This window comes from Cannabis sativa, chromosome 5 (genome assembly GCF_029168945.1).
Source record: "Cannabis sativa cultivar Pink pepper isolate KNU-18-1 chromosome 5, ASM2916894v1, whole genome shotgun sequence".
In the NCBI taxonomy this organism is placed as follows: Eukaryota; Viridiplantae; Streptophyta; class Magnoliopsida; order Rosales; family Cannabaceae; genus Cannabis; species Cannabis sativa.
The window spans coordinates 40412768-40556946 of NC_083605.1; the positions used below are offsets into that span (position 1 = coordinate 40412768).

A 144179-nucleotide genomic window follows, 5' to 3' on the forward strand; every position below is an offset into this window, starting at 1 on the left:
AGATGGTAGACGCCACGTCCGGATTTAAGCTGCTGTCTTTCATGGATGCCTATGCTGGGTATAACCAAATAAAAATGCATACGGCAGACCAGGAGTGCACTAGCTTCAGGACCGATAAGGGGGTATACTGCTACCTAGTCATGCCTTTCGGACTGAAAAACGCCGGAGCAACCTATCAAAGAATGGTTAACCGGATGTTTAAAAGCCTCCTGGGACGAAACATGGAAGTGTATGTAGACGACATGCTCATCAAATCCAAAGCATGCAACAGCCATGCAAGCGACTTAGAAGAATGTTTCGAAGTCGTCCGGGGATATGGCATGAAGCTCAACCCGAAAAAATGCACCTTCGGGGTCAAGTCGGGAAAATTCCTAGGCTTCATAGTCAGCCAAAGGGGGATCGAGGCGAACCCGGAGAAAATCCAAGCTCTCCTGGACATGCCATCCCCCAAGAAACATAAAGACGTGCAGAGCTTGACCGGAAAGGTAGCCGCACTGAGCCGCTTTATCTCACGATCCACGGACAAGTGCATACCCTTCTTCAACATACTGAAGAAATGCCAAAAGTTCGAATGGTCAGATGAATGCGAGGAGGCATTCAAAAGGTTAAAAGACCACATGTCCAAACCTCCTATCCTATCAAAACCCGTCCTTGGAGAAGACTTGTTCCTTTACTTGGCCGTCTCCGAGCACGCGGTCGGCCGCCGCACCGGGTCCGGGAGGGAGAAAAAGTCCAGCACCCCGTGTACTATGTTAGTAAGCGCATGATAGGGGCCGAGACAAGGTACCCGGTCATTGAAAAATTAGTATTCTGCCTCCTGATGGCATCAAGGAAGTTGAGACCGTACTTCCAAGCCCATCCGATCAGAGTCCTGACCAATCATCCGCTCCGGCAAGTTCTCCAAAAACCTGAAGCATCCGGAAGACTCCTCAAGTGGGCGATGGAGCTAAGTCAATTCGACTTACATTACGTGCCCCAGATTTCCATAAAAGGCCAGGCCTTGGCAGACTTCATCACCGAATGCAATGAAGCCGAGGCAACAACCAATACACCGGAACCACCAATCCCCACTTGGAGAGTATTTGTAGACGGAGCTTCTAATGAGAACGGTTCGGGAGCCGGAGTGGCTATGATATCACCTACTGGATTGCGGCTCCAGGCAGCACTCGGATTCAACTTCACAGCTTCGAATAATGAAGCCGAATATGAGGCCCTGATACCAGGGCTAAAATTGGCTAAAGCTGTAGGAGCCAAGAGAGTGGAAATCTACAGTGACTCTCAGCTGGTCGTAAACCAGGTCTCCGGAGAATACCAAACTCGCGGCGAACGGATGGCCGCGTACGTAGCAATAGTCCGAGAACTGCTCCACGAGTTCGCGGACTATAAAATAGAAAGAATCCCCCGAGAGAAGAACGCTCATGCGGACTGTCTGGCTAAGTTAGCCTCGGACAGTGAAATCGAAGAACTGGGGGTAGTACCAGTGGAACGCTTGGCAGAGCCGAGCATCAAAATAAAAGAGACCACACTACCGGTTGGGCAAGAACCTAGCTGGATGGTCCCCATCATAAAGTACATAACCACAGGTGAGTTGCCCCAAGAGAGGGCACTGTCTCGAAAGATTCAGTATCAAGCTCATCGTTATGTAATGATGGACCAAATTCTCTACCGGAGAGGACTCAACATGCCTTATTTAAGGTGTGTATCGGACCCTGAAGCTAGACGAATGATGCTGGAGGTCCATGAAGGGTTCTGTGGAGATCATACGGGAGGACCCAGCCTCTCAAAGAAAATATTGAGGCAAGGGTACTTCTGGGCAACAATGAAAAAAGATTGTATAGACTATGTCCAAAAGTGTGACTCGTGCCAAAGGTACGCGAACATACTGAGAGCTCCTCCAAATGAGATCACTTTGATGACCAGCCCCTGGCCCTTCGCGGTCTGGGGAATAGATCTCATCGGGTCTCTACCTACGGGAAAAGGAGGGGTAAAGTATGCAATAGTAGCAGTGGACTACTTCACCAAGTGGACAGAGGCTGAGCCTATGAAGACAATAACTGCTAAGAAGGCATTGGACTTTGTTATCAAAAACATAGTGTGTCGATACGGCTTGCCTCACAAAATAGTCTCAGACAATGGAAAGCAATTTGATTGCGAGGAATTTACTGACTTTTGCAACCAACACGGAGTGGTAAAAAGCTTCTCCGCGGTAGCCCGGCCTCAAACAAATGGCCAGGCGGAAGCAGTCAATAAAATCCTAAAGGTCACCTTGAAAAAGAAGCTACTGGCCTGAAAAAATAACTGGCCTGAAGAATTGCCAAGGGTATTGTGGGCCTACCGGACGACCCCCAGAACCACAACCGGTCACTCGCCGTTCTCAATGGCGTACGGTTGTGAAGCAATGGTCCCGGTGGAAACATTATTCCCATCCCACAGGAGGACGACTTATGATCCGGCCACCAATCAGGCACTGCTCGAAGAAGCTTTGGATCAAGTCGAAGAACTCCGGGATGAGTCTCAAATACGGATGGCCGCTTATCAAAAGAAGGTGACCAAATATTTTAACTCCAAGGTTAAAAACAGAAAATTTGCTATTGGGGATATGGTCCTAAGAAGGGTTTTTCCAGCCACCCAAGAACCCGGAGTGGGGGTACTTGGACCAAATTGGGAAGGACCATATGACATCGAGGATGAAATCGGTTCTGGCACTTACAAACTAAAAAGAATGGACGGAACCACCGTCCCAAGAGCCTGGAATGCCGATCACCTCAGAAAATATTACCAGTAGCGAATTAAACTTAGATTTTGTTCAAAGGGTTTGTACCATCCAAATGTATACCTCCTCTATATTAAATAAAACTGAGTGCCTTAAAAACAAAGTTTCTATGCCACTCAGGGGGGTACTAGGGTATACCGCACGGACAAACAAAAACAAACTAAGTAAAATATCCTGACCCAAAGGGCAGGTCAAAAAGTAAAATATCCTGACCCAAAGGGCAGGTCAAAAAGTATGCACAAAAATAAAAAGCATAAGTATAAAAACCCTGAGCCAAAGGACAAGTTAAAATATATAAGTGTGACAAATAAAGATCGCATAAAAAAAAATATCCTAGCCCAAAGGGCAGGTCATATACATATAAATGGCCCGGGGACAGGCCTTAAAATATAATTGTCTCCCCTTCAAATGAAAGCTGCCACCTATATGTAAATTGTTCTAAGGCAGCAGCAAATATGTACAAACAAAAAAATAAGAGTTATAAAAGAAATGGGTAGAAACTGGGTCAATAATACGGCAGCTCAGTCAGCCCGCGGAGGAAGACGAGGTCCAATCCGTGCCTCAAGCGCGGCATCAAGCTTCTTCTTCTTTTCCTGGAATCTGGCAATCATCTCCTCGGGTTTGGGATAAAAAGTAAGCTTGATACTCTGATCATTGGTGGCCCAAGCCATATAGACACCATCATCGAAGCGCTTCGGGCACCGGGCGCAGGAAACAGGAGAAAGGAGCTCGGCCCTCTTGGCCTTCCTGGTGGATTGTTCTTTGAAATCCCTAAGCTCCTTCAACTCCGCAGCTAGAGCGGCCTTGGACTCAATGTCCGACTGGTGAGTCTCTTCTAAAGATCTCACCTTGGCGACCATTTCATCCAAAGCCTCCCTGGCCTCCCAGAGATCTCGCCTGGCCTTCTCAGCAGCCTCGGTTGAGCCCTTAGTTCCTCCTGGTGATGGGCCTCCATCCTGTCTCTCCGCTGAGCCTCGTCCCGGATCATGGCCTCCGCCTGAGCCTCCCTCCGTTTGGCCTCCTCTTCCTTGGCCTTGGCCGCTGCTTTTGGGCGCTCGGCAGCCTCCTGGTAGATCTGCCTCTCCGCTGTGAGGTCCTGGAGGACCTTCCGGACGTCATTCATGTCCCCAAAATCGGACAGAGTGAAGCCATGGTTTATGATGTTCTTGGAGAGGCGGCCAGCCTCAGCAGCAAGCTGAACCATAACGAAGTATAAGGAAAAATTTCTCAAAGGAGGAAAACAAAATACAAACAACAAAAGGAAACGCGAAAATTGCAAAGTACTTACCACCGTGAGGGAATGGCTGAGGTCCTGGACCTGAAAGATGGAGTTCAGGGAAGCACAAGTGGCAAACCGCTTGGGCGCGCAACGTGTGAGCTGAGAAGCGAACTCGCCGGTCATCTCCGCGGCAAAAGGAGCCAAGGTAGGCCCTAGGAAGCGACGGAACCAGTCTGATAAGGGGTCCAGATTAAGGTCCCACGGATCCTGGTATTCCGGATGGTTGATGCTCGCCTCAACCTCAGCTCGCAGAATCCTCCTAAGGGCCTCCACTTCGGCATACCCCCGGGAGTACTCATCCATAGCATAGTTGTGTTTGGCTATGCGAAGCTCCTGCCTCACCTCATCCCCCGGAATCGGGGTAAGCTCGATGTGGGGAGGAGCAGGATTTTCCTCCATCAGGGAGAGCCCGCCGTCTAGGCCATGGGCAGGAGTGTCGGCTCTCTGAGGCCTCTTCGGCTCGTCCTAAGCAACCATCTTGCCCTTACGCTTGCGAATCAGAGCCGCTTCAGGCTCCTTCGCGTCCTCCTCTGCTACCTCCGGAAGGGCTTGAGGCTCTCCTGCACCCTCGACGGCTTCCTCCGAGAAGTCCCACCTTTTCCCTTGGCCTTATCCCGGAAGCACCTCCTCGTCATCCACTAAGTCAATGGTTTTGGGGGGAGCGCCGGAAGAAACCTTCAAGGAAGGGGCCAGGGGAGAGGGGGTGAAGGCCGGAGGAGCCACGGGAGTATGAACCCCGGCGAGCTGTTCCAGGATGGCATCCATGGAGATACCTGTTTCAAAAAATAAGCAAGTGTTAGAAGTCCGTGAGGAACCGCTTATACAAGATACAGCAAATAAGCTACTCCTACCCGAACTTCCTAATTCGGCCCTAGCAAAGTCCTGTACTTTAATACCGGCGGCGTCATCTCCGAGATAACTGTCCGAGGGCCGAAACCAGGTGGACGTTATGTAAGCTGATGGACCTAAGGGAACAGGTTCCGGAGGGCCGGAGCCCATCCGGGACCGACCTAGGTAATCTCCTAAGTTCGTAAAATAAAATTCCTTCAAACGATCCCCCCACCGGGTCGACGGCATCTTAAATCTACGAAGACGCTCGTCGAACCCTACGGGCCTATGACTGGTGTATTCATCAACGGAAGGAACATAGCGAATTATCAAGGGAGACTTACCGCCGGCACCGGAGGTGCTAGCACCGGGAGCACCCGAGTTTGGTTCGGGGGCTGAAGGCTGCGGCCGGGAAGTCTGCTTCTCGGAAGAATCTTCAAGACGAAGGGGCCTCCCAGCGGGACGATCCCCAATCTCTTCTTGAAGTATCTTGTCAAAAAATTTAGCTTCGGACTTCCCGCCAATGGCTTGGCTCCTTCGCACCACCGGACTCCCCACGCGAAGCCCTCTCCCAGAGGCAGCCTGGGCCATAGAGTACGCCTTCTCCTGGGCCTTCCGGTAGAGATAATCTTGGTACTTCTTCTCTGCCGTAGCAATAAGATCATCCCGGAAGGCCTTCTCCGCAACCGGCGCCCTCACATTGGGGCAGATGACCCGTGAGAGGTTGGAGTCATCCACGGATTGGTGAGAAAGGATAAGTTTTGCCTTCCTACAATTCTCCGTGGTGACTAGGCCCCCGACATCAAGATCGGCGTGGTCATAGGAGGCGAAGGCTTGGGCCCTTCGAAGGAAAGCCTGAGTGGGAAGCGTCCGCTGGTAAGGTGGGATCCGCACCCACTCCGTGAGAAGCTCCGGATGGTCCACGACCCTGAACCCGGACGAAAAGAAAAAGCGGTGGCGGTACTCCTTAACGTGAGTCTGCCTATTATACGGAACCACCCCCTCGTTAGCAGGGTGGATCCGGAACCCATAAAAACCATCCTTAAGTTTGTCCCCTTTCTTGGGGACGGATACAAGTTCATAAAAATATAAAATTTTCGCCGGGCTAGGAGACCCCCAGCCACGGGCGGTGTAAAAAATAAATAAGCCTGAGAGCAGGCGGTAAGCTTGAGGAATAAGTTGGTATGGCGCAAGGCCGACAAATACAAGAAAATTAACAAAGTAATCTTGGAGCGGGAGCATGGCACCGACCATCAGATGGGTCTGACTCTAAGCCCCGAAGCCGTCATAGTTATGGTTAGGCGTCTCCGAGTCACGAGGAGGCCGATGAAAGGTCCCTGAGGTGGAGGGTTTGATCACAGCAACATTAATAATGTTCTCCAGCTGGTGAGGACAAGTCAGGGTGGATCGAAGCTCGGTCGTTTCCCAACCAGTCGCACGGGATTTATACCCCTCCTGGGCAACGGGTCCCAGAGAAACCTCCTCCAGCGTGGCCATATTTTTTCCTTTCTTCTTCGAAGATTTTGAGCCAGAAGCAGACATTTTGTGTTCTGAGAAAAACAAAAAAGGAAAAAGAAAATTCCAGCAGTTAGGTCCCATACCAAACCCTAAGTCAAGAAAAAGGGAGTGGGGGTCCCCTAACCGCTGGAAAGAGGCCCCCTCCGGACACGTGTCACATGAGAAACCCTAGAGAGAATCCCTGAACAAGTGTCGGGTGCAGTGAAATCGCAGAAAGTGTTTTTGCAAAAAGAAAAAAAAAAGAGAAAAACCATCCTATGCCCTAAGCAACTGTTAAACGAAGAATGCATGGCTCTCTTCAAACAAAGCTGTGTGATTACAACAGGGGCATGATAATGGCGATTCTACAACTAACGCAGTAAACATAAAGTAGAACTCGAAGGACTTAAACACTCACACACCCAGAAGTCTCTAAGTACGAACCCAGAAAACGAACGAAGTAAATATAAGCATGTTATTTATGGATGCAAGAAACTTACAGTAGATCGTTGAACTGGGGGTACTGAGTGTGGTTGAGTGAAAGTTGAGAAGAACTGGCGAAGTCAAACACTGGAAGACTGAAAGAAGTGTTTAAGTATTAAGGCAGTTCGTGCTACTTTGAGGAATTTTCTCTCTGGGAAATTCGAGCAGAAATGGCAGAGAATGGAAAGTAACCGAAATGAAGGAAAGGTGGTGGCTTTTATAGGCAAAAACGCATGAGGAACATGCGTCATCACCTACCAATCGAACGGTGGGGGAGACGCACGATTCGAATTCCCGAAAATCAACGGATCAGATCAATCTGCCATAAAGGCGGTGGAAACGTTTGAGTATCCGTCTGACACCATTAATGCGCTACATCAATCAAAGGGCGTGAAACGAATCGACCTCTGCAAAAGCGAATCGCTGCATTCAATGCCATCATTAGACACGCCTTCACGCGCCCCAAGCTCGAGTTAGAGGACCGAGGAGGCGGCTGGAGACATTCCTGCAAAAGGCGAATCGCTGCACTAAATGATATCATTAAATGTGCCCCCACACGCTCGAGGCTTGAGCCAGGGAAACGAGGAGCCAACCGGAGACACTTGAACAAGCCTTGGTTTATTTTTACTAAGTAAACAAGGCTTGGGGGGTAAATGTTGCTCCAGAATTCGCCCAAAATACGTGGACCAGTCGAGAGGGGACACGTGGACCAGATAACTTGTAAACATTTGCTAAGTCTTTGTGCGCCACGAGGAAGCACTGTTAGCATGTGTCCCGGAGGAGGCACCCGGAGTACAAGGTACTCCCGGAAGCTTGCATAGCGCGAAGGCTCTCCGGGATGTGTCAGGTCTCTCTCGAGCAATCAAGTCGCATTTAATGCTGCATGGGAGGAAGCGTGTTGGTTCTGTAACACGCAATAAAGTCTGACGGCACAACCCCCAAATAGCAGCGTTACAGTAATGATCATTTAAGTCTAGCGACGGCTACTCTGCGAAGAGTCACGTCAATCACAAGGCAAAAAGGACATTCTTAATAAAAACCCTACAGCACCTAGGGATTTGACCATGCATCACCCATGGTATATGTATTGGAAATGCCCAACTTTATGGATAGTTACAGATACATGTGTAAGAACAATTCTAGGGATTACCCCACCAAAACACTATAAATACCCCCTCAAAGCTCATTTAATGGGGTCGAGAATCTTGGTTTGCAAAAGAGCAAGAAGAGAAAATACTCACCAAGAACATTCTCTGTATTTAAGAGAAAGACATTCTCTCAAGTGTAGAATCTGTATTAAATACATCCATTAATAACAGAGACTCGTGGACTAAGGCTCATTAACGCCCCAACCACGTAAAAAATCTTCATCTCACTTTCTTACAGCTCTTTATTATAATCATATTTTAATAGTTGTCGAAAATCTCGGTCAACAGAAATTATTTAGGATTGTATGTTTTAGTATTTTCACTTGTCATTCCTACTTGCTATATGTTTAATAATTCTGAATTGTGTATGAATTTATATTGAACCATGTTATTTTCTGTTATTAAATTGTAGTTTAATTTCGAATCTTCATTGTTGGTCTAACTTGGTTTGTTGTTCTAATGGGACAAATCCCTAATGGATTGTCAACATTAGACAAACATAATAGTGTTAGATCTCGAATGATAAATATTGTAAATGCAACATCTAGCTGTTCATCAATTGATGACACCTTAGACTAGTATTTACAATATGAAACTAGAAGATTGTATAAATAAGATTACTTTGACTCTCGCTAATCGGAGCATTGTTGGATTCTTATTTAAATACGAAATTATCCTAATTTCTCTTAGCTTATTCATTTCGAATTAGCTCAATAACATATCATTGGATGAATGGTCTATAAATCATTCCATGTCATTCTATATTCTCTCTTAAGAAATTAAATGACGCATATGATTATATTCCTGAAGTTCTATCCCAAAATGATATAAATTCTCAATCTTAAAAATCTCCTACTTGTATGGGAAAATCAGACTTAGAGTTAAATTTGTAGTGGTGGTCCAAGAAAGAATTACTCATTATACAGTTACACTTTCACAAGTGTTTAATCACCATTTTCTATCAATGGATTCAAACTGTATGTTAGTATGGAATATGAGTTTAGTATTCTGTGACCAGAATCCACTTGCACCGTTCTAATAACTCTTGGATGTAACTAAACCTAAGTCATCAAAAGATACAACCACATATTTTTTTTAATCTATGGCATTTGTATCTTGTTCATAGTGGTTTCGACGAGATCAATCTCTGCGAAGAGTTAATATGCCTATATCCACTGAAAATAAGTTCATCTCATTCGCAGATGGATGTAAATTCAGGGGTGGATATGAGTTATTCGTTGTATTCTTAAGACGATCACTCTAGATTTTACCTTATGCAAAAGAAATTTGAAATGTTTGAAAATTTTCATAAATTTCTAGCAATGGTGAAAAACCATTAAGGTAAGTGGTTAAAGATCTTGCGAACTGAGAGGGGTGGAGAAATAGTTAGTAGGTATGCAGTTCAAAGATCATTAATTTGATTTTTGAATTATATCCAAACTTACCTCCCCAGAAATTCGAGTTGCATATTGATTAGTTACTAGTCATTGCCTAAATCCTTCTATGGTAATGCGATTTCAGAATGATGCAATGGTTGTATACTTAATGTAAATCATTACTAGATTCATGGATGACCTAATCAAAATCTTCATAAAAGCTAGAACTGTTAACCATGGTTTGCATGTTTGTTAGCTATTCTAAGTGATTAGGGGTGGAACATCCCATAGTCAATAGATAAGAAAGTGTTTGTTTAAACAAATACTAATTTTCTAAGAAAATGACTAAGTCTAAAAATAAAGTAGTAAATAAAGGAGATATTTTTTTTTTATTCCAAAAGTGTTCTATCATCTTATTCTTTACATGAATGATCGCACTGCCTCTGTTGTCTTTACACAACCGAAGAGGTTAATACCATTTAGTTTTCTTAGACATAATTCACGGTACCTTGTCGTAGTGGGAAGGTTTCAAGGAACTCACTCTTCTTATGACTTGGAAGACACCAATGATTAAAATCCATTGTTAGTTTAAACAAATAATGGATTGTCAAAATAAGAAACTTAGAAGAAAAGCCAAGAGAACTTGGTTTAATCGATTCACATGGAATAACCTAAGTTTTTCTATTACAAGGAGAAGAGATGAAATTTTCGTTTGTAGGTCTATTCTATGGACTTAACAAAACTTCCTGTTCCTAGTATTATAGTTTTAAGTTTATCTAAACCTATGGTTTATGGTATACCTGGTTAATTACTTACTCTAATGCAAGCAACTTACTCTAGTAAGATGCTGAATCATTTTCTTTCTAATGGAAATCTATAGAAGCTTCTCGACTTCTAGGCATAGATTTTATTTATCTAAGGAAAAGTCTCAACTATTCCAGAAAAGATAAAGCCATGAAAGAATTTCTTAAATCAATAGTGAGAGGCCTTAGATTTGCTTTAGTATGCCTTAGACCAGACACCTTCAATTGAGTGGGAGTAATGAGTAGGTATCAGATTAATCTAGGAGAGGAACATTGGTAGACAATCAAGTAAATCTTAAGATTAAGAAGAGGAACTATATGTTAGTCGATAAGGGTGTGTTTAAAACTCTTAGACTACACCACATCAGATTTCGAGACTTGCCTTTGTGCTAGAAAGTCTGCTGATAAGATGGTGATTACTCTAGGGGTGGAGTAGTGATTTTGGAGAAGTGTAAAAACCTATGTCAAGTCTCTTAGTCTACCAGAGAGAGTCTAAATGTTAAAGTTGCAGGAAAGGTACTTATTCAGTCTAAGGAAAGTTCTATACATTTGTTGCACCGTTCCAACTTATCTTAACTACTAGTGTTATTTCCTAATTAACCAAAAAGTAGTTGCCAAAAGTATAGAATCGAGTATCCCAAGAGAGTAGACATATAGAGAGGAATTTCATATTATCAAGGATTTTGTGATTAAGGAAGAGTAATGGTGGAGAAAAGGTTGTGTTTAATTCAACCTGTCATATCCTATTACGAGGAGTATACCACTACTACACTTGATTTGTATATCAAGGTGTTCAGATTATTTGAAATGCACATTTTGTTCTATATTAGTGCAAGTGGGAGTTTGTTGGGTTTTGTGCCGTAAATAAAACCCATTTCAATGTAATCAGATTTACTTATTAATAAAGATCAGAAATAACATTTTATGTTGCATGGTTCACATGATTTATTTCATGACTATATACATATAATGTATGAATTCTATTTAAGTCCAGAACATATGAATTTGTTAATGATTATAGTGTTGTCAGCACAGTCGAATATTATCTTAATTATATGTTCGAAAGTTTATTCCCTGATTTGTCAGTTAACTAGATTTAGACTGGTATGATATAATCAGCGATAGGTATTCTTACACCTTGGATAAGTGTTATGTCCTTTTCAGGGCATTGGCAAAGTTTACCACTATCGGATGTAAGGAGTATACATCGGAAGGGACCGATATTGAACTTTGATTAGATTTGTTAAAATTTACCGTAATATCTATTCAATCCAATATCACCTGTTGATCCTAGATCAAATGATCTTAATCCTGAGATGGTTAGGTTCGATCTCAAGAGTATTATACATGTTCTTTCATTTGTTAGTTAAGCCTACTTTTGAAGAGTCAGGGTGATACATACATTTTGGGAACATGATAGTATAATTGAGTGGGAGCGCTACATAAATATGGAGTCTCTAACTTCTATAGGAATATAGAAGTCAAACGGTGATATCCTTCGAGCTTGGCTAAACAAAGACAAATGGTTGAGATCTCATTTCACTTCGCTGAAATATCATTTATACGGAGCTAAGTGTTTTAAGGATAAAATACATTGAAGGTGTAACGGTAATTTAGTTCCTATTCAATGTAGATCATCTATTAGAGGGTCATTGATCAAATTAGGATTATAACAATGGATAATTAATAGCGTATCTATATTGTGGAACATATAGAGCGTTCTATATGACTGAGAGTGCAATTCAAAGTTCTAAGTGTGGATTCAATAAGGAATTAATAAGTTAGGGAATTTACTTGGTAAATTCGATTCGAATTATTAGAAGCTCAGTTATATAGGCCCATGGTCCCCATACTAGTTGAGACCATACTGCTTGTAAGACTGAGTTAATTGATTTTAATTAATCAATTATAATTCTAAAGTTAGACTATGTCTAGTTTATGAATTTTAACTAAGCAAGGGCGAAATTGTAAAGAAAATAGATTCTAGGTTTTATTTGTTAATTAAGAGACTTTATATGTCTAATTAATAAATATATTAAATGACAATATTATTTAATAATTAATTTTTAGTTATTAAATAATTAGAATTGGCATTTAAATGGTTAAATTGGAAAATTGGCATTTTTGAGAAAATGGGATTGAAAAATGACAAAATGGCAAAATTGCAAAGTGAGGCCCATTATTCTTGTCATGGCCGACCACTATGCAAGTAATTACCATTTATATTTTCATTATTTTAATGCCATACAATTCTAACCTAAACATAGATGGCTTTTTATAAATAGAAAGTGATGGCTTCAGGAAACTATGACATGCATATTATTCCTTCAGAGAAAATAGCCTAGTCGCCACTTTCCCTTCTCTTTTCTTCTTCATATTATTCTGTCTTGAGTGAATGAGTGAGTGCCCACACACATCAAGTGGTATCTCAATCATAGTGTGCAAGATTGTGTAGAATCAAACCAATAAGATGGAGAATCAGCATCAAGGAAGGAGAGAAAGAGATCCAGGTTTAGATCTTAATTATGTTCTGCTACAGAAAGGAATCAAGGCCTAGAGATCTTGATTATGTTCTGAACGGAAGGAGTCATTATATTCTGCTGCACCCAATGTATGGTTTCCTAAACTTTATATGTGTTTATTTCATTGTTTTAGAATTCATATTAGGATGTTAATGAAACATACATGGTAGTAAATCTAGATACTGGTAAAATATTTCCAACATGATCTGCTCTCACAATTCAAAAGCTACTGTCTCAGAAAAATTCCAAGGGAAGAAAACACAACTACAGATGCGTTAGCTGAATTGGCAAGCAGCAATGTAAGTGACAACGCGAACTTGGTTCCTATTCAGTTCCTCGAAGAACCTAGCATCACTGGCACGGAAGAAATCGAAGTGATTGATACTTCTCCAAACTGGATGACACCAATAGCAGCCTACCTCGACTCTGGAAAACTCCCAAATAATCGGAATGAAGCTCGAAAAATGAGAAGGAAAGTTGCACGGTATATCATAGTAGAGGGAATTATGTATAAAAGAGGATTCTCAATGCCATTGCTCAGATGTGTTACTCAAGAAGAAGCTGCATGACTCTTATCTGAAGTGCACGACGGATTTTGTGGAAATCATGCCGCCAGGCAAAGTTTATCTAAGAAAATTCTAAGGCAAGGTTACTTCTGGCCAACGATGATTGAAGATTCAAAAGCCTATGTTAAGAAATGTGACAAATGCCAGAGATTTTCAAAGATACCTAGAGCTCCACCTAACGAGTTGACTCAGATGCAACGTCCGTGGCCCTTTGCCGTTTGGGGAATTGAAAGGAGGAGTGCAATATGCAGTGGTAGCGGTTGATTACTTCACTAAGTGGACAGAAGCCGAACCACTCGCAACCATTACATTAAAGAAAGTTCAAGACTTTATTGTGAAGAACATAATTTGCCGGTTCGGACTGCCGTACAAGATAGTTTCAGACAATTGCAAGTAGTTCGACAGCCAATCATTCATTGACTTTTGTGCGAGCCATGGTATCATACAAAATGTTTCTCCGCAGTGGCCCATCCTCAAGCGAATGGTCATGTAACGCCCTGTCCAACAGGGACGCCACGTGTGTGCACTTTATTTAAAATACAAATAATTACATAAGATGTAATTATACTAAAAGTGTGGGTAATTAAATTTTGATAGTTAAAACTCAACCTTTAAACTGTTTAACAAAAGATAAGTAACATGATTTTATGGGGCCCCCCTGTTTTCAAAATATTTACAAACTTGTTTCAAAGTATTTTACAACATAAGCTTTATATTTTCCAAAATACAATCAAAATAGAGCATCCTGTGAACTGGGCTGCCTACGGCTGGTATGTACATTGCTGCTGCGACCATAAACTCATGGTTGCTCGACTTTAGCCATTCCTTTACCTGCACCATAAAGAACCAGTGAGTCACAGAGACTCAGCAAGAAAGTGATCAAACAATAATTGAAAGAAAATGATTATCAACTTAATCTCATGCCATTATGTTTACTCACTATTCGATAATAATAAGCATTCCTTTAAACATCACACATTCCTGGTACTTAATAAAGTACCACTTTTTACCACTCGTCACATACGAGCTGAATATGTCACTATCGTTGCCCGATAAAGCAAACGATAAGTAAGAAACCTAACCGCGGTTTCAAGAGTAATTACTCATAACGGCAATAACCGTTTCCAACCCTAGGTCATAACCTAGGCTTAATAAACTTTTAATCAGCATCATGATAATAATTAAGGCCACTTCCATTCATCCATTAATCTTTAACCACATACGGTGCTTACCACTTTTCTTACCTTAATTCAGAAGTCAAAAGTATGGCCGACCTGAGCGGAAGAACAAGCTAAGCAATCCCGGTCCTATTTCACGACAATTGAAACACAATAAATACCTTAACTCAAAGTTCCGGATTAAAACCCTAGTTTAGAAATCAAACGTAACCTAACTCCCAGCAACCCCAATTAGGTCAAGCATCCCATATTTAATTTAAAACAGATAGTACACAACTCCCCCGGTCAAAACTGAACATAAAGCAAACCCGAAAAAATTTTCCCCTGCAGGCAACCGGTCGACCGGTTCTGATACACCAGAACCCATCCGGTCGACCGGTTCCGGCAGACCAGGAACAAAAGTTCCTCTTCACCAAATTCGAACCAAAACCCCTCCAAACCTAACCAAACTTTCCAGAACAGTATATTAACATAAATATGGCATAACCTAAGCTGCAAAACACAGTAGTTCAATCTCTAGCTTAAAATTACACACTCAAGTGAAGAAATCAAATTTCTTTTAGCTTCCTCACTCACAAACCAATCCCAACAGCAATGAATTCAATTGAAACATACATTAACAGACCTTATTCAACTTAGATAACAAACCTAAACCTTCACCAAACCTACAGCTCTGAAAACTTCCAAAAAAATAACAAACCTAGCTTAGAAACCTAAGAAAAACACCAAAACATAAGGATGAACTTACCTAAGGTGCAAGGTTGACTTGAAGGTGGAGTTTAGCTATGAAAATAGGAGATGGCTGAAGCAAAACAATCCCCCTAGTGGCTCGAAGGAAGAGGAGGAAGAAGGTTGAGAAAAATGTGTTTCTTGCCTTGGAAGAAAGCTTGCTCTTCATTTATAATGCTTTGTTTTCTTTTCTTTTTTTTTTTAAAAAAAATATAGGCAGCTACAAAAGAAAAACAAAACCAACACCTAAATTACTAATCTACCCCTCTTAAATATTTAATTCTTAAAAAAAAAAACCCTAGGGGCATTTTGGTAATTTTACTAATTCCCCAATCCGACATTCTAATAAAATTCTAACTTAATCCGGGATATTCTCAAAATAATTATTTCATTTAATGTCGTGACATTGCTAACCACATAGCTAAAATTCCACAATTGCCGGGCCCAAAATAACGTATTTCATTAAATAATTTCTCAACAATTTACCTAAGTAAGATCATAATCCTACTTCATTTCCCAAGTAATTACATATTTAATAAAAAAAGTCCATTTAAATATTATTTATTTTCTGGGATATTACAGGTCAAGTTGAAGCAGTCAAAAAGACCTTGAAGGAGACACTGAAGAAAAAACTCGAAGATGCCAAAGGAAATTGGCCAGAAGAGCTTCCTGAAGTTGTATGGTCATATCGGACAACTGAGAAAACAGCAATCAGATAGACATTGTTCGTTGTGGCGTACGAATCTAAAGCTATGCTTCTTGTAGAACTCGAGCCACCATCCCACAGAAGATTGATGTACAACCAAGATACCAATCACGTACTCCTAACCCAATCACTTGATGAAATCGAACAGAGACGAGCCACTGTAAACTTGAAGCTGATGTCCCATCAACAAAAAGTAGCTCGGTATTTCAACAAACAAGTGAAGGCTCAAAAATTCTTCGTGGGAGATATGGTCCTAAGAAATGTATTCTTAAACACCAAAGACAGTACGGTAGGTGTACTTGGACCTAACTGGGAAGGACCATATCAAGTGGTCAAAGTTCTCGAATCTGGAGCATACAAATTAGGTAAGTATGATGAAAAAATGCAACTCGTTCTAGTACCACAGTATTGGAATGGGGAACATTTAAGAAAATACTACCAATAAAGTACCAGGTCAGATGACCACGCTAAGTACTGAATGAACATTTACTCTTAAGTGAATGGCCTGCTGGGCGGACTACGCTCAAAGGTTTCGACAAAATGAAAAAGTACTCAAGTCAGGTGACAACAATTTAAAGTACAATTTCTATTCCTGTAATTTGTTTTATTTCATGTTAAGCTAAAAGATTAGATTAGATCAAATAGCTCTGATGTAAGTTACTACGGTAACAAACTCATTTTTCGATCAATAAATGAATAAAGATAGTTATTTCAAAATTCGAATTCAGTCGAAATTATCAGCATGTTTCTAATTTACCATCCAGTGCATACAAAAGGTTTGGTCAAACCCAATGCACCGAACAGATAAAAAGAATACTTGTAAGAAACAAGTGCCAAGAGTCAAAAGTTTGCTCGGTCACTTGGGGGGCACCTATACCTGTACAAAGCATTTGGTAAAGATAAAACAATCACAATTGCACGATGATTATAAACAGAGTATGAAATTCGTTAAAGAGAATAGGAGCACGTAATACCGGGATTAAAAGCTGCCCGGTCAGCCAGTTTTCTGTAAAATGAAAAATAATTCTAAGTTTAAAGACCGCTTGGCCGGTCATGATGTCTTAGAAAAGGCCTTATGGCCGAATAAGATAAGATAAAAACAAAAGGATAAAAGAAGAAGTATTTAAACAGCTGGAGTCCCATGCTCTTGGTTCGGGTCCTCTGGGCAAGCAGGAGCTGGAGGATCTGTTGTTTGAACGGAGCTACATCAGCATTCTGGCCAGAGGTAGAAGCAGCCACCTCAGTTTCACCATAAGCCACTTGGGAAGCACAGAACTCAAGGTACATGTCCTTGGCTTCCCCCAAGTAGTCGAAGTTTTCTAGTGGATTAGCCTTCCAACAGTCGTAGAAGAGCTCAAGACTGGCTCTCTCCAAGGCATGAACTTTCTGTTTCAGCTTCGTCACCTCGGCCGTAAGCTCCTCCTCCTTATACTTCTTCTCCTCGTCCAGCCCACGAAGGACTGCTGGAAGAGATGTCCTTTCATCTTGAAGACTGTTCATTTCAGCAGATAAAGTCTCGATGGTCTCCTCAAGTCGGTCAGAAGCGTCAAGATCCTTAGTCAGCTCAGCTATTTTCTTCTGGGCGGTAAAAAGCTTCTTGTTGGCTTCACCGAACTCCATCTGAACAGCTCTGAGTTTTGCCCTGCCGTCTTCAGCATTCTTCCTAGCCAAGTCAACCTCTGCCCTCATGGTGTTGGAGAAAGCCGTGTTCTTAGAAGAAGGAGACTTAGCCCGAGAGTAGGTGTAGGCCAACTTGAGAATGGCCTGCACAGAGGAAAAACTTTAGTATTTAAGCCAAGTAAAGAGGATTAAATGAAATCATCAAGAAAGACTTACCCTTGTGAATTCCTTCAAGACTCCACCCATCAGCAGCTCCAGAGAAGAGTCATTGTCAACACCGGCCAACTGCTCACTAACCTCAGGAACCAACCAGTTCATATAGTGGGCGAGCATCTCCTTGCCTTTCTTGGCCTCTGGAAGCCCTAGCAAAGGTGGAGTAGGGGTCCGCACCAGCTCAGACCCACCTCTCGATTGGTCCGACCTATCTAAACTCCCTCCTCGAGACTCCTTAGACTTGGCAACTTTTGGAGTAGAGGGGTTTTGTAAAGCCCGCTTAGCTAATTTGGAAATTATCAGTTAATTATGATTAATTATGAAATTATTTATAGCTATTTAAATAATTTATTACTGTTATTTATGGAATTCAGAAATGCATGGTTATGTTATTCAGTAGTTTTTCATATTTTGCATTTTCGGTGCCCGGTATTTTGGAACTCGGCGTTTGGCTCAGTAGAAATCACAACTTAGTATGTTATTAGTTTGGGACGGGTTGTTAGACATTGGGAATGTCGGGAATGGCCGGGAATTTAGAATTTCCCAAAAATACCCCTTTAGTGTTTTTTATGAAAATTTAATATGGAGGGGCAAAATGGTCCTTTTGCCCCAATGACTTTTTGTCTTTTGTGATTTTATTAAATTGAAAAATAAATGTTTAAATGTTTATTTGATGGCTGAAATAATATGGTATATGTGGCATTTACTCTTTTTCCTTCTCATTTCAACACTTAGAAAATAAAATAGAAAAATTAGAAAAACTCTCTCTTTCTTTCCTCTCTATTTTCGGCTGTGCATGTGGGTGCAAAGGGGTGGATTTTGCTTTGATTTTCTAGTGGATTCTCATCCAAAGCTAAGCATTCTTCAAGATAGGTTAGCTTCTTTTGTTTTCTCTTGAATTTTTGTTGAAATTTTGATGAAAATATGAAGATTCTTGCATGATTTTTAGTTGCTGTTGCTGCTGTGATTTTGTTGTTAATTTATGTGGTTTAAAGCATGTTAATTGAAGTTAAATGAGCTGTTTTGAAAGCATGTTAGATAGGTTGTGCAAAGCTTAAGTTTTCTATGTAAAGAACATGTGATTTTTGAGAGAAAAGGTTATATTTTGTTGCTGTGATGTTGAGGATGTTTGCTTGTGTTTCCAGAGGTTATTCTGAGCTTGATTATGTAGAATTAAGTTGGTTTGATTGCTGATTAGGTGGTTTTGCTCAAGTTTGAGTTTAGAACTTAAAGCTTGAGCTCCAATGGCATTTTTTGTGTTTGAGGTTTCTGGGTTGTTTTGATGCCTTGGATATGTTCTAGGGAAGGTATAGAACAGGTCTGGAAAGTTTGAGGTGATTTGCGGTTGAATTGTGCAAGTTATGAAAATTTGATGTTGCTGCCTGCGAGGAACCGGAATTCCGGTTGTGCATCCGGAATTCCGGATGGGGGTCCTGAATTTCCCAGAACCGGAATTCCGGTTGGGCAACCGGTCTACCGGTTGGGGAATTTTCAGAAACCCTAGTTTTCCTCGTTTTTATGTTTTAGGGGGTATTGCCATGCTTTTTATCGATAGGGAAACTTTTAGTTCCTAGTTTTAGTCCCCGGGAAGTGATTTAGCGTGTCACTTATAGCGTTGTGATTTTTATGGTTTAGGAGCCAGTAATCCGCCGCTCAGCTTCAGTTCCGGTCGGAGTTGACTCCAAGACACCCGAATTCGGAATCCGTGTAAGATTAGTATAACGGTATGCATATGTAGATTACATGTTTAGCGTGCATGTAGGAAGCCTGCTAGATTACATTAGTTATGTATATAGGCTTCGAGCCATCCAACCCTGTCACGTCGGTACAGGCTGGAGTATGACCGGCGGCGGAGTATGACCGGCTCGACCGATCAGTCGACATTTGGTTGGTGGTTCCGTGCTATTGACCTATCCCGTCGGTACAGTGGAGTATGACCGGCGGCGGAGTATGACCGGTTCGACCGATCGGAGGATATTTGTCAATAGTACCGTCCCCGTGAACGTTCAAAACTCGGTACCATGTTGGACATGGCGGTAGTGGCTCAGTACCATGTTGGACATGGCAGTAGCGGGACTCAGTATCGTGTTGGACACGGCAGTTAGAATTATGTATGAGTATTATTATGCTTTTCTTACTAAGTCTGTCGACTCACAGTTTACGTTTATGTGTAGGTAAAGGCAAGGCTATAGCTGATGGACCGTGAGCGAGCTTATGAGATTGTACATGTCGGGGCGGTTAGGCCTGGAGCGTACGATCCTCGGGACAGCAAGGCTGAATTTTTGTAACTGGTCGTTAGACGACCTTTATTTTATGTAATAGTTAAACAGTTAAAACTTTTGTAAATAATTTTATAATCGGGATCCCGAGTCTTTTGTAATATTGTTTTATAAGTTTAATTAAAAGCAAAATTTTAATTAATCACGTTTTTCCATAAACCTCGTTGATTAGCAACGAGCTGCACAGTACGTTTAAAAATCACGTAATACGCCTAAGATAGTTAGGGTGTTACCATTTGGTATCAGAGCCGCCAGGTTGTCTTCCGAAGATCGTCACGACATGTACAATCATCATCAGCAGTTAGCTCGGTTCACGGTTCAGTAAGCCTTTATTGCTTTAGTAGTTTATTTTATTCAGTCATGAAAAAGAAAAGCCTGTTAGGAAGCATGTTAGTAGCCTGATAGTAGAATAGGCGCATGTTTCATTTCTAATTTCCAAATTAAGCGGCATTAGTAAGCTCGCCTTGAATACGACCTGATATGCCAACTCTTGGTTTCGCAGGCGGTTCTAATCAGATGGACGCCAGGCGGACTACCAGGAGTCAGGGCAACTCCGTAGGGTCGAATCAGGGACAGGGAGCTCAGTTTCCCCCACCTGCTAGGGGCCGAGGTAGAGGTCCCCGAGGCAGGGCTCGTGGCCGGGGTGATGAGAACCCGCCACAGGCTGCCCAGGCTCCCCCAGCCGATGAGGGAGCCCCGAACTGGGAGTTACGGTTTGCAGAGATGCAAGCCCGGATCGAAGAACAAGACCTCGAGATCCAGAGGTTGAGACAGCAGGGTGCTCCTGCAGTTCCAGTGCCTATAGTACCAGTGGCGCCTGCCCCTGCTGCCCAGGCCGAGATAGTGGTGGCGGCCCATAGATTGGAACCATTATATGAGCGGTTCCGGAAGCAAGCACCTCCGGTATTCCTGGGAGGTCCAGATGTAATGAAAGCCGAGCAGTGGCTGACGGTGATTACCAGAATCCTGAATTTCATGGGTGTCACCGGTAATGACAGAGTGGTGTGCGCCACATTTCAGTTCCAGGAGGACGCCCTGGTATGGTGGGACATGGTGTCTCAGATCCATGACGTCACCACCATGACCTGGGAAAGGTTCCAGGAACTCTTTAATGCAAATTATTACAATGAGGCGGTCAGAAGCACCAAGAGGAAAGAGTTCGCTCACCTGACCCAGCGTGAGAACATGAGCGTCACTGAGTATACTACTCAGTTTGATCGGTTGGCGAGGTTAGCCTCGGGAATTGTGCCGACCGACTTCAGCAAGAAGGAGAAGTATCTGGACGGGTTGAATGCCAGGATTAAGCATGATTTGATGATCACCACCGACGACAGCACCACCTATGCTCAGATGGTGGAGAAGGCACTTCGAGCTGAGGGCGCAGTGGGGTGTATGTCAGAATCAGCCAGTACTCCGGTTAGTGGCAGGGCTCCTACCCCTCCTGGATCAGGCTAAAGCAGGGGGAGTAGTGGTTCGGGCATTGATCAGAGGAAGAGAGCACCCACTGCTTCCGGTGGCTCGAGTCAGAACAAGAGGTTCCGGGGGAACCAGAACAGAGGGAGTCGTCCTGGTGGTACTGAGACCCGATTCTCCTATCCCGAGTGCCCTAGCTGCAAGAGGCACCATCGGGGCGAGTGCAAAGGTCAGGGATGCTTTCATTGTGGCATGCCCGGACACTTCAAGAGGGAATGTCCCCAGCTCCGACCAGAGGCACCGAGAGCTCCAGCGATACCCACTCCAGCCAGGGTGTTCGCTATCACGCAGGCAGTAGTCACAGGTCAGCTTTCTATTAACAACTCGCTATATTCAGTGCTGTTTGATTCTGGGGCTACACATTCTTATGTGGCGGCCAGAGTCTTTAGTAAATTGGGTAGACCCTATGATAGATATGAATCAGGGTTTGGAACCCTGTTACCTAGCGGAGAATTGGTTATCTCCAATAGGTGGATTATGTAACGCCCTGTCCAACAGGGACGCCACGTGTGTGCACTTTATTTAAAATACCAATAATTATATAAGATGTAATTATACTAAAAGTGTGGGTAATTAAAATTTTGATAGTTAAAACTCAACCTTTAAATTGTTTAACAAAAGATAAGTAACATGATTTATGGGGTCCCCCTGTTTTCAAAATATTTACAAACTGATTTCAAAGTATTTTACAACATAAACTTTATATTTTTCCAAAATACAATCAAAATAGAGCATCCTGTAAACTGGCCGCCCGTGGCCGGTATGTACATTGCTGCTGTGACCATAACTCATGGTTGTTCGACTTTAGCTTTTCCTTTACCTGCACCATAAAGCACCAGTGAGTCACAGAGACTCAGCAAGAAAGTGATCAAAACAATAATTGAAAGAAATTGATTATCCACTTAATCTCATGCCATTATGTTTACTCACTATTCGATAATAACAAGCATTTTCTTAAACATCATACATTCCTGGTACTTAATAAAGTACCACTTTTACCACTCGTTACATACGAGCTGAATATGTCACTATCGTTGCCCGATAACGCAAACGATAAGTAAGAAACCTAACCGCGGTTTCAAGAGTAATTACTCATAACGGTAATAACCGTTTCCAACCCTAGGTAATAACCTAGGCTTAATAAGCTTTAATCAATATCATGATAATAATCAAGATCACCTCCATTCATTCATTGATTTTTAACCACATATGGTGCTTACCACTTTTCTTACCTTAATTCAGAAGTCAAGAATATGGCCGACCTGGGTGGAAAAACAAGCTAGGCAATCCCGGTCCTATGTCACGACAATTGAGAAACACAAATAAATACCTTAACATAATATTCCGGATTAAAACCCTAATTCTAAACCGATTAGACTTAGCCTTCACCATCAATATAATAATTCAAATAACTCAAAATTATTCAAAGGCAGATACTAGGTTCAACCCCGAGCTAAACACGGATCAGAGAAAAACCCGAGAATTGTTCCCCGCCGTAATCGGCCGACCAGGTTCTGATACAAGAACCAACCGGCCGACGGGTCTTTGCCGAACAGAACAATTCTGGTTTTTCTCCTCCAGCTCGAACCAAAACCAAATCATACCTAATTTGCACTTCCAGAACAGTTCAACATACTAAATACAATGCATTCAACATATCATTTAATCACAATTCATCATGTTACTCAAAATCAACATCTCACTTGTCAATTTTCATTAAAAACATCACTTTCCACACCTATTTGTTGCACAGCCCTTAATCTCCCTCAATCTTCATTCACACAAGTTCCAAATCACCCTAAGAACCTACCCTAACTTCAGCTTATACCCCAGCTCTGAATAAATGAAAACCCTCACCAAAACCTAATCTAAACTCATGGAAACCAACCAAGAAAAGAGTAGAAACCTTACCTCCACTTAGCTAGCTCCTAGGGTTAGGATTAGCTCAAGAATTTGAAGAAAAAGAAGTGAGTTTTTCCCTGGTTCCAGCTGCTACAGTGATCGGCAGAAGGAGAAGAAGAGAAAAGCTTGGAGTTGTTGTTTTTTTTTTGAAAAAAAATGATTCCTTGCCTTGGAAGGCAACTTCTTTAAATAAGGGTTTCTTTCTTTTTTTTTTTTTTTTCCTTTGCAGCCACAAAATAAATAAGTAAAGAAAAGAGATTGCCAAAAATAAAATGACTGAACTATCCCTCAAAATAACCTAAACTTAAATTATAACCTAGGGGCATTTTGGTAATTTTACTAATTCCCCAATCCGACATTCTAATAAAATTCTAACTTAATCCGGGATATTCTCCAAAATAATTCTTTCATTTAATGTCGTGACATTGCTAACCACATAGCTAAAATTCCACAATTGCCGGGCCCAAAATAACGTATTTCATTAAATAATTTCTCAAAAATTCATCTAAGTAAGATCATAATCCTACTTCATTTTCCAAGTAATTACATATTTAATAAAATATGTCCATTTAAATATTATTTATTTTCTGGGATATTACAACTATCCCCCACTTATAGGAATTTCGTCCTCGAAATTTACCTGAAAAGCTCGGGATACAACTCCCGCATCTGCGACTCTAATTCCCAAGTCGCTTCTTCAACTTTGCTATTCCGCCACAACACTTTGACTAGTGGAATAGTCTTGTTTCGCAACACCTTTTCTTTCCTGTCTAAGATCTGTACTGGTTGTTCTTCATGCGACAGGTCGGTTTGAAGCTCAATATCTTCATAACTTAAGATATGAGTTGTATCAGATACATATTTCCGAAGCATCGAGACATGAAACACATTATGAACCCCAGATAAGGCAGGAGGTAGAGCCAACCGATAAGCTACCTGACCTACTTTCTCAAGAATCTCAAATGGACCAATAAATCTGGGACTCAACTTTCCCTTCTTCCCGAACCTTCGAATTCCCTTCATTGGGGACACCCGAAGAAAAACAAAATCCCCAACTTGGAATTCAACATCTCTACGCTTTGGATCCGCGTAGCTTTTCTGTCTACTTTGGGAAGCAAGCATACGAGCTCGAATCTTCTCAATAGCCTCGCTCGTTCTTTGGACAGCTTCAGGTCCAAGATACCTACGTTCACCAGCCTCATCCCAGTGAATAGGTGATCGACATTTCCTTCCATAAAGCATCTCATACGGAGCCATGCCAATGGTACTCTGATAACTATTGTTATAAGAAAACTCAATCAGAGGTAGGTACTTGTTCCAAGAACCTTCAAAGTCCATTATACATGCCCTCAACATATCCTCAAGTATCTGGATAGTTCTTTCAGATTGTCCATCGGTTTGAGGATGAAAAGCTGTACTGAATTTCAACTTAGTACCCATTGCTTGCTGTAAACTTTCCCAGAATTTGGATGTAAATTTTGGATCTCGATCTGAAACTATCGACTTTGGGGCACCATGAAGTCGAACTATCTCTTTAATATACAAATCAGCATATTGATCCACTGTATACGTTGTCCTCACCGGGAGAAAGTGAGCAGACTTCGTATATCGATCCACTATCACCCAAATAGAATCATAATACCCTACTGTTCTGGGTAATCCCACCACAAAATCCATGGTGATGTCTTCCCATTTCCATTCAGGAATCTTTAGAGGTTGAAGCAAACCTGCCGGCCTTTGGTGTTCTGCTTTAATTTGTTGACAGGTTAAGCATTTTGACACATATTCAACAATATCCCTCTTCATACCCGGCCACCAATACAAAGCTTTCACATCATGATACATCTTGGTTGTTCCCGGGTGTAAGGAGTACGGTGTAGTATGAGATTCATCAAGAATCTCTTGTCTGATTTCTTTGTCAACCTAAGCATACGTATTCTCGTTTTTGTATCGCAACAACCCATCAGATAAGCATGAAAAGTCTCTTGCCAATCCAGCCTCTAACTTCTCCTTATGTCCCTGTAGCTCAAGGTCACCTTGTTGGGCTACTCTAATTCTTTCCAATAGATTAGATTGTATGGTGATATTAGCAAGTTTTCCAATTATAAATTCAATTCCCGCTCTCGTCATATCCTCAGCCAACTTGGCTGAGATTTCCTTTAGTTCACAAACTTGCCCTGGTCCTTTCCGACTTAGAGCATCCGCTACCACATTTGCTTTACCAGGGTGGTAGAGAATCTCGCAGTCATAATCTTTGACCAGTTCTAACCATCGTCGTTGCCTCATATTTAAATCCTTCTGAGTGAAAAAGTACTTGAGGCTTTTGTGATCTGTATAAATTTCACACTTCTCACCGTACAGATAGTGACGCCAAACTTTTAGTGCAAAGACAACCGCTGCTAATTCAATATCATGGGTAGGATATCGTTGCTCATACTCCTTCAATTGCCTGGATGCATAAGCAATCACTTTCCCTGATTGCATAAGAACACAACCTAACCCTTGTTTGGATGCATCACAATAAATCACGAACTTTTCGTCACCTTTTGGTAAGGTTAGCACAGGAGCGGTAATCAACCTTTGTTTCAATTCCTGGAAACTACCTTCACACTTGTCAGTCCAAACAAACTTACAATTCTTTCGGGTCAACTCAGTTAAAGGCGTAGAAATCTTTGCAAAGCCCTCAACAAATCTTCGGTAATACCCTGCTAACCCCAGGAAACTTCTAACTTCGGTTGCTGACTTAGGTCGAGGCCAGTCACGCACTGCTTCAACCTTTACTGGATCCACTAAAATACCATCTTTACTCACCACATGCCCCAAGAAACTCACCTGAGGTAACCAAAATTCACATTTCTTAAATTTTGCATACAACTTATGCTCCCTGAGACGTTGTAATACCATTCAAAGATGTCTTTCGTGAGTCTCATCCGAGTCTGAATAAATTAGAATATCATCGATAAAGACAATAACGAAATCATCCAGAAAATCTCTGAACACTCGGTTCATCAAGTCCATAAATGCTGCCGGGGCATTTGTCAATCCGAAGGACATTACCAAGAATTCATAATGACCATACCGGGTCCGAAAAGCTGTCTTGGGAATATCCTCCTCTCGAATCCTCAGTTGGTGATAACCAGAGCGAAGCTCAATCTGAGAAAAGACAGTTTTACCACCCGCAACCGATCAAATAAATCATCTATTCTTGGCGAGGGTACTTGTTCTTCACTGTTAATTTGTTTAACTCCCGATAATCTATACACATTAGTAATGTTCCATCTTTCTTTTTCACAAACAAAACTGGTGCACCCCAAGGTGAAGTGCTAGGTCTAGTGAATTTTAAATCCATCATCCCCTGTAATTGAACTTTTAGCTCTTTCAGCTCTGCAGGTGCCATCCTATAGGGAGCTTTCGATACAGGCTCAGCTCCTGGTATTAAATCAATCTCAAAATCAATTTCACGTTTTGGTGGCAACCCTGGTAACTCTTCTGGGAACACATCCAGAAATTCTCGAACCACTGGGACATGCTCCGGTCCCGCTAGTGGTTCCCTGGAAATATCCACAACACTTGCTAAGAAACCAATGCACCCCTCACACAACAAATCCCTTGCCTTAAGGGCTGAAATTAAGGGAATCCGAGATCCTTGCATCTTACCCACAAATACAAAAGGGTCCTCGCCCTCAGGCTGAAAAGTTACCATCTTTCTTTTACAATCAATGGTGGCGTTGTATTTAGCAAGCCAATCCATCCCCAAAATAACATCAAAATCCTCCAGATTTAATTCTATCAGATCAACTGATAACTCTCTTCCTTCCACAAACACTGGAAGGGATCGAACCCACCTGCTGGAGATAACCAACTCCCCAGTAGGCAACAAGGTTCCAAAACCTCTAGAAAGCACATCACTAGGTTTATTCAGCTGCTCAATTATTCTACTTGAAATATAAGAATGCGTCGCACCAGAATCAATTAATACAGTCAATAAAGTACCAGCAACGTAAAGCCGACTCCGTCACAGTAGAAGGACCAGCATCAGCCTCAGCTTGAGTCAGGGCAAATACTCGAGCAGGAGCGGGTGTATCATCCTTCTTTTGCTCTAACCGTAGCAATTGTGGGCAATTTCTCTTCATATGACCCACCATTCCACAGTGGAAACAGGCCCTAGCCTGACACTCGCCCAGGTGATGCCTTTTACACCTCGGACATTCAGGAAAAGTCCGCCAGTTTTCATTCCCACTACGACGAAAACCTTGGTTACCCTGGAATCTTTTGTTTGGGCCTGCTGCTGATGTTTCACTAGGTCTTTTCCTGCGGTCACCAAGATCAGTACCCCTACCCGAACCAGCACCTGCTGTTTGTTTCCACGAATCTCTTCTGGCAATATTTTTCTTTCGTATCTGAGCCTCTGCACCCTCAGAAACTAAAGCCAACTCAACTATCTGAGCATAAGTTCGGGCAACCCCCGGTTGTTTAGAAGCAACAATCACATCCCGGGCGATGTGTTCATCTAGCCCCCGAATAAACTTTGCTTTTCTAGCAGCTTCAGTAGCCACCTCATCTGAGGCAAACTTTGCCAGTCGATCAAACTTAGTAGCATACTCTGTCACAGTCATACTACCCTGAGTTAACCGTATAAACTCTTCCGCCTTTGCCGCCTTAATAGACTCATTATAATACTTCTCAAAAAATAAGGCCCGAAAAGTTTCCTGTGTCATATTATTCATATCATGGCCCTGAGATACAATCTCCCACCAAATACGGCATCATCTCGTAGCATATAGGTAGCACACCTGACTCGGTCATTATCTTCAACTCGCATAAAATCAAAAATGGATGTTATCATACTCATCCATTGCTCTGCTTTGAGTGGATCAGCACCACCCTCAAACACTGGCGGGTTCTGCTTCCTGAACCGTTCATATAATGGTTCCAAACGATTTCCTGCATCCGGTGGCACTACTAGAGGTGCCGGAGGATCAGGATTCAGATTTAGAGCAGGCTGAGCTCGCTGCTCTCTCAATTCTCTGATTTGTTCACCCTGCTGCCGAATAGTTTCTTGCATAGCAGCATATAACTGTTCCCAATTAGGTGGTGGTAAAGGGTTCTCTCCCTCACCGGCAGCCCTGAGCCCAGCTAGCTCGCGGGCACCCCTACCAGTCCGCCTTGGGTGCATAACTATACACCTGCGATCACATTCCAAGTAATAACAATACTGATAAGTATTTCCATATATTATAATCCTTCCCACAACATTCTGATATCGACATAATTCAGATAATCAGGTAATCAGAAAATTAACAAGCTGTCTGTTAACTTAAAACTTACTAAACCATGAGTCGATCGGGTCCTTGCAGCCAATGTACATATCAAACCGCCTTCGGGATCTAAAAACCTTGGCGCTACGATACCATGTTGTAACGCCCCGTGCAACAGTGGACGCCACGTGTGTGCACTTTATTTAAAATACCAATAATTATATAAGATGTAATTATACTAAAAGTGTGGGTAATTAAAATTTTGATAGTTAAAACTCAACCTTTAAATTGTTTAACAAAAGATAAGTAACATGATTTATGGGGTCCCCCTGTTTTCAAAATATTTACAAACTGATTTCAAAGTATTTTACAACATAAACTTTATATTTTTCCAAAATACAATCAAAATAGAGCATCCTGTAAACTGGCCGCCCGTGGCCGGTATGTACATTCTTCTTGTGACCATAACTCATGGTTGTTCGACTTTAGCTTTTCCTTTACCTCGCACCATAAAGCACCGGTGAGTCACAGAGACTCAGCAAGAAAGTGATCAAAACAATAATTGAAAGAAATTGATTATCCACTTAATCTCATGCCATTATGTTTACTCACTATTCGATAATAACAAGCATTTTCTTAAACATCATACATTCCTGGTACTTAATAAAGTACCACTTTTACCACTCGTTACATACGAGCTGAATATGTCACTATCGTTGCCCGATAACGCAAACGATAAGTAAGAAACCTAACCGCGGTTTCAAGAGTAATTACTCATAACGGTAATAACCGTTTCCAACCCTAGGTAATAACCTAGGCTTAATAAGCTTTAATCAATATCATGATAATAATCAAGATCACCTCCATTCATTCATTGATTTTTAACCACATATGGTGCTTACCACTTTTCTTACCTTAATTCAGAAGTCAAGAATATGGCCGACCTGGGTGGAAAAACAAGCTAGGCAATCCCGGTCCTATGTCACGACAATTGAGAAACACAAATAAATACCTTAACATAATATTCCGGATTAAAACCCTAATTCTAAACCGATTAGACTTAGCCTTCACCATCAATATAATAATTCAAATAACTCAAAATTATTCAAAGGCAGATACTAGGTTCAACCCCGAGCTAAACACGGATCAGAGAAAAACCCGAGAATTGTTCCCCTGCTGTAACCGGTCGACCGGTTCTGATACAGCAGAACCAACCGGTCGACCTGTTCTTTGCCGTACCAGAACAATTCTGGTTTTTCTCCTCCAGCTCGAACCAAAACCAAATCATACCTAATTTGCACTTCCAGAACAGTTCAACATACTAAATACAATGCATTCAACATATCATTTAATCACAATTCATCATGTTACTCAAAATCAACATCTCACTTGTCAATTTTCATTAAAAACATCACTTTCCACACCTATTTGTTGCACAGCCCTTAATCTCCCTCAATCTTCATTCACACAAGTTCCAAATCACCCTAAGAACCTACCCTAACTTCAGCTTATACCCCAGCTCTGAATAAATGAAAACCCTCACCAAAACCTAATCTAAACTCATGGAAACCAACCAAGAAAAGAGTAGAAACCTTACCTCCACTTAGCTAGCTCCTAGGGTTAGGATTAGCTCAAGAATTTGAAGAAAAAGAAGTGAGTTTTTCCCTGGTTCCAGCTGCTACAGTGATCGGCAGAAGGAGAAGAAGAGAAAAGCTTGGAGTTGTTGTTTTTTTTTTTGAAAAAAAATGATTCCTTGCCTTGGAAGGCAACTTCTTTAAATAAGGGTTTCTTTTTTTTTTTTTCCTTTGCAGCCACAAAATAAATAAGTAAAGAAAAGAGATTGCCAAAAATAAAATGACTAAACTATCCCTCAAAATAACCTAAACTTAAATTATAACCTAGGGGCATTTTGGTAATTTTACTAATTCCCCAATCCGACATTCTAATAAAATTCTAACTTAATCCGGGATATTCTCCAAAATAATTCTTTCATTTAATGTCGTGACATTGCTAACCACATAGCTAAAATTCCACAATTGCCGGGCCCAAAATAACGTATTTCATTAAATAATTTCTCAAAAATTCATCTAAGATCATAATCCTACTTCATTTTCCAAGTAATTACATATTTAATAAAATATGTCCATTTAAATATTATTTATTTTCTGGGATATTACAGATTAGGTCTATGCCGATCAGGATAGATGGTAGAGAGTTAAGTGCTTATCTGATAGAGATGAGTTTAGTCGAATTCGATATTATTTTAGGAATGGATTTCCTATCTAAATATTCGGCGAGCATTGACTGTAAAAGGAAGATGGTGGTCTTCCAACCGGAAAGTGAAGAACCGTTTGTATTTGTTGGTTCAGTTCAGGGATCTCGGATCCCGGTGATCTCGGCTATGTCAGCGAGAGAATTGTTGCACGGCGGTTGCTTAGGGTTTCTGGCCGTGGTGGTGGACACCACTCGGCCAGATACCATTCGGCCAGAGGACATCAGAGTGGTTCGAGAATTTTTGGACGTTTTTCCCGAAGAACTTCCAGGGTTACCACCTCAGCGGGAGATTGATTTCGTGATAGACTTGGCACCAGGAGTGGAACCGGTGTCCAAAGCCCCATATAGGATGGCTCCAGCTGAACTTAAGGAATTAAAGATTCAGCTCCAAGGGTTGCTTGACATAGGGTTCATTCGGCCCAGTGTGTCACCCTGGGGAGCCCCGGTTTTGTTCGTCAAGAAGAAGGATGGATCTATGAGGATGTGCATCGACTACAGGGAATTGAACAAGCTAACGGTGAAGAATAAATATCCATTACCTAGGATCGATGACTTGTTCGATCAGCTTCAGGGGAAGACGGTCTTTTCTAAGATTGATCTCCGTTCGGGTTATCATCAGTTGAGAATCCGAGAGGAGGACATTCAAAAGACGGCTTTCCGCACTAGGTATGGACATTACGAGTTTCTGCTTATGTCATTCGGACTAACCAATGCTCCTGCAGCATTCATGGACCTGATGAATAGAGTATTCAAGGATTTCCTCGATATCTGTGTGATTGTATTTATCGACGACATCCTCGTGTAGTCTCAATCAGAAGAGGAGCATGAGTTACATCTTCAGATGGTACTACAACGGCTTCGAGAACATAGGCTTTATGCCAAGTTCAAGAAATGTGAGTTCTGGCTATCTCAGGTGTCCTTCCTAGGGCACATTGTGAGCAAGGATGGGATCAAGGTGGATCCCGAGAAGATTGAATCCGTCAGGGATTGGCCGAGACCGAAGACAGTGACAGAGATCAGAAGCTTCTTGGGTTTAGCTGGGTACTACCGTAGGTTCGTCGAAGGGTTCTCCAAAATTTCAATGCCCCTAACCGAGCTTACAAAGAAGAATCAGCGGTTTATCTGGTCAGATAAATGTGAAGCTAGTTTTCAGGAGCTGAACCAGAGGTTGATTACTGCTCCAGTGCTAGCTTTGCCTTCGGACAAGGAGAAATTCGTAGTATACTGTGACGCATCCAAACAGGGTTTGGGGTGTGTGTTGATGCAAGCCGATCGGGTCATCGCTTATGCCTCCCGTCAGTTAAAGGATTATGAACAGCGATACCCGACTCATGATCTAGAATTGGCCGCAGTGGTTTTTGCACTGAAGATTTGGCGGCATTACCTGTATGGGGAGAAGTGTGAGATCTATACCGACCATAAAAGTCTCAAGTATTTCTTTACTCAGAAAGATTTGAACATGAGACAAAGGCGTTGGTTGGAATTAGTGAAGGATTATGATTGTGAGATCCTCTATCATCCCGGAAAAAGCCAATGTAGTGGCTGATGCCCTGGGCAGAAGGGGTCCCGGGCAAGTAGCTTGTATGGTTCAGATCTCACCTCAGCTAGCAAAGGATATGGTTAGATCCAGCATTGAGTTTGTGGTAGGTCAGCTTCACAACTTGACGCTGCAATCTGATCTGTTGGAAAGAATAAAAGTCGCTCAGATGACAGATCCGGAGTTAGTGAAGATCCGAGATGAGGTGTTGGCTGGTCAAGCCAAGGACTTTTCAGTGTCAGACAACGGGATGCTTTTGTATAAAGCCAGGGTTTGTGTTCCGAACAGTGTGGAACTTAGAAATGAGATCTTTGAGGAGGCTCATTCTACCCCGTATTCTCTGCATCCCGACACCACCAAGATGTACCAAGATTTGAAACCGTACTTCTGGTGGAGCGGTATGAAGAAGAATTTGGTAGAATTCGTATCGAAATGCCTCACTTGTCAGCAGATTAAGGCTGAACATCAGAGACCAGCAGGGTTGTTGCAGCCTCTAACCCTACCAGAATGGAAATGGGAAGATATTACGATGGATTTTGTGGTCGGGTTACCTAGGACCACGGGTTTGTATGATTCCATCTGGGTAGTGGTGGACCGATTTACTAAATCTGCTCATTTTCTGCCGGTTAGAACAACATTTACAGTGGATCAGTTGGCAGAGTTATATGTCAGAGAGATAGTGAGACTTCACGGGGTACCGAAGTCTATAGTTTCGGACAGGGATCCGAAGTTCACCTCCAAATTTTGGCAAAGTTTGCAACGGGCAATGGATACAAAGCTGAAATTTAGTACAGCATTCCATCCTTAGACAGATGGTCAGTCCGAAAGGACAATTCAGATATTGGAGGTCATGTTGAGAGCCTGTGTTATGGACTTTGAAGGCTCATGGAATAAATATCTACCGTTGATAGAATTTGCGTACAACAACAGTTATCAGAGTACAATAGGGATGGCTCCCTATGAACTGTTGTACGGTAGGAAGTGTAGATCCCCTATCCACTGGGATGCGACAGGGGAGAGGAAATACCTAAGTCCTAAGTCAGTTCAGCGGACCAATGAGGCGATAGAGAAGATAAAAGCTAGAATGCTTGCCTCACAGAGCAGACAGAAGAGTTACGCAGATCCGAAACGCAGAGATGTTGAGTTCCAAGTAGGGGAACATGTGTTTTTACGGGTATCTCCGATGAAGGGGATTAAACGTATCGGGAAAAGAGGCAAGTTATGCCCTAGATTTACAGGACCTTTCGAGATTCTCGAGAAAATAGGTCAAGTGGCATATCGGTTAGCATTGCCTCCAGCCTTATCAGCAGTTCACAACGTATTCCATGTCTCGATGTTGAGAAAATACGTTTCAGACCCCTCTCATATAGTCAGTTATGAGAGCCTTCAGTTACAGCCAGACATGACTTATGAGGAACAGCCAGTGCAAATCCTGGATAGAAAGGATAAAGTCCTTCGGAATAAGACCATAGCATTGGTCAAGGTTCTCTGGAGAAACAGCAAGGTGGAGGAAGCCACCTGGGAGCTTGAGTCAGATATGAGAGCTCAATATCCAGAGTTATTCAGGTTAGATTTCGGGGACGAAATCCTTTTAAGGGGGGGATAGTTGTAAAGCCCGCTTAGCTAATTTGGAAGTTATCAGTTAATTATGATTAATTATGAAATTATTTATAGCTATTTAAATAATTTATTACTGTTATTTATGGAATTCAGAAATGCATGGTTATGTTATTCAGTAGTTTTTCATATTTTGCATTTCCGGTGCCCGGTATTTTGGAACTCGGCGTTTGGCTCAGTAGAAATCACAACTTAGTATGTTATTAATTTGGGACGGGTTGTTAGACATTGGGAATGTCGGGAATGGCCGGGAATTTAGAATTTCCCAAAAATACCCCTTTAGTGTTTTTTATGAGAATTTAATATGGAGGGGCAAAATCGTCTTTTCGCCCCAATGACTTTTTGTCTTTTGTGATTTTATTAAATTGAAAAATAAATGTTTAAATGTTTATTTGATGGCTGAAATAATATGGTATATGTGGCATTTACTCTTTTTCCTTCTCATTTCAACACTTAGAAAATAAAATAGAAAAATTAGAAAAACTCTCTCTTTCTTTCCTCTCTATTTTCGGCTGTGCATGTGGGTGCAAAGGGGTGGATTTTGCTTTGATTTTCTAGTGGATTCTCATCCAAAGCTAAGCATTCTTCAAGCTAGGTTAGCTTCTTTTGTTTTCTCTTGAACTTTTGTTGAAATTTTGATGAAAATATGATGATTCTTGCATGATTTTTAGTTGCTGTTGCTGCTGTGATTTTGTTGTTAATTTATGTGGTTTAAAGCATGTTAATTGAAGTTAAATGAGCTGTTTTGAAAGCATGTTAGATAGGTTGTGCAAAGCTTAAGTTTTCTATGTAAAGAACATGTGATTTTTGAGAGAAAAGGTTATATTTTGTTGCTGTGATGTTGAGGATGTTTGCTTGTGTTTCCAGAGGTTATTCTGAGCTTGATTATGTAGAATTAAGTTGGTTTGATTGCTGATTAGGTGGTTTTGCTCAAGTTTGAGTTTAGAACTCAAAGCTTGAGCTCCAATGGCATTTTTCGTGTTTGAGTTTTCTGGGTTGTTTTGATGTCTTGGATATGTTCTAGGGAAGGTATAGAACAGGTCTGGAAAGTTTGAGGTGATTTGGGGTTGAATTGTGCAAGTTATGAAAATTTGATGTTGCTGCCTGCGAGGAACCGGAATTCCGGTTGTGCATCCGGAATTCCGGATGGGGGTCCTGAATTTCCCAGAACCGGAATTCCGGTTGGGCAACCGGTCTACCGGTTGGGGAATTTTCAGAAACCCTAGTTTTCCTCGTTTTTATGTTTTAGGGGGTATTGCCATGCTTTTTATCGATAGGGAAACTTTTAGTTCCTAGTTTTAGTCCCCGGGAAGTGATTTAGCGTGTCACTTACAGCGTTGTGATTTTTATGGTTTAGGAGCCAGTAATCCGCCGCTCAGCTTCAGTTCCAGTCAGGTTGACCGGCACACCTGAATTCGGAATCCAGGTAAGATTAGTATAACAGTATGCATATGTAGATTACATGTTTAGCGTGCATGTAGGAAGCCTGCTAGATTACATTAGTTATGTATATAGGCTTCGAGCCATCCAACCCTGTCACGTCGGTACAGGCTGGAGTATGACCAGCAGCCGGAGTATGACCGGTTCGACCGATCAGGCTGACATTTGGTTGGTGGTTCCGTGCTATTGACCTATCCCTTCGGTACAGGCTGGAGTATGACCAGCAGCCGGAGTATGACCGGTTCGACCGATCAGGCTGATACTGTAACACGTCGGTACAGGCAGGAGTATGACCACCAGCCGGAGTATGACTGGTTTGACCGATCAGGCTATTACTTGTCATTATTACCGTCCCTATGAACGTTCTGAACTCAATACCGTGTTGGACACGGCAGTTAGGGGGACTCAGTATCGTGTTGGACACGGCAGTTAGGGTTATGATCAAAGGGTATGGGCGTCTGATCATGACAGGGATTTATGTATGAGTATTATTATGCTTTTCTTACTGAGTCTGTCGACTCACAGTGCTATGTTTATGTGTAGGTAAAGGCAAGGCTAGAGCTGATGGACCGTGAACGAGCCTATGAAGATTGTACATGTCGGGGCGGTTAGGCCTGGAGTGTGCGATCATCGGGACAGCGAGGCTATTTTTGTAACTAGTCGCTAGGCGACAAATATTTTGTATAAACAGTAAACTTTTGTAAATGATTTTGTAATCGCGATCCCGAGTCTTTTGTATAAATATTTTACAAGTTTAATTAAAAAGGAAAAAATTTAATTAATCACGTTTTCCATAAACCTCGTTGATTAGCAACGAGCTGCACAGTATGTTTAAAAATCACGTAATACGCCTATGCTAGTTACGGTGTTACAATTTGGTATCAGAGCCGCAAGGTTGTCTTCCGAAGATCGTCACGACATGTACAATCATCATCAGCAGTTAGCTCGTTCCACGGTCCAGTAAGCCTTTATTGCTTTAGTAGTTTATTTATTTATTTTATGAATAAGAAAAGCCTGATAGGAAGCATGTTAGTAGCCTGATAGTAGAATAGGCGCATGTTTCGTTTTTAATTTCCAAATTAAGCGGCATTAGTAAGCTCTCCTTTAATACGACCTGATATGCCAACTCTTGGTTTCGCAGGCGGTTCTGACTAGATGGACGCCAGGCGGACTACCAGGAGCCAGGGCAATTCAGTGGGGTCGAATCAAGGTCAGGGAGCTCAGTTTCCCCGCCAGCTAGGGGCCGAGGCAGAGCTCCCCGGGGCAGAGCTCGTGGTTGGGGTGATGAGAACCTGCCACAGGCTGCCCAGGCTCCCCAAGCCGAACAGGGAGCCCAGAATTGGGAGGTTAGGTTTGCTAAAATGCAAGCCCGGATAGAGGAACAAGACTTAGAGATTCAGAGGTTGAGACAGCAGGGTGCTCCTGCAGTTCCTGTGCTAGTAGTTCCAGTGGCACCTGCCCCTGCTGCTCAGGCCGAATTAGTGGTGGCGGCCAATAAATTGGAACCTTTGTATGAACGGTTCCGGAAGCAAGCACCTCCGGTCTTCCTGGGAGGTCCAGATGTGATGAAGGCCAAATAGTGGCTGACGGTGATCACCAAAATTCTGAATTTTATGGGTGTCACAGGTAATGACAGAGTGGTGTGTGCCACTTTCCAGTTCCAGGAGGACGCTCTGGTCTGGTGGGACATGGTGTCTCAGATTCATGACGTCACCACCATGACCTGGGAAAGGTTTCAGGAACTTTTTAACGCCAAGTATTATAATGAGGCGGTTAGAAGTGCCAAGAGGAAAGAATTCGCTCACCTGACCCAGCGAGAGAAAATGAGCGTGACCTAGTATACTACTCAGTTCGATCGGTTGGCCAGGTTAGCCTCGGGAATTGTGCCAACCGACTTCAGCAAGAAAGAGAAGTACCTGGACGGGTTAAATGCAAAGATTAAACATGATTTGATGATCACCACCGACGACAAGACCACCTATGCTGAGATGGTGGAGAAGGCAATGCGAGCTGAGGGCGCAGTTGGGTGTATGTCGGAGTCGGCTAGTACTCCGGCGAGTGGCGGGGCTCCTACCCCTCCTGCATCAGGCTTTAGCAGGGGGAGTAGTGGTTCGGCCATGGACCAGAAGAGAAGAGCATCCACTGCATCCGGAGGCTTGAGTCCGAACAAGAGGTTCCGGGGGAACCAGAATAGAGGTAGTCGTTCCAGTGGTACTGAGACCCGATTCTCCTATCGCGAGTGCCCTAGCTGCAAAACGCACCATCGGGGTGAGTGCAAAGGTCAGGGATGCTTTCACTGTGGCATGCCCGGACACTTCAAGAGGGATTGTCCCCAACTCTGCTCAGAGGCACCGAGAGCTCCGGCGATACCCACTCCAGCTAGGGTGTTCGCCATCACTCAGGCTGATGCAGATGCCAGCCCATCAGTTGTAACAGGTCAGCTTTATGTTAATAACTCGCTTTACTCAATACTGTTTGATTCTGGGGCTACACATTCTTATGTGGCAGCCAGAGTCTTTAGTTAGTTATCTCCAAAAGGTGGATTAGGTCTATGCCGATCAGAATAGATGGTAGAGAGTTAAGTGTCGACTTGATAGAAATGAGCTTAGTAGAGTTCGATATTATTTTAGGAATGGATTTCCTATCTAAATATTCGGCGAGTATTGATTGCAAAAGGAAGATGGTGATCTTCCAACCGGAAAGTGAAGAACCATTCGTGTTTGTTGGTACAGTTCGGGGATCTCGGATCCCGGTGATTTCGGCCATGTCAGCTAGAGAATTATTGCATGGTGGATGCTTAGGGTTTCTGGCCGTTGTAGTGGACACCACTCGTCCAGATACCATTCGGCAAGAGGACATCAGGGTAGTTCGGGAATTTTTAGACGTTTTTCCCGAAGAACTTCCAAGGTTACCACCTCAGCGGGAGATTGACTTCGTGATAGATTTGGCACCAGGGGTGGAACTGGTTTCCAAAGCCCCGTATAGAATGGATCCAGCTGAACTTAAGGAATTAAAGATTCAGCTCCAAGGGTTGCTTGACATAGGGTTTATCCGGCCTAGTGTGTCACCCTGGGGAGCCCCGGTTTTATTCGTCAAGAAGAAAGATGGAACTATGAGGATGTGCATCAACTACAGAGAATTGAACAAGCTGACAGTGAAGAATAAATATCCATTACCTAGGATCGATGATTTGTTCGATCAGCTTCAGGGGAAGACAGTCTTTTCTAAGATTGATCTCCGTTCGGGTTATCATCAGTTGAGAATCCGAGAGGAGGACATTCTGAAGACGGCTTTCCGCACTAGGTATGGACATTACGAATTCCTGGTTATGTCGTTCGGACTAACCAATGCTCCCGCAGCATTTATGGACTTGATGAATAGAGTATTCAAGGATTTCCTCGATATCTGTGTGATTGTGTTTATCGACGATATCCTTGTGTACTCTCAGTCAGAAGAGGAGCATGAGTTCCATCTTCAGATGGTACTGCTTCGGGAACACAAGCTTTATGCCAAGTTCAAGAAATGTGAATTCTGGCTATCTCAAGTGTCCTTTTAAGGGCACATCGTCAGCAAAGATGGGATCAAGGTAGATCCCGGGAAGATTGACTCCGTCAGGGATTGGCCGAGACCGAGGACTGTGACAGAGGTCAGAAGCTTCTTGGGTTTAGCTGGGTACTACCGTAGGTTCGTGGAAGGGTTTTCAAAAATTTCAATGCCCCTAACCGAACTTACAAAGAAGAATCAGCGATTTATCTGGTCAGACAAGTGCGAAGCTAGTTTTCAGGAGCTGAAGCAGAGGTTGATTACCGCTCCAGTGCTAGCTTTGCCTTCAGACAATGAAAAGTTTGTAATTTATTGTGATGCATCCAGACAGGGTCTGGGGTGTGTGTTGATGCAAGCCGATGGGGTTATCGCTTATGATTCCCTTCAGTTAAAGGATTATGAACAGCGATACCCGACTCATGATCTAGAGTTGGCCGCGCTGGTTTTTGCTTTGAAGATTTGGCGGCATTACCTTTACGGAGAAAGGTGTGAAATCTATACCGACCATAAAAGTCTCAAGTATTTCTTTACTCATAAGGATTTGAATATGAGACAAAGGAGTTGGTTGGAATTAGTGAAAGATTATGACTGTGAGATTCTTTATCACCCTGGGAAGGCCAATGTAGTGGCCGATGCCCTGAGCAGAAAGGGTCCCGGGCAAGTAGCTAGTATGGTTCAGATCTTGCCTCAGCTAGCAGAGGATATGGTTAGATCCAGCATTGAGTTTGTGGTAGGTCGGCTTCACAACTTAACGCTGCAATCGGGTCTGTTGGAAAGAATTAAAGTCGCTTAGATGACTGATCCAGAGTTAGTGAAGATCAGAGATGAGGTTTTGACTGGTCAAGCCAGGGACTTTTCAGTGTCAGATAACGGGATGCTTCTGTATAAAGCTAGGGTTTGTGATCCAAATAGTGTGGAACTTAGGAATGAGATCTTTGAGGAGGCTCATTCTACCCCGTATTCTCTGCATCCCGGCACCACTAAGATGTACCAAGATCTTAAACTGTACTTCTGGTGGAGCAGTATGAAGAAGAATTTGGTAGAATTCGTATCGAGATGCCTCACTTGTCAGCAGATTAAGGCTGAACATCAGAGACCAGCAGGGTTGTTGCAGCCTCTAACTCTACCAGAATGGAAGTGGGAAGATATCACGATGGATTTTGTGGTTGGGTTACCTAGGACCACGGGTTTATTTGATTCCATCTGGGTAGTGGTGGATCGATTTACGAAATCTGCTCATTTTCTGCCTGTTAGAACGACTTTTACAGTGGATCAATTGGCAGAATTGTATGTTAGAGAGATAGTAAGACTTCACGGGGTACCAAAGTCTATAGTTTCGGATAGGGATCCGAAGTTCACCTCCAAATTTTGGCAAAGTTTGCAACGAGCAATGGGTACAAAGCTGAAATTCAGTACAGCATTCCATCCTCAGATAGATGGTCAGTCTGAAATGACAATTCAGATATTGGAGGACATGTTACGAGCCTGTGTTATGGATTTTGAAGGCTCATGGAATAAATATCTACCTTTGATATAATTTTCTTACAAAAATAGTTATCAGAGTACGATAGGGATGGCTCACTATGAACTGTTATACGGTAGGAAGTGTAGGTCTCCCATCCACTGGGATGAGACAGGGGAGAGGAAATACCTAGGTCTAGAGTCAGTGCAGCGGACAAATGAGGCAATAGAGAAGATAAAAGCTAGAATGCTTGCCTCACAGAGTAGACAGAAGAGTTACGCAGATCCGAAACACAGAGATGTTGAGTTACAAGTAGGGGACCATGTGTTTTTACGGGTATCTACGATGAAAGGGATCAAACGTGTAAAGCCCGCTTAGTTAATTTGGAAATTAGCAGTTATTTATGTTAATTATGAAATTATTTATAGCCATTTAAATAATTTATTACTGTTATTTATGGAATTCAGATATGCATGATTATGTCATCTGTAGTTTTTATATTTCGTATTTCCGGTGTCCGGTATTTTGGAACTCGGCGTTTGGCTCAGTAGAAATCACAACTTAGTATGTTGGTAATTTGGGGACGGGTTTAGACATTGGGAATGTCGGGAATGGCCGGGAATTTAGAATTTCCCAAAAATACCCCTTTAGTATGATTTATGTCATTTCATGGTGGAGGGGCAAAATGGTCTTTTTGCCCCAATGACTTTTTGTCTTTTAGTGACTTTTAAATGGAAATTAAATGTTATTTGGTTATTTTTAGTTGGCTGAAATAAGTTTAGTTATATGGCATTACTCTTTTAATTTCTTTCACTTTTCAAACACTTAGTCAAAAAAAAAAATAGAAATTTTCAAGAAACTCTCTCTCTTTTCCTCTCATTTTCGGCTGGTGCATGGGATTCAAAGGGCTGGATTTTTGTTCAATTTTCAAGTGGATTCTCATCTAAATCTAAGCATTTTTCCAAGCTAGGTTAGCTCTCTTGATTTCTTCCTTTAAATTTTGAGAAAAATGATGAAAAAGTTGAGTAAAATGCATGCTTTTGTGGCTGTTCTTGTTGCTGTGTTTGATTGTTATTTTCTGAGTTTCAAAGCATGTTTATTTGATGTAATTGAGATGTTTGAGGCATGATTAGTTAGGTTGTTCATGCTTTGAGTTTTCTATGCAAATATGTGATTTTTTGAGAGAAAATGATATATTTTGTTTCTGTGAATTGCTGGATGTTCTTGTATGTTTTCAGAGGTGTTATTATGCTTAGTTAAGTAGAATTAAGCTAGTGGAATGCATGTTTAGGTGGTTTTGCTCAAGCTTGAGTTTGGAACTCAAAGCTTGAGCTCCAATGGCAAATTTTGTATCTGTGGTTTCTGGGTAGGTTTGATGCCTTGGATATGTTATTTGGGACATATAGAACAGGTCTGGAAAGTTTGGGACCAATTGGGGTTGAATTGGTCGAGTTATGAATTTTTATGGTTGCTGCCTGCGAGGAACCGGAATTCCGGTTGTGCATCCGGAATTCCGGATGGGGGTCCTGAATTTCCCAGAACCGGAATTCCGGTTGGGCAACCGGTCTACCGGTTGGGGGATTTTTCAGAACCCTAGTTTTCCTCGTTTTTGGGTTTTTAGGGTTATTGCCATGCTTTTTATCGATAGGGAAACTTTTAGTTCCAAGTTTTAGTCCCCGGGAAGTGATTTAGCGTGTCACTTATAGCGTTGTGATTTTTATGGTTTAGGAGCCAGTAATCCGCCGTTCAGCTTCAGTTCCAGTCGGAGTTGGCCGCACACCTGAAATCGGAATCCAGGTAAGATTAGTATAACAGTATGCATATGTAGATTACATGTTTAGCATGCATGTAGGAAGCCTGCTAGATTACATTAGATATGTATTTAGGCTTCGAACCATCCAACCCTGTCACGTCGGTACAGGCTGGAGTATGACCAGCAGCCGGAGTATGACCGGCTCGACCGATCAGGCTGACATTTTGTTGGTGGTTCAGTGCTATTGACCTATCCCGTCGGTACAGGCTGGAGTATGACCAGCAGCCGGAGTATGACCGGTTCGACCGATCAGGAGGATACTTGTCAATAGTACCGTCCCCTGAACGTTCAAAACTCGGTACCATGTTGGACATGGCAGTAGTAGCTCAGTACCATGTTGGACATGGCAGTAGCGGGACTCAGTATCGTGTTGGACACGGCAGTTAGTTATGTATGATATTATTATGCTTTTCTTACTGAGTCTGTCGACTCACAGTTTACGTTCATGTGTAGGTAAAGGCAAGGTTGTAGCTGATGGACCGTGAGCGAGCTTATGAGGTTGTACATGTCGGGGCGGTTAGGCCTGGAGCGTACGATCCTCGGGACAGCACGGCTGAGATTTTTGTAACCGTCGTTAGACGACTTTCATTTTGATGTAAAAGTTAAACAGCTAAAACGTTTGTAAATGATTTTATAAATCGGGATCCCGAGACTTTTATAATATGGTTTATAAGTTTAATTAAAAAGCAAAATTTTTATTAATCACGTTTTTCCATAAACCTCGTTGATTAGCAACGAGCTGCACAGTACGTTTAAAAATCACGTAATACGCCTAAGATAGTTAGGGTGTTACCATTTGGTATCAGAGCCGCCAGGTTGTCTTCCGAAGATCGTCACGACATGTACAATCATCATCAGCAGTTAGCTCGGTTCACGGTTCAGTAAGCCTTTATTGCTTTAGTAGTTTATTTTATTCAGTCATGAAAAAGAAAAGCCTGTTAGGAAGCATGTTAGTAGCCTGATAGTAGAATAGGCGCATGTTTCATTTCTAATTTCCAAATTAAGCGGCATTAGTAAGCTCGCCTTGAATACGACCTGATATGCCAACTCTTGGTTTCGCAGGCGGTTCTAATCAGATGGACGCCAGGCGGACTACCAGGAGTCAGGGCAACTCCGTAGGGTCGAATCAGGGACAGGGAGCTCAGTTTCCCCCACCTGCTAGGGGCCGAGGTAGAGGTCCCCGAGGCAGGGCTCGTGGCCGGGGTGATGAGAACCCGCCACAGGCTGCCCAGGCTCCCCCAGCCGATGAGGGAGCCCCGAACTGGGAGTTACGGTTTGCAGAGATGCAAGCCCGTATCGAAGAACAAGACCTCGAGATCCAGAGGTTGAGACAGCAGGGTGCTCCTGCAGTTCCAGTGCCTATAGTACCAGTGGCACCTGCCCCTGCTGCCCAGGCCGAGATAGTGGTGGCGGCCCATAGATTGGAACCATTATATGAGCGGTTCCGGAAGCAAGCACCTCCGGTATTCCTGGGAGGTCCAGATGTAATGAAAGCCGAGCAGTGGCTGACGGTGATTACCAGAATCCTGAATTTCATGGGTGTCACCGGTAATGACAGAGTGGTGTGCGCCACATTCCAGTTCCAGGAGGACGCGCTGGTTTGGTGGGACATGGTGTCTCAGATCCATGACGTCACCACCATGACCTGGGAAAGGTTCCAGGAACTCTTTAATGCAAAATACTACAACGAGGCGGTCAGAAGCGCCAAGAGGAAAGAGTTCGCTCACCTGACCCAGCGTGAGAACATGAGCGTCACTGAGTATACTACTCAGTTTGATCGGTTGGCGAGGTTAGCCTCGGGAATTGTGCCGACCGACTTCAGCAAGAAGGAGAAGTATCTGGACGGGTTGAATGCCAAGATCAGGCATGACCTGATGATCACCACAGACGACAGCACCACCTATGCTCAGATGGTGGAGAAGGCACTGCGAGCTGAGGGCGCAGTGGGGTGCATGTCGGGAATCGATCAAGATCTCGGTTAGTGGCGGAGCTCCTACCCCTCCTGCATCAGGCTATAGCAGGGGGAGTAGTGGTTCGGCCATTGATCAGAGGAAGAGGGCACCCACTGCTTCCGGCGGCTCGAGTCAGAACAAGAGGTTCGGGGAACCGAATCGCAGGAGTCGTCCTGGTGGTAATGAGACCCGATTCTCCTATCCCGAGTGCCCTAGCTGCAAGAGACATCATCGGGGTGAGTGCAAAGGTCAGGGATGCTTTCATTGTGGCATGCCCGGACACTTCAAGAGGGAATGTCCCCAGCTCCGACCAGAGGCACCGAGAGCTCCAGCGATACCCACTCCAGCCAGGGTATTCGCTATCACGCAGGCTGATGCAGATGCCAGCCCATCAGTTGTTACAGGTCAGCTTTTTATTAACAACTCGCTTTATTCAGTGCTGTTTGATTCTGGGGCTACACATTCTTATGTGGCGGCCAGAGTCTTTAGTAAGTTGGGTAGACCCTTTGATAGATATGAATCAGGGTTTGGAACCCTGTTACCTGGCGGAGAATTGGTTATCTCCAATAGGTGGATTAGGTCTATGCCGATCAGGATAGATGGTAGAGAGTTAAGCGCTGATCTGATAGAGATGAGCTTAGTCGAATTTGATATTATTTTAGGAATGGATTTCCTATCTAAATATTCGGCGAGCATTGACTGTAAGAGGAAGATGGTGGTCTTCCAACCGGAAAGTGAAGAACCATTTGTATTTGTGGGTTCGGTTCAGGGATCTCGGATCCCGGTGATCTCGGCTATGTCAGCGAGAGAATTATTGCACGGTGGGTGCTTAGGGTTTCTGGCCGTGGTGGTGGACACCACTCGGCCAGACACCATTCGGCCAGAGGACATCAGAGTGGTTCGGGAATTTTTGGACGTCTTTCCCGAAGAACTTCCAGGGTTACCACCTCAGCGGGAGATCGATTTCGTGATTGACTTGGCACCAGGGGTGGATCCGGTTTCCAAAGCCCCGTATAGGATGGCTCCAGCTGAACTTAAGGAATTAAAGATTCAGCTCCAAGGGTTGCTTGACATAGGGTTCATTCGGCCCAGTGTGTCACCCTGGGGAGCCCCGGTTTTGTTCGTCAAGAAGAAGGATGGATCTATGAGGATGTGCATCGACTACAGAGAGTTGAACAAGTTGACGGTGAAGAATAAATATCCATTACCTAGGATCGATGACTTGTTCGATCAGCTTCAGGGGAAGACGGTCTTTTCTAAGATTGATCTCCGTTCGGGTTATCATCAGTTGAAAATCTGAGAGGAGGACATTCCGAAGACGGCTTTCCGCACTAGGTATGGACACTACGAGTTTATGGTTATGTCATTCGGACTAACCAATGCTCCTGCAGCATTCATGGACCTGATGAATAGAGTATTCAAGGATTTCCTCGATATCTGTGTGATTGTGTTTATCGACGACATCCTCGTGTACTCTCAATCAGAAGAGGAGCATGAGTTACATCTTCAGATGGTACTGCAACGACTTCGAGAACATAAGCTCTACGCCAAGTTCAAGAAATGTGAGTTCTGGTTGTCTCAGGTGTCCTTCCTAGGGCACATTGTGAGTAAAGATGGGATCAAGGTGGATCCCGGGAAGATTGAATCCGTCAGGGATTGGCCGAGACCGAAGACAGTGACAGAGATCAGAAGCTTCTTGGGATTAGCTGGGTACTACCGTAGGTTCGTGGAGGGGTTCTCCAAAATTTCAATGCCCCTAACCGAGCTTACAAAGAAGAATCAGCGATTCATCTGGTCAGATAAATGTGAAGCTAGCTTTCAGGAGCTGAAGCAGAGACTGATTACTGCTCCGGTGCTAGCTTTGCCTTCGGACAAGGAGAAGTTCGTAGTCTACTGTGACGCATCCAAACAGGGTTTGGGGTGCGTATTGATGCAGGCCGATCGGGTTATCGCTTATGCCTCTCGTCAGTTAAAGGATTATGAACAGCGATACCCGACTCATGATTTAGAATTGGCCGCAGTGGTTTTTGCACTGAAGATTTGGCGGCATTACCTTTATGGGGAGAAGTGCGAGATCTACACCGACCATAAAAGTCTCAAGTATTTCTTTACTCAGAAAGATTTGAACATGAGACAAAGGCGTTGGTTGGAATTAGTAAAGGACTATGATTGTGAGATCCTCTATCATCCCGGAAAAGCCAATGTAGTGGCCGATGCCCTGAGCAGAAAGGGTCCCGGGCAAGTAGCTGGCATGGTTCAGATTTCACCACAGCTAGCAGAGGATATGGTTAGATCCAGCATTGAGTTTGTGGTAGGTCAGCTTCACAACTTGACGCTGCAATCTGATCTGTTGGAAAGAATAAAAGTCGCTCAAATGACAGATCCGGAGTTAGTGAAAATCTAAGATGAGGTATTGGCTGGTCAAGCCAAAGACTTTTCAGTGTCAGATAGTGGGATGCTTTTGTATAAAGCCAGGGTTTGTGTTCCGAACAGTGTGGAATTGAGAAACGAGATCTTTGAGGAGGCTCATTCTACTCCATATTCTCTGCATCCCGGCACCACCAAGATGTACCAAGATTTGAAACCGTACTTCTGGTGGAGCGGTATGAAGAAGAATTTGGTAGAATTCGTATCGCGATGCCTCACTTGTCAGCAGATCAAGGCTGAACATCAGAGACCAGCAGGGTTGTTGCAGCCTCTAACCCTACCAGAATGGAAATGGGAGGATATTACGATGGATTTTGTGGTCGGGTTACCTAGGACCACGGGTATGTATGATTCCATCTGGGTAGTGGTAGACCGATTTACGAAATCTGCTCATTTTCTGCCGGTCAGAACAACATTTACAGTGGATCAGTTGGCAGAGTTATACGTCAAAGAGATAGTGAGACTTCACGGGGTACCGAAGTCTATAGTTTCGGACAGGGATCCGAAGTTCACCTCCAAATTTTGGCAAAGTTTGCAACGGGCAATGGATACAAAGCTGAAATTTAGTACAACATTCCATCCTCAGACAGATGGTCAGTCCGAAAGGACAATTCAGATATTGGAGGTCATGTTGAGAGCCTGTGTTATGGACTTTGAAGGATCATGGAATAAATATCTACCGTTGATAGAATTTGCGTACAACAACAGTTATCAGAGTACAATAGGGATGGCTCCCTATGAACTGTTGTACGGTAGGAAGTGTAGATCCCCTATCCACTGGGATGAGACAGGGGAGAGGAAATACCTAAGTCCTGAGTCAGTTCAGCGGACCAATGAGGCGATAGAGAAGATAAAAGCTACAATGCTTGCCTCACAGAGCAGACAGAAGAGTTACGCAGATCCGAAACGCAGAGATGTTGAGTTCCAAGTAGGGGAACATGTGTTTTTACGGGTATCTCCGATGAAGGGGATTAAACGTATCGGGAAAAGAGGCAAGTTATGCCCTAGATTTACAGGACCTTTCGAGATTCTCGAGAAAATAGGTCAAGTGGCATATCGGTTAGCATTGCCTCCAGGCTTATCAGCAGTTCACAACGTATTCCATGTCTCGATGTTGAGAAAATACGTTTCAGACCCCTCTCATATAGTCAGTTATGAGAGCCTTCAGTTACAGCCAGACATGACTTATGAGGAACAGCCAGTGCAAATCCTGGATAGAAAGGATAAAGTCCTTCGGAATAAGACCATAGCATTGGTCAAGGTTCTCTGGAGAAACAGCAAGGTGGAGGAAGCCACCTGGGAGCTTGAGTCAGATATGAGAGCTCAATATCCAGAGTTATTCAGGTTAGATTTCGGGGACGAAATCCTTTTAAGGGGGGGATAGTTGTAAAGCCCACTTAGTTAATTTGGAAATTATCAGTTATTTATGTTAATTATGAAATTATTTATAGCCATTTAAATAATTTATTACTGTTATTTATGGAATTCAGATATGCATGATTATGTCATCTGTAGTTTTTATATTTCATATTTCCGGTGTCCGGTATTTTGGAACTCGGCGTTTGGCTCAGTAGAAATCACAACTTAGTATGTTGGTAATTTGGGGACGGGTTTAGACATTGGGAATGTCGGGAATGGCCGGGAATTTAGAATTCCCCAAAAATACCCCTTTAGTATGATTTATGTCATTTCATGGTGGAGGGGCAAAATGGTCTTTTTGCCCCAATGACTTTTTGTCTTTTAGTGACTTTTAAATGGAAATTAAATGTTATTTGGTTATTTTTAGTTGGCTGAAATAAGTTTAGTTATATGGCATTACTCTTTTAATTTCTTTCACTTTTCAAACACTTAGTCAAAAAAAAAAAATAGAAATTTTCAAGAAACTCTCTCTCTTTTCCTCTCATTTTCGGCTGGTGCATGGGATTCAAAGGGCTGGATTTTTGTTCAATTTTCAAGTGGATTCTCATCTAAATCTAAGCATTTTTCCAAGCTAGGTTAGCTCTCTTGATTTCTTCCTTTAAATTTTGAGAAAAATGATGAAAAAGTTGAGTAAAATGCATGCTTTTGTGGCTGTTCTTGTTGCTGTGTTTGATTGTTATTTTCTGAGTTTCAAAGCATGTTTATTTGATGTAATTGAGATGTTTGAGGCATGATTAGTTAGGTTGTTCAAGCTTTGAGTTTTCTATGCAAATATGTGATTTTTTGAGAGAAAATGATATATTTTGTTTCTGTGAATTGCTGGATGTTCTTGTATGTTTTCAGAGGTGTTATTATGCTTAGTTAAGTAGAATTAAGCTAGTGGAATGCATGTTTAGGTGGTTTTGCTCAAGCTTGAGTTTGGAACTCAAAGCTTGAGCTCCAATGGCAAATTTTGTATCTGTGGTTTCTGGGTAGGTTTGATGCCTTGGATATGTTATTTGGGACATATAGAACAGGTCTGGAAAGTTTGGGACCAATTGGGGTTGAATTGGTCGAGTTATGAATTTTTATGGTTCTTTGCGAGGAACCGGAATTCCGGTTGTGCATCCGGAATTCCGGATGGGGGTCCTGAATTTCCCAGAACCGGAATTCCGGTTGGGCAACCGGTCTACCGGTTGGGGGATTTTTCAGAACCCTAGTTTTCCTCGTTTTTGGGTTTTTAGGGGTATTGCCATGCTTTTTATCGATAGGGAAACTTTTAGTTCCAAGTTTTAGTCCCCGGGAAGTGATTTAGCGTGTCACTTATAGCGTTGTGATTTTTATGGTTTAGGAGCCAGTAATCCGCCGTTCAGCTTCAGTTCCAGTCAGGTTGACCGGCACACCTGAAATCGGAATCCAGGTAAGATTAGTATAACAGTATGCATATGTAGATTACATGTTTAGCATGCATGTAGGAAGCCTGCTAGATTACATTAGATATGTATTTAGGCTTCGAACCATCCAACCCTGTCACGTCAGTACAGGCTGGAGTATGACCAGCAGCCGGAGTATGACCGGTTCGACCGATCAGGCTGACATTTAGTTGGTGGTTCAGTGCTATTGACCTATCCCGTCGGTACAGGCTGGAGTATGACCAGCAGCCGGAGTATGACCGGTTCGACCGATCAGGAGGATACTTGTCAATAGTACCGTCCCCTGAACGTTCAAAACTCAGTACCATTTTGGACATGGCAGTAGTAGCTCAGTACCATGTTGGACATGGCAGTAGCGGGACTCAGTATCGTGTTGGACACGGCAGTTAGTTATGTATGATATTATTATGCTTTTCTTACTGAGTCTGTCGACTCACAGTTTACGTTCATGTGTAGGTAAAGGCAAGGCTGTAGCTGATGGACCGTGAGCGAGCTTATGAGGTTGTACATGTCGGGGCGGTTAGGCCTGGAGCGTACGATCCTCGGGACAGCACGGCTGAGATTTTTGTAACTGTCGTTAGACGACTTTCATTTTGATGTAAAAGTTAAACAGCTAAAACGTTTGTAAATGATTTTATAAATCGGGATCCCGAGACTTTTATAATATGGTTTATAAGTTTAATTAAAAAGCAAAATTTTTATTAATCACGTTTTTCCATAAACCTCGTTGATTAGCAACGAGCTGCACAGTACGTTTAAAAATCACGTAATACGCCTAAGATAGTTAGGGTGTTACAAAACGTTTTGGGAAAAGAGGAAAGTTACGCCCTAGATCAAGTGGCATACCAGTTAGCGTTGCCTCCTGCTTTATCAGCAGTTCACAACGTATTCCATGTCTCGATGTTGAGAAAATACATTTGAGATCCCTCTCATATACTCAGTTATGAGAGCCTTGAACTGCAGCCAGATATGTCATATGAAGAACAGCCAGTGCAGATCCTGGATAAAAAAGATAAAGTCCTTCGGATAAGACCATAGCATTGGTCAAAGTTCTCTGGAGAAACAGCAAGGTGGAGGAAGCCACCAGGGAGCTAGAGTCAGATATGAGAGCTCAATATCCAGAGTTATTCAGGTTAGATTTCGGGGACGAAATCCTTTTAAGGGGGGAATAGTTGTAAAGACCGCTTAGTTTAATTTAGAAATTAGCAGTTAATCACGTTTAATTATGAAATTATTTATAGGTATTTAAATAATTATTGTACTGCTATTATTGAATTCAGAGAATGCATTTTTATGTCATGTAGTAGTTTTCATAATTTTGCATTTCCGGTGCCCGGTATTTTGGAACTCGGTGTTTGGCTCAGTAAAATCACAACTTAGTATGTTAGTATTTTGGTACGGTTTTATTAGACATTGGGTATGTCGGGAATGGCCGGGAATTTAGAATTTCCCAAAAATACCCCTTTAGTGTTATTTATGTGATTTTAGTGTGAAGGGGCAAAATGGACATTTTGCCCCATTGTTAGTTTGTCTTTTGTGACTTAATAAATTGGAAATATATGTTATTTAATTATGCTTTTTGGCTGAAGTAAAATGTGTTAAGTGTCCTAAAATTCATTTTCATTTCAAAACTTAGAAAATTACAAAATTTCTCAAAAAGCTCTCTCTCTCTCTCTTTTCCTCTCTCTTTTTCGGCCACTTGAGGCAGCAAGAAAAGTGGAGTTTGCTCTTCAATTTCAAGTGATTTTCAGCAAGTTAAAGTGTTTCTAAGTGAGGTATTTCTTGTCTAGTTTTCTTCCTTTGTTTTCTTGAAATTTTTGATGAAAAAGATGAGTAATGCATGATGATTTGGATGATGTTGCTGCTGTTAATTGTTGTTGTTGTTTCCATGATTAAAATGTTGATTTAAGCAGGTTTGATTAGCTTGAATTGCATGCTAGTTATTCTTGCTCTAGTTGGATATATTTCTTGTTAAAAAGTTTGGTTTTCAAAGAGAAATTGTGTGAATTTGTGGCTGTAGTGTTTGCATGAATTAGGGTTAGTTTTCTGTAGTGTTATTATGCTTGAATATGAGTTTTAATCATGGTTTGGATGCATGTTAGATGTTATTAACCAAGTTTGAGTTTGGAACTCAAAGCTTGGGCTTTAATGGTGATTTTCATTTCTGTACTTTCTGAGCTGTGTTGATGCTTTAGAAATGTTCTAGGGGTTATATAGAACAGGTCAGGAAGGTTTGAGGTTAATTGGATTCGTTTTGGTTGAGTTATGAAATTTTGAATTTCTGCCTGCGAGGAACCGGAATTCCGGTTGTGCATCCAGAAGTCCGGATGGGTTTCGAAAATTCCCAGAACCGGAATTCCGGTTGGGCAACCGGTCTACCGGTTGGGGAAAATTCAGAAACCCTAGTTTTCCTCGTTTTATGTTATTTGGGGTATTGCCATGCTTTTTATCGATAGGGAAACTGTTAGTTCCTAGTTTAAGTCCCCGGGAAGTGATTTAGCGTATCACTTATAGTGTTGTGATTTTTATGGTTTAGGAGCCTGTAATCCGCCGCGCAGATAGTTCCAGTCAGGTTGACCGGCACACCTGAATTCGAAATCCACGTAAGATTAGTATAACAGTATGCATATGTAGATTACATGTTTAGCGTGCATGTAGGAAGCCTGTTAGATTACATTAGATATGTATGTTGGCTTCGAACCATCCAACCTTATCATGTTGCTACAGGCTGGAGTATGACCAGGAGCGTGTGTATGACCGGTTCGACCGATCAGGCTGATACTTAGGTTGTTGGTTACGTACTATTTGACGTATCACGTCGGTACAGGCTTGAGTATGACCAGCAGCCGGAGTATGACCGGTTCGACCGATCAGGCTGATACTGTAACACGTCGGTACAGGCTGGAGTATGACCAGCAGCGGGAGCATGACCGGTTTGACCGATCAGGCTGTTACTTGTAATTAGTAACGTCCCTATGAACGTTCTGAACTCAGTACCGTGTTGGACACGGCAGTTAGGGGGACTCAGTATCGTGTCGGACACGGCAGTTAGGGTTATGATCAGGGGTATGGGCGTCTGATCATGACCGGGATTTATGTATGAGTATTATTATGCTTTTCTTACTGAGTTTGTCGACTCACAGTGCTATGTTTATGTGTAGGTAATGGCAAGGCTAGATCTGATGGACCGTGAACGAGCCTATGAAGATTGTACATGTCGGGGCGGTTAGGCATGGAGCGTACGATCATCAGGACAACGAGGCTATTTTTGTAACTAGTCGCTAGGCGACAAATATTTTGTATAAATAGTAAACTTTTGTAAATGATTTTGTAATCGGGATCCCGAGTCTTTTGTATAAATATTTTACAAGTTTAATTAAAAAGGAAAATTTTTAATTAATCATGTTTTCCATAAACCTCGCTAATTAGCAACGAGCTGCACTGTATGTTTAAAAATCACGTAATACGCCTATGCTAGTTAGAGTGTTACACATGATGTGCCTCGAAACCACAAAACCGCCAAAATAAAAGGCATGAATTTTTTTAAAATGGATTATGACAAAAATACACTCAATAATCATTTAAAAAGTACTTTTTACTGAAAAGGACTTTTTAAGGAGCAATTGTTATACTTAAAATTCGGCTGGTACTTCAGAGGATGACACGTGTCAACTTTGGGGAATACGAATCAACAAATATAATGACAATTATATTAAAAATCATCAAATGGAATAACTCATTAAATACAGAGTTAATAGAGCATATCTATAACTCGCTGACTGTATAGTCTTAAGCGAGACAAAAATTTACAAACTATGATTCACATATTGATGAGAAACTATTTCGCGTCACAGGACATAATCGCAAGAATGACATCTATAATACATAGCGAGGCACTTACCTCGTTATGTGTAGAGAGGCGTCGACAAGGCGAATTGGTTGTCAGAACACAGCGTATAATATACATTATACTAACTAAGTGTAATATCTTGAATGACATGGATAATGATAGCAAGACACCCATCTCGCTATAGGAAGGCATACTCTTGGTAAACTCCAGCTCGCTGCCAGGGTTATTGTTGCTATTGAGAACCCCCAAGACATGATTGTCCAGTCTGCAAGTCCTTATTGTCAAAGAGCAGTTCTAAAATTTGCTCAGTACACTGGTGCTCATGCCATTGTTGAAAGACTGATGGATAAACCAAGTTAATCATGTACCGAGCGAGATGACACAGCGAGATACACTTAGTAGCGTGTCTTACTCCACCTCAGCATTGACCCTTTAAAGTGATTTATATCACAGCTGTGTGATTTTTAAATAATAATTGGAGTAATTTATGTGGAGCGTAATAAAGGCCCATAATTTCAGGAAAATATTATTGTGGGATTCAAATTTGAATGTAATTAACTGCCAACCAATGTTACTATAAATAGCGGCAGATTATACAAAAAAAGGGACAGAAAATCCTTGAGAGAAAAAAGAATACACTGTTTGTAAAGAACCCTTGTTCTGTATTAGAAAAGTCTGGATAAGATTGACTTGTGGATTATGCAGAGTTAACTGCAAAGCCACATAAAAAAACCTGGTGTTATTTCTGCTTTTGTGATTCTTTCTTGAATTTCTATAATTTTTGTGCTAAACCTATCACGAAAAAAGGCTCATTATCGTTAATGAAGATCTGCGTTAACATCATATCTCAAAATTATGTGTAATTAATCGATTTTGCCTCAAATGATTATCAAAGAAGTTCTAGAGTTGTTTAGATGAGAAATGAACAATTACACATGAGCTTGTGTTTTCAAATATTTACAAATTTTGATAATTCAATTATTGTGAAAAATAAAACAAGCTTGAGTAATAATTAACCACAATTAAGCACACAATTGATGAGGAATTTATCATCTTCCTAGCATTATCTTGAGGTCATTTAAAAGTCTCATCATTGATTCATTACTGTTAACTAAAGTCATTGCTCAAATTCATCACATAAATAGTCATAAAAAGAAACTACCAAAACATAAAAACATAAGGAAAAGACATAAAGATAAATGCCACATAAAAACAACAACATAAAAAAAAAAACAAAAAGTAAACTGGGAGGTACACCCCCCTCCACACTTAAACATGACATTGTCCCTAATGGAACTTATTGAAATAAAATAAATAAAAAAAGTAAAGAAAAACTTTCTGAACTACGCTTTCAACACTCCATGTCATCTCCATGCTCATCTCCCATGTCATGTGCTGCATCCTCATTAGACTCCTGAGCTGCATACGGGTTGTACTGCTGCATCCATTGTGGTGGAGATAAGTAGACATGTTGACTCCGAAGTTCATGGCATTCATCCAACCACATGAATACTGGTACATTGCCCAGTCTTGCATCTGTTATCAGTGTTGCCTCATGTATTCAGTAATAGAGGCCAACTTATTCTCTATTTTCTCAAGGCACTGTGGCATAGTCATTTGGCTGGGCTCCTTTTCCTCTAGTGGCTCTTCCCTAGATTCGGATGCTAATATCTTTTTTGTTTTAGGATCCATAAATCGGGCCACATCGTTTCTGTCAAAAATGTGCTGAGGTTGCAGACTTTGATCTGAAATAGAGTATTGCACCCCAACTTTAGCACACAACGTTGTAATTAGATTCGGATGAGAAAATCCCTTCCTCATATTTTGAATATAATCCATAATCGAGTGCTGGATGACACTGCTCACATCAATGGACTTCTTCTGAAGGATGGCATATAGGAGTTTGGCCATGGTGGTGTCAACAGTCAAAAAGTGTTCCATTGCAAGTAACTTAGCTCCAATAAACCAGAGCCAAACACGACCATCATACTCCATCTCATTCTAATGAAAGTGCCTTCATTCTCCATCTTCAATTCAAACCCATTGAGAGCCCAATTTGCAAAGTCTTTTAATGATTAGATCATAATCAGCTTCTTGAACTATTTTGCCATACTCATCATCCTCGATGTCTTTAAGGCCATAGAGCTTATTGATTTCCTGACATGATAAAGATACCTTTCTACCTCAGATTTTCACTTCATGGTTAACATGGTTGATAACATTTTCATAAAACTCCATAACCATGGGAACAATTGCAGCATCAGGCTGAGCACAAAACTTGAACCAATCTCGGCATCTATTTATGGAGGTGAGTGATTCTTTCAAATTGCCTGGATTTACGGAGGATGCCCTGAGATTAAAGTTGTTCCCCTATTCTTTGAGAGATCAAGCCCGAGCTTGGGTGAACTCCTTGCCTTTTTGCGTCAGTCACAACTTGGCAAGAATTAGCGGAGCGGTTTTTGATGAAGTATTTTCCTCCCACTAAGAATGCCAAGCTCCAGAAGGAAATAACTTCCTTTCAACAATTTGAAGATGAGTCTTTGTATGAGGCATGGGAGAGGTTCAAGGAATTGTTGCGGAAATGCCCTCACCATGGTATTCCTCATTGCATCCAAATGGAAACATTTTACAACGGTCTCAATGCTCATACTCGAATGGTGGTTGATGCTTCGACAAATGGTGCTTTACTTGCCAAGTCCTATAATGAGGCCTATGATAATATTGAGAGAATTTCCAACAACAATTATAAGTGTCCCACTACTAGAGTACATTTGAGGAAGAAGGTTGCCGGTGTTATTGAAGTTGATGCCATTACTGCTTTATCTGCCCAAGTTGCTTCTATGTCAAATATGATCAAAAATATTAGCATGGGTCAATAAATGGGTCAACAGAGTGTTTCCTCACCTGTGGGACAACTTGAGGACGTTTCTTGTGTTTTTTGTAGTGAGGCTCATACCTTTGACAATTGCCCATTCAATTCTGCATCTGTGTTTTACATAGGAAGTCAGAATACCTACAACCAGACATACAAGCAACACCCAAACTTGGCATACAGAAATCAAGGGGCTGGTACTAGCAATTCATCTATGCTTCCTAGATCCAACTTTCAACCTGGTTTTTCTCAACAAGCCTTTAAACAAAGACAACAACAAGGTGTCCAAACAAGTTCTCTTGAGAGTATGATGTGTGATTTCATGGTCAAGACAGAAAATTTCATGACAAGAACTGAGAGTTATATGGCGAAAAATGACACTGCGATCCGAAGCCAATCAACCTCTATGAGAACTCTAGAAAATCAAGTTGGGCAACTAGCTAGTGAGCTTCGAAATAGGCCACAAGTTACTTTGCCTAGTGATACTGAAAATCCAAGAAGAGATGGAAAGGAGCATTGCAAAGCGGTAACCTTGAGGAGTGGTAAAAATCTAGAGCCACATGAGGAAGAAACTATGGATCAAAATGAGCCCACTTCAATCCAAAGTCAAGTATAGAAAAATGTTGAACCCTCCAATAGGGCAAAGGAGCAACCTGAAGAAAATGATGCAACAATTCCTTATCAAAATGCAGCAGAAAAGTTACTTAGCAAACGACCCCCACCATTTCCTCAAAGATTCAAAAAGTAGCAAGAAGATGGTCAATTCCAAAGATTTCTTGATGTTCTAAAGCAGCTCCACATCAACATACCATTAGTGGAAGCTTTGGAGCAAATGCCCAACTATGTAAAGGAGGCTAGGTGAGTTTGAAATAGTGGCTTTGAAGGAAGGGTGTAGCGGCATGTTGAAGAGCAAAATTCCTCCTAAGTTGAAAGATCTCCGAAGTTTTACAATCCCATGTATCATTGGCGGAAGAGATGTGGGTGGAGCCTTATGTGACTTGGGAGCTAGTATTAATTTAATGCCCATGTCTATTTTCAAGAAGTTGGGAATTGGAGAAGCAAGGCCAACCACCGTCACTTTGCAATTAGCCGATCGTTCCATGGCCCATCCAGAAGGAAAAATTAAAGATGTCTTGGTGCAAGTTGAAAAGTTTATTTTTCCAGCCGATTTCATTATTCTTGATTATGAGGCGGATAGAGAAGTTCCTATGATTTTGGGAAGGCCATTCCTTGCTACCGGGAGGACCTTGATTGATGTGCAGAAGGGGACCTTACTATGCGGGTGAATGATCAACAAGTGACTTTTAATGTGTTCAATTCCATGAGGTTTCCGGATGAGATTGAGGAATGCTCTCGCATAAGTTTGATTGATTCTATTGTGGCTGAAAAATTTCACAAGGAAGCTTCGAAAGAGGAAAAGATGATAAGTTCTCTTGAAGAGCTTGAAGCTTTAAGTGAAGATGAAGAAACCAAAGTTACTTGGGTAGAGTCAAAGCAGCCTTTCACTAAGTTTAGGAAGCCATTTGAATCTTTGGAGTTGTCAGCGAACAATTTCAAGCCTCCTAAGCCTTCCATTCAAGAACCACCCGAGTTGGAGTTGAAGCCGTTACCTAGTCATTTGAAGTATGTTGATTTGGGAGATGGAGAGACCTTGCCGGCAATTATTTCTGCTATGTTGGGTGCCCAAAGAGAATGCTTGTTAGTTGATGTCTTGAAGAAATACAAAAGAACCATTGGTTGGACCATGGCGGACATCAAGGGTATAAGTCCTTCGATTTGCATGCATAAGATTCTGTTGGAAGATTTGTGCAACCATTTTGTTGAGCAGCAATTACGGCTAAACCCCATCATGAAGGAAGTGGTTAGAAAGGAGGTAATCAAGTGGTTAGACTTTGTCATTGTCTACCCCATTTCAGATAGTTCTTGGGTAAGCCCAGTTCAATGTGTTCCAAAAAAAGGCAAAGTCACTGTGGTAGTTAATGAAAACAATGAGTTGATCCCTACAAGAACATTGACGGGTTGGCGTGTTTGTATGGACTATCGAAAGTTGAATAAGGCCACGCGGAAAGATCATTTCCCGTTGCCATTCATTGATCAAATGCTTGATTGTTTGGCGGGAAAAGAATTCTATTGTTTCCTTGATGGATATTCTGGCTATAATCAAATTTCCATAGCTCCGGAAGACCAAGAGAAAACAACATTCACTTGTCCATATGGTACTTTTTCCTTTCGGAGAATGCCATTTGGGTTATGCAATGCTCCCGCCACTTTTCAAAGCTGTATGATGGCAATTTTTTCAGATATGGCGGAACACATTCTTGAGATCTTCATGGATGACTTCTCGGTATTTGGGGAGTCTTTTGACACTTGTTTAGTTAACTTGGAGAAAGTTTTAGCAAGATGTGAAGACACAAACTTAGTTCTCAATTGGGAAAAATGCCATTTCATGGTCCAAGAAGGAATCGTTTTGGGTCATAAGGTGTCTAATAAAGGAATTGAAGTGGATAGAGCGAAAGTTGAAGTTATTGAGAAGCTACCACCTCCTACTACTGTCAAAGGAATTCAATGTTTTTTGGGGCATGCAGGTTTTTATAGGAGGTTTATTAAAGATTTCTCAAAAGTCTCAAAGCCTCTTTCCTCTTTACTTGAGCAGAATAGATCTTTTGAGTTCACCAAAGAATGTCATGAAGCTTTTGTGACTTTGAAAAAAGCTCTTGTATCTGCTCCCATTATTGTAGCACCCAATTGGTCACTTCGTTTTGAGCTAATGTGTGATGCTAGTGATTTTGCAGTAGGTGCTGTTCTTGGTCAAAGAAGAGAGAAGGTGTTTCACTCAATTTATTATGCAAGAAGAACATTAGACTACGCCCAATTGAACTACACTACTACAGAGAAGGAGTTATTGGCTGTGGTTTTTGCCTTTGACAAGTTTCGAGCTTACCTTGTTGGAACCAAAGTGGTACTGTACACAGATCATTCTGCAATAAAATATCTAATTGCCAAGAAGGATGCCAAACCGAGACTGATTCATTGGGTGTTGCTTCTTCAAGAATTTGATTTGGAGATTCGGGACAAAAAAGGAGCTGAGAATCAAGTGGTTGATCACTTTTCTAGACTAGAAGGTGCTGATGAGATCAAGGAAGTTGAGAAGCCAATTAAAGAGATGTTCCAAGATGAGGCATTATTGAGGGTAAGCTTAGTAAACCAAGACTCCACTCCTTGGTATGCTGATTTCGCCAACTACTTAGTGAGTGGGAGGACTCCATCTAATTTAAAAGGGCAACTGCTCAAGAAGTTCTTCCATGATGTGAGGTATTATTATTGGGATGAACCTTTCCTTTATAAGTAGTGTGTTGATCGTGTAATAAGGTGTTGTGTGCCGTAAGAAGAGGTTCAAAACATTCTTGAGCATTGTCACTCATCGCCTTATGGAGGGCATTTTGGAGGCCAAAGAACAGCTGCAAAAGTACTTCAATCGGGGTACTATTGGCCTTCCATGTTCAAGGATGCTTATGAGTTTGCTAGACGGTGTGATAGATGCCAGCGGGTTGGTAATATTTCTGCTCAAAATGAGATGCCTTTGCAAGTTATTCTCGAGGTAGAGTTGTTTGATGTTTGGGGCATCGATTTCATGGGACCCTTCCCCCCGTCCTTTGGAAATCTATTCATTTTGGTGGCTGTAGATTATGTGTCAAAATGGGTGGAAGCAATTGCAAGTCCCACCAATGCCTCTAAGGTGGCGATGAAATTTCTACACAAGAATGTCTTCACTCGTTTTGCGACTCCAAGAGCTTTGATTAGTGATGAGGGAACTCATTTTGTTAACAAAGTTTTGGCAGCTCTTTTGGCTAAGTATAGTGTGAAGCACAAGATAGCTACGGCTTACCATCCTCAAACAAATGGCCAAGCGGAGATTTCCAATCGAGAAATCAAAGGAATTTTGGAGAAAGTGGTGAATCCTACTCGAAAAGATTGGTCTCAACGGTTGGATGATGCTCTTTGGGCATATAGAACCTCTTTCAAAACTCCTTTGGGCATGTCTCCCTACCGTTTAGTTTATGGTAAGGCTTGTCATTTACCCGTTGAATTGGACCGCAAAGCTTATTGGGCTACGAAGAAGTTGAATATGGATCTCCAAGGGGCGGGGGAAGCTCGAAAGTTACAATTGAATGAGCTTGAGAAAATGAGGTTGTTTTCGTATGAGAATGCTAAACTCTATAAAGAAAATACCAAGAAGTGGCATGACAAAAGAATTCAACCTCGAGTGTTTGAGAAAGGGCAGCGAGTTTTGCTTTTTAACTCGCGGTTGAGGTTATTTCCGGGTAAATTGAAGTCTCATTGGTCAGGCCCATTCACCATAACCAAAGTTTATCCTCATGGAGCTGTGGATGTTTGTAATGAGCAATCCGGAAAGGAATTTAAAGTGAATGGGCAACGTCTAAAGCATTATTTTGGTGGTGAGGTTGATCAAGCAAAGACCTCAATCGTTTTGGAAGATGCATGAAGCGGAAGGTGGTTGGGTTGCCTTGTGCTTGGATTAATGTCAATTCCTTAGGCAACCCAATATTAGAAGAAGAACAAATTTTGTAAATATATTTGTTAAAAAAAATAAAAGAACGAAAAAAAGAAAAAAAATAGAAAAAAATGAGAAAAAAAAAAGAGAGAGAAAAAAAAAATATATATATAATTCTTCATTTTCCTTTATTTTTATTTTATTTTATTTTATTGTTAATTTTTATTTTAAGTGTTTGGGTGGATTTTACACTTGGTTTGATGTTTCAGGTTGTTTTGGAACACAATTTGGAGTCTTGGAGGTGATTTGGAAGTTTAGAGGTTTTGCTAAATTTTTGATGGAATTTTGCTGCAGCATTTCTTTGAAGCACAAAAGAATTTTTCGTTGATTTAGAGAACCTTTGCATGCTGTAGCATTTTTCTAGCAAAATTTTAGCAAAAGAGATACCTGTTGAAAGATCACTCAGCAAGATTTTTGCTGAACTTTTGTAGAAATTTTGCTTCAGCAGGCGTAATATCACTTCAATTACGAGAGGAAAGGCCTATATATTACATATTACTAGTATTTTACTTATATATATTATTACTATTATTATAAAAAAAAGTTTATATATTAATAATATTTTTATTTTAATATACATTAATATTACATTCAAAAGAAAAAGTTTTTTTCAAAAAAATTAACCCTGCAGACCCCACCCCCCCTTTCTTCAACCTTCGACCTGCCCCCATCGTCCCTTGCTCAACCTTCACAAAACCCGACTAAGGTGCGACTACACCCAGCCAACCCCCATTTCGCCCCCGTCCACACCAGAAACCCATCCCCTCCATCAGCCACCACCCTCCCCCATTCGACCAAACCACCATTCGAACCCGACCTCCCCAGTCCGACGAACCCTTCGCCAGCAGTGCCAGTCGCGACCCCCAGTGCTTCCTCCTCCGTTTACCCAGAACCCGACCACCAGCCGCCGCGTACTCCACGATATCTCAGTGCCGGCATTGCATTCATTGAATTTTTTCTGTGGTGAGATCGTTCTCTCTTATTTTGGTGTGTAATATTGTTGGGATAGAATTCTATTCTAATATATTGTGAAAATAATGTTGAAAGTGCTACCCATTTTTGATTAATGATGATAATTTTAGTGTTGGGATATTGCATTTTGAGAATCTACACTGTTTAGAAGAAGAAGGAATATCAAAATACTTTAGGATTAATTGTGGTGAACAATGATTTTGATTCTAGTGGTGGATATTCAATTGGGATGGTTGTTATTGTCACTTCAATGGGTTGATTTGTTGCTAAACTCAATGTGTTTTTGGTTGGTTGTTGATGTTCTGTGATATTGTTGAGATTGTGTAGCAGATATCTTTGCCCCCTGTCACAGGTTCTTGAGCTTATAGTTGTGATATTGAGCCATGGCAACCAACAAATCCAATTCTCGTAAGCGTAAAGCTTCGGCCAACACCTCGCTCACACCTCCACTGCAACAACCTATCAACACAATCCCATCAACCCTTGCCTTGCCTTCTCCCACTCCAATACCAACCATTCTCGAACCTACACACTCACCACCCCGTACACGTCCCCGTAAAGTCTCTTCACCTAAACCCAAAGCTCCAACTGCCAAAACAGATCCCTCTACCTCCAAGGGCCAACCAAAGCCTAAGCGCACCACTTCCACAATCCCACCACCTAAACATAAGCCCACTACTCGTCCCAAAGCCAAAGCCGACCCTGTCCGCCATCAAGAGCAGTTTGAGATATTGCAAACCCGCAACCAGTTGGTCGAGCGTGGCTTTCTCCCTGCCCCAGAGGCTTTACTTGTCTATATTACAAATTTGATTGCGGAGCAAAAGTGGGAGAAATTTTGTGCAATTCCTAAACCTGCTGTGGCCTCAGTTGCCCCTGAATTTTATGCTGCACTTGATCCAAAGTATCCTGAAGTCGTTCGGGTGAGGGGTCAGAGTGTCCCCTTTCCTCCTGATGTGATTAAAGACTTATATGGATAGGCAGCTCCACTTAAGGATGAGTTTGCTATTTGGAAGATTAACCCAGCCTCTATCCCATTTGACACCGTCCTTCGTACTGTTGCTCACCCAGGTTCTGAATGGTCTGTCTCTTCTTCAAGCCACCGCACTTTGTTACACTCATCTCTACGGCCTGAAGCGTGTGTTTGGCTTGCTTTTATTAAGTGCTCTTTGATGCCCACGACCCATGACACCACAGTGAGTCAGACACGCCTCTATTATTGTATTGTATCCTGGCGGGCAAGAAAATGAATGTGGGAAAGATAATTTATGAGGAAATTTGGAACTTCTTTAAGAAAAAGGGCGGCAAGTTATTTTTCCCAGCTCTTATCACTCAAATTTGCCTAGCGGGTAATGCCGCTATTGGGGGCGATGAAGAACTTCTGCGAGAGCGGATCGGCATTGATTTGGTTTCGATTCAGCGTGTTGCCACTCATTGCACATCCTCGATTGCTACTCCGAAACGTCGAAAGCCATCTAGCAGTCAGCCGGCGCCCGCCAGTCTTCCTCACACTCAGCAGGAACAAATCATGAATCGCCTATCACACGTTGAGGAGAAACCAATGACTTACTCTCGCTATGTTCAGGCGCGTGATACTGCATTAGCTAAATCTCTGAAGCGAATTGCACCGAGGCAAATAGTTGACTTCCCAGAGTTCCCACAAGAAGTGTTTGCTCGATGGACTGATCTAGAAACTCAGGAAGATTCTAGCTCCTTAGAGGATGACCCCAAGGGATAGACAGAGGGAGTACTCTTTCTTTCAGCTTAGTATTTATTTTTCACTTGTTTTTTCTGTTTGTGTTCTTGTTTTTTCTGTTATAGTTGTTGTTGTTTGTCTTGTTGTTTTATGTTCGGGTTGTATTTTGTGTTTGGTAGTGTTTCCTAGGGGGGCTCGATGACGATGTTGTGTTTACACTTAGTTCTTGAAACTGAATGTTTTCCTTTTTGAGTTTTAAGCTGCCTGCTTTAAGTTAGCATGTTGGTTGCTCTTCGTTGTTGAAAGTTTGCCTCTCTTGATTGTGCTCATAGCTTGACTAAATGGTTGGTGCCGCTAATTAGTTTGAATTAAGCCTTTGTGAGAGTTTAAACCTCTAGAATTACTTACCAATTTTTTCCTTGAGGCAAAATCCTAGACATCCCTACACCAAGGACGTGATATAGGCCATGTTTGGAACGTTTGAACTTTGAAGCCTACCCTTGAATATTTTATCCCTAGTTTTCCCCCTTGAGCTTGATATTCACATTTTCTTTTCTTCGCCACTACATAGCCTAGCTAGAGATAAATCTCCTTTTCTCCTCGCCCCAAGACGCATTGGTCTTTATAAGATACTAATTTTTATTGCATATTTGGGAGTTTTGGGGAGCGGAGTGAGTGAGTGTCAAGTGGGTGAGTATTTTCCATTTTTCTTTTTCTCTTTTTCTAAACATTGAGGACAATGTTGTTCTTTAAGTTTGGGGGGAGTGGTTCTCACCTTTATTGTTCTCTTGCTATCTACCTAGTCTACATTATTTCTATTTATTTTAGATACGTTTATTATCCGTAAAAAAAAAGAAAAAAAGAGAGAATTTGTACTTAGAAAGATCAATGTCAAAAATAAGTTTGGGGTTGTTTAAAAAAAAAAAGAACAAAAATATATAATAAAAATAAAGAAAAGAAATATATATGCATATATATATATATTAGCAAAGAATTAAAGCTAGTGGCAAGAGTTATATTTTGTTTGTGGGGTTTATTTAGGGAAAAATTTAGTGTGCATTGCTTAGGTCCTATAAAGATCAATGTGTTCAGGGTGGTTCGAACCGAAACTAATTTTCCTTATCCTACCTTCACCCTAGCCTATCATTACATGCTTGGCAAAGTCCTATTGATCCTTGGAGTGGTGTGTGTCTACATTAGTGGAGAGAAAGTTGTTAGGTAACCTATGGAGGCGTCATTTGAACTTGAGGACCAATGTTTAGTTTAAACGTTAGTTGATCGAAATTGTTTAAGAAAAACTATGCCAAAAAGAGAGGAGCACTTGACACTTACTTTGGGCAGCGACATTTAAACTTAAAGATTTTAGTTTAAAGCTTGAGCAACATCTTCATTCAGTTTACCTTTTGCAAAATATTATTCCTGAGAGCTATTTCCCCTAGGCGTAAGAATTGACAAGACGAGTTGCATCCTGTTTTTGTTGAGTATTTTTGTTCAGTTCAGTGTCTTTTGTTTTGAATTTCTGTGGGCTGTTTGTTGTTCTAGTTGCTGTGGTTTTGTTCTCATCACTTGAGGACCAGCAATGTCATAAGTTTGGGGGTATTTGATAACTCTTGAGTAAAGAGTTATTTGATTTCACTTTAAACATGTTTTTTTATGTAATTGTGTGTCATTGTAATTATTTTGTCTTTTAATTTGTGAAAGTTTCAGTGTTTTATGTTTATGTGTGTAATCTCAAGCTGTTAACAGAAATCAATGACTTTTGTGTATAATTTGGCAAAGAAAATAGCAAGTTAGTCATGTTCTTAATTTTTGCTAAAATTCTGTGAAGTTTTTGCTCCAGCAAACAGGTTAGTAGCTGATTTGTTTTATTTTCTTGAAAAAAGGATGAGCTAGCATTTCATTAAAAGAGGTGGCATTTGTGGAGATGATATGGCATTCTAGGAGTGGTGGCTGGAGCAATTACATGAAGAGGCTAGATGAATGCCATGTGTAGGGTTTATTTTCGGCAAATGGTACTAAACCTAGGAGGATTTTGAAAAGAAAGGGGGCCTCCATTTAGAGAAAAAAAAAAGGGCTGGACGTTGGGGAGCTTGGCTGCCATTTTTCTACAGAAAAAAAATAAGAGTGAAAGAAGAGGAAGAAGAAGGAAAAAGAGAAGAAGCACAACAAGATTCAACCTTTTGGAAAACTCCTCCTCTATAGTTGTTTGCTATTTCTTTCTTTCTTTTCTCTTTTATTTTCTTTAACTCTAACATTCAAACTCCATGTCTAAACTTCATCTTGTAATGGTGGTTTTTAAGTTAGCTATGAGCTAAACTTTTTATGGTTTGAACTATTGAAGAACTCTATGTTTTAGTTAGTAATTTTCTTATGCAAATATTTAGTAAAAATTCTCATGTTCATTCAAGTGTGTTTATTGCTAGTTTCTTGATATTGTTTGGCCAACAATAGCTTGATTATTGAGTTATATTTAATTCTGGAAAGGTTAAATGTAATGGACTTAGCTTGAATGACACAAGTTCTAAATCTTTTTTAGGTTGGATTTGAAATAACATATGAATATGTTATATCCTTGTGTAACAATTGAGAATTATGCTTGAAATGATATTCTTGAGCTTGCTTGGCATAGGAATATGTTTGAACAGGTCCAAGGGTTGGTTGCATTAAATTGGGAAGAGTTTTGTGCACTTTAATGGAGTTCTTGTTAACCTGAGATTTTTGCTAAAGATTTGCTAACATTTTGCTGCAGCAAAACGCACAGTTTTTGCTAAACATAGGGGGATTCAATAGTTCAACCCTTTCACATTTTGAAAGCTTACAACTCAATTTTATTTTCATCTTGCATCAACTTTTGAGTTGATTTACTTGTTTTCTAGTTTATTTAGTTGATTCATTACTCATTTCATTTTGCTTTTTAGGCATTTTTGCTTGGTAATTAACTATTGCAATATAAATTTTATTTTTACAGTCCTTGTGGAGACGATACTCATTACTTATCACTGTATTACTTGTTTGTGACTGCGTACACTTGCGTATATCAAATTTTAGCACAATAGTGGTTGAATAATAGGAGCTGAAGCAATGATTCTTTTAAAAAGTTAAAAGCCACCAAGCAGTTCTCATTAAAATCAAACTTGACATCCTTTTGAAGAAGATGGCATAATGGTGTATATATTCTTGAGAATTTTTTCATGAATATCCTATTTTCTGCATGCCCAAGAAACGATCTGACTTCTTCTTTTGTTGTTGGTTGTGGTAGGGAGCCAATCAAATCGATCTTTGCCTTGCCCACTTCTATTCCTTTCTCTGAACTCACATGTCGAGATACTATGCCTTGATTCACCATAAAATGGCATTTTTCCCAATTAAGCACAAGGTTGGCCTCAATACACCGTTTAAGAATCAAAGTGAGGTTGTGCAGGCACTTATCGAATGAATCACCATAAAAACTAAAATGATCCATGAAGACTTCGATTATGTTCTCTATGTAGTTTGAAAAGATGCTCATCATACAACACTTAAAAGTAACAGGAGCATTACATAACTGTTGGAAATTATTTTACCAGGAACTTAGATCTACTCACAAGTATGTTGAATTAACAACCTAAATATGAACTTCTAAAACGATGGAAAATTAAACACATAAAAGAATCAGGAATCTTACATTGGGTGCAGCGGAATATATGTCTCCTCCCACTCAGATCTCTAACCCTTGATTCCTTTCTGTAGCAGAGTATAATCAAGATCTGAGCCCGATAGTCCTTCTTTGTTGTTTCTGAATTCTACACAGCCTTCCTCACTATTATTGAGGTATTACTTGATGTGTGTGGGCACTACTCTAACACGTATAGATTTCGAACTAGTGAAGGAATAGAGAGAGAGAGGGTGGCGGCTCAGAGAGAATTTTCAGAGAGAAAATTCTGTCAGAATAATGTTATGAATGTGTTCTTGAAAACTAAAGCCTTTGCCTTCTATTTATGGAAGACCACCCAGGGCTATGATTGAATTAATTGACATTTAAAATTGAAAAAATCAAAGAGAAAAGGAAGCTTAAGTGGCCGGCCTAGGCATTGTGGAAACAAGGCTTGCCACTTTTCCAACTTTCCTTTTCCTACATTGATAGTTTCCTGTTTTGTCAAAAACTGCCAATTCCTTTGTTCAACCACATAAATGTCAAATTTAATTATTTAATAATTAAAATTAATTATCAAATAATATATTGTCATTTATTTTATTAATAATAAAACTAATTAAAGTTTCCTAATTAATAAATATGTCCTTCAAAATCTCTATCTACTATTGCCCTTAATAAGTGATAAATTCTCAAATAGACACAGTCTATCTTGAGAATTATAATTGATTAATTAAAATCAATTAAATGAGTCTTACATATAATATTATCTCAACTAGTGGGGGGACCATGGGTCTATATATCCGAGCTTCCAATAAGCAGATCTAGAATTTACCACTTGAATTCACTGACTTATTAATTCTTCGTTGAATCCACCCATAGAACTCAGAATTGCATTCTCAGTATATAGAATGCTCTATATGTTCCACCATATAGACACATCATTAGTTATCCATTGTTATAATCCTAATGTGATCAATGATCCTCTATATGGATGATTTACACTATAAAGGGACTAAATTATCGTAACACCCTACAATGTATTTTATCCTTAAAACACTTAACCCTGTATAAATGATATTTCAACTAAGTGAAATGAGTACTCAATCATTTATCTCATTTCGTTAAGCTCGAAGGAAATCACCCTTTGCTTACTATTCGCCAGATAGAAGCTATAGATTCCATATTTATGTTAGCGCTCCCACTCAATCGTACTACCGTGTTCCCAAAATGTATGTATTGCACTGACCAAAAATTAGGCTTAACTAACAAATCAAAGAACACGAATAACACTCTTGAGATTGAGCCTAACCATATCAGGATTTCGATAATGTGATCTAGGATCAACTTATGATATTGAATTGAATAGATATTTACGGTAAGTTTCATAAATCTATTTCAAAGTTCAATATCGATCCATTCCAATGCATACTCCATGCATCCAACCTGAGCTTTACTTTAACCTATGTTCTGGAAAGGACATAGCATTTCTCCAAATGCAAGTAAACTCTGTTGTAGATTGTCATATCAGTAAAACCCAGTGTTCTGATAAATCTAGGAATACTTTATTCACATAGTCATGTTTACTTTCCACTGTGTTGACAACACAATAAACATGATCAAGTATGTGAAAGTGGTTTGGATAAATTTATAAATCAAATAGACAAACAATTGATTAAGTGAACCAAAACATACACAAATGAATGAAAAATACTTCTGTTACTTTTTTGATATTGAATAATCTGGATTACATTGAAATAGAGTTTTATTTAAGGCATAAAACCCAACAATAACCTGAATAACATGCATTGGAAAGTAAATGTACCAAAAGGGCATGTAAAGGCTGTCTACTCCTTGTCTTTTAGAGCAATAGCAATCATATTATACCCTGAATATCCATCAAGAAAGCGATAATAAGGATGACCTACTAGCCTCTCAAGCTTCTGATCAGTGAATGGCAATGGGAAGTGATCTTTTCTTGTTGCCGCATTCAACTTGCGGTAATCTATGCAGACTCCCCACCCAGTTTGCGTTCTTGTTGGCACTAGCTCATTGTCTTCTTTTTAAACTAATGTGATCCCAAATTTCTTTGGAACCACCTAAACAAGGCTTACCCATTTGCTGTCTGAGATTGGGTAAATAATGCCCACACCAAGAAGCTTCAACATTTCCTTCTTCACTACCTCCATCATAAGGAGGTTTAGCCTTTGTTGTGCATCACATGTTTGTTTAGCTCCTTCTTCCAAGAGAATTCTGTGCATACATGTAGTAGGACTAATTCCTTTGATGTTTCCAATGGACCATGCAATGGCAGTTCTGTGAGCTCAAAACACGCTTATCAGTTTTTCTTCTTGCACTTGGTCGAGATCTTTAGCAATTACGACCGGTAATGTTTCATTCTCCTAAGTAAGAATATTTGAGATGATTAGGTAGTGTCTTCAGTTCAAGAATAGGAGCTTCTACAATGGATGGGTAATTTATCAATTAAGATTGGCAATTCCACTTACGCCACCTTCTTGTAAAGCTTTTTGAAGTCGTTATTAAGGGCAATTATGACATCTACCATCTCTTCAGAAAAGTTCTCCTCAGAATTCAACACTAAGTTCTCTCGTATAGCAACTTCAAGACTATCTTCACTATGCAGATGTAGCACCCTTTGGGAGAGGTCATCCAACATATCTATAATAAATAACATATACATCACTTGGATACCTCATGGCCTCAAAAATGTTGAATCAGATTGTCTCTCTATCGAATTCCGTAGTCAAGGTTCTCTCGTGGACATCAATCTTGGTTCTTGCAATTTTCATGAATGATCTTCCCAACAAAATTGGAGTAGAACAAGGACTGGAATCATCTTCCATATCAACAACATAGAAATTTTCTGGAAATACCAATTCATTAACTTGAACTAGCACATCTTCAAGGACACCTTTTCCGTAGGCATTCGACCTATCGGCAAGTGATTATCCTAGTTTCTTCAGGTGGACCCAAATTCAAGAAGTTATAGATAGAGAATGGCATGACATTAATGGAGACCCCCAAATCCAACATACACCGCTCAATTATAGTATTTCCAATAGTGTAAAGAATAGTGAAACTTCCAGGATCCTTACATTTTGGAGGAAGCTTCTTTTGGAGAACTACAGACACATTTTCCCCCACACTTACTATTTCATTACCCTCCAACTTGTGCTTATTGGTGCAAAGCTTCTTCAAAAACTTGGCATATCGTGGCACTTGTTTAATGGCATCAAGAAGAGGAATGTTCACTTCCACCTTGCGGAATGTTGAAAGAATTTCCTTTTCAACCTCTTCCTTCTTAGTCTTCTTCAATATGCTTGGGAAGGGTGGTGGTGTGACAAAGGTAGGCTTTGGTGGGGCAGGATTGTTTAGCTTGGTTGCCTCTATTTCATCTTTTGGGCTATCATCTTGTGGTTTGGGTTGTGTCGTTTTTGGTTTTGGGATGATAGGTGGGTCATATTGTTCATCACTTCTCAAGGTCACTGCACTAGCATTCTCTTTAGGATTTTTCTCAGGTTGGGATGGTAGTTGATTGAACATTTGAGATTGCATCCCATTACAGGATTTTGAGAGTTGACCCAATTGATTCTTTAAATTTATATTGCTGCTTCAGATTGTTGTTGGAACCTTAAAGAACTAGCATCCATGGCATTAATGAGTTATTTATTGGTAGGCTTGGGAGGTGATGGTGGGGAAGCTTGTGGTGCTTGATTTTGTCGACAGGTTTCCACTATTTATAATTGAAAGTAGGTTTTGTAGGTTGCTGGAGATTTTGTTGATTGCCGTAGCGGAGATTTGGATGATTCTGCCAATTAGGTCTATAAGATTGGGACTGTGGTTCATAAAGCTGGCTTAATTAACAAGGAAAATTACATACTGGATTCACATCTTCAGTCTCATCTTCAAACAATGTAGGGCAGGTATCAGTAGCATGTCTCACAATCTCAAAAATTCCACATGGCCTCACCTATTAGCCTAAAGCAAGTTGTTGTACCATAGAGGTTAATTGAGCTATTTTCTTACTAAGTTGCTTCTCAATGGGTTTACTAACTTAATTAACCTATCGTGATGTTAAGGGAGAGTCTCATGAGTGCCAAACTGTTGTGAATTGGTAGCCATGTTTGAGATTAGATTTTTGGCTTCTGTTGGGGTCTTGTCTACTAATGCTCCTCCACATGCTGCATCCATCAATCATACTCCTCTCAAAGTGACTCTCCAGTAACTTGCTGAATTCCACATATTGCTTTTCATATGCTTCCATCTTCAGAGACTGGGAAGCATCGATCCAAGAAAATAGTGTTCATGTCATTCCATGTCTCAATAGTGCCTGGTGGAAGATAGTACAACCACTCCTTAGTAGCATCTTTAAAAGAGAAAGGAAAGGCCCATAACTTGATTTGTTTTTCAGTAACTGAAGTAGGTTTCATACTAGAGTATTCAGTATGAAACTCCTTTAGGTGCTTGTTGGGGCCTTCGCCGGGTAATCCATGAAAAGCTTGTAGTAAGTTTATGAAGCCAGATTTCAGTTCAAAATTGACATCGAAAGGTTGATAATGGATGCACAGTGGTTTTTGGTCCAGATTTGGCACGACGAACTACTTTAATGTCCTATTTTGAGCCATGGTCTTGTGAGAAGTAATCAAGTCATCAAAATCTGACTCAGGATCAGTTGATAGTGGCTATTTGACAAAACCAAGAGGTTGAAAGAGTTGGTTGTTGGTGATAGTCTTCTATGATCGAGAAGCAGATGATGACTGAAGAAATTGTTTAACCCTTTAAAGTTTCTCTTGAGTATCATCTCCACTAGACATGTACACCTGAGATTATCAAAGTAAAAGAAGTTAGTAACAAAAATTCAATATGAATTATAAAATAAAACTATAATCCCCGGTAATGGCCCCAAAATAAAAATACGAAATTAATATTTAAGTTGATTTTGTTCAAGATACTTAAATATTAGATATTTTTCTTAAAAGATTTAATTAAATAGACAAATTATATTTATGTTAAAAATTATTTAATTAATTTTAGATCAATATAACAATAATTTTTTGAAATTTATTTTATTTCATTTTAATGAGTAATTTTAAAATATGTTTTAAATACATTGGATTTCAAATTCAATCAGATATATATCTATGGAAAATTAATTTTGAGTTGAAAATTAATTATTTAATTAATTTTTGACCAACTTAAATTAAGTAATTTTCATAATATTTATTGAAAATTAATACTAAGGACTTAAAATAAATTTTTATTTTCTGATCTACTTAAGTATTTATGTGATTTTATAAATGTTAAATTAAAATTTATATTTAGAGTTATCTAAATTAGTACTTTTAATTAAATAAATATATTAACATTAAAATAAATAGATTAAAATAAGAATCAAATGAAAATACAACTCCTTTAAAATAATGAGCTTTATTATAAGGATATTTGATCTACATTGTCTGTTCTACATAGTTCCTGTTTTAATGAGATTCATCGCTAATAGATCTTCATTCATTAGCAATTTAACGTCGTAGAATCTTGGAAGATAGTATTATTGAAAGTCTTTTATTCTTAGTAATAATCACCCCCAATAGTGACTGCTAAAAGTAGGGCTTACAAAGTATGAAACAATTGTAGAAGCTCATGAAATAGAATGACCTTGACTCTTGCGCAAATGAGACAACGTCAGATTCTGATTTCAATCGAATAAAACGTTGCTAAAATGGTGTCCATTTTAGATGAGATGACAACTCTATTCAACGAATGATATCTTTGACTCTCGCCTAAATGGGACATCATTGGATTCTTATTTAAGATGTGTCTATTTTGTATTTTCACATGTTTTTCTAACTTGCTAAATGCTTGCTAATTTCTGAATGTGTATGAATTTATATTGAACCTTCATTATGTTTCCTATTATTAATTTTTGTAGTACAAATTTTGAATCTTCATTGTTGGTCTAAGTTGGTTAGTTGTTTTTAACGGGACACTCCAAAGATTGTTATCCGTTAAACAAACATAAAAGTGTTAGATCTCCACAGATAAATATTTGTAAATGCGACATTTAGTTGACTCATCAAAAGATGACAACTTAGACTAGTGTTTACAACATAAAACAATGAAGGAGTTTATAAAATAAGAATAACTTTGACTCTCACCTAAACGGGACATCATTTGATTCTTATTTTAATCAAAATTATCCTTTATTGATGTGTGTCGTAAGCCACAACAAATTTACTGATATTTTTATTCAAATACCTCCAATTATTTTAGTGTAATTGTAAGTAAGGGTGGATCCCACGAGAACTATGTTTATTCAATTATTCACAAATTAGTGACAAGAATTAGAAAATGGGGGTTTTGATGATTAGAATAAAATAACAATAATAAAAATTAAAGAAAAAAAAAACAAATTTAAAGGGAGACAACAATATGAGAAACTAGTTAAAGGTTTTTCTCAAACCTTGACAATCATTCTTAATTCCTATTAATAAATGTAATTTCAGTTTCCAATCAAACTATTAATCCCGCAGATAAAGCTGAATCAGTCAATTATCCCAATCTCCCTATTGTATGTAATCAACACGAAGCGCTCAGTAATTAACTCTTTTACTTAAGCAGTAAATCCACGAATCATGTAATTTCTTTAACTTAGAAAAAGCTTTGAGATTTATGGAGATAGATTAATCTAGGCAATAAATTAATGAAGCATAGAACTCATTTAACCCGGATTTTGTTCTTCATCATAATTAAAAACTGTAATTTTTCACAAATACTTAGAATCCTAGACTATTAGGTGAATAGTAATCATAAGATGATAGTAGATTAAAGTAAAACCTAATTTAGCGGCCATCTAAACAAGATTAAAATAATAATCATGACATTAATCATAGAATAATAGAAGCAATTTGGTATATAATGGAAACTAGAAATTAACATTTAATAATGAAATTAAGAATTCATGTCTCGAGTTTTAAAATAGCCCTTAACTAAAAGAAAACTACTCTGAACTAGACATTATAACAAAAATCATAATATTCAGTAAGAGTTTTAAGGAGAAGAAAATAACTAGAATGAAGAACACTTTGAAGTTGCGATCTCTGTCTCCTCCTTGGTCTCTCTCTCTCTCTCTAAGTTTCTCTCTCTATTTTGTAGCTCTAGAATGATCAAATTTGTAGCCTAAGAGGTCCTATTTATAGTACTAAGAAATATCTCACTAAAAGAGATGATAATTCATCTTTTAACAAAAAAAAAAGATAAAAAAATCACAGTTCAAATTTTGCCTCCTTGCCGCGGGGACGGGGCCTAATGCCTCAAAATTTAATTTTTTTATTTGCTCGCTTTCACCCTCGCTACAACGATAACCCATGGGTTTATGCTCCTCATGGACTTCTGAAAACTCTTAAAAAATATTTTTTTGGCACATCAATTCATCTACCAACATCACCTAGAATAAAAAACATCAAATAATTCATCATCTTTTACTCATAAAAATAAATCTTCTTCCAAAACTTGAGTTATTCCTAAAATGAGAAAAAATACTAAAATTACTAAGTAATAACATCCTCTAACTATGAAGAAATCAACAATTTTACTGCCTAAAATGCTCTTGTCATTTATTTTTTCTCTTAGCTTTTTCATTAAGAAAATTCTTAGATAGTATATTATTGTACAAAAGGTTTATAAATCATCTTCTTATGATGTCACTCTATTTCTTCTATAAAAATGAGTGGCGCAGATGACTATATTCTAGATATTCTATCCTAAAATGATATAAATTCTTGATCGTAAAGAATCTCCTACTTGTATAAGCTTACTAAAGGCAACTTAAATTTAGAGTTAAAATAGTAGTGGTTGTCTAAGAAGAAATTATTACTCGAGAAATATTTGGTATAAATTTAAGTCTTTGACTTTAAATTTTATATTCCACATAGAAATTTTAACTTTCAAATTCCAAAATACATTGGACAATATAGTATAACTTTCGCAAGTTGTTAATATCCATTTTCTACAATGGATTCAAACTATATTATAATGTATGGATTATGAGTCTTGTATTCTGTGACCAGAACCCACTTAAACTATTCTAAGAACTCATTGTTGTAACATGACCTAAGTCATCAAGAGACCACAACCACAATAATATATTTATGGCATTTGCATCTTAATTCATGGAGGTTTTGACAAGATCATTCTCTACAAAGAGAAAATAAGTCAATATCCACTAGAAAGTAGGATCATCTGTATTCAAACATATGGATGTCCATTCAGGGGTGGATATAAGTTATCATTAAATTCTTAAGGCGATCACTCTAGATTTTACCCTATGAAAAGAAATTTAAAATGTTTGAGAAATTTCATGAGAATCTATCATTGTTGAAAAACTATTAAGGTAAGTGGTTAAAGATCTTGTGAACTAATAAGCGTGGAGAAATATTTGGTTATGCTATTCAAAGATCATTAAGTTGAACTTCGAATTGTATCCAAACTTACCTCCCCCAAAAATTTGGATTGCATATTGATGAAAATGAAAGTGAAAGGTCTATGATTAGTACTAGTAGCTTCCTATGTCCTTCAAGGGAAATACCCTAGTGATAGGAAAACTTTAGAATGATGGAATGGTTATATACTTAGTGTAAAGCATTACTAGATTAAAGGATGTTCCGATCATGAACTTAAGAAAAGCTAGAATTGTTAACTAAGGTTTGCATGTTTAATAGCTATTCTAAAGTGATTAGGGGTGGACCATCCTATGGTCATTACGAGGAGAAAGTGTTTGTTCAACAAATACCACTTTACTAGGAATATGATTAAATCTATATAAAAAGTAGCAAAGTAGAGGAGATATTTTCAATTCCAATGTGTTCTATCATCTTATTCTACATAAGATGGTCTCATTGCCTTTGTTGTCTTGACACAATTGATGAGGAGAATACCACTAATGTTCTTAGATAGAATGTCACGGTCTCTCATTGTAGTGGGAGGATTTCAAGGGACCCACCCTGTTATGACTTGGAAGATACTTGTAATAAAAATCTATTATTAGTTTAAACATGTAGTGGATAGTACAAATAAGGAACTAAGAAGCAAAGCCAAGAGAACTATGGTTAAAACCATTCATATGGAGTAACCAAAAGTTCTCTATTACAATGAAAATAAGGGAAATTTCAATAATAAGTCTATTCACTAGACTTAACAAAACTTCTCAATCATAGTATCAAAGGTTTGAGATAATGCAAATCTATGGCTTGTGGTAAACCTGGTAATTTATTTACTCAAGTGCAAGAAACTTACTTTAGTAAGATACTAGATCATATTCTAATGGCTATATCTAAAGGAAGTCTTTTGGCTCCGAGACACAAATTTAATTTATCTAAGGAACAGTTTCAATTATTAAAGGAATTCCTTAAGGATCAACAGTGAGATGAATTAGACCAGAAACATGTTTTAGTGTGGGAGTTATGAGTAGGTATCAGTTTAATACAGGAAAGGAACATTGAAAGACAATCAAGTAAAATCTTAAGATCAAAAGAGGAACTATATGTTAGTCGATGTTGACCTCAAAAAATTATCAGCTGACAGCTGGGTCGTATAAATCTAACGCTTGCCACGTGTTACACAAATAGAATTAAAAAGTAATAAACACATAGATGTGTTATAGAGGTTCGACCCCCTTATGATAGGGAGAAATGACCTACTCCCCTTTTTGTGTAATTTACACCGAGGGAAACACTATCTAGATCACTATAGGTGGGATCTACTATAGCACCTTTAAGATTACAAAGTATGAATTAGTAAGAAAATCTCAGGTGTTGGACAACCTAGGGTGCTGGCCAGCCTAGTGTAGGAGTGTGAGAGAGATGAAGAGAAGAGAGGAAGATCCTTGATGGGCGTCTACAAGAGAGAATATGGCTTTCAAACCTAAAACTATTTAGAGGCTAGGTGACTTAGAGTCAACTTAAAGAGCTTAGGTTTCTAGGCTAAGGTTAAGGCCTTTATGTAGGAAGCCTTTAACCCTAAGCTTGCAACTTAAATCCCTTGAAAATATTATAGTTAGCTAGATATTTACGTAAGATCAAAATGCCCTAGATTCTAGATACTTTTCAGCCTATCTATTGGGCTTTTGGGGCCCCATTCACAGCCAATGCCTTTGTCCACGTGTAGAGTTGTACATGGAGTCTTCGTAAGTCAATCTTGGTTGTCCATAGGCCTTGAAGGAAGTCTAGCTGACCATGGCCTTGCCAGGTCAATCCTGGCTGACCATGGTCCTGCCAGGACTTGGCACGACAAGGCCTACAAGGGCTGGAAGGTCACTATAGCTTCACCAAGAAGAGGCTAACCTTTGACCGTGGAGGCCAACATTTTGTAAGTTGAAGACAATTTTGTACGTCCTTTCCTTGGAGAGGTTAGGCTCCCTTGGTCGAACAGAGTCTCATTGGGTCTGGAAGTCACTTCTTGGCCTGCTAACTTATGTATAGATCCTGGCCGGCCTATAGACTCACCCTGGCTGGCCAAGGATGTTGGTACAACTCCTTGTGTGGTTTCTTCACTCCCTTCGGTCACTGCTTGACTGTTTTGATATAGCTTGCACAGAGGCTCTATTCTACTATTGGCGGGGTTGTACTCCACAAGTACTTTATCTTTGGCTTACGTGGACATGCCACGTCAGGAGGACAAAATTTGGGATAACATTTTTGCCCCAAGTCCCTATTCAAATTTTGGGTCAGATATGAACTTTCTAGCTATTTTCTTGTCTATAGTAGTCTCTGTTCAATAACCTTATCTAGCCAAGTGTTGGCTTTTTGCCTGGCATGCTTTCGTAACTTTGATCTTTTCTCCCTATATGCATCTCATCTTCTCCTCTTAGGTATCTCTTCTTTATACCTGCTATTAACAAGTTTCTTGCTTTTTAAGCTTTTGGCAACTTTTTGATTCACATGTTAGTTTGTAATCTTTTTTGTATATAGATCCTCATGACAGTTTTGGAATATGTAATCTGTGACTTTTTTATTGAAAATATTCAATTTTGGGCTTCACTATGATTCTTGACTCTTAGAGTCATAAGGACCGTAGCCTAGAAGATCTTGCTTGAGACCTTGCTGACCTTAAGGGTTAATCATGGGAGTTGGCCATCTTTAGGGTTTTACCCTTTAAAGCTTGCATGTTGATGCCTGGGTTTGGTGACCCTGGCCAGTTCTTGACTGAGTCATGGGACCGTAGCCGGCCGTTCCAAGGCTTGAGAACCTTTTCCAGTATGGGCCTTGGTTCCAAGAGGTAGCCAATTTTCTATCCTCTTGTGACTTTGGCAAGAGTTTAGCTCTGTAAGCATATACAACCTTAACCTCGTACTATTGGAAATTATTTTACCAGGATCTTAGATCTACTCACAAGTATGTTGATTAACACCCTAAATATGAACTTTCTAAAACGATGAAATAAACACATATAAAGTTTAGGAAACCTTACATTGGGTGCAGCGGAATTAAATGACTCCTTTCGTTCAGATATCTAGCCCTCGATTCATTTCTGTAGCAGAGCATTATCAATATGTGAACCTGGATCTCTTTCTCTGAATCTTTGACGCTGAAACTCATTCTTGCTGAAAGTCTTTCTTCACGATCTTCCTCACTATGATTGAGGTATCACTTGCTGTGTGTGGGCACTACTCATACACTAAGAATTTCGAAATTCAAGAGGCAAGAGAAAGAAGAAGTGGCAGTTAAAGATAGGGAGAGAGAAAGGCTCAGGTTTTTCTCTGAAGGAAAAATAGAAAATTTCAGTGTAAATTTCCTGAAGCCTTCACTATCTATTTATAGCATTCCACTAGGGTTAGGTTTGAATTATTTGGCATTAAAATAATGAAAATATCAGTTTAAATTGCCTATAAAAGTGGCTGGCCATGCTTAGTGGATTTGGGCCTCACTTTTTGCAATTTTGCAGTTTTATCTTTTCTGCATCTGATTTTCTCAAAAACGCCAATTTTCTAATTCAACCATTTAAATGCCAATTCTAACTATTTAATAACTATAAATAATTATTAAATAATATTGTCATTTATCATATTTATTAATTGAACCATACAAAGTATCATAATTAACAAATATGCCCCTATAAACTCTTTCTTTACAATTTCGCCCTTACTTAGTGAAAATTCACAAATAGACATAGTCTAATTTGAGAATTATAATTGATTAATCAAAACCAATTATATGAGTCTTACAAGCAATATTATCTCAACTAGTGGGGGGACCATGGGTCTATATAACCGAGCTTCCAATAAGTAGATCAAGAATTTAGAACTAAAATTCACTGACTTATTAATTCTTCGTTGAATACACGCATAGAACTTAGAATTGCACTCTCAGTATATAGAATGCTCTATATGTTCCACCATATAGACACATCATTAGTTATCTATTGTTATAATCCTAAGGTGATCAATGATCCTCTATATGAATGATCTACACTATAAAGGGATTAGATTACCGTAACACCCTACTATGTATTTTATCCTTAAAACACTTGACCCCGTATAAATGATATTTCAGCTTATGTGAAATGAGTACTCCACCATTTATGCTCGTTTGGTCAAGCTCGAAGGAGATCATCCTTTGCTTACTATTCACCAGATAGAAGCTATAGATTCCATGTTTATGCTAGCGCTCCCACTCAATTGCATTACCGTGTTCCCAAAATGTACGTATCACCCTGACCTAAAAGTAGGCTTAACTAACAAATCAAAGAACACGAATAGCCTTTCAAGATTGAGCCTAATCATAACAGGATTAAGAACATTTGATCTAGGATCAACTAGGTGATATTGACTTGAATAGATATTACGGTAAGTTTAATAAATCTAAGTCAAAGTTCAATATCGGTCCCTTCCGATGCATACTCCATGCATCCAACCTGAGCTTTACTTTAACCAATGCTCTGGAAAGAACATAGCACTTCTCCAAATGCAAGTAAACTCTGTTGTAGATTATCATATCAGTAAAACCCTATGTCTGATAAATCTAGGAAACTTTATTCACATAGTCATGTTTACTTTCCAATGTGTTGACAGCACAATAAACAGGATCAAGTATGTGAAAAGGGTTTCAGATGAATTCATACATTATGTACATATAATCATGAAATAAATCATGTGAACCATGCAACATTAAATGTTATTTCTGATCTATATTAATAAGTAAATCTGAATATATTGAAATGAGTTTTATTTAGGGCATAAAACCCAACACGTACATGGTTTCCTTAGAAACTATGTATGAAGCTTAATGGTGAGTCTATTATAATCGAATGTTCAACTTAAGACCTCACATGGCTTTGATCATGTAAGGATCTCTGTCTTAGTCGTAGCCCGGTATGTGGCCCCTATAGGAGCTCTATCTAGGTCTTTTCTGGGGGCCTTGGCCTCATGCATTCGAACCGATCTCATATCCGGCCTTAGGGCTTTCATGTTCTTGCTTTGGCGTATAGTCCATCTATTTTTGAACATTACTATTATTTAGCCTAAAAGCCATCTATGACGAACTTATGATTGTCCTGGCTGTCTTCTTATGGCCTTGACAGGCAAGGGTCTAAATTTACTTTGTCAAGGCGAAGGATGCCTACACGACTTAGAGGGAGGTTTAGTAGCTTATTTTAACCTTAAAATATCTCTACGTAAGTTCATTGTGCTAGTTCAATGCCTTGTACGGTATGGGCACCCCTAAAGCACCATGCAAGAAAGTCTCATGGTCACTTGCTATTCACCAAGTTTCACAAACTTTGCCTGGGTTCTTCCTTGGGGTGGTGTCCATAGTACACATGTGGAACTAAAAGAGTAACTTTAAGAAGTTAATCTTATTAGCAAGTGGTTTAGATAAGTCGATCTAACGTGTAACAAAAGCTTACAGCTTAGTGTCCGCTTTTGAAATCACATTGTGGCTACCCTACGTAGCTTAACAAAGCAGAGGCAATTATTGAAGAATGGTGGGAGACCACGCCAATAAGTTTGTGGGTACTAGCGCTTTTAAGGGTTCCTGCATGATGAAATGTTAGAGGAACTTAATTGACAAGTTGGCCAGTGAGAGTACTTACCGAGATGTTCCCTCTTTCAATTTTTGGGTAGAAGTTCTGACTTCAAGTTCTCGTCGTACTCGCCTGACTTGTGTGCACCTTTACTGTTATCTTGTAACATGATGCGAACCTTTTTAGTTTGGTCCGGACATGCTTGCTATAAGGGATTTTCCATCTAGAAATATTCTTCAAGGAGTAATTCACTTGTGAAGAATTTTTTTCCTTGACTTGTTTATCGACAGGCCTAGAAACTCCTTGTGCGTAATCATGCTGCTTTGAGTTGGCTTGGTCTCTTCTTCTTTCTGTTTTTTCAAGGGATCCTATTAGCAAGATGTTGTGTACCTCTTGGTCACTATAGACTAGAACTATGAGAGCACACTTTTGGTGGATCGAGCTAGCCAGGGCAAGACTAGGTGGTCAGCCATATTGAGGGAGCACTGTTTGGATGATTGGATGAGGCCATGGCCGGCCAGAATGTAGAGGTGGTGGCTAGCTAGAATATGGACTCTATGGCTGGCCAGCTTTCTAAAGGCCTAGTCGATGCTATGGTTGGATCCTATCTTCATTCGATTGGCTTTGCCCCCTGGCATAATTGATGTAGAACCTTTGTGCACTACTGTCATTAGCTATACAACCTTTTTCTTGGAAACGCTCCTTGGTGGTGTTGGAGAACCACTTCTGTGTATTACGATGTGCAGGATTGAACACTTTGTAGCGGTTCTTCTAGTCCATGCTCTCGAGAAAGGTCTTTGTTTGGAGGTAAACCGCGGTAGGTGTCATCTAGCATGTCGATCTCCTCTGTGATAACAATGTTGGGTTCTAGGAATTGGATGGGCACTGGGTTTGCTTTGTTAGGTACTACTCCCTAGGCAAGCAAGTGAATCTATTGTGGGATTTTGTTCTTTTTGAAATAGGACTTAGTTCTTTGAATAACTTAGAGGGTACAAAGTTTTCATTGGTTCAAGGTACAGCTGGCTAGTTGAGCGAGTGCGTCGGTTGTTGTGCTGTCTTTGGGGGCTTGCATTCTACTATAACCGTTGAGTTATCTTAACAGCTCTAGTAGGCCAATATTTTATTATATTGAGTTGTATATTCACCAAAGACATAGCCTATGACTAGCTGAGACTCGTGGTGCATGTTTAGGTTGTTAGCCCGCGCTTCGTGTGCTAGCTGAGGGCTAGCATTCAGAGCTTCATATTCAGCCTCGTTGTTAGAAGCTTTGTAACTAACCTTATTTCCTCAGGCCTTAGTTTCCCCCAAGTGCGTTGGGGGCCATGCTTACATCGAGCAGGTGGTCAACACACCTCTTGGGCTCTTGTTCTCGCTTCTTCTCCAGCTCCTACTTTTCTCCTAAACTTTAAGAGATTTGAGGAGATATGCTTCTATGATTACCCATGAAGCTTGTTAGAGCTTGGCCTTTGGTGGCCATGCCTTGTTTTGAGGTGCTTTTATGTTGGTCGAGTAATAATTGTTCACTTGAGTAGTTGGGTTGATGCTCCAAGTTTCTATAGAACCTACGACAACTGCTGATTGGTGTACATGTTTATAGGGTTCATCTAGAAGTGTGGCCTTAGTATTTTGGAAGCTAATAGCAAGCTCTGGGTCAGCTTCTCCATGAGTGGGAACTGACTTAGTGTCAATTCGTTTCTTTCTTGTGTAGTATATAGGGTGTTGTACACTGTCTTCTCTCTTATGAGGGCAACACTCATAGCATGTCCTGTGACTGCTGGGTGCACGCCTAGCTCTTCTTCGTTTAGAGATCTGGGCAACATGGGTGGTCGAGCCAATATAATTCTTTAGCTCTTGGAATGCAGTTTCACATTCCTTTGTCCACTTGAATTTGTTTTTGTTGCTTCTGCTTCATGTTGAAGAAGGATACACATCCATCTGTATACTTGGACATAAATCTGCTTAGTGCAGTAGTGCGTCCTATTTGGCTTTGTACTTGCTTCATTGTTGTGGGAGACTTCATATTCCAAAGGGCTTGGATCTATGTGTAGGTTTGAGTTTCTTCATGTTGTAGTTGTGGAGGCTTTTTGAAATTGTTTGCCAATCCTCCATATACCCCTAACCTTTTTGGACTTGACAAGCATGTTGTCCATGCACACATTCATGTTGTGGTTGATAGGATCATTAAACATTTTGTTAATAAGCTTCTAATGTGTGGCCCCTGCATTCTTCAGGCCTGAGGGGCATGATTTTGTAGCAACACAAGCTTAAGTTTGTCACGAAGCTTGTATGCTCCTGAATTGGTGGGTGCATTCTTTTTCTTGGCTTTTGACAAAGCCAAGGTATGATAGGAAGATTTTTGATCTCCTCTTGACATCCACCTCATGCCTCGTTGGGAAATAAAGGAAAAGATGGTAGATGGGTGATGTCGCCTTCACGTTGTATAGGGCCGATCATCCCATCATGGCATTGGAAGTCGAGGGAACGTCGATCATGATGAACTGCGCCATCAGAGTTCTGGTTGTTGGATTTTCTCCAACATTATGGGGTAATCTGATATACCCGATGAGTTTGATGCTTTGGCCAGAGAGGCCATACATCACTTGATTGTAGGGTACCAAGTCAGCGAGTTGGAGCCTCATCTTTTCATGTGCTGATTTTGAAAAGAATGGTGAAAGAGGCTCCATTCTCCACCATATATCTTGCTGCAGTCATATTCCCAATTTGTATGGTAACGACCAGGGGTCATTGTGGGGGAAAATATCTTGAGCATGATCTCCTCTTTTGAGAAAGATATTGTGGGCTTTCCAAGCTTTGGTTGCTTAGAGCCTTGTTCTTCACCTACTAGGAAGTTGCTTTTGGGCTCATGATGAAGTGTCCAAGCATAGCACTCTCTGGATTTGTTGGTCTCAGATGTAATATGGGGTGCGCCAATGTCGACCCCTAAGTGTCCTGCCATCTGAGGTTTGGGCATAGTTTGTTGTACTTGACTATACGACTGACCAAAGATGGTGGCCCACCTTTGGAGATGCGGTACAGCCTTCGGAGGCAGAGGCCAGACTTTAAAGGTGGAGGTCAACCTTCTGTGATGGAGGCCAGCCTTCTATGATGGAGGCTAGCCTTTGGAGGCAGAGGCCAGACCTCAGAGGTGGAGGCCAGCCTTCTGTGATGGAGGCTATCATTTTGGTGGGACGTCTGGTCATGCCACATTTTGGGATTTTTGATAGAAGAGTTAAGCATACACACTTCTCCTCCTTCTTCCTTAGAGTTCATTGCATAAAAGGATTGTTGAATTTCCCTCTATTGCCATTATCTTTGTTAGTGCCATTATTGTTGCGCTTGCCTCCACCATTCTCGTTGTTTGAGAATTGATAGAGATCATCTACGGTGGTCGGCATGCTAGACATTGTTCGGGGCGCGATGAGGCCCTATGTTTGTTCGTCATTGTCCTGCTCTCTCGCCTAGGCTTTTCGGACAGCTTCTTCTAACTTTATGAAGACATTAGCTCGCTCAAGGAACTCCTCCATATTGCTCGTTGAGATCATCCTGATATCTTTCTAGAAGTCACTCAACGACAGGATGCCTCCGAGTATGGCTGTATATTATCCTTCTTCTGTCAAGCATGTGACCTTGGTGGCCTCAGCCATGAACCATTAAATGTAGTCCTTCAAGGATTCATCTTTTCTTTGCTTTATTTCGATAAGATCCTCTTGTTGGGCAGGTATTTATCATGAACCAGAGAACTAAAGATAGAACCGTCGGGAGAGCTCTTCCCAAGAATTAAATCTTCTTGGGGCTAGCTTGAAATACCATTGTTGGGCTATTTCCATTAGAGTTGTCAAAAAAATTTTGAATCGCACATCTCCAAATATTTGTAGGAGATCTTTCTGGATCTCAAAGTACTTTAGGAGTACTAGAGGGTCTTCTTTTCCCATGTACATCTTCCAAGTTGGCATCTTGAATTTGGGCAAGGGCAAGGTATTGATGTATGCCGAGAATGATGATCCCTTAGCCCTATCTAGCTCGAGTTCTGAAGGTTTTGGACCAACTAGGTGTTGGAAATATTTTACCAGGATCTAGATTTACTACCATGTATGTTTCACTAACATCCTAATATGAATTCTAAAACAATGAAATAAACACATATAAAGTTTAGGAAACCTTACATTGGGTGCAGCGGAATATAATGACTCCTTCCGTTTAGATCTCTAGCCCTTGATTCCTTTCTGTAGCAGAACGTAATCAAGATCTGAACATGGATCTCTTTCTCTCCTTCTTGCTGATTGGATTCTACACAATCTTCCATACTTTGATTGAGATACCGCTTGATGTGTGTGGGAACTCACTCATTCACTCAAGGTTCGAAATTGAAGAGAAGAAGAGAGAAGAAGAGCGGCGGCTAGGAGGCTCAGGTTTTTCTCCGAAAGGAATAAGATGCAAGTCTTAGTTTCCTGAAGCCATCACTTTCTATTTATAGAAAGCCATCTAGGTTTAGGTTAAAATTGTATGGCATTAAAATAATGAAAATATAAATGGTAAAATGCTTGCATAGTGGCCGGCCATGATATGGATAATGGGCCTCACTTTGTAATTTCGCCATTTTGTCATTCTTCAATCCCATTTTCTCAAAAATGCCAATTTTCCAATTTAACCATTTAAATGTCAATTCCAATTATTTAATAACTAAAAATTAATTATTAAATAATATTGTCATTTAATATATTTATTAATTGGACATATAAAGTCCCTTAATTAATAAATAAAACCTAGAATCTCTTTTCTTTACAATTTCGCCCTTCTTTAGTGAAAATTCATAAAGTAGACATAGTCTTACTTTAGAATTATAATTGGTTAATTAAAATCAATTAACTGAGTCTTACAAGAAGTATGGTCTCAACTTGTATGGGGACCATGGGCCTGTATAACCGAGCTTCCAATAAGTCGAACCGAATTTACCAAGTAAATTCCCTAACTTATTAATTCCTTATTGAATCCACACTTAGAACTTGGAATTGCACTCTCAGTCATATAGAACGCTCTATATGTTCCACGATATAGATACGCTATTAATTATCCATTGTTATAATCCTAATTTGATCAATGACCCTCTAATAGATGATCTACATTGAATAGGAACTAAATTACCGTTACACCTTCAATGTATTTTATCCTTAAAAACCTTAGCTCCGTATAAATGATATTTCAGCGAAGTGAAATGAGATCTCAACCATTTATCTCTGTTTAGCCAAGCTCGAAGGATATCATCATTTCACTTCTAAATTCCTATAGAAGTTATAGACTCCATATTTATGTTAGCGCTCCCACTCAATTATACTATCATGTTCCCAAAATGTATGTATCACCCTGACTGTTCAAAAGTAGGCTTAACTAACAAATCAAAGAACATGTATAATACTCTTTAGATCGAACCTAACCATATCAGGATTAAGATCATTTGATCTAGGATCAACAGGCGATATTGAATTGAATGGATATTACGGTAAATTTTAATATATCTAGTCAAAGTTCAATATCGGTCCCTTCCGATGTATACTCCATACATCCGATACTAGTAAACTTTGCCAATGCCCTGGAAAGGACATAACACTTATCTAAGGTGTAAGAATACCTATCGCTGATTATATCATGCCAGTCTAAATCCAGTGAACTGACAAATCAGGGAATAAACTTTCGAACATATAATTAAGATTATATTCCACTGTGCTGACAACACTATAATCATTTACAAATTCATATGTTTTGGGCTTAAATAGAATTCATACATTATATATATAATCATGAAATAAATCATGTGAACCATGCAACATAAAATGTTATTTCTGATCTTTATTAATAAGTAAATCTGATTATATTGAAATGGGTTTTATTTAGGGCACAAAACCCAACACTAGGCCCTTGAGCACGTCTCGTATTTGATCCGATTGTGAGAAGGATCTGCTGCTTTAGGGGCTTGGTTGATCGACCTTCTTTAATTAAGTTGTAGCCTCATATTGGATAGAGCCTGGCCACCCATACCTTGGGAGAGGGTATAGTCAAGGCCAGCCAACCCTGAGTCTAGTGCTTGTACATGGTCAGTCAACCCTAAGTTGGGCAAGGCCTGGCCGTCCACGAATCTCTGCCTAGCTGGTGGAACTTGTGCATTGACATAGGGTAGATCACACCAATTGCTAGAGTTTGGTAGATCTAACTATCTAAAGTGATGAACTTCACTTCTCAAATTGTTGTTTTTGATGTTTCCACCTGCTCTCTACCCTCGTCGGTTAAAAATTCACCTTTTGGCGACTAGCTCCCCTTGGAGAGGGAATGCTCTTCTCTTGTTGGCCATAGGGACTTCTAGAGGAGTCTGTCTGGCCATGGGTATTGTTGCAGGATTCTGGCCGACCATGGGTGATGCTGGAGAAGTCTGGCTGGCCATACAGCTCTTGCTGGTGGTTAGCTAGCCATAGGATAGATAGAGGGGGTTGTTGTTGAGCTTTAGATCCCTAGGTGGCATCCATGTCGCTGGTTGCTGGGATTTGGCAGTTTTCGCTGTTTGACCTTTGAGGAAAGGTCTATCTTCCCTTTGGCGAGGGAAGATCTGTCCTAGTTTGTGGGGAACTGGATTGATCAGCATATTGATAGACCCTCCCTCATCTCTTAACAAGTCTTTCTTGAAGTTGATCTCTAATGAGATCCTAGCCTATTCCATCGGTTCTCTGGTTGAACCGCCTTATTAGATCGATGGCCTCTCTGTTGCGTTGATCTAACTCTACTTGGTGAGATCAAAGGATGTATTGTTAATCACCCATCAATCTTAAGCATTCTTATCTCTGCTAAGTGAGTACATCAAGATCAACAATGTGTTGTTCTTCAAGGAATTCACGTCTCTACTGAGCAAATACATCGCAGTTAGCAGCACGTAGTTCTTCAAATGGGCCTGCACGACCTATAACTTCTCTGAGTCTGGCCAACTCAAGGTCTTCTTCCAAGTTCACGCGGGGCTTGCCAATAGTAAGCTTTGATTCCCTATCTCATCTGTCCTACATAGTACCAGGGATTAAACCCAATTGTTGTTCTTAGGAGGTGCCCCCTAAGGACTCTTCCTGCAGTTGCAGGTGCATGTGGAGGGTCCTCCCATGGAGGTAGGGGCCTGCCACTCGGACCCACTGGGATGCTTGTATCAGTCTGACAATTATTGAGTCTTGCTAAGTAATCTTGGCCACCCATAGACCTACAAGGGAGGTTTGGCCGACCATGGTGTGCAGGATTTGGCAAGACAAGGTGTGTAGGGTCTGGCAGGATAAGGGCTGCACGACCTGGCATGTCAAGCGCTGCACGACCTGGTCGGTCAAAGGTTGTAGGACCTGGTAGATCAAGGGGTGCTGGACCTAGCAGGTGAAGGGCTGCAGGACCAGGTAGCTCACTATAGCTTTGTCTAGAGAAAACCAGAGTCGTGGTGCTGGTTGCGGTGACAAGATTCATCACTTCTACAGTGTTCATCGGGATTCCAGTTGTGACTGGAACTTGAGTGTTTTGACCTACAGTCTATTGGTGTTGAGCGAGACCTAAAGATGCAGATGGTGCACTAGAAATTCTTCTTGTCTTAACCATGGTGTTTAATCAGATACGATATCCACACTCTCAATGAAAGAACCAAACTATTTACCTCAAAAAATGATCAACTGACAGCTCGGTCGTGTAGATCTGATCCTTGCCACGTGTTACACAAATAGAATAAAAAAGCAATAAACACAAAGATTTGTTATAGACGTTCGACCCCCTTGTGATAGCGATTAATGAATTACTCCTTTTTGGGTTGTATTTATACCGAGGGAAATACTATCTAGATCACTATAGGTGGGATCTACTATAGCACCTTTACGATTACAAAGTATAAATTAGTAAGCAGATCTCAAGTGTTAGACAGCCTATGGTGCTGACCAGCCTATTGTAGGTGTGTGCGAGAGATGAAAAGAAGAGAGGAAGAGCCCTGATCGGCGTGTACAGGAGAGAGAGAGAGAGAGAGAGAGAGAGAGAGAGAGAGAGAGAGAGAGAAGAGAGAATATGGCTTTTAGACTTAGAACTATTTGGAGGCTAGGTGACTTATAGGCAACATAGTGAACTGAGATTTCTATGCTAGGGTTAAGGCCTTTATATCGAGCGAGTGCATTGGCCATTGCGTTTTCTTTGAGGACATGCCTTTTAGTACATCCTCTGAGCTAACTTAACAAGTATTAAAATTAGCTCAAATAGGCCATCATCTTATTGAATTGAGCTACGTATTCATCTAGGACATGACCTACGACTAGTTGAGAGTCGTAGTGTATGTCTAGGTATTCAGCCCACACTTCGTCTGCTAGCTTGAGGCCACCAATCTGAGCTTCATATTCAGCCTCATTGTTAGAAGCTTTGAAACTAACCTTTATTGCCTCATGTGGCCATTTCCCCCAGGTGCCTTAAGGGCCATGCCTACACTGGGCAGGTTGTCAATGCACCTTTTTGGTTGAGTTCTCTTGCTGTTGCTCTCAGTTCTTCTCTGGCTCTCTCTTTTCTCCCAAATCTTGAGAGATTTGGGGAGACATTCTTGTACATTTAGCCATGAAGTTGGCAGAGCTTAGCCTTCTATGGCCATGCTAGGTTGACAGGTGGCCTTATATTTCCTGAGCTTGACGGCCTAGGTGCTTCAGGTTTTGGTGACACCTGTTGCCATGGCTGGCTGGCATGCATTGATTTGGGAGTTTTGGTAGGAAAGTGAAGCATGCTCACTTCCCCTCCTTCTCCCTTAGAATTCACGGCATAAGGAAATTGTTAAATTTCCCTTTTTTGCCATTATTTTGGCTAGAGGCATCATTGTTGCACTTGCCTCCAATATTCCCCTTATTAGGGAATTGGCAGATATTGTCTGCACTAGCTGGCAAGTCAAACAACACTTGGGCCGTATGATTCCCTGTGTTTGTTCAACATTAACCTCCCCTCTTTTATGGGATTGTCGGACAACTTCATCCAACTTTATGAAGCCATCAACTCGCTCAAGGAACTCATTTATGTTGCTCGTTAAGATCCTTTTAGTATCTTTCCAGAATTACTCAATCGCAAGATGCCTCTGGGTAAGTGTCGTATATCAACTTTCTTGTGTCAGGCCTTTGATCTTGGTGGTCTCAGACATGAACCTTTGAATGTAGTCTTTCAAAGGCTCGTCTTGTCTTTGCTTTATTTTTAAAAGATCCTCCAGTCGTGAAGGTACTTGTCCTGAGGTAGAGAATTGAATATCGAACTCTCGAGAGAATTCTTCCCAAGAATTAAATCTTCCTGGGGTTTGCTTAAAATACAACTGCTGGGCTATGTCAGCTAGGGTTGTAGGAAAGATTCGGCATCACACATATCTAGATACTTGTTGGAGATCTATTTGCATCTGAAAGTATTTTAGGTATACTATGGGAACTTCTTGCCCCATTTACATCTTCCAAGTTTGCATCTTCAAATTGGGCAAGGGCAAGGCATTGATGTATATCAAGAAAGGTGAGCCCCTTGACCTAGCCAGCTCAAGGTCTTATGGTTTCAGGCCAGCCAAGTGTTAGGCTATTTTTAGCCTACGTTTTGGGTCACTTTTTATAGTTGTTTTCCTTCTTCATTATTATATTTAGAATAGAATTACGCTTGTTTTCTTTGGTTTCAGGTTTCACACTTGGAATATATCAATTGATCAAATTTCGGAAAACAACAATCTATAGAATAGAGAAAATTCTGCAAGAAAATAAAGCTGAAACTTCAAGCTTAAATTTGACTATGTTCTAATCCGATTTTGGAAAAAGTCAAAACATAAAAGTTTTAGATTTCTTTTTCTTCTTTCCAACGCATCTTGAATCAACTCATTTAGAGTTGGTATGTGAAATTTATGCACATTTTACTGAAAGATGCTGAAGTTGTCAAATTTTGCTCCAGTAGTCGCGACCACCACTTTTCATGGTCGCGACCCTTTTTCATGGTCGCGACTAGGAGCCAGGCAGCGAGCATATTTTTTGTATTTTGCCTATGGTCGCGACTAGACTTTATGTAGTCCCGACTAGGGGCGAAATGTTGGGTTTTATGCCCTAAATAAAACTCATTTCAATATAATCAGATTTACTTATTAATATAGATCAGAAATAACATTTAATGTTGCATGGTTCACATGATTTATTTCATGATTATATGTACATAATGTATAGATTCATCTGAAACCCTTTTCACATACTTGATCCTGTTTATTGTGCCGTCAACACATTGGAAAGTAAACATGACTATGTGAATAAAGTTTCCTAGATTTATCGGAACACGGGGTTTTACTGATATGATAATCTACAACAAGAGTTTACTTGTATTTGGAGAAATACTATGTTCTTTCCAGAACATTGGTTAAAGTAAAGCTCAGGTTGGATGCATGGAGTATGCATCGGAAGGGACCGATATTGAACTTTGACTTAGATTTAATTAAACTTACCATAAAATCTATTGAAGTCAATATCGCCTAGTTGATCCTAGATCAAATGATCTTAATCCTGTTATGATTAGGCTCAATCTTGAAAGGCTATTCGTGTTCCTTGAATTGTTAGTTAAGTTTACTTTTAGGTCAGGGTGATACGTACTTTTTGGGAACACGGTAGTGCAATTGAGTGGGAGCGCTAGCATAAACATGGAATCTATAGCTTCTATCTCGAGAATAGTAAGCAAAGGCTGATCTCCTTCGAGCTTGACCAAACGAAAATAAATGGTGGAGATCTCATTTCACATAAGCTGAAATATCATTTATACGGGGTCAAGTGTTTTAAGGATAAAATACATAGTAGGGTGTTACGGTAATTTAATCCCTTTACTGTGTAGGTCATTAATATAGAGGATAATTGATCACATTAGGATTATAACAATGGATAACTAATGATGTGTCTATATGGTGGAACATATAGAGCATTCTATATACTGAGAGTGCAATTCTAAGTTTAATGCGTGGATTCAACGAAGAATTAATAAGTTAGTGAATTTTAGTGCTAAATTCTTGATCTACTTATTGGAAGCTCGGTTATATAGACCCATGGTCCCCCCACTAGTTGAGATAATATTTCTTGTAAGACTCATGTAATTGGTTTTGATTAATCAATTATAATTCTCAAATTAGACTATGTCTATTTGTGAATTTTTCACTAAGTAAGGGCGAAATTGTAAAGAAAGAGTTTTAGGGGCATATTTGTTAATTATGATACTTTGTATGGTTCAATTAATAAATATGATAAATGACAATATTATTTAATAATTATTTATAGTTATTAAATAGTTAGAATTGGCATTTAAATGGTTGAATTAGAAAATTGGCGTTTTTGAGAAAATCAGATGCAGAAAAGATAAAACTGCAAAATTGCAAAAAGTGAGGCCCAAATCCACTAGTATAGGGCCAGCCACTTTTGTAGGAAATTTAAACTGATAGTTTCATTATTTTAATGCCAAATAATTCAAACCTAACCCTAGTGGAATGCTATAAATAGATAGTGAAGGCTTCAAGAAAATTACACTTAAATTTTCTATTTTTCCTTCCGAGAAAAACCTGAGCCTTTCTCTCTCCCTATCTTTAGCTGGCTTCTTCTTTCTCTTCCCTCTTGAATTTCGAAATCCTTAGTGTATGAGTAGTGCCCACACACAGCAAGTGATAACTCAATCATAGTGAGTAAGATCGTGAAGAAAGATCATCAGCAAAGGAGTTTCAGCATAAAAGATTCAGAGAAAGAGATCCAGGTTCAGATATTGATAATGCTGTGCTACAGAAAGGAATCAAGGGCTAGATATCTGAACGGAAGGAGTCATTATATTCCGCTGCACCCAATGTAAGGTTTCTTAAACTTTATATGTGTTTAATTTATCGTTTTAGAAAGTTCTTATTTAGGATGTTAATAAACATACTTGTGAGTAGATCTAAGATCCTGGTAAAATAATTTCCAACAACTGGCCTCAGAGCCATGGTAATTGATTTACTTGCAAGAAATTTGGACTTTAAAACGATTGTTTGTATGTTCTTTGGATGGTATCATGTTGTATTGAGTGTTATTTGATGATTGATTGATATTTGTAAATTTTCGTGAAAAATAATTGCGATTCTGTTTCTGGAATTATTTTTATTAGATAGTATGGAAAAAATTCAGCAAGTTAGCCTTTTACAGAACTCAATTTCGATTTTATTTGAATTAGTTATGAATTTTTGAAGATTTGAAAAAATTGGGGCTGTGCTGAAATTTTCCTGCGATCGCGAAACTGTCCGTACAGTTCACAATTTTTTTTTTCTTCGATTTTTCATGCTTTTTCATGGAATTAACTTCCGAGTTTTGGTATAGTTTTGTATTTATACTATTACTATTCCTAATTCAATTCTAATTATCTTTTTGAATTAATTTAATATTTTTTAAATTTAATTCAAGATATTAGTGTAATTTGAATTTGAATAGAATTAGTATCTATCTTCTTTCTTAAAAATCTATCTTATTTTAAAATTTGATTATATCTTATCTTATTTTAAATTTAAAAATAAGATATTTATAATCATGTAATTTTTAAATGATATAAGATATTTTGCTAATTTTTTAAATTTGTTATTTTATATATTTAAATTACATTTAAAATTTGAAAAAGATATTTATTTCTCTTTTCTAATTTTTTATTTAATTTTTATTTATAAAATAACATTTAAAATTTAAAAGTAGTTAGCAAATTTTTGAAATGATATTTAGGTTGGTTGAAACCTAATTTTTCCAAAAATTGTAGGTTTAATTTTAAATTTAAATTTTTTAAAAATTTCGAATTTTTCAATTTTTTTTTTTAAATTTTCGAATTTTTTTTTTATTATTTAATTAATTATTTTCGAAATTAAACATTTAATTTAAAATTAATAAATCCTACATCCAACTATCCAGCTAACCTTGTTGCAGGAGTATGTGTTTTAGCTTATGTGTAAGTTTTCAAAACCTATTATTACTTGATTGCAAATAGCCATGGTTACTTTTTGCCAGATCTAATGATCTGATGGCTCCCTTGGTCAAGATTATAATTTGTAACAGGTATATTTACAATCTTCTTTCATCTGTGTATGGCCTAGCAACATGATAGGACCCATCCAAAGTGTGCCTGTGTGAGCCTATGTGTTTAATTTGATTATAGATACATATAGGTTGTTGTTGCTAAAATAAATTATCATAGTTCTTGATAGAATTTATTTAGGCCCATTTAGTTATTGGGCTTATTCAATTAATAACAGTTGTTCTTATTAAGGTTAAATTCCTCTCTTTTGGGCCTTGTGTGAGAGTTGGGAGCCATAGAAGTGGGTACGACATACTGAACCCAGCACCCCCTCACATGAACCACCCCAATTGTGAAGGCCCATTTGCCTGATTTGAATGACTGTACTAGGTTAATTAAACTAGTTTAACCTAATAAAATTGATTAGCAACATAATTAATTTCATTTATTTTGAAATTAATTCAAGAAAATTATAGTTTAAAGAATTTTTTATTCTAAGCTAAACTATATGTATTTTCTTGTATTTAATTAAATATAGAATTATAACCATCTAGATTCTTTCTGGAACTTAATTTAAATTTTTCATTAAATATTCTTATTTAAGTTGATATTTAGTTATCTACAACTAACCAACTTAAATCTGAATATCTTTTGAATTTCAAATTTCAAAATTAAGTTGAGGAATTTTAGGCATTGGTTATTAAGATTCTTTAGATATTTTTTAAGTTAATATCTTTTCGAATATTAACTTAAAATGGAATATTTTCAAATTAAGTGGTTACAACTTAATTTTTGATATTTAATTAAATTTAAATTTGAAAAATATTTAAGTTCTAGATTTTTTCTAATGCAACTTAAATTAGATATTTTGTCAAATTTTGTGGAAAAGATACCTTGTCAAATAAGATATTTTCTAGATAGTTATTTCTAGACTACTTATTATTTCTAATATTAAATAGGAAAATATTATACATTGTGAAATTAATTATTTATATAATTAATTTTAATACAATTTATTTTAAGTAGATTTTTCCTAGTATTAAACTAGAGATTAATAATTAAGCCTTCTCTATACTTAATTATTTATTTCTTGAATTTAATACATTTAATTAATTTGAAAATTGAATATCTAAGTTGATTTTTATCATCATACTTAAATATTTCTTTTTCATGACATTTAATTAAATAGAAAATTATTTTTAGTTGAAATTTATTTTTTCAACTAAATTTAAATAATTTTCAAAATATATTTTTTTCTTTATTTTATTAATCAATTTTCGAAATTGCATTTCTTAAATGCTAGAATTTCGAATTTTATCTTGAAAAATAGATTAAGTTGTAAATTAATTATTTATTTTAATTAATTCTTGGATCAACTTAAATCAATAATTTTTTCATTTATTGATTAATTTAAAATAAATTGAATTAAAGTATATTATTAGAAATTGAATTAATTAGTCAAAGGAAAATCTAGATAGATGATATTTTTGCTTGAAGTATTTTTCTAGTGTATTTAATTAAATAGAAAATTAATATTTAAGTTGATTTTCATCATCATACTTAAATATTTGAAATTTTTCTTATATATTTAATTAAATAGGAAAATTATATTTTTTGTTGTAAATTAATTTTATTAATTAATTTTGGGCCAACATTAAATTAGAATAATTTTTCCAGGATTAATTTTTTATTTTAACATGCATTTTCGAAAATTGTATTCTTAAATACTTTAATTTTTCGAAATGCAATATATATTTATAGAAAATTAAATTTGAGTTGTAAATTAATTTATATTAATTTTGTAACAACTTAAATTGAATATTTTTCTAAATATTTATTGGAAATTATTACTAAGATGGAAATAATTCATGTTATTTTTATATCCATCTAAGTAAAATTTATATTTAGAATTTTTCATTCTAAATTGGAAATTTTAAATAAATATATATTTAAAATAAATAAATTAAATAAAGAGAATTAAAGAAAATACAACTCACTTTAAATAATGAGCTTGATTATTATTAAGATATTCGATCTCCATTGTTGGTCTTACAAAAGTTAAATGTTTTCAATATAACCTCGAGACGCTAGACTTCGTCCCCCTATGGATGGTTATTCGTTGAACGCATTTAACACCGTAAGATTTCATTTGATAAGTGTTTTGTGAGTTTTCGTCTCTATTTAGACTCTCCCCTACGGTGACTACTTAGAGATAAACTCATAAAACATGAAACAATGGTGGAAGCTCATAAAATGAGAATAACCTTGACTCTCGCCTACCGGGACAACGTTGGATTCTTATTTTGATCGAATAAAAGGTTGCTAGAATGGTTTCTATTTTAGATGAGCTGACAACTCTATTCAATAAATGATGCTTTAACTCTCGCCTACCGGGACACTGTATCAGTTTGTTGAAAACCTTGGAAATTATTTAGGATTGTATGTTTTAGTATTTTCACTAGTCATTCCTACTTGCTATATGTTTATAATTTCTGAATTGTGTATGAATTTATATTGAACCATGTTATTTTCTGTTATTAAGTTGTAGTTTAATTTCGAATCTTCATTGTTGGTCTAACATGTTTGTTTTTTCTAATGAGATAAATCCCTAGTGAATTTTCACCATTAGACATACATAATAGTGTTAGATCTCGAAAGATAAATATTGTATATGCGACATCTAGCTGTTCATCAATTGATGACACCTTAGACTAGTATTTTTACAATATGAAACAAGAAGATTACATAAATAAGATTACTTTGTCTTTTGCTAATCGAAGCATCGTTGGATTCTTATTTATAAACGAAATTATCCTAATTCCTCTTAGCTTATTCATTTCGAATTAGCTTCAAAACATATCATTGGATGAATGGTCTATAAATCATTTCATGTCATTCTATATTTTCTCTTAAGAAATTAAATGACGCATATGATTATAATCCCAAAATTCTATTCCCAATTGATATAAATCCTCAATCTTAGGAATCTCCTACTTGTGTGGGCAAATCTGACATAGAGTTTGTATTAGTAGTGGTGGTCCAAGATAGAATTACTCATAATATTTGGTATAAATTTAAGTCTTTGACTTTAATTTTAGATTCCAAATAGAAATTTTCTTATATTTCTAATTCCAGAATACAATACAGTTACACTTTGTCAAGTGTTTAATATCCATCTTCTATTAATGGATTCAAACTGTATGGAATATGAGTTAGGTATTCTGTGACCAGGATCCACTTGCAGTATTCTAAGAACTCTTTGATGTAACTAAACCTATGTCATCATAGACACTACCACATTTTTTTTTAATCTATGGCATTTGTATCTTGTTCATAGTGGATTTGACAAGATCAATCTCTGCAAAGAGTTAATATGCCTATATCCACTGAAGTAGTTCATCTCATTCGCAGATGGATGTACATTCAGGGGTGGATATGAGTTTTTCGTTGTATTCTTAAAACGATAACTCTAGATTATACCTTTTAGCAAAGAAATTTGAAATGTTTGAAAAATTTCATTAATTTCTAGCAATGGTTAAAACCATTAAGGTAAGTGGTTAAAGATCTTGCGAACTGATAGGGGTGGAGAAATAGTTAGTTGATATGCAGTTCAAAGATCATTAAATTGATTTTTGAATTATATCCAAACTTACCTCCCCAGAAATTTCAAGTTGCATGTTAATGGTTAGTTACTAGTCGTTGCCTAATTCCTTCTATGGTAATACAATTTCAGAATGATGTAATGGTTGTATACTTAATGTAAAATATTACTAGATTCATGGATGACCTAATCAAAAATCTTAAGAAAAGCTAGAACTGTTAACCATGGTTTGTTAGCTTTTCTAAGTGATTAGGGGTGGACCATCCCATTGTCAATAGATAAGAAAGTGTTTGTTCAAACAAATACTACTTTTCTAAGAAAATGACTAAGTTTGAAAAACAAGTAGCAAATATAGGAGATATTTAATTCTTGATTCCAAAAGTGTTCTATCATCTTATATAACATATGATGATCCCACTACCTCTGTTGTCTTGTCACAACCGAAGAGATCAATACCATTTAGTTTTCTTAGACATAATTCACGGTGCCTTGTCGTAGTGGGAGAGTTTCTAGGAACTCACCTTCTTATGACTTGGGAGACACTAGTGATTAAAATCCATTGTGAGTTTAAACAAGTAATGGATTGTCAAGATAAGAAACTAAGAAGAAAGCCAATAGAACTATGGTTTAATCCATTCACATGGAATAACCTAAACTTTTCTATTACAAGGACATAAAAGGAAATTTTAGTTAATAAGTCTATTCTATGGACTTAACAAAACTTCCTGTTCCTAGTATTATAGGTTTGAGTTTATCTAAACCTATGGCTTGTGGTATACCTGGTAATTACTTACTCTAATGCAAGCAACTTACTTTAGTAAGATGCTGAAGCATTTTCTTTCTAACGGCAATCTATAGAAGCTTCACAACTTCTTAGGTATAGATTTTATTTATCTAAGGAAAAGTCTTAACTATTCCAGAAAAGATAAAGCCATGAAAGAATTTCTTATATCAACAGTGAGAGGTCTTAGATATGCTTTTGTATGCCTTAGACCAGACACCTGCTGTTGAGTGGGGGTAATAAGTAGGTATCAGATTAATCCAGGAGAAGAACATTGGAAGACAATCAAGTAAATCTTAAGATTAAGAAGAGGAACTATATGTTAGTCTATAAGGGTGTGTTTAAAACTCTTAGACTACACCATATCAGATTTCGAAATTTGCCTTTGTGCTAGAAAATCTTTCTGATAAGATGGTGGTTACTCTGGGGGTGGAATAGTGATTTTGGAGAAGTGTAAAAACCTATCTGAAGTCTCTAGGTCTACCAGAGAGGGACTGAATGTTAAGGTTGCAGGAAAGGTACTTATTCAGTCTAAGGAAAGTTCTATACATTTTTTGGCATCATTCCAAATTGCCTTAAACTACTAGTGTTAATTTCCTGATTAACCAAAAGTAGTTGCCAAAGATATAGAATCCAGTATCCCAAGAGAGTATACATATAGAGAGGAATTTCACATTATCAATGATTTTGTGATTAAGGAAGAGTAATAGTGGAGAAAAGGGTTGTGGTTAATTCAACCTTTCAGATCCTATTACGAGGAGTTTACTACTGCTACACTTGATTTGTATATCAAGGTGTTGAGATTATTTGAAATGAACTTTTTGTTTTATATTAGTGCAAGTGGGAGTTTGTTGGGTTTTATGCCCTAAATAAAACTTATTTCAATATAATCAGATTTACTTATTAATATAGATCAGAAATAACATTTAATGTTGCATGGTTCACATGATTTATTTCATGATTATATGTACATAATGTATAGATTCATCTGAAACCCTTTTCACATACTTGATCCTGTTTATTGTGCCGTCAACACATTGGAAAGTAAACATGACTATGTGAATAAAGTTTCCTAGATTTATCAGACACAGGGTTTTACTGATATGATAATCTACAACAAGAGTTTACTTGTATTTGGAGAAATACTATGTTCTTTCCAGAACATTGGTTAAAGTAAAGCTCAGGTTGGATGCATGGAGTATGCATCGGAAGGGACCGATATTGAACTTTGACTTAGATTTAATTAAACTTACCATAAAATCTATTGAAGTCAATATCGCCTAGTTGATCCTAGATCAAATGATCTTAATCCTGTTATGATTAGGCTCAATCTTGAAAGGCTATTCGTGTTCCTTGAATTGTTAGTTAAGCCTACTTTTAGGTCAGGGTGATACGTACTTTTTGGGAACACGGTAGTGCAATTGAGTGGGAGCGCTAGCATAAACACGGAATCTATAGCTTCTATCTGGCGAATAGTAAGCAAACGAAAATAAATGGTGGAGATCTCATTTCACATAAGCTGAAATATCATTTATACGGGGTCAAGTGTTTTAAGGATAAAATACATAGTAGGGTGTTACGGTAATTTAATCCCTTTACTGTGTAGATCATTCATATAGAGGATAATTGATCACATTAGGATTATAACAATGGATAACTAATGATGTGTCTATATGGTGGAACATATAGAGCATTCTATATACTGAGAGTGCAATTCTAAGTTCTATGCGTGGATTCAACGAAGAATTAATAAGTTAGTGAATTTTAGTGCTAAATTCTTGATCTACTTATTGGAAGCTCGGTTATATAGACCCATGGTCCCCCCACTAGTTGAGATAATATTGCTTGTAAGACTCATGTAATTGGTTTTGATTAATCAATTATAATTCTCAAATTAGACTATGTCTATTTGTGAATTTTTCACTAAGTAAGGGCGAAATTGTAAAGAAAGAGTTTTAGGGGCATATTTGTTAATTATGATACTTTGTATGGTTCAATTAATAAATATGATAAATGACAATATTATTTAATAATTATTTATAGTTATTAAATAGTTAGAATTGGCATTTAAATGGTTGAATTAGAAAATTGGCGTTTTTGAGAAAATCAGATGCAGAAAAGGTAAAACTGCAAAATTGCAAAAAGTGAGGCCCAAATCCACTAGTATAGGGCCAGCCACTTTTGTAGGAAATTTAAACTGATATTTTCATTATTTTAATGCCAAATAATTCAAACCTAACCCTAGTAGAATGCTATAAATAGATAGTGAAGGTTTCAGGAAAATTACACTTAAATTTTCTATTTTTCCTTCCGAGAAAAACCTGAGCCTTTCTCTCTCCCTATCTTTAGCTGACTTCTTCTTTCTCTTCCCTCTTGAATTTCGAAATCCTTAGTGTATGAGTAGTGCCCACACACAGCAAGTGATACCTCAATCATAGTGAGGAAGATCGTGAAGAAAGATCATCAGCAAAGGAGTTTCAGCATCAAAGATTCAGAGAAAGAGATCCAGGTTCAGATATTGATAATGCTCTGCTACAGAAAGGAATCAAGGGCTAGATATCTGAACGGAAGGAGTCATTATATTCCGCTGCACCCAATGTAAGGTTTCTTAAACTTTATATGTGTTTAATTTATCGTTTTAGAAAGTTCTTATTTAGGATGTTAATAAACATACTTGTGAGTAGATCTAAGATCCTGGTAAAATAATTTCCAACACGAAAAACGAGATTTTTGGGCAGTTTTTGACTTTTTCAAAGGTAGCATTCCTAATTTCTATTTAAGGGGCTCGTGTTTTAGAAGGAAAGAGGCAGAAATTGGACCCAAAAGTGGATGAAGGAGGCAGAGGAAGAAATGGTGGCGATCTGGAATGCAATCACCAACTAGTTCTTTCTTAAACTCTTAATTTCTATGTTAAATTCTGTTTTAGTTTTGATTATGGATGTTATTATGGATTTTATGAACTAAACTCCTATTTGGGGAGATGATGAATGTTGATTGAAATTACTTTTAGTTAATGATAATTGCTATTTCTCCTTTCTTGATTGTGAATTTATCCATATTTGTGTTTAATTACATGTTTAAGATTGATCACCTTCTACATGTTCTATGATCCCAATTCAAAATCTGAAAAGTGAGAATTGGGAATGCTAAAATTGGATAAACTAGGTTTTGATGTGAAACGAAAGTATTTGCATAGCCTTTGTGACATTTAGATTATTGCTTAATGCTGATTATATGTTAATCTATCTCAGAGATGATTAGATAACATGTGATTTAGGACCTAAAAGATCTGAAAAGAGTTAGGTTAATTTTTATAATTTGTCATTCACATTGACAAAGAGAATAGAAATTAGCATTAACAATTGGGTAATTAAATCAACAGGATTCTTTTCCCTAATTTCTCATCCTTGATTAAACACCTTTATTGCTTTCTTTAATTTTCTTATTTTTCTTTATTTCAAAATCTATCAAAATTATTTATCTACCAAATAGAATCATAAGTCTAATTTAGTGGTATTCAGTTCAATTCCCTGTGCTTCGACCTCACCTGCGTGAGTTTACTACTTGATTACGTGCACTTGCGTATTGTTTTATAATTTTCGTAACACCAAGCCCTTGACCATGTCTAATATTTGATCCAAATATGCTTGCATAAAGGGATCAGTTACGGTAGGAGCCTGGTTGATTGGCCCTTCTTAATTGGGTTATAGCCCAATTTTTCAGAGCTTTGCTAGCCATACCATTGAAAAGGGTATGTTCAAGGTCAGCTAGCCCTAAGCTTGGCATATGGCTTTGGCCAGCCAACCCTGGGTAAGGAAACTGACCATGGCTTGCCAGCCCCACTCTAGGCATGCATTCACGGCTGGCCAGCCCTATGCTAGGTAGGGCCTGGCCACCTGTTCTTCTCTGATTGGCTGGTACAACTTGTGTTTTGATAGAGGGTAGATCACACCAATTTCTAGAGTTAGGTGGATCTAATTATCTGAAGTGATTTTACTCACTTCTCAAGTTGTTGTTGTCTTGGGTGTATTCATCTGTTCCTAGACCTAGTTTGTTAAATATTGATCTTTGGGTGACTCACTCCCGAATATTATGGGACGCGAGTTCACCGTGTTTGCTGGCCAGAGGTTAACATCTAAGGGACTGGCTGGCCAAAGGTTGGCAAAGTGGGGTGTGGTTGTGCTAGAGATCCTTGGCCGACCCCCCAGGATGCTGGTTGCTAGAGTCTAGCTGTTCTCAACTAGATCATCGTGGGAAGACTTGTCCTCCTTTGGGTAGGGGAACGTCTATCGAGATCCTGACCTCTCTTGATAGTTTTTTCATTTAATTGCCTTATCAGGTCACTAGCTTCTCTATTACCGTGGTCTAGTTCTGCCTGATGAGATTGGAGGATGTACTCTTAGTCATCCATCCATCTCAAAAATTCATGTCTTTATTGTGAAAATGCATTACAACCAACAATGTGTGGTTTTCTAGTTTGGCTGACTTGGCAGACAACCTCTCTAAGTTTGGCCAGCTAAAGATCTTCTCCAAAGTCTACGTGAGGCTTACAATGGCTGGCTTTCTAATTATTGGCCCCATCTCTCCAGCATAATACCATGGACCAGATTTAGTCGTGGTGTCTGGGGTTGCTCCATGTTGGACATTCCTTTAGTACAAGGCACCAGTGGAGGGTCCTCCCCTGGCAGCAAAGGTTTTCCATTGAGACCAACTAGATTGGTAGTGTCAACCTGACCAGTTGTGGTGGCCAAGTTTTTTGTGTTTTTCAGGTTGGCAAGGTTGGGCACATCCATCTGATTCATGGGGATTCTAGTTGTGGCTGGAACACGAACATCAGGATCAGCAGTCATAGGGTCTTGAGGAACACTCGATGAGGCAAAATCTGTAGCCAAAATTCTCCTTGTGTTAAACATGGTGTTAGACCAGATCAATTGACAAATCTCTTGCAATGAAAGCACTAAACTATTGACCTCTGATTTGGCTAACCGACAACGAAGTTGTATTTATTATTATTGCTACCACGTGTACACAATGAGAATAGGAAAGTAAAAGAAACACGGTATTATTATAAAAATTCCTCACCCTTAGTTAGCGGGTAATGACCTAATCCCCTTTTTATTGTATTAATACTAGAGATAATACCACTCAAATCACAAGGGCTATAGATTCTGAAGTGGCTCTCTTAAGCTAATTATCCTAATTTTTGCCCGCCTGACGTTTGGGGTGTTCATTGGATCACATCCAATGTTTTTAGGCCTATCCAGATCCGATCTAATCATATATTGGATGTGAGATTTTACCATCCGATCCGATCAAATTAATTTCGTCGTCCAATCGATCCAACATCCATTGGATGTTGGATTGGATCGGTTCTATCCATTGGATGTATTTCATATATATTTATTTGTTTAATTTGGGTTTATCTAATATTTTAGACCTAGTATTTTTTGGATTGGATCGGATCCATCAAATATTTTAGATACAATACGTATTGGATTAGAGTGGATCCATCCAATCCAAGAAAAAAAAGTTAAAACTTTAATGTTAATTTTTATATATACATATAGATTTGACGTATAACAATACAAAATCTAATTACTCATCCAAACTAAATGAAAATACTAATTAGTTCGATTGGATGTTGGATGTATTGGATTTTTAGACACCCCATCCACCATCTGATAAGATCCAATTGGATATTTAAAAATAACATCCAATCCGATCCGATCACAATTGGATATCCAATGTTTGGCGGTCGGTTGTAATTGGATCTGTCAGTTCTTATTGGATTGGATCGATTTATGCACACCCCTACCTGACGTGGCATGTCTATGTGGTCAACATTACTACCTCGTGACAGTGCATCTCACCAATAAGAAGGCCAAGCCATCTACTCAATAATTTAACAAACGAGGGGTCTGAGTACTCAACCGGGATGATGAAGTGATAAACCAACCACCTTAAGGGGGATAGCTGACCACCCCTTGCTCGCGCTATGGCCAGCATCGGCTAGCTAGCTTCTAGACATCACATGGACGACCAACCTTTGGCGTAGCATGACTTTGTTGTGCAGGTTTCATCTATTGACAGTAAGTCAGACCACGAATTGGATCTTAACAACCCACAAAAATAGAGGGAAAATATTAGCAACATCCCTATTTTCGTGGGGCAATTTAGTCATTTGTATTTAATTAATCTAATATTTCAATTATGGCTTTATTTACCCATTTTTAAGAGATTTAAGGAATTTATGCTCTCCTATATAAAGGGCATTAGTCAAACCCTAAGCCTTATGCTCTAAGTCTAATAACTCATCTCTCTCTCTCTCTCTCTCTCTCTCTCTCTCTCTCTCTCTCTCTCTCTCACATGCCTATTGCTTTGCTCACACTTGAGATTTGCCAACTCTAATTCTCATATTGTAACCTTAAGATAACTAGTTTAGCTCCCATATGATCTAAGTAGTATTATCTTTGGTATCAATACAACTAAAAGGGGAGTAGGTGATTATCCGTTAACTAAGGGGGCTAAACCTCTACAAACTCCTGTGTTTATTTACTTTATTGTTCTAATTGTGTAACATGTGGCAAGCATTAGCATTAAATTTGACTCTACTGTCGGTTAGCCAAATCTGAGGTCAATAGCTTCCTTTGAGCTTGGCTAAACATGATATATGATAGAGTGCTTATTTTGAATTTTTTTTGAAACGTACGGGTTTGTTACAAACCGTTTTGTTGACGGTGAAAACTCAGCAACTAACTTAAGGTTAGAAAGTCAAAACTCAAACACTAGACTTACAATGAAGATGAAGATATGAAAATTCAAAAACTTAGAGAAATGTTCACATAAACAATGGAGGAAGAGAAATACTTGTATTTCTTAGAGTGAGGTGTTACAATGATTTTCCAAGCCCTTCTCACATATAAGAAATGGGTGTTTATACGCCCTAATTGTTTAGGTCTCCAGTCTAGAGGCTGCTGATGGTGGTCTTGCATCTTGTACCTTTGTCTGGTGTCAGGTGGTCCCAAGTTGAATCAGTAGTGGTTGTTGTGCATACTTGGTCGGGATGTAAGGCCTTATAAGTGTGGTGCCTCCACTACTTGTACCTTCTTTACATCAGAACTTGCAGGAGGTGTGGTTGTACTCATCTCGTATGCATGCCTTGTCCTTGTGATTGTACCCCATTATCTGGTTCTTCAATACTTAGACAAATTTCACTAAGTATAACTATGGTGTTGAGAAGAGCACGTCTAGTAACTCATGGCACGAGCCAAGTGACACTTCACCATGCATGGCCTAGTGACATTTCAGTAAGTGCATGTCCTACTAGCCTTAATTCTAGGGTTTGGCTTACTGGCCATGTTTCTTGGCTGGACCGAGTGGTTCCAAGCTTAACTTTGCCAACTAACCTCTTGAATGGTCATTGCTGAATGACATTACTATGTATATGGATAAGTGACATCTCCATGTGCATGGCTAAGTCACATGTAGAGAAGCATGGCCGAGTGACATTTCCATTGCATGGCCGAGTGACATTTCCATGTGCATGGCTGAGTGACATGTTGAGAAGCATGGCCGAGTGACTTCTTTAATGCATGGTTGAGTCACTTTTCCCTTGCACAATCGAGTGACATTTCCATGTGCATGGCAAAGTGACATGTCGAGAAGCATGGCCGAGTGACATGTTGAGAAGTATGGTCGAGGGACTTCATCATTGGATGGTCGAGTGACATTTCCATGTGCATGGCCAAGTGACTTGACGAGAAGCATGGTCGAATGACCTAGTTGAAACCATGGCCGAGTTACCGAGTGTTAAACTGAAAAAATTGACCTCAGTGATGTGAAAATCAATGTTTGACATGTTATAAGAAAAAAAGCATCTCAGAGTTGAGTAGTCCTGAGTCATAAAAGTCAACCTGGGAGGGGTCCCTAACCCTATGCCCAGGTTGACTTTGGGAACTCCGCAATGGGTGTTTGGATTTTTCCAGTTGTATCCAACTCATTATCTTTTAGTATTCTATACCATAAAGACATGAAGCATCTGAGCCCAAGGCTCAAGAGTTGAAAATACAAGAAACAACACAACGAAAATTAACTCAGGTGCTTAGGGTTTCACCCAACGCTCACATTGACAACTGAACTAGGGTTTTAGTTTCTGGGATCGTCTTAGTGAAAATAGGGCAAACTTTATACTGGACTTGAGCTGGACATGTCACGAACATATTTGGGGCATAATAATTAGATTCATAGAACTTTCTTTTTTGAGCACCCAGAGCACCAAGTGCCCTAGGCACCCAACGCTTAGGTTGACAAATTCTCAACCTGGGCCGCTACCAAGCATCAAACTTCAAATCCGTCTCGGGAATTTTCATTGTCTTCATCAAAAATTAAGAAAAAAGTACTTTTAAGGAAGACACAACCAACATGGAGGCCAAAATGAGGGACCAGCACCCAGGTTGACACTTGGTGCTGGCCCAGCATCCAGGATGATATTTTGTTAACCTCAGCGAATTCTGAGGAGTTTTTCCAAAAAGTCTTCTTTGAATATTATTCATTTTTGTCAAAGATTAATATTCAAGTATTTTTTTTGGAGGAAAAAGAACTTTTTAAGGGCCTGAAACTGAACCCAGAGCCAAGGTTGACACTAGGCACTGGGCCTAGCACTCAGGTTGACATATTTTCAACCTGGGTTGTTTCCTATCAGTTTCATGAAAAAGTATTTCGGGAATTTCTTTGTCATCAAAAATAAAAAAGATATAGGTAAACTAAGGGAGAAAATGAAAATTCTAGGGGCATCAAAACTGACCCAGCGCTCAAGTTGACAATCAACCTAGTGCACTAATTTTGATCACTCAAATGAAAAATTTTCTCTGAGCATTCTCTCTGACAATCCGAGGTAGGACACTTCATCCTAGATTTTAGGAACCTTGGAAGTAACAAAGAGACAACCCAGAAGCTCTGCTAAGAGCACCCAGTGCACAGGTTGACATATGGCCAGGTGCACTAGGTTCTTCTTATCCAATTCTGATTCCATCTCAACCATTTGTCTAGTTTTTAATAGTGTATGAGAGCGATGAAGTTAGAAAAGTCAAATTCACAACTTCATATATTCATTTTTTTGGTAAAATGACTTATTCAGAAATCAAGTTGTTTCGAGTCTCATGTTTTCGCTAAATAGGAACATCTATGAGAACTGGTGACAAGCTTCACCATAACATAGAAATTGGCTAAGTGATGTCAAAATATCACTTAGGCTTCAGAAATTACATCCTAGACACTATTTTCCCTTGGCCCACCGTCTAGGTTGAAATCACATGTTAACCTGGGGGTTGGGAGCAGAACGATCTTAGTAAAACAACCATAACTCACTGAATATTGATCTGATTGACGGGGTTCAACTTGAATTTTAAAGATATTTCAATAATCTATCATGTCATTTCGTCACTCCAATCACAACTTTGAAGTTATCAACTCCAAATTTTATCCTCAATAGAGTTACAAATTTAAGCTACAACTTACACGAAGTCGGTCCCATGGAGGCAACTCAAGTGATGAAATTGACGACCGACCTCCTTAGTCAAAATAATTTAAATGGATCATTTAATATTTTTTGGAATAATTTATTATTATTTTAGTAGGACCTCCATCCTTATTAGAGGAAAGCTCCACTAGCTCATTTTTTAAATTGAAAAAAGTACTCGTAAGGATAGAGAATCTCTCTATAGTTTCTCTCTCTAGAAATTAGAGCTTTCACAGTTAGGCAATCTTCTTGTAATTCTCATAAGAAATAAAACTCGAAAAAGATGTAGCTTCATTACTGTAACGATACATCGAGTGAACTACTATAAATTCCTTGTGTCTCTCATAAATATAATTAACTTAGAATTCATTCTCGCCAATCTAGTGAGTGCGTGTGGCCTAGATATCTATGTCTAGATTATGCATTAACATTTTGGTTCTTTCATTGAGATCCACAACAACTAGCCAACAGATTGGGGGCATGCAAGTCACTGAAGTTGGTGATGAGACTACATTAGCATCTCAAGTGCCAGGTGGAGACCTTGGAACTAGCTCCACAACTTGTCAGCCAAGGCTACAAGCTGCTCTTGGTACTAACACCACTAAGCAAATTCCACATGGGGAACCACATGTGGAATTAGAAGATCTTAAGGAGGGCGATCCTCGAGTTGAATAGCTTAGCCAAAAAACGGCTTAATTGCAACAAAAACTATGAGATTCTCTCAACAAACTACACGAAAAATTTCAAAACTAGTTCATGGAGAACTGGCAAAATATTTAGAATCAACGAGCTGAGGAGAAATAAGGAAGGTATAACTTGTCTCAACAAATTAGAGAAGCTTATCATCATGAAAGAAATCATGTGAACCATGCAACATACAATGATTTCTGATCTTTCATTAATTAATAAATCTGATTATATTGAAATGTGTTTTATTTAGGGAAAAAACCCAACAAACTCCCACTTGCACTTATATAAAACTGATAGTGCATTTCAATTAATCTCAAACCTTGATATCCAAATCAAGTGTAGTACGCAGTATTATCTCTATAATAGGATCTAACAGGTTGTATTCGATACAACCTTTCTCCATTATTACATCTCCTTAATCACAAAATCCTTAATATTGTGAAATTCTTCTCAACATGCTTACTCGTCTTGGGGTACTAGATTCCTTACTATTTGGAAACTATATCTGTATTAATCAAGAAGTAACACTAGTGGTTAATCCATGATTGGAATAATGCCAAAGTAGTATAGAACTTTTCATAGGCTAAGTAATTATCTAGTAGCCTTCTTAGCCAGTTTAACATTGAGCCTCACTAGTAGAGTTAGAGACTCTGGATTGGTTTTTACACTTCTCCAAAATCACTGCTCTACTCACGGAGTAAACACCATCTCATAAGTAGACTTTCTAGCATAAATGCAAGTCTAGAAACCTTATTTTGGTGTAGTCTAAGAGTATTAAAATACCACCCTTATCGACTGTAATCCCAAATTTTATCTACCTAATGTGGCCTATCCCATTAAGCCAAAGATAGAGTACAGGTGGAGTAAATCCCCGCCGATAGCAAAATAGAGCCTCCGTACGAGATATAGCAAAATCATGAAGCAGCAACTGAAGGGAGTAAATCGAGCTCACAAGGAGCAGTACTAACATCCTTGGCCAACAAGGGTGAGCCTATAAGCTAGCCAGGATCTGTACATAAGTTAGCCAGCCAAGAAGTGACTTTCGTACCCAAGGACACTCTGTTCGACCAAGGGAGACTTACATTTTCAAGGAAATAATGTAGAAAGTTTTCCTCAACTTGCAAAAGGCTATCCACCACACTCAAAGGTTAGCCTTTTCTTGGTGAAGCTCTAGTGACCTACCAGACCCTGCAGGCCTTGTCTTGCAAGGTCTTTGCAGGACCATGGCTGGCCAGGATTGACCTGACAGGACCATGGCCGACTAGGATTCCTTGAAGGCCTATGGATGACAAAGATTGAGTTGGCAAGATTCCATGTACAACTCTACACGTGGACCAAACCATGGGCTGCGAATTCGGCCCTAAAAGCCCAACAAACAGGCGGAGAAGTATCTAGAATCTAAGGGCATTTTTATCTTATGTAAATGTCGAGCTAACTATCCTAGTCTCAACGGATTTAAGTTGTAAAACAAACAGGCAGAGAAGTATCTAGAATCTAAGGGCATTGTTAGTCGAGGCAAACTTGGCACTCGCATGATCTTTTATAAAACTAAGCATGCCTATTTCGAAAAAAAAAAAAACAATACACATGCTAGAAAACCATCCAATATGGAAGATACCCATAGCAGCATGCCTCCAAACAAAAACCTTGCAAAAAAGTAGGGAAAAGGGGGATAGTTGTTGGGTGTTCAATCCTAGACAACGTAATGCACATATTGTTGGAATATTTTTTACCAGGATCTTAGATCTACTCACAAGTATGTTGTTTAAACATCCTAAATATGAACTTTCTAAAACGATAAATTAAACACATATAAAGTTAAGAAAACCTTACATTGATGCAGCGAAATTAATGTCTCCTTCCACTCAGATCTCTAACCCTTGAATCCTTTCTGTAGCAGAGTATAATCAAGATCTGAGCCCGAATGTCCTTCTTCTTCAAGTTTGATCCTTCACAGTCTTCCAATCTATGATTGAGTTACTGCTTGCTGTGTGTGGGCACTCACTCTTTCACTAGGGTCACGAAATTGATGAAGGGAAAAGAGAGGGATGATTTCGGCCAGGTATAGAAAGTGGGGAAGGCTCAGTTTTTCTGAAGAGAGAAATTTCTGTCAGAAAAGGTTATTGAAAACTTGTGAAAGCATGTATTGTGACTGAGCCATCACTTTCTATTTATAGGAAACTACTAGGTTTAGGTTAAGAATTATTTGGCATTAAAATAATGAAAATATTAATTTTAAATCCCACAATAAGTGGCCGGCCATGGTGTTGTATTGGGCCTCACTTGATTTTGCAGTTTTATCAAATTTTATCTCTATTTTCTCAAAAACGACAATTTTCTAATTCTAACCTTTTAAATGCCAAAACTAATTATTTAATAACTAAAATACATTATTAAATAATATTGTCATTTAATTTAATTATTAATTAGACATATAAAGTCCATTAATAAATAAATAAACCTAGAAACTCTTTTCTTTACAATTTCACCCCTGCTTAGTGAAAATTCATAAAATTAGACATAGTCTAACTTTAGAATTATAATTGATCAATCACGAATCAATTAATGAGTCTTACAAGCAGAATGTTCTCAACTAGAATGGGGACCATGGATCTATATGCTGAGCTTCCAATAAGTGAACCAAATTTACCAAGTAAATTTCTACTTATTAATTCTTCGTTGAATCCACTCTTAGAACTTAGAATTGCTCTCTCAGACTTATATAGAGCATATTGTATGTTCCACGATATCAATATACTATCTCATTTAACTATTGTTATAATCTTATTGTGATTTAAAGATCCTCTATATAGATGATCTACATCGAGATGGGATTTCTTTACCGTTCTCACCCCTCAATGTATTTTGCCCCTTAAAACACTTAGCTACCTGTGAATGGTGTTTAGTGATCTAATAATTAGTTAGTTAAACAAGAGCTCATCCATTTACTTCTATTTGCTAAGCTCGAAGGGAATCATCACTTGACTTCTATACACCAGTAGAAGCTATAGATTCCATATTTATGTTCAGCACTCCCACTCAATCATACTATCATGTTCCCAAAATATACGTATCACCCTGACCCAAAAGTAGGCTTAACTAATAAATCTAAGAACATGAATAACACTCCTGAGTTGAGCCTAAGCATATCAGGATTTAGATTCTTTTAATCTTAAGATCAACTACTGATATTGACTTGGAAAGATATGTATAACGGTAAGTTTGTAATATCTTAACTTAGTTGCAATATCGGTCCAGTCCAATGTATACTCCATACATTCGAAACTAGTATACTTTACTAATGTCTTGGAAAGAACATAACACTTACTCCTAGTGTAAGTATACATCATCGCGGATTATCACATTAGTGTAAATCCAATAACACTGATGAAACAGGGACCAAAACTTTTGATTCATATGATCACAATCACATTCCACTGTGTTGACGATACTGTAATTGTGAATAAACATATGATCAGGATTTAACTGATTTTGTGCGTATGAATGTAATAAACATATTAAACATATTAAACCATTAGCATGTAAAATTCATGCAAACATCAATCACTTCAAATTTCTTATATTGATAACTAATCAGATTGTAAAGAGTTTTATTTAGGGCATAAAACCCAACACATATGTCGTATCCCAATACCCCCTCTAAGATGTGTTACCACGTAAGAAGTTGAATAGCTATTGGTAGGAGTGCATAAAGGCTCTACAACAATAATGCCAAGGGGTAAAGCCAACTGAGTGTAGATGTGATTAAACTGCAACATTGAACTGTCCTATAAAGGCTGGCCGACCTCCATGGCCTTAGTAAGTTGCCTAGCCATGGAATCAATAATGTGGACGACCACTACCTCCACAGGCTTGCCAGCCATAGCGTCATCCAACTGGCTATACGATGCTCCCTTAACCTGGTCAGCCACCTTGTCTGTACCGTGGTGGGTTGGATCCACCAAGATCCTACTCTCATGCGTACACCCGGTAGCACCCTCGAGAAAATTCCAAAGCAAGGTCTATGAAACTTAGTGAATTAAAAGTGACGAAGAGATTGTATATAACGCCCTAAATAATTAGGCACGCTACCCAAGTTACTTACGAAACCCCGATCCCCTAAATGGGATTACTAATCAAAAAGGCGCAGAATTTAAACTTTTGTAATAAACAGAATGAAAATAAAACTTGTAATAATTTAAACTTTACAACAGTTGGGATCCCAAAAATATTTACAAAATTTATTACAAGTCTCTTTCTTTCAGCCGACCTAAGCGACAAAATAGAGTTTCAAAATACATAGCTGGTAGACCCTTAACCCGCTTGGTCTGATGTGGCTCAGACATGTACATTCTTCACCCAGCTCCTGAACTGATGGCTGATCGGCTATAGTCTTACCCTTTCTGCACAGTAGAGCACCCTTGAGCCAAGCCCAACAAGACAGTATAAATCTTAACAATAACAATATGTTAATCATGCTTATTTAAACAATAATGCCATTCACATATGTCTGTATGACACAGACCTCCATGTTGCACTCACATGCCTATTTATGTCTACGTGGTGTAGACTTATGTGTTGCGCTCACACATCTATTTATATCTACGTGGCGTAGACCTACGTGTTGCTCTCACATGTCTAATTACAATAAGGCCTTAGAATGGCTCATCTCGGTTATGGTTACCGAGTCCAACCTGATTATGCCTTAAGTGCATAATCCTTGAATCTCATTACATTTAACATGGCATGGCATTTATACACATATATCACAAGGGTAATAACCCTAGGCTACTAAACCGTTCCTATTAAGGTAATAATCCCCAATCCTGGTTACTAAACAATCATAAATATCAATTTCAATATAAGCGCCACTGTGCATACTCTACGTGCTAACCACTGTCTTACCTGTTGTCCCGCAAAAGTAGAGATTCTGAATCCCCGGGTGCTCCTGATCAGGCGCCGGTAATCCTAGTCACACAATCTAGGATTTCACAAATCGGGTTAACCCCCTCATTTCCAACTCATAAAATATTTTCATGGAATTTAAAATTCAGATAATCACATAGAGCTCGGAACGAGCTTTCCAACGACATAAATAACTCCCAAATCGGAGTTTGCATTCAAAAGTTATGAATTTTCAAAGTTCAAACTCAAAATTGCCCAAAAACTTAAGGGCAGGCCGCGGCATGCCCAAGCCATGCCGCGGCACCTGGGACACATCCCAGGTTCCACCAAACAGGGGCGGGTCGCGACAGGCTTAGAGAATGTCGTGGCACCTGGGTTGAAAACCCAAAAACCAGCCACCAAGAACACGAATTTTCAGCCTAAAACTCATTCGAACTCATTCAAATTCATAACCAAAACTTCCAAATCATAAACCAGAGTTGCTAGCAAACACTAGGGATTAAAAACACATACTCACGCATCAAAATCCAACAACAAACGCTCATTTCAGATTGGATTAAAAATCGAAAAATTCATGACTTAACTAAGCAAACTTCAAGCACTAGAACTTGAGCTTCATCTCACTTAATTCAATTAATTTCCAGCAGCAACTACTTTAAAAACACATGGATTCAAGCTAGAAAACACTTCCAAAATCTCAACGAAAACTTAACCAAAATCCAAAGCATCATACAAACAAGGTTTATGCAATAACATGCTCAATTCAACTAAAGAACACAAACATGCAACTACAAGCTCAAAACAACTTTTTCCATGCCTTTACAACCATAAAATTCAGTAAGAAGACAAGGTTAAAAATCTGAGAAAGCTACCTCAAATAAAGCTAGAACTTCCTTTAATTCTAAACTCAAAAGAAATCCTCCAAATTCAAGCTTCCAATCAAGCAATCCATAAAAGATCAAATTGAAATTTCAAGAGAGGGTTGAGAGAGAGGGGTTCGGGTATGGGAAGGAAAAAACTAGAAAATTCTTCTCCTTTTTCGCACAATTCATCTTTTATTAAAATAAATTTAATAAGGTCAAAAGACCCAAATGCCCCTAGGGCCATAAATCATGCATGCACACTCACATGGGAAATTAAGTCATTTCATGGACCCATAAATCCAATATAATTTCAGATTATCACCATTAAATAAAAATGCAAATTATTTCAATTCAAATTGCATTTCGGGCCCGAACCTGGTTCGGCCCGAGATACCCGGTTGTGACTCTACCGCGCCAACCTGTCAGAACACACCTGAAAAGACAACACAGGCATACTATATAATAATATAGTTCCAATAAGCACGTAATTAAATTAATTTCATCATTTTACCCCTCTCGGGTCACAATTACTAAAATGCCCCTGGCTCACCAACGGTGTCTTACAATATTATAGATCATATTAATTCACGTAAATTGAACTATATAATAATATAATTCCTCAATATTCATAATCATCTAATTAGGGTTTTGCTAATCCATATCTTAATTCTATGGTATTACCATTACCCCCTCCTTATAGAAATTTTGTCCCGATATTTACCTGAACAATTCTGGATATTTCTGTTGCATATCTGTCTCGAGTTCCCAGGTTGTCTATTCCACTTTATTTTTTCTCCACAGTACTTTTACCAGTGCCACTGTCTTGCTTCTCAAGACTTTCTCTCTTCTATCGAGTATCTGCACCAGTTGTTCTTTGTATGACAAGTCTGGCTGAAGTTCCAATGCTTCATAACTCAGAACATGAGACGAGTATGAGACATACTTCCAAACCATTGAAACATGGAACACATCATGTACAGCTGCCAGCGCTCGGGGCATAGCCAACCTGTACGCTACTTGCCATATCCTCTCAAGGATTTTAAAAGGTCCAATGTTTTGGAATTATTTTACCAGGATCTTAGATGTACTCACAAGTATGTTTATTAACATCCTAAATAAGAACTTTCTAAAACGATGAAATTAAACACATATAAAGTTAAGAAACCTTACATAGGGTGCAGCGGAATTAAATGACTCCTTCCGTTCAAATCTCTAACCCTTGTATCCTTTCTGTAGTAGAGTATTATCAAGATCTGAACCTGGATCTCTTTCTCTGAATCCTTGATGCTGAAACTCCTTTGCTGATGATCTTTCTTCACGATCTTCCTCACTATGATTGAGGTATTGCTTGCTGTGTGTGGGCACTACTCTAATCACTAAGGTAATTTCAAAATTCAGAGGAAGAAGAGAGAGAGAGGGTGGCGGCCAAGGAAGAGAGAGAAGGCTCAGGTTTTTCTGATTCAGAAGTGTAATTTTCCTGAAGCCTTCACTATCTATTTATAGCATTCCACTAGGGTTAGGTTTGAATTATTTGGCATTAAAATAATGAAAATATCAGCTTAAAAAGCCTACAAAAGTGGTCGGCCATGGCTTGGTGGATTTGGCCCTTGCGTTTTGCAATTTTGCAATTTTAACACTTTTGTATCTAATTTTCTCAAGAATACCAATTTCTTAATTCAACCATTTAAATGTCAATTCTAACAATTTAATAACTATAAATAATTATTAAATAATATTGTCATTTATCATATTTATTAATTGAACCATATAAATTATCATAATTAACAAATATGCCCCTATTAACTCTTTCTTTACAATTTTGCCCTTACTTAGTGAAAATTTCACAAATAGACATAGTCTAATTTGTGAATTATAACTGGTTAATCAAAACCAATCACATGAGTCTTACAAACAATATTATCTCAACTAGTGCGGGGACCATGGGTCTATATAACCGAGCTTCCAATAAGTAGATCAAGAATTTAGCACTAAAATTCACTAACTTATTAATTCTTCGTTGAATCCACGCATAGAACATTGCACTCTCAGTATATAGAATGCTCTATATGTTCCACCATATAGATGCATCATTAGTTATCCATTGTTATAATCCTAATTTGATCAATGATCCTCTATATGAATCATCTATATTGTAAAGGGATTAGATTACCGTAACACCCTACTATGTATTTTATCCTTAAAACAGTTGACCCCGTATAAATGATATTTCAGCTTATGTGAAATGAGTACTTCACCATTTATGTTGGTTTGGTCAAGCTCAAAGGAGATCATCCTTTGCGTACTATTCGCCAGATAGAAGCTATAGATTCCATGTTTATGCTAGCGCTCCCACTCAATTGCACTACTGTGTTCCCAAAATGTACGTATCACCCTGACCTAAAAGTAGGCTTAACTAACAAATCAAAGAACACGAATAGCCTTTTTAAAGATTGAGCCTAATCATAACAGGATTAAGAACATTTGATCTAGGATCAACTTGGCGATATTGACTTGAATAGATTTTACGGTAAGTTTAATTAAATCTAAGTAACAGTTCAATATCGGTCCCTTCCGATGCATACTCCATGCATCCAACCTGAGCTTTACTTTAACCAATGTTCTGGAAAGAACATAGTATTTCTCCAAATACAAGTAAACTCTTGTTGTAGATTATCCTATCAGTAAAACCCTGTGTCTGATAAATCTAGGAAACTTTATTCACATAGTCATGTTTACTTTCCAATGTGATGACAGTGTTGGGTTTTATGCCCTAAATAAAACTCTGTTTCAATGTAATCCAGATTATTCAATATCAATAAAGTAACAGAAGTAATTTTTTATTCATTTGTGTATGTTTTGGTTCACTTAATCAATTGCTTGTCTATTTGATTTATAAATTCATCCAAACCTCTTTCACATACTTGATCATGTTTATTGTGTTGTCAACACAGTGGAAAGTAAATATGACTATGTGAATAAAGTATTCTTAGATTTATCAGAACACTGGGTTTTACTGATATGACAATCTACAACAGAGTTTACTTGCATTTGGAGAAATGTTATGTTCTTTCCAGAACATAGGTTAAAGTAAAGCTCAGGTTGGATGCATGGAGTATGCATTGGAATGGACCGATATTGAACTTTGAATTAGATTTTTGAAACTTACCGTAAATATCTATTCAATTCAATATCATAAGTTGATCCTAGATCACATGATCGAAATCCTGATATGGTTAGGCTCAATTTCAAGAGTATTATTCATGTTCTTTGATTTGTTAGTTAAGCCTAATCTTTAGTCTGGGCAATACATACATTTTGGGAACACGGTAGTGCGATTGAGTGGGAGCGCTAACATAAATATGGAATCTATAGCTTCTATCTGGCGAATAGTAAGCAAAGGGTGATTTCCTTCGAGCTTAACCAAACGAGATAAATGATTGAGTACTCATTTCACTTAGTTGAAATATCATTTATACAGGGTTAAGTGTTTTAAGGATAAAATACATTGTAGGGTGTTACGGTAATTTAGTCCCTTTACAGTGTAAATCATCCATATAGAGGATCATTGATCAGAGTAGGATTATAACAATGGATAACTAATGATGTGTCTATATGGTGGAACATATAGAGCATTCTATATATTGAGAGTGCAATTCTGATTTCTATGTGTGAATTCAACGAAGAATTAATAAGTCAGTGAATTTAAGTGGTAAATTTTAGATCTGCTTATTGGAAGCTCGGATATATAGACCCATGGTCCCCTCACTAGTTGAGATAATATTACTTGTAAGACTCATTTAATTGATTTTAATTAATCAATTAAAAATTCTCAAGATAGACTTGTCTATTTGAGAATTTATCACTTATTAAGGGCAAAACAGTAAATAGAGATTTTGAAGGGCATATTTATTAATTAGGAAACTTTAATTAGTTTAATTATTAATAAAATAAATGACAATATATTATTTGATAATTAATTTTAATTATTAAATAATTAGATTTGACATTTATGTGGTTGAACAAAGGAATTGGCAGTTTTTGACAAAACAGGAAACTATGAGTGTAGGAAAAGGAAAGTTGGAAAAGTGGCAAGCCTTGTTTCCACAATGCCTAGGCCGGCCACTTAGCTTCCCTTTTACATTTGATTTTTTCAATATTAAATGTAAATTAATTCAATCATAGCCCTAGGTGGTCTTCTATAAATAGAAGGCAAAGGCTTCAGAGTTGAACAGAACTGTACAACTGATTCACAACATTATTCTGACAGAATTTTCTCTGTGAAAATTCTCTCTGAGCCGCCACCCTCTCTCTCTCTCTTCCTTCACTGTTTCGAAATGTATAAGTGCTAGAGTAGTGCCCACACACATCAAGTAATACCTCAATCATAGTGAGGAAGGCTGTGTAGAATTCAGAAACAACAAAGAAGGACTATCGGGCTCAGATCTTGATTATACTCTGCAACAGAAAGGAATCAACGGTTAGAGATCTGAGTGGGAGGAGACATATATTCCGTTGCACCCAATGTAAGATTTCTGATACTCTTATGTGTTTAATTTACTATCGTTTTAGAAGTTCATATTTAGGTTGTTAAATCAACATACTTGTGAGTAGATCTAAGTTCCTGGTAAAATAACTTCCAACAACTGGTATCAGAGCCATGGTAATTGATTTGCTTGCAAGAAATTTGGACTTAAAACGATTTGCTTGTTTTTTGGATGGTATCATGTTGCTTGGAGTGTCATATTGATGTTTGATTGTTGTTTGTGAATTCTGGGAAAAATAGTTATTTTTCTGTCTCTGTAATTATTTTTATTGGATAGTTTGGAAAATTCTAAGCAATTTACTTCTTTACCGAACTCGATTTCGATTTAATTTGAATTAGTTATGAATTTTTGAAAATTGGAAAAATCGAGGTGATGAGCACCCTCATCACGCGCGCGGAATGGCTGCCAGCAGCCTTCCTGCGCCGTGATTCCTCGGCGTGCACCCCAGATACGCGCGCGGATGGGCATGCATGGCATGCCATCCGTACAGTTCATCCAATTTTTCAATTTTTTCGATTTTTCATGCTATTTCATACAATTAAATTCCGATTTTTTGTGTAGTTTTGTATGTTGATTTTTGTTTTTCAAATTTCAAATCTAATTATCAGAAATAAATTAATTTTAATTTTTTAAAATTAATTTTAGATATTAGTGTAATTTGATTTTTAAAATAGGAAAAATCAAGTTTTCCTCTCTTTTGGGCCTTGTGTGAGAGTTGGGAGCCTTAGAAGTGGGTACGACATACTGGACACAGCCCCTCCTCACATGAACAATTTCAATTGTGAAGGCCCATTTGCCTGATTTGGATAACTGTGCTAGGTTAATTATATTAGTTTGACCTAATAAAAATTGATTAGCAACATAATTAATTTCATTCTTCCTTGAAATTAATTTAAGAAAAACATAGTTTGAATAGTTATATTTTGGAAAGCTATATGTATTTTTCTTGTTATTTAATTAAATATGGAATTATAACCATATAAATTCTTTCTGAATCTTAATTTTATAATTTCATTAAATATTCCTATTTAAGTTGAGATTTAGTTAAATCTATCAAATCAACTTAGATTTGCATATTCTTGAATTTCCTATTATAAATTAAGTTGAGGAATTTTGGGAATTGGTTATTAAGATTCTTTAGATATTTTTTAAGTTGATATTTTATAAATATGGGAACTTAAAATGGAATATCTTCTAAATTAAGTGGTTACTACTTAATTGGTAATATTTAATTAAGTCATTGATTGAATAATATTTTAAGTTGGGTATTTAGATTTTTTCTAAACAACTTAAATAAGATGTTTTTCAAAATTATTCCATTTTTGAAATTTAATTAAAGTTTTTACTTTAATTTTTAATATTTCATTATTGAGATATGGAATATAAATGATTAAACAAAATACATTTTTAAATAATGAGCTTTAATCAAGAGAAATTTGATCTCCATTGTTGGTTTTACATAGCTATTGTTTTAGTGAGTAATCCTCCCTAATGGAGGAACGTTCATTAGCAAGTTAGCGTCGTTTAATCTCGAAAGATAAGTATTCTTATAAGTTTTTTTTATATGGTTCATGACCACCCTAATGGTGGCGACTGTATAAGACTTACAAGAATGCGAAACAATGGTAGAAGCTCATAAGATAGAATTGCCTTGACTCTCGCCTAAACGGGACAACGCTGAATTCTAATCTTGATCGAATAAAAGGTTGCTAGAATGTTTGACATTTTAGATGAATTGACAACTCTATTCAATGGATGATGCTTTGACTCTCGCCTAAACGGGACACTGTATCAGTTCATTGGAAACCTTGGAAAATAAACTATGTTAGATTTAGTATTTTTATAACATATGTGATTATTTGTTTTCTGAACCTGTGTATGAATTTATAGAACCAAAACCTTACTTCTGTTTATTGATATGTTGTAGTGCCAATATGAATAACCCTCATCCCGATCCACTCCTAGTTAGAATCTTTGCAAAAGAACTCAAGAAAGTGTGAAAATGCATCCTGGTAGTTGCATTAACTCGCACCTATTGTTGATGAATCTGAAATTCCAAAAGGCAAATCTACTAGGAATTGATTTATCAAAGGAACAATGGGTAAGACTCATACTTTATAGTCTTCCTCAGGAGTATGACAGTTTTGTTCTATATTACTTATTGAACAATCCTAACTCCTCCGACATGGACAAACTCGAGACTGAGTTGAGGGCCCATGAGCGGAATCTGATTGCAATGGGACCTCCTGGTATTGCAAGCTTTAATCAGAGGAAGAAGATTAAGCATGAGGGCTCTAACAAAGTCAGCTTCTTCAAGTACAATTATCGTACATCATGTTCTATGTGCGAATTGTAATGGAAAGGGACATAAAGAAGAACAATGTCCCAGTGCTTCTAGACAATTCAAACGAAGGTGATGCTTTTGTATTTGAATCATGTGTTTTAGAGAACGACAAATCCACCGGATTGTTGATTCGGATCTACTAACCATGTATGTTCTTCATTGCACCGCTTGAAACTTGGTAGAATCTTCACCCGTATGAGTTAAAGGTTAAAGTTGGAAATGGCGAGTTGGTATCGCTAAAGCAAGAGGAACAAACGAATCAAGTTTAATTCTAAGAAGTTTTTACTTTTAGAGAATGTTTTATATATTCCCAATTTTAGTAGAAACTTGATTAGCGTTTCATGTTTACAAACACTTTATTATATATTGAATTTTTCGAGTTCAAATTGTTCAATTTCTCGTAATGGATTTCATATATGTGTTGCAAACATGGAACGAGGGCTTTATGTTTTAAGACCTGATACTCAAATCTCACTAAATACTGAACTTTTCAATGTAGCTAAACCTAGAAGCCTTAAGAGAAAAGAGATTGATAATGATGATCAAAGTTATCTATGGCATTTACGTTTAGGTCATATAGGTTTTGATAGACTCAATAGGCTAACCAAAGACGGTCCATTGAAAAATATCGTCTTAGGAGAACTGCCAGTCTGCGAGTCTTGCCTAGAAGGAAAAATGACCAAACGTTCTTTCTCTGCGAAGGGAGAGCGTGCCAAAGAACCCCTAGGGTTAGTACATTCAGATGTTTGCGGACCGCTAAATGTAAAAGCCAGAGGAGGTTATGAGTATTTCGCCACTTTCATTGACGATTTCTCTAGATATAGTTGTCTTTACCTAATCCAAAAGAAATCTGAAACGTTTGAAAAGTTTCAGGAATTTCATGCTTTGGCTCAAAACCAATTAGGTAAAACATTAAAGATCTTGCGAACTGATAGGGGTGGAGAATATATGGATATGCAGTTCAAAGATCATTTAATTGAACTTGGAATTGAATCCCAATATACTGCCCCAAGCACTCCACAGCAGAATGGAGTTGCAGAAAGAAGAAATCGCACTCTCTTAGAAATGGTTAGGTCTATGCTGAGTTATTCAACTCTGTCTACGTCCTTCTGGGGATATGCTATTCAAATGGCAAATGACATTTTAAATGTTGTTCCATCTAAAGTAGTCCCTAAGACACCCGTCGAACTATGGAATGGTCGTACACCTAGTTTGCGCCATTATAGGATTTGGGGGTGCCCTGCTCACGTCTTAAGAATGAAAGAAGGCAAACTGGAATTGCGAACTGAAGTTTGCATGTTTGTCAGAAATTCTAAAGAGACTAGGGGTGGACTATTCTATAGTCACAAGGATAACAAAGTGTTTGTTTCTACAAATGCTACTTTCCTTGAAGATAACTATATGAAAGACAACAAACCGAAAAGTGAAATTGTATTAGAGGAAATGCTCACAGATACTGTTCCTTCAAATGTACCATCTTCTTCTACTCAAGAAGAGGAACATCCCACTCCCTCGCCAGTAGCAACCGAGAAAACTACTACCAAAGCTCCCCGTTCGAAGGTCACCGCTCCTCGTCGTAGTGGGAGGGTTTCTACAAAACCATCTCGTTATGGCTTGGATGGTGAAATCAATATGGTCGTTGGTGACGGTATTGATGACGACCCATTAACCTATAAACAGGCAATGGCAAGTCCACAACGGAAGCGATGGTCAGCCGGTATGGATTCATAAATGGATTCCATGAAAAAGAACAAAGTCTGGGAATATGTAGAACCACCTGATGATTTTCGTCCAATTGGATGTAAATGGGTCTACAAGAAGAAAAGAGGTGCTGGAGGCGAAGTTGAAACTTTCAAAGCTAGACTGGTCGCCAAGGGTTATACCCAAAGAGAAGGTGTGGACTATGAGGAAACTTTTAGTCCGGTTGCCATGCTCAAATCCATCCGAATTCTTCTCTCCATAGCTGCCGCTTTAGATTATGAAATTTGGCAAATGGATGTCAAGACAGCTTTTCTTAATGGGCTTCTTGAAGAAACCATCTATATGGAGCAACCAGAAGGTTATGTTCTTCCTGGGCAGGAGAATAAAGTTTGCAAATTAAATAGGTCCATATATGGACTTAAGCAAGCTTCTCGCTCATGGAATAAAAGGTTTGATGAAATCATCAAAACCTACGGCTTTCATCAGAATGAAGATGAACCTTGTGTTTACCAACTCAAGGAAAACCAAGTAGTAGTATTCCTGGTCCTTTATGTTGATGACATTTTGATCATTGGCAACAATGTCAAGAAAATGACTCACATCAAGGAATGGCTTGACACTCAATTCGACATGAAAGACTTGGGTGAGGCAGCCTATGTTCCTGGTATTCAGATTGTCAGAAACCGAAAGAACAGATCCCTTGCTCTCTCTCAAACAGCTTACATTGACAAAGTTCTAGAGAGATTTTCCATGACCAATACCAATGGGGCAACCATGCCCTCTAGACATGGTATCCGTCTATCTAAGGAACAGTGTCCTACTGATCCTCAAGAGATAGAAGACATGGCGAAAATTCCTTATGCTTCTGCAGTTGGAAGTCTAATGTATGCTATGCTATGCACTAGACCTGACATCTGCTATGCAGTTGGAATCGTGAGCAGTATCACCAAATCCAGATGGGTACATTGGAATGTTGTTAAGTATATTTTGAAATACTTAAAGAGTACAAGAGATTATGTATTAGTCTACAAGGGTGGTGCTTTAAATCCCTTAGGCTATACGTACTGCATTTCCAGGGATGTCTTGAAGACAGGAAATCTACATCTGGGATGGTGTTTACTCTTGGGGGTGGAGCAGGGGTTTGGAGAAGTGCTAAACAAACTGTGATTTCGGATTCTACCATGGAGGTAGAATACATAGCTGCGGCTGAAGCAGCTAAAGAGGTTGTCTGGCTTAGGAAGTTCTTCACCAGTCTCGGTGTAGTTCCTGGAATGGAAAGGCCTCTAGTCCTGCTTTGTGATAACACTGGAGCTATAGCCAACAGTAAGGAACCTCGGAGCCATAAGAGAAGTAAGCATATAGAAAGAAAGTATCATATTATCAGATAATATGTGGCAAGAGGGGATGTACTGGTGGAGAAAGTGGATACGCAGGATAACTTAGCTAATCCATTCACCAAAGTCTTGGCAGTAACTTCATTCGAAAAGTACCGTCAGAATTTAGGATTAATTGAAATGTACTGATTTGTTTTATATTAGTGCAAGTGGGAGTTTGTTGGGTTTTATGCCCTAAATAAAACTCTGTTTCAATGCAATCCAGATTATTCAATATCAATAAAGTAACAGAAGTAATTTTTCATTCATTTGTGTATGTTTTGGTTCACTTAATCAATTGCTTGTCTATTTGATTTATAAATTCATCCAAACCCCTTTTCACATACTTGATCATGTTTATTGTGTTGTCAACACAGTGGAAAGTAAACATGACTATGTGAATAAAGTATTCCTAGATTTATCAGAACACTAGGTTTTACTGATAAGACAATCTACAACAGAGTTTACTTGCATTTGGAGAAATGTTATGTTCTTTCCAGAACATAGGTTAAAGTAAAGCTCAGGTTGGATGCATGGAGTATGCATTGGAATGGACCGATATTGAACTTTGAATTAGATTTTTGAAACTTACCGTAAATATCTATTCAATTCAATATCATAAGTTGATCCTAGATCACATGATCGAAATCTTGATATGGTTAGGCTCAATTTCAAGAGTATTATTCGTGTTCTTTGATTTGTTAGTTAAGCCTAATCTTTAGTCTGGGCAATACATACATTTTGGGAACACGGTAGTGCGATTGAGTGGGAGCGCTAACATAAATATGGAATCTATAGCTTCTATCTGGCGAATAGTAAGCAAAGGGTGATTTCCTTCGAGCTTAACCAAACGAGATAAATGATTGAGTACTCATTTCACTTAGTTGAAATATCAATTATACAGGGTTAAGTGTTTTAAGGATAAAATACATTGTAGGGTGTTACGGTAATTTAGTCCCTTTACAGTGTAAATCATCCATATAGAGGATCATTGATCACATTAGGATTATAACAATGGATAACTAATGATGTGTCTATATGGTGGAACATATAGAGCATTCTATATATTGAGAGTGCAATTCTGAGTTCGATGTGTGAATTCAACGAAGAATTAATAAGTCAGTGAATTTAAGTGGTAAATTCTAGATCTGCTTATTGGAAGCTCGGATATATAGACCCATGGTCCCCTCACTAGTTGAGATAATATTACTTGTAAGACTCATTTAATTGATTTTAATTAATCAATTAAAAATTCTCAAGATAGACTTGTCTATTTGAGAATTTATCACTTATTAAGGGCAAAACAGTAAATAGAGATTTTGAAGGGCATATTTATTAATTGGGAAACTTTAATTAGTTTCATTATTAATAAAATAAATGACAATATATTATTTGATAATTAATTTTAATTATTAAATAATTAGATTTGACATTTATGTGGTTGAACAAAGGAATTGGCAGTTTTTGACAAAACAGGAAACTATCAGTGTAGAAAAAGGAAAGTTGGAAAAGTGGCAAGCCTTGTTTCCACAATGCCTAGGCCGGCCACTTAGCTTCCCTTTTCCATTTGATTTTTTCAATATTAAAAGTAAATTAATTCAATCATAGCCCTAGGTGGTCTTCTATAAATAGAAGGCAAAGGCTTCAGAGTTGAACAGAACTGTACAACTGATTCACAACATTATTCTGACAGAATTTTCTCTCTGAAAATTCTCTCTGAGCCGCCACCCTCTCTCTCTCTCTTCCTTCACTGTTTCGAAATGTATAAGTGCTAGAGTAGTGCCCACACACATCAAGTAATACCTCAATCATAGTGAGGAAGGCTGTGTAGAATTCAGAAACAACAAAGAAGGACTATCGGGCTCAGATCTTGATTATACTCTGCTACAGAAAGGAATCAAGGGTTAGAGATCTGAGTGGGAGGAGACATATATTCCGCTGCACCCAATGTAAGATTTCTGATACTCTTATGTGTTTAATTTACTATCGTTTTAGAAGTTCATATTTAGGTTGTTAAATCAACATACTTGTGAGTAGATCTAAGTTCCAGGTAAAATAACTTCCAACAACTGGTATCAGAGCCATGGTAATTGATTTGCTTGCAAGAAATTTGGACTTAAAACAATTTGCTTGTTTTTTGGATGGTATCATGTTGCTTTGAGTGTCATATTGATGTTTGATTGTTGTTTGTGAATTCTGGGAAAAATAGTTATTTTTCTGTCTCTGTAATTATTTTTATTGGATAGTTTGGAAAATTCTAAGCAATTTACTTTTTTACAGAACTCGATTTCGATTTAATTTGAATTAGTTATGAATTTTTGAAAATTGGAAAAATCGGGGTGATGTGCACCCTCATCACGCGCGCGGAATGGCTGCCAGCAGCCTTCCTGCGCCGTGATTCCTCGGCGTGCATCCCAGATACGCGCGCCGATGGGCATGCATGGCATGCCATCCGTACAGTTCATCCAATTTTTCAATTTTTTCGATTTTTCATGCTATTTCATGGAATTAAATTCCGATTTTTTGTGTAGTTTTGTATGTTGATTTTTGTTTTTCAAATTTCAAATCTAATTATCAGAAATAAATTAATTTTAATTTTTTAAAATTAATTTTAGATATTAGTGTAATTTGATTTTGAAAATAGGAAAAATCAAGTTTTGCTTACCTCTTTTCTTATTTCCTTTAAAATTTGATTATTTTATTTTTTTTTAAGGTCAGATATTAATTTTTTTTGGTAACTTGACCTTAATTAAAATAAGATTAAAATAATCATGATAATTTTAAAAGAGGAAATAAGGTATTTTTGTTAACTTTTAAATTTTGTTATTTTTTAATTAAATTAAATTGTAAAACAAGAAAAGGGTATGTATTTACCATTTTCTATTTTATTATTTAATTTATTAAATGACATGAAATTTAAAAAGGAAAGTTAGCAATTTAATTTTGAAATGACATTTAGGTTACCCAAAACCTAATTTTTCAAAATGGTAGGTTTAATTTTAATTTTATTTTCGAAATAAATGTTTAAAATTAAATAAATCCTACATCCAACTATCCAAATCTAACCTTGTTCCAGGAGTATGTGTTTTAGATTGTCTGTAAGTTTTCTAAAACCTATTATTGCTTGATCTAAATTGCCTTGGTTAACTTGATGATAGATCCTATGATCTAATTTTAACCAAAGGTTCAATTGATGATAGATCAAGTAAATAATTTGTAACAGGTAATTTTTACAAACTTCTTTCATCTGTGTATGACCTAGCAACATGATAGGATCCATCCAAGTGTGTATGCCTGTGTGAGCCTATATGTTTAATTTCTATTATAGATACATATAGGTTGTTGTTGCTAAATAAAATATCATAACTGATAGATTTTATTTAGGCTCATTTAGTAGTGAGCGTATTCAATTAATAACAGTTATTCATTTTAAGGTTAAATTCCTCTCTTTTGGGCCTTGTGTGAGAGTTGGGAGCCTTAGAAGTGGGTACGACATACTGGACACAGCCCCCCCTCACATGAACAATCCCAATTGTGAAGGCCCATTTGCCTGATTTGGATAACTGTGCTAGGTTAATTATATTAGTTTGACCTAATAAAAATTGATTAGCAACATAATTAATTTCATTCTTCCTTGAAATTAATTTAAGAAAAACATAGTTTGAATAGTTATATTTTGGAAAGCTATATGTATTTTTCTTGTTATTTAATTAAATATGGAATTATAACCATATAAATTCTTTCTGAATCTTAATTTTATAATTTCATTAAATATTCCTATTTAAGTTGAGATTTAGTTAAATCTATCAAATCAACTTAGATTTGAATATTCTTGAATTTCCTATTATAAATTAAGTTGAGGAATTTTGGGAATTGGTTATTAAGATTCTTTAGATATTTTTTAAGTTGATATTTTATAAATATGGGAACTTAAAATGGAATATCCTCTAAATTAAGTGGTTACTACTTAATTGGTAATATTTAATTAAGTCATTGATTGAAGAATATTTTAAGTTGGGTATTTAGATTTTTTCTAAACAACTTAAATAAGATGTTTTTCAAAATTATTCCATTTTTGAAATTTAATTAAAGTTTTTACTTTAATTTGTAATATTTCATTATTGAGATATGGAATATAAATGATTAAACAAAATACATTTTTAAATAATGAGCTTTAATCAAGAGAAATTTGATCTCCATTGTTGGTTTTACATAGCTATTGTTTTAGTGAGTAATCCTCCCTAATGGAGGAACGTTCATTAGCAAGTTAGCGCCGTTTAATCTCGAAAGATAAGTATTCTTATAAGTTTTTTTTATATGGTTCATGACCACCCTAATGGTGGCGACTGTATAAGACTTACAAGAATGCGAAACAATGGTAGAAGCTCATAAGATAGAATTGCCTTGACTCTCGCCTAAACGGGACAACGCTGAATTCTAATCTTGATCGAATAAAAGGTTGCTAGAATGTTTGACATTTTAGATGAATTGACAACTCTATTCAATGGATGATGCTTTGACTCTCGCCTAAACGGGACACTGTATCAGTTCATTGGAAACCTTGGAAAATAAACTATGTTAGATTTAGTATTTTTATAACATATGTGATTATTTGTTTTCTGAACCTGTGTATGAATTTATAGAACCAAAACCTTACTTCTGTTTATTGATATGTTGTAGTGCCAATATGAATAACCCTCATCCCGATCCACTCCTAGTTAGAATCTTTGCAAAAGAACTCAGTAGTGTGAAAATGCATCCTGGTAGTTGCATTAACTCGCACCTATTGTTGATGAATCTGAAATTCCAAAAGGCAAATCTACTAGGAATTGATTTATCAAAGGAACAATGGGTAAGACTCATACTTTATAGTCTTCCTCAGGAGTATGATAGTTTTGTTCTATATTACTTATTGAACAATCCTAACTCCTCCGACATGGACAAACTCGAGACTGAGTTGAGGGCCCATGAGCGGAATCTGATTGCAATGGGACCTCCTGGTATTGCAAGCTTTAATCAGAGGAAGAAGATTAAGCATGAGGGCTCTAACAAAGCTGCTTCTTCAAGTACAATTATCAGACATCATGTTCTATGTGCGAATTGTAATGGAAAGGGACATAAAGAAGAACAATGTCCCAGGCTTCTAGACAATTCAAACGAAGGTGATGCTTTTGTATTTGAATCATGTGTTTTAGAGAACGACAAATCCACCTGGATTGTTGATTCTGGATCTACTAACCATGTATGTTCTTCATTGCAGCTGCTTGAAACTTGGTAGAATCTTCACCCAGATGAGTTAAAGGTTAAAGTTGGAAATGGCGAGTTGGTATCAGTTAAAGCAAGAGGAACAGCCCGAATCAAGTTTAATTCTAAGAAGTTTTTACTTTTAGAGAATGTTTTATATATTCCCAATTTTAGTAGAAACTTGATTAGCGTTTCATGTTTACAAACACTTTATTATATATTGAATTTTTCGAGTTCAAATTGTTCAATTTCTCGTAATGGATTTCATATATGTGTTGCAAACATGGAACGAGGGCTTTATGTTTTAAGACCTGATACTCAAATCTCACTAAATACTGAACTTTTCAATGTAGCTAAACCTAGAAGCCTTAAGAGAAAAGAGATTGATAATGATGATCAAACTTTTCAAGGTTCATCTTCATTCTGAAGAAAGCCGTAGGTCTTGATGATTTCATCAAACCTTTTGTTCCATGAGCGAGAAGCTTGCTTAAGTCCATAGATAGACCTATTTAATTTGCAAACTTTCTTTTCCTGCCCAGGAAGAACATAACCTTCTGGTTGCTCCATATAGATGGTTTCTTCAAGTACCCCATTAAGGAAGGCAGTCTTGACATCCATTTTCCAGATTTCATAATCGAAAGCAGCAGCTATGGAGAGAAGAATTCGGATGGATTTGAGCATGGCAACAGGACTAAAAGTTTCCTCATAGTCCACGCCTTCTCTTTGGGTAGAACCCTTGGCTACAAGTCTAGCTTTAAAAGTTTCGACTTCGCCTCCAGCTCCTTTTTTCTTCTTGTAAACCCACTTGCATCCTATCGGATGATAGTCGTCAGGTGCGTCTACATATTCCCAGACTTTGTTCTTTTTCATGGAATCCATTTCTGAATCCATGACGGCTGACCATCGTTTCCGTTGCGGACTAGCCATTGCCTGTTTATAGGTTAATGGATCGTCATCAATACCGTCGCCTACGACCATATTGATTTCACCATCCAAGTCATAACGAGAAGGTTTTGTTGAAACCCTCCCACTACGACGAGGTACGGTTGTCTTCTGAACAGAAACTTTAGTAGTAGATTTCTCAGTTGGTTCAACTGAGGGAGTGGGATTGTCTTCTTCACGAGTGGAAGAGGACGGAACATTGGAAGGACTTATATCTGATAGCAATTCCTCTAGAACAACTTTACTTTTCAGTTTGAAGTCTTTAATATAGTTCTCTTCAAGGAAAGTAGCATTTGTAGAAACAAACACTTTGTTATCCTTGTGACTATAAAATAGTCCACCCCTAGTCTCTTTAGAATTTCCGACAAACATGCATACTTCGGTACCTGATTCAAGTTTGCCTTCTTTCTTTCTTAAGACATGAGCAGGGCACCCCCCAATTCTGTAATGGCGCAAACTAGGTGTTCGACCATTCCAAAGTTCGACGGGTGTCTTAGGGACTGCTTTAGATGGAACAACATTTAAAATGTCATTTGCCATTTGTATAGCATATCCCCAGAAGGAGGTAGATAGAGTTGAATAACTCAGCATGGACCTAACCATTTCCAATAGAGTGCGATTTCTTCTTTCTGCAACTCCATTTTGTTGTGGAGTGGCTAGGGCAATGTATTGGGATTCAATTCCAAGTTTAATTAAATGATCTTTGAACTGCATATCCATATATTCTCCACCCCTATCAGCTCGCAAGATCTTTAATGATTTACCTAATTGGTTTTGGGCCAAAGCATGAAATTCTTGAAACTTTTCAAACGTTTCAGATTTCTTTTGCATTAGGTAAAGAAAACTGTATCTAGAGAAATCGTCAATGAAAGTGACAAAATACTCATAACCACCTCGGGCTTTGACATTCAAAGGTCCGCAGACATCGGAATGTACTAACCCTAGAGGGATTTTGGCACGCTCTCCCTTTGCAGAGAAAGAACGTTTAGTCATTTTTCCTTCTAGGCAGGACTCGCATACTGGCAGTTCACCTAAGACGACATTTTTCAATGGACCGTCTTTAGTGAGCCTATGGAGTCTATCAAAGCCTATATGACCTAAACGTAAATGCCATAGATAAGTTTGATCATCATTATCAATCTCTTTTCTTTTTAGGTTTCTAGGTCTAGCCACACTAATAAGTTCACTATTTAGTGAGATTTGAGTACTCGGTCTTAAAACATAAAGCCCTTGTTCCATTATAGCAACACATATTTGAAATCCATTACGAGAAATTGAACAATTTGTACTCGAAAAATTCAATATATAAGATTGTGTTTGTAAGCATGAGACACTAATCAAGTTTCTACTAAAGTTTGGACTAAATAAAATATTTTCTAAAATTAAAAATCTTTGTTGAAACTTGATGCGGGCTTTTCCTCTAGCTTTGACTGACACTAATTCGCCATTGCCAACTTTAAGCTTTAACTCTCCTGGAAGCAGATTTTCCCAAGTTTCAAGCAACTGCAATGAAGAACATACATGGTTAGTAGACCCAGAATCAACAATCCAGATGGATTTGTCGTTTTCTAAAACACATGATTCAAAGACAAAAGCATTACCTTCGTTTGAATTGTTTAGAAGCCTGGGACATCGTTCTTCATGATGTCCCTTTTCATTACAATTCGAACATAGAAGATTATGTCTGATAATTGTACTTGAAGAAGCAGCTTTTCTAGATCCTTCATACCTAGTCCTTTTCCTTCGATTATGGATTGCAAACCCAGGGGAACCCATTGCAATCAAGTTCCGTTCATGGGCTCGTAATTCTGCTTCGAGCTTGTCCATGTCGGAGGAGTTAGAATTGTTGATCATGTAAGAGATAACAAATTCATTATACTCCAGAGGAAGACTATTAAGGATGAGTTGGACCCATTGTTCTCTTGATAAATCAATTCCCAGTAGATTTTCCTTTTGGAACTTCAGATTCATCATCAACAGGTGCGAGTTTATGCAACTACCAGGATGCATTTTCACACTATAGAGTTCTTTTGCTAAGATAGTAACTAGGACAGGATCGGGGTGAGGGTTATTTATAATGACACTACAACACATCAATAAAACAGAAGTAAGGTTTTGGCTCATAAATTCATACACAATTTAGAAAATAACAAGTAATGACATATGTTATAGAAATACTAAATTTTCCAAGGTATTTCAACAAACTGATACAGTGTCCCGTTTAGGCGAGAGGCAAAGCATCATCCATTGAATAGACTTGTCAGCTCATCTAAAAAGATAACCATTCTAGCAACCTTTTATTTGATCAAGATTGGAATTCAGCGTTGTCCCGTTTAGGCGAGAGTCAAGGCAATTCTATCTTATGAGCTTCCACTATTGTTTCATAATTTGCAAGTCAAGTATGGTCGCCACCATTAGGGTGATCTATACCATACAAAACACTTACAAACTACTTATCACGTGAGCTTAAACGGTGCGAAATTGCTAATGAACGTTCCTCCATTAGGGAGGATTACTCACTAAAACAAACATGGTGTAAAATCCACAATGGAGATCGAATGTCTCTTGATTAAAAGCTCATTATTTAAAAAATATTATATGTATTTTGTATAATCATTTTAATTCGATATTATAATAATGAAAAATTACAAACTAAAGTTTGTTTTAATAAAAAAATCAACTTTAATTAATTTTCAATTATTATTTAATTTGAAAAATAAATTCAAATAAATATCGAACAAGTTCCATAATATAATAATAAAAAATTACAAATCAAAGTTTGTTTAAATAAAAAATCAACTTTATTTAATTTTTAATTATTAATTAAATTCGAAAAATAAATTCGAATAATAAATGGAACAAATTTGAAAATACCTTGTTTAAGTTGTTTCAGAAGAATCTAAAAAGTCAACTTAAATATCTTTCAAATCAGATTTAATTAAATGAAAATTAAGTTGTAACCACTTAATTTGAAGATATTCCATTTAAGTTAATATTCGAAAAGATATTAACCTAAAAAATATCTAAAATATTCCATTTTAAGTTAATATTCGAAAAGATATCAACTTAAATAAAAATATCTAAAGAATCTTAATAACCAATGCCTAAAATTCCTCAACTAAATTTTGAAATTTTAAATCCAAAAGATATTCAGATTTAAGTTGGTTAGTTGTAGATAATTAAATATCAACTTAAATAGGAATATTTAATGAAAAATTTAAATTAAACTTCAGAAAGAATCTAGAAGGTTATAATTCTATATTTAATGAAATACAAGAAAATACATACAGTTTAGCTTAGAATATAAAATTCTTTAAACTATGGTTTTCTTAAATTAATTTCAAAATAAATGAAATTAATTATGTTGCTAATCAATTTTATTAGGTTAAACTAGTGTAATTAACCTAGTACAGTTTATTCAAATCAGGCAAATGGGCCTTCACAATTGGGGTGGTTCATGTGAGGGGGTGCTGTGTTCAGTATGTCGTACCCACTTCTATGGCTCCCAACTCTCACACAAGGCCCAAAAGAGAGGAATTTAACCTTAAAATGAACAGCTGTTATTAATTGAATAAGCTCAAAACTAAATGGGCCTAAATAAAATCTATCAAGAACTGTGATAATTTATTTTAGCAACAACAACCTATATGCATCTATAATAAAATTAAACACATAGGCTCACACAGGCACACTTTGGATGGGTCCTATCATGTTGCTAGGTCATACACAGATGAAAGAAGATTGTAAATATACCTTTTACAAATTATTATCTTGACCAAGGGAGCCATGAGATCATTAGATCTGGCAAAAAGTAACCATGGCTATTTGCAATCAAGTAATAATAGGTTTTGAAAACTTACACACAAGCTAAAACACATACTCCTGCAACAAGGTTAGCTGGATAGTTGGATGTAGGATTTATTTAATTTTAAATTAAATAATTAATTTCGAAATTAAATAATTAATTAAAAAATATTTTCGAAAATTTAAAAAAAAAAATATTTGAAAAATTCGAAATTTTAAAAAAATTTAAATTTAAAATTAAACCTACAATTTTGAAAAATTAGGTTTCAACCAACCTAAATATCATTTCAAAATTTGCTAACTACTTTTAAAATTTAAATGTTATTTTATAAATAAAAATTAAATAAGAAATTAAAAAAGATAAATCAATATCTTTTTCAGATTTTAAATGTAATTTAAATAAATAAAATAACAAAATTTAAAAGTTAGCAAAATATCTTACTTCATTTAAAAATTACATGATTATAGTTATCTTATTTTAAATTTAAATAAGGTCAAATTATTTAAAAAAAATTTAATTTAAAAAATTTAAAATCTGACGTTAAATTTAAAAATAAGATAAGATATAATCAAATTTTAAAAATAAGATAGATTATTAAGCAAATAAGATAGATACTAACTATTTTAAATTCAAGTTACACTAATATCTTGAATTAAATTTTAAAAATATTAAATTAATTCAAAATGATAATTAGAATTGAATTAAGAATAGTTATAGTATAAATACAGAACTACCCAAAAAATCGGAAGTTAATTCCATGAAAAAGCATGAAAAAACAAAGAAAAACGAAAAATTTGCGAGCTGTACGGACAGTATGCCAAGCATACTGTCCGCGCGCGCATGGGAGGCTGCATGGGCGAGGTTGTGCGGCGCAGAAGGCTGCAAGCAGCCATGTCCGCACGTGGAGACCAGATTTTCAGACAACCGTGTTGTCTGCACGCGTGCTGTCCGAGGGACAAGCCTCGTGCGCGCGCGTGTCCCTGATGCACGACTCCGATATTTTTCGAAACTTCAAAAAATCATAACTAATTCAAATTAAATCGAAATTAAGTTCTGTAAAAAAGTAACTTGCTTAATTTTTTCCATACTATCCAATAAAAATAATTCCAGAAACAAATATTCAATTATTTTTCACGAAAAATCACAAACATCAATCAATCATCAAATAACACTCAATACAACATGATACCATCCAAAACATCAAACAATCGTTTTAAAGTCCAAATTTCTTGCAAGTAAATCAATTACCATGGCTCTGAGGCCAGTTGTTGGAATTATTTTACCAGGATCTTAGATCTACTCACAAGTATGTTTATTAACATCCTAAATAAGAACTTTCTAAAACGATGAAATTAAACACATATAAAGTTAAGAAACCTTCATTGGGTGCAGCGGAATTAAATGACTCCTTCCGTTCAGATCTCTAACCCTTGTATCCTTTCTGTAGCATAGTATTATCAAGATTTGAACCTGGATCTCTTTCTCTGAATCCTTGATGCTGAAACTCCTTTGCTGATAATCTTTCTTCACGATCTTCCTCACTATGATTGAGGTACTGCTTGGTGTGTGTGGGCACTACTCTAATCACTAAGGTAATTTCAAAATTCAGAGGAAGAAGAGAGAGAGAGGGTGGCGGCCAAGGAAGAGAGAGAAGGCTCAGGTTTTTCTGATTCAAAAGTGTAATTTTCCTGAAGCATTCACTATCTATTTATAGCATTCCACTAGGGTTAGGTTTGAATTATTTGGCATTAAAATAATGAAAATATCAGCTTAAAAAGTCTACAAAAGTGGCCAGCCATGGCTTGGTGGATTTGGGCCTTGCTTTTTGCAATTTTGCAATTTTAACACTTTTGTATCTGATTTTCTCAAAAATACCAATTTCTTAATTCAACCATTTAAATGCCAATTCTAACTATTTAATAACTATAAATAATTATTAAATAATATTGTCATTTATCATATTTATTAATTAAACCATACAAAGTATCATAATTAACAAATATGCCCCTATTAACTCTTTCTTTACAATTTCGCCCTTACTTAGTGAAAATTTCACAAATAGACATACTCTAATTTGTGAATTATAATTGGTTAATCAAAACCAATCACATGAGTCTTACAAAGAATATTATCTCAACTAGTGCGGGGACCGTGGGTCTATATAAGCGAGCTTCCAATAAGTAGATCAAGAATTTAGCACTAAAATTCACTAACTTATTAATTTTTCGTTGAATCCACGCATAGAACTTAGAATTGCACTCTCAGTATATAGAATGCTCTATATGTTCCACCATATAGACGCATCATTAGTTATCCATTGTTATAATCCTAATTTGAGCAATGATCCTCTATATGAATGATCTACACTCTAAAGGGATTAGATTACCGTAACACCCTACTATGTATTTTATCCTTAAAACAGTTGACCCCGTATAAATGATATTTCAGCTTATGTCAAATGAGTACTCCACCATTTATGTTCGTTTGGTCAAGCTCGAAGGATATCATCCTTTGCTTACTATTCGCCAGATAGAAGCTATAGATTCCATGTTTATGTTAGCGCTCCCACTCAATTGCACTACCGTGTTCCCAAAATGTACGTATCACCCTGACCTAAAAGTAGGCTTAACTAACAAATCAAAGAACACGAATAGCCTTTCAAGATTGAGCCTAATCATAACAGGATTAAGAACATTTGATCTAGGATCAACTTGGCGATATTGACTTGAATACATTTTACGGTAAGTTTAATTAAATCTACGTTAATGTTCAATATCGGTCCCTTCCGATGCATACTCCATGCATCCAACCTGAGCTTTACTTTAACCAATGTTCTAGAAAGAACATAGTATTTCTCCAAATACAAGTAAACTCTTGTTGTAGATTATCATATCAGTAAAACCCTGTGTCTGATAAAACTTGGAAACTTTATTCACATAGTCATGTTTACTTTCCAATGTGATGACAGCACAATAAACATGATCAAGTATGTGAAAAGGGTTTAAGATGAATTTATAAATCAAATAGACAAGCAATTGATAAAGTGAACCAAAACATACACAAATGAATGAAAAATACTTTTGTTTCTTTATTGATGTTGAATAAAATAGATTACATTGAAATGGAGTTTTATTTAGGGCATAAAACCTAACACAATGAACCTCGGGCTAAGCCTTCCTTTCTTTCCAAAGCGTTTAATGCTTTCATCAGAGATATTCAAAGAAATACCATGTCCCCGACCTAGAAATCAATATCCTGATGCTTTAGATCGGCATAACTCTTCTATCTGCTCTGAGCCGTGAGCAGTCGCACTATAATCTTGCCAACTAACTCACTTGTTCTCTGAACAGCCTTGGGACCCAAGAACTTTCTTTCACCTACTTCATCCCAGTGAATAGGTGATCTACACTTTCTTCCATATAAAAGCTCATAAGGGGCCATCCTGATTGTTTCCTGGGAGCTGTTGTTATAAGAGAACTCGATCAAGGGAAGGTACTTTACCCATGATCCCTCAAAGTCAAGCACACATGCCCGTACCATGTCTTCTAAAATCTGTAACGTCCTCTCGGATTGCCCATCCGTTTGAGGATGAAATGTCGTGCTGAACTTTAACTGAGTACCCATAGCTCGATGCACACTCTCCTAGAATCTCGATGTAAACTTTGGATCTCTATCCAAAACAATGGACTTTGGGACACAATGTAGATGAACAATTTCTCTGACATATAACTCAGCATACTGGTCAATGGAGAAATTCATCCGAACAGGTAAAAAGTGAGCTAAATTTGTTAACTTGTCCCCAATGACCCACACAGAGTCAAACTATCCCGTGGTTCTAGGCATACCTACCACGAAGTCCATAGCAATGTCCTCCCATTTCCACTCTGGTATGTTCAGTTGCTGCAGCAACCCTGCAGGTCGCTGATGCTCAGCCCTAACTTGTTGACAAGTAAGGCACTTTGCAACATACTCAACAATGTCATTTTTCATGCCTGGCAACCAAAACATGGCTTTTAGGTCTTGATACGTCTTCGTTGACCCTGGATGAACTGAATAAAGAGTCGTATGGGACTCATTCGTAATCTCTTTCTTGATACTCTCATCTATGGGCACATAAACACGATTCCCGAATCTTAACGTTCCCGTTTCATCCGCTGAGAAATTACTAGCCTTCCCAGCCAAAACCCTAGCTTGGGTTTTCACCAATTCCGAATCTTGCATTTGTACTTCCTTGATTCGCTCTAGAAGAGTGGATTGCAGAGTAATATTAGCCAACTGCCCTACAACCAACTAAATCTTGGCTTAGGTCATCTCATTTGCTAGCTATTGGGAGATTTGCTTCATAGTGCTCAACTGACTCTAATCTTTTCTACTTAAGGCATCAGCAACTACGTTGTCCATACCAGGGTGATAAAGGATCTCACAGTCATAATCCTTCACCAACTCTAGCCAACGCCTCTGTCTCATATTCAAGTCCTTTTGGGTAAAGAAGTATTTTAGACTCTTGTGATCAGTGTATATCTCACATTTCTCACCATATAGGTATGCTGCCAAATCTTTAGCGCAAATACCACTGCTGCGAGTTCTAGATCGTGAGTAGGGTACCTTTGCTCGTACTCCTTTAACTGCCGAGAAGCATAGGCTATTACCTTTCCAGCCTGCATAAGCACACAACCGAGACCCTGTCTCGAGGCATCAGAATAAACCACAAATTTTCCCTTATCTGAAGGAAGAGTTAGTACTGGAGTAGTAATCAAGCGCTGCTTTAACTCCAAAAAACTTTTCTCACACCGATCAGTCCAAACAAACTTCAAGTTCTTTCGAGTCAGCTCCATTAAGGGTACAACAATCTTTGAAAAATCCTCAAAGATTCGACGATAATACCCCGCTAAACCCAAAACACTTCTGACCTCCATAGCTGATTTTGGTGTTGGCCAATCCCGAACAGCTTCAATTTTTGCCGGATCCACCTTGATCCCATATTTATCAACTATGTGCCCCAGAAACGAGACACAGGATAACCAAAATTCACACTTTTTAAATTTAGCATAGAGTTTATTATCTCGTAACCATTGCAAAACTACTCTGAGATGCAACTCATGCTCTTCTTCTGACTCGGAATACACCAAAATATCATCAATAAATACGATCCAACATTTGTCCAGGTAATCTCTAAATACCTGATTCATAAGATCCATGAATTTCGCCTGTGCATTGGTGAGTCCAAAGGACATCACAAGGAATTCATAATGTCCATACCGAGTACGGAAAGCAGTTTTCGGGATATCTTCCTCTCGAATTCTCAGTTGATGAGAGCCTGAGCGAAGATCGATCTTGGAAAACACTATGTTCCCCTTCAGTTGATGAAACATATCATCAATTTGAGGTAAAGGATACTTGTTCTTAATGGTAAGCTTGTTCAACTCCTGGTAATCAATACACATTCGCAGGTTTCCATCTTTCTTTTTTCACAAACAACACTGGAGCACCCCAAGGTGAGTAGCTCGGTCTGATGAATCCCAGATTCAGTAACTCTTGCAATTGTATCTTTAATCTTTCAGTTTAGCTGGAGCCATTCGGTTGGTGCCTTAGATACTGGATCCGCTCTCAGAACCAACTCAATTACAAATTCAATCTCCCATGTAGGAGGCAACCCCGGTAAATCCTCTGGAATGACGTCAAGGAACTCACATACCAATCTTGTATTCTCAGGCCCTGATGTCACAGGTTGGTTGGTATCCACTGCAGTGACTATGAATCCCAGACAACCTCTGCTCATCAGGTCCTTAGCTTTAAAAAGTGTTATTCTCAGTATGCGTGTCCCTTGAATCTTACCCACAAACACCGCTGGGTTAACACTATCGGGCTCAATCACCACCATCTGCCGTTTACAATCAATCGTCGCTCCACACTTAGATAGGAAATCCATGTTGGAATTATTTTACCAGGATCTAGATTTACTAACATGTATGTTGGATTAACAACCTAATATGAATTCTAAAACAATGAAAATAAACACATATAAAGTTAGAAAACCTTACAGTGGGTGCAGCGGAATATTATGACTACTTCCGTTCAGATCTCTAGCCCTTGATTCCTTTCTGTAGCAGAGCATCACCAAGATCTGAACCTGGATCTTCTTTTCTCCTTCTTTGATGCAGAATTTCCATAGTCTTACATACTATGATTGAGGTACCACTTGATGTGTGTGGGCACTACTCATCTCACAAGGATTTCGAAATTTTCTCTCTATCTTTCTCTCTTAATTTCGTGGCTTATGGCTTACAAGAGAAGAGAACAAAGGTTGCTTTATATAGGGAGAAGGGAGAGCACAACTTTCCAAATAAAACAGTTTCCTTAATTACTGTGTAATCAATTAACTGCCTTATTTAGTGTGATCCACCACTTTCCTATTTTTGCTAGGCTTTGATTAGCAATTACATGGCAATTAAAATTGAAAATAATAATTGAGAAACAAGCAAAGGGAGTGGCCGGCCATAGAGGGAAATGGGCCTCACTTGGATTTTGCAGTTTCCTCAATTTTATTTCTATTTCTCCAAAAATGCCATTTTTCCAATTCTAATCATTTAAATGCCAAAACTAATTATTTAATAACTAAAATAGATTATTAAATAATATTGTCATTTAAAATAATTATTAATTAGACATACAATGTCTCTTAAGTAATAATTAAACCTAGATACCCTTTTCTTTACGATTTCATCCTTACTTAGTGAGAATTCATAAAATAGACATAGTCTAACTTTTAGAATTATAATTGATTAATTTAAATCAATTAACCGAGTCTTACAAGCAGTATGGTCTCAACTAGTATGGGGACCATGTGTCTATATAATCGAGCTTCCAATAAGTTGAACTGAATTTACCAAGTAAATTCCCTAACTTATTAATTCCTCATTGAATCCACACTTAGAACTTGGAATTGCACTCTCAGTCATATAGAACGCTCTATATGTTCCATGATATAGACACGTCATTAGTTATCTTATAACCCTAATGTGATCAATGATCCTCTATATAGATGATCTACATTGAAAAGGCACTACTGTTACAGCTACACCTTCAATGTATTTTATCCTTAAAACACTTAACCCTGTATAAATGATATTTCAGCTAAGTGAAATGAGATCTCCACCATTTATCTTCGTTTGGTTAAGCTCGAAGGAAATCATCCTTTACTTTCTATTTGCCAAATAGAAGCTACAGATTCCATATTTATGTTAGCGCTCCCACTCAATTGCACTAGCGTGTTCCCAAAATGTAAGTATCACCCTGACCCAAAAGTAGGCTTAACTTAACAAATCAAAGAACACGAGTAACACTCTTGAGATTGAACCTAACCATATCAGGATTAAGATCATTTGATCTATGATCAACAGGTGATATTGAACTGAATAGATATTACGGTAAATTTTAATATATCTAATCAAAGTTCTCTATCGGTCCCTTTCGATGTATACTCCATACATCCGATACTGGTAAACTTTGCCAATGTCCTGGAAAGGACATAACACTTTTCCAAGGTGTAAGAATACCTATCGCTGATTATACCATGTCAGTCTAAATCCAGTGTTCTGACAAATCAGGGAATAAACTTTTGAACATATAATAAAGATTATATTCCACTGTGCTGACAACACTATAATCTTTAACAAACACATATGTTCTGGACTTAAAAGGAATTCATACATTATATACATATAATCATGAAATAAATCATGTGAACCATGCAACATAAAATGTTATTTCTGATCTTTATTAATAAGTAAATTTGATTATATGAAATGAGTTTTATTTAGGGCATAAAACCCAACAAACTCCCACTTGCACTAATATAAAACAAAAAGTGCATTTCAAATAATCATTAACACCTTGATATACCAATCAAGTGTAATAGTAGTAAATTCCTCGTAATAGGATCTGACAGGTTGAATTAACAACAACCTCTTCTCCACCATTACTCTTCCTTAATCACAAAATCCTCGATAATGTGAAATTCCTCTCTATATGTCTACTCTCTCGGGATACTGGATTCTATACTTTTGGCAACTACTCTTTGGTTATTCAGGAAGTAACCCTAGTAGTTAAGGCAAGTTGGAACGGTGCCACAAAAGTATAGAACTTTCCTTAGACTGAATAAGTATATTTCCTGCAACTTTTAACATTCAGTCTCTTTCTGGTAGACCAAGAGATTTCAGATACGTTTTTACACTTCTCCAAAATCACTATTCCAACCCCAGAGTAATCACCATCTTATCAGTAGACTTTTTAGCACATAGGCAAGTCTCGAAATCTGATGTGGTGTAGTCTAAGAGTTTCAAAACCACCCTTATTGACTAACATATAGTTCCTCTTCTTAATCTTAAAATTTACTTGATTGTCTTCCAATGTTCCTCTCCTAGATTAATCTGATACTTACTCATCACTCCCACTCAACAGCAGGTGTCTGGTCTAAGGCATACAAAAGCATATCTGAGACATCTCACTGTTGATTTAAGAAATTCTTTCATGGCTTTATCTTCTCTGGAATAGTTGAGACTTTTCCTTAGATAAATAAAATATATATCTAAGAAGTTGTGAAGCTTCTATAGATTGCCATTGAAAAAAAAATGCTTCAGCATCTCATGCTTGCATTAGAGTAAGTAATTACCAGGTATACCACAAGCCATAGGTTTAGATAAACTAAAACCTATAATACTAGGAACAGGAAGTTTTGTTAAGTCCATTGAATAGACTCAGGAATGAAAATTTCCTTTCATGTCCTTGTAATAGAAAACTTTAGGTTACTCCATGTGAATGAATCAAACCATAGTTCTATTGGCTTTCTTCTTAGTTTCTTATCTTGACAATCCATTACTTGTTTAAACTCACAATGGATTTTTAATCACTAGTGTCTTCCAAGTCATAAAAAGGTGAAGTCCTTGAAACTTTCCCACTACGACAAAGTACCGTGAATTATGTCTAAGAAAATTAAATGGTATAGACCTCTTCAGTTGTGTTAAGACAACACAGGCAGTGGGATCATCTTGTAAAATAAGATGACAGAACACTTTTGGAATCAAGAAAAAATATCTCCTTTATTTGTTACTTTACTTTCAGACTTAGTCATTTACTTAGAAAAAGTGGTATTTGTTTGAACAAACACTTTCTTATCTAATGACTATGGGATGCTCCACCCCTAATCACTTAGAATAGCTATCAACCATGCAAACCAAGGTTAGCAGTTCTAGCTTTTCTTAAGATTTCGATTAGGTCATCCATGAATCTAGTAATGATTTACATTAAGTATACAACGATGCTCCGATTAGCGAGAGTCAAAGTAATCTTATTTATACAATCTTCTTGTTTCATATTGTAAAACACTAGTCTAAGGTGTCATCAATCGATGAACAGCTAGATGTTGCATATACAATATTTATCTTTCGAGATCTAACACTATTATGTTAGTCTAATGGTGAAAATCCATTAGGGATTTATCTCATTAGAAAAACAAATAAAGTTAGACCAACAATGAAGATTCGAAATTAAACTACAATTTAATAACAGAAAATAACATGGTTCAATACAAATTCATACACAATTCAGAAATTATGAAGCATATAGCAAGTAGGAATGACAAGTGAAAATACTAAAACATACAATCCTAAATAATTTCCAAAGTT

At 38.2% G+C, this 144179-nt stretch overlaps 1 protein-coding gene and 1 non-coding gene across 2 annotated transcripts; one reads left to right on the plus strand and one right to left on the minus strand.

The window, feature by feature from the left end:
- Positions 1-55871: 55871 nt before the first annotated feature.
- LOC133038638 (small nucleolar RNA R71) lies at positions 55872-55978 on the minus strand. The gene has a single exon (XR_009688138.1). It is a non-coding gene; the product is annotated as a small nucleolar RNA R71 (small nucleolar RNA).
- Positions 55979-57150: 1172 nt separating this feature from the next.
- LOC133038334 (uncharacterized) lies at positions 57151-57537 on the plus strand. The gene has a single exon (XM_061116455.1). The coding sequence runs from the start codon at positions 57151-57153 to the stop codon at positions 57535-57537; it is 387 nt and encodes a 128-aa protein (XP_060972438.1).
- Positions 57538-144179: the final 86642 nt, after the last annotated feature.

What these genes read in the sequence shown, in the direction of transcription:
- LOC133038334 (XM_061116455.1), top strand. Translation starts at nt 57,151, where the DNA reads ATGTTGAAGAGCAAAATTCCTCCTAAGTTGAAAGATCTCCGAAGTTTT.